The sequence below is a fragment of the Brienomyrus brachyistius genome, chromosome 14 (genome assembly GCF_023856365.1).
Source record: "Brienomyrus brachyistius isolate T26 chromosome 14, BBRACH_0.4, whole genome shotgun sequence".
NCBI lineage: Eukaryota > Metazoa > Chordata > Actinopteri > Osteoglossiformes > Mormyridae > Brienomyrus > Brienomyrus brachyistius.
In genome coordinates this window covers 6,581,568-6,725,000 of record NC_064546.1, presented here as the reverse complement: position 1 = coordinate 6,725,000, position 143,433 = coordinate 6,581,568, and the positions used below count along the sequence as shown (strand labels likewise).

At 44.0% G+C, this 143,433-nt stretch overlaps 6 protein-coding genes, 1 long non-coding RNA gene and 1 other non-coding gene across 16 annotated transcripts in view; 6 read left to right on the top strand and 2 right to left on the bottom strand.

Annotated features, from left to right (window-relative positions):
* Nucleotides 1–888, top strand: part of LOC125707210 (uncharacterized) — a 7,094-nt gene extending 6,206 nt beyond the window's left edge. For all 3 annotated transcript variants that reach the window (XR_007382244.1, XR_007382245.1, XR_007382243.1), the window contains one exon: nt 1–888. This exon is cut by the window's left edge and continues 111 nt beyond it. This is a non-coding gene — a long non-coding RNA (uncharacterized LOC125707210).
* Nucleotides 889–22,862: 21,974 nt separating this feature from the next.
* On the bottom strand, nt 22,863–22,945 carry trnal-uaa (transfer RNA leucine (anticodon UAA)). Its single transcript has one exon. It is a non-coding gene; the product is annotated as a tRNA-Leu (tRNA).
* A 27,010-nt stretch (nt 22,946–49,955) lies between these two features.
* On the bottom strand, nt 49,956–53,093 carry LOC125707149 (uncharacterized). Its single transcript, XM_048974089.1, has 5 exons — nt 53,011–53,093; nt 52,763–52,924; nt 50,741–50,852; nt 50,444–50,654; nt 49,956–50,322 (listed from the first exon to the last, which is right to left on the bottom strand). The coding sequence occupies exons 1-5, from the start codon at nt 53,091–53,093 to the stop codon at nt 50,021–50,023; spliced, it is 870 nt and encodes a 289-aa protein (XP_048830046.1). The 3' UTR covers nt 49,956–50,020.
* Nucleotides 53,094–58,065: 4,972 nt separating this feature from the next.
* trim9 (tripartite motif containing 9) lies at nt 58,066–117,715 on the top strand. Of its 4 annotated transcripts, none has more exons than XM_048974147.1 (12): nt 58,066–59,034; nt 70,330–70,410; nt 83,274–83,396; nt 86,411–86,521; nt 86,762–86,915; nt 87,041–87,186; nt 87,511–87,649; nt 88,057–88,086; nt 106,035–106,338; nt 106,824–106,986; nt 114,601–114,707; nt 115,208–117,715. In XM_048974147.1, the coding sequence occupies exons 1-11, from the start codon at nt 58,201–58,203 to the stop codon at nt 114,676–114,678; spliced, it is 2,163 nt and encodes a 720-aa protein (XP_048830104.1). In that variant the 5' UTR covers nt 58,066–58,200; the 3' UTR covers nt 114,679–114,707; nt 115,208–117,715. The 4 variants fall into 4 exon arrangements, with proteins under 4 accessions (XP_048830104.1, XP_048830103.1, XP_048830102.1 ...); XM_048974146.1 differs by having other exon boundaries at nt 70,330–70,425; nt 88,060–88,086; nt 115,208–117,714; XM_048974145.1 differs by having other exon boundaries at nt 70,330–70,425; nt 115,208–117,714.
* Nucleotides 71,290–73,301, top strand: LOC125707206 (E3 SUMO-protein ligase ZBED1-like). 2 transcript variants are annotated; one of them, XR_007382242.1, is made up of 3 exons: nt 71,290–71,743; nt 71,916–72,527; nt 72,718–73,301. XR_007382242.1 is itself a non-coding variant. In XM_048974196.1 (2 exons), exons 1-2 carry the CDS (start codon nt 72,096–72,098, stop codon nt 72,781–72,783), a joined length of 498 nt encoding a protein of 165 aa, XP_048830153.1. In that variant the 5' UTR covers nt 71,795–72,095; the 3' UTR covers nt 72,784–73,301. The 2 variants fall into 2 exon arrangements, 1 of the variants encoding a protein (XP_048830153.1); XM_048974196.1 differs by lacking the exon at nt 71,290–71,743 and having other exon boundaries at nt 71,795–72,527.
* LOC125707195 (uncharacterized) lies at nt 107,009–113,420 on the top strand. The gene is made up of 2 exons (XM_048974179.1): nt 107,009–111,799; nt 112,041–113,420. Exons 1-2 carry the CDS (start codon nt 111,612–111,614, stop codon nt 112,777–112,779), a joined length of 927 nt encoding a protein of 308 aa, XP_048830136.1. The 5' UTR covers nt 107,009–111,611; the 3' UTR covers nt 112,780–113,420.
* An 18,517-nt stretch (nt 117,716–136,232) lies between the features above and the next one.
* LOC125707202 (interleukin-17D-like) lies at nt 136,233–138,866 on the top strand. Of its 2 annotated transcripts, none has more exons than XM_048974192.1 (3): nt 136,233–136,285; nt 137,565–137,869; nt 138,187–138,866. In XM_048974192.1, the coding sequence occupies exons 2-3, from the start codon at nt 137,574–137,576 to the stop codon at nt 138,497–138,499; spliced, it is 609 nt and encodes a 202-aa protein (XP_048830149.1). In that variant the 5' UTR covers nt 136,233–136,285; nt 137,565–137,573; the 3' UTR covers nt 138,500–138,866. The 2 variants fall into 2 exon arrangements, with proteins under 2 accessions (XP_048830149.1, XP_048830147.1); XM_048974190.1 differs by lacking the exon at nt 136,233–136,285 and adding an exon at nt 136,943–137,058.
* A 3,632-nt stretch (nt 138,867–142,498) lies between these two features.
* Nucleotides 142,499–143,433, top strand: part of LOC125707166 (ninein-like) — a 47,987-nt gene continuing 47,052 nt past the window's right edge. For both annotated transcript variants that reach the window (XM_048974123.1, XM_048974122.1), the window contains exon 1: nt 142,499–143,165. The gene's annotated coding sequence lies outside the window, so the exon portion shown is untranslated. The remainder of the gene's footprint in view (nt 143,166–143,433) is intronic.

Here is a 143,433-nt window from a genome sequence, read left to right as displayed (position 1 = left end):
TTCCAAACTTCTTCCATTTACAGATGATGGAGGCCACTGTGCTTACTAGGACCTTCAATGCTGTAGATTTTTTTATGTACCCTTCCTCAGATCTGTGCCTCGACAATCCTGTCTCGGAGGTCTACACACAATTCCTTGGACTTCATGGCTTGGTTTGTGCTATGACAGGCACAGTCAACTATGGGACCTTATATGGACAGGTGTGTGCCTTTCCAAATCATGTCCAGTCACCTGAATTTACCATAAGTGGACTCCAATCAAGTTGTAGAACCCTCTGAAGGATGCACCTGAGCTCTATTCTGAGTGTCATGGCAAAGGTTGTAAATACTACTTACACGTTATATTTTTATTTTTAATAAATTGGCAAGAATTTCAAGCAAACTTTTCACTTAATTATGGGGTATTGTGTGTAGAAAAAAAATTTATTGAATCCATTTTGGAATAAGGCTGTAACATAACAAAAGAAATAGTGAAGTGCTGTGAATACTTTCCGGATGAACTGTACATTCCCTACTAATCCCTGGGTCATGCACAGAGCCTAGTCATTTAGCTTGGGTATTGAATATCATTTGTGTGATCTTGACAGTGGACAGAAGTAAGCCCTAATTACAGGGCTTTGGACCCAACTAGAGAATGTGTAAGTTCAGATTTAATTTGGTTGCATCTGTGCCAGTGTATGATAATCATTAGGTTGTTTTGTACCTGTACAGGTACTGCATTAATGATTTGTGATTGAATGTTTTTTTTTCCTTCTTCTTCCCTGGTTGTGTGCCTTTTTTTTTCCTGAAATGATCTCTCATTATGTTATGTTTCCTGCTAATTGGTTGGTGCAATGTTATACAACAGTGCCATCTTGTGTATGTTACAATTATAACATTTGTGTTCTTGTCTTTGCTTCCTGCTGATTCAGGAAGGAGAGTTACTCTTTTATGGGGTATTAGTAGTTTTATGGGGTATTAGTATGGAACCAAAGCCAAGCCATTGGAACTGGGTTTACTTGATACAGACTTCAAAATACTTACAAGACAGGCAACACCAACACACTGCCAAGTTGGTGGAGAAACAAACTAGCTTCAGTACAGGCAAGATGTCACACACAAGAGTGAGTGAAGGCGTTAGACCAAACATCTCTTCGACAACATATTGCGCACTCAGAGAATTGGGTCATCTGAATTTACAACCTCTTTTGACATGTTCCAGGCCCCTCAGCATGATCGAGCATTGCTGCAGCAGGGCAATAATAAAAAAAATCTGTTTCTGTCTGTGGAATCCCTAATCAACACAGGACACAAATCAAACCTCCACCAATTTCACTAAGTACCTAGCGTGCAGCCACCTGCTGACTTCAAGACTCACGTCCTATGATGGCCAGCTGGCTTGGATTTATCTTCTGGAATAGAGCTGGACCTGCTTATTAGGTATCTGGGAAAGATGTTGTCTGAGCAGGTACGAAGAATTAAAGCAGTTTATATGAGACATTCAACAGCTGGGCTCATGATAGCATAGGAAAGACTTCTCTGTGTTCGCGAGTTTCATTTGCACAGAGGTCAAAGCTCACACAGACCCTAACTTTTACCTCAGCTGTATCTGACAAAGGATGTAAAACAGAGAGGCTGTCATGGATCCGGGCAGATTTGGTGCGAGGGCATGATAGCGTGCAGGCAGGGAACAGAGGTGGATGACCCACTTGCGGGTCACGGAATAGAAGCGGTTTATTAATGAAAACACGGAACACTATAAAAATAATGGACCATGAGGGGTCGAAAGTAAACAGAGAAACAGGTGGAACTAATTAACTCAGGGACTGAGAGGGGAAAACTAAGACATTGACAGAAACAAGGAAACAGAATGTACACTGGCGGAATTACAGGCAGGTAAAAAACACAAGCACAAAAACATGAAGCCAAAACCAAGTACAAATCACAGGACACAGGAACTAGATAAATCATAAATGAAACACCAGACACACGCTAGGACACTGCCAGAGCAAAAGAAAATGGGTGGACAGGACAAGATGAAGAACAGGACAGGGAAACCACTAACGAAAACCAAGAAACTGGACAGACAAACCAAAAACTCAGACAAGAGGGGAACAAAAACAGATAGGGCAGACACCGGGAGCTGGGGCAAAAACACGGGGACCAGGAATAAACAGGCTTGGGAACGAATATGATGACCGAGCCTTGCCTAGGGGAAGTCGAGGTCCATTATTTTCGTAGTGTTCCCAGTGTTCTCCATTTTCATTAATAAACCTCTTCTGTTCTAAGGTATGTGGCAAAGGAGTCAGTGTCAAGGCATGTTTTAAGATTAGTCTTGTTAATGTGTACCCAGCAGGGCACAGAAAGCAGTCTAGAAGGATTTATGCAATATTGGACGAACAGAGCAATCGCTCTCTCACAAGATCTGAATTCTTCAATATCTTCAAGATCACAGGTTCATTATATCCTTAGACACGGAAGACATGTACTGGGCTGAAACAGGCTTCATGTAGGATAGCCTGCAGTTACGTTGTGGAGTCAGTGGACAAGAGGTTATGTCTTCCACTGCCTGCACTCCTCGGGTGTAACCAAATCCCCAACAACCACTCAGAAATACCTACAGCTAAAGCAGCTTGACACCACACTCACCTGATGAGTATTGCTGACAGCTCTGGATCCAGAGGCTGACATACTCCTCCATCAAGGCAAAGTTATCCTGAGGGTTCACAAAGTCGGGAACCAAATTAATGGTCCAGATAATGCTCCATTTGTTCAAAAACTTAGGGACAGGTCATCAATGGAGATGTATATCTAGGGGGCCTCACAGACCATAACAGGTAAAACATCCATTCTAGAGAATAACTGCTCAAGGTACTTCAAATCATATGGCAGTCAGATCAAAGTGAAGGGGATAATCAGTGAAACATCTAAGTGTCAACATCATCTGACATTTGAACGGGAGAATCTGGGCCTTTCACTCTTTACCTTTACGCCTGATGATTACAGATTTCCCCCTCCGTAGAAGATAAGAGATTTCTTCAGATCATGGAAACTGGGTTCCATAAAGATAATTACAACACTTAGGCCTTTGCCCTTTCGGTCACTAAGGCAATGACTACCGAATAATAGACAACAAGCGTATGATAGGATCACATCTCTCCATCGCAAGCTTAACAAGCGCCCCAAATGAAGGCTCATTTCTTGGAGTTTATGGGTAACATGTTCAGCAAAGAACACGCAGAAATTGCACAACCACTGAAAGAACACCAGGAATACTGGTATTTACCTCTTTTTGGTGTGTACCATACCAAAAAGCCAAACAAAATCCGTGTAGTTTTTGATTCCAGTGCACCATATGAGGGAGTGTTGCTCAATGACGTCCTGCTTACAGGTCCTGATCTAAAAATTAGCTTAGTGAGAGTGCTCATGAGGTTCAGGAAAGAACAAGTAGCCATCACAGCACATGTTTCATTGCTTTGTGGTTGAAGAAGGCTATAGGGACTATCTAAGGAACAGGGACAATCACCTTTCCCATGAAGCTGTTGATTACAGAATGTGAGTCCACACCTTTGGGAATAGCCCCTCCCCTGTCATCGCCGTATACGGCTTATGAAAAGCAGTTAAGAAGGCAGAGGCTGTCCTTGGCTATGTTGTGCAAAGGTTTACCAATCATGATTTTTTTGTAAATGAGGCACTGAAGCCTTTCTGTTCAGAAGATGAGGCTGTCAGTGTTCTGAAGACAATACAGCAGATGCAACATCTAACCTTAGGTTGCATGAGATTGTATCTAATCAGCTGGCTGTCATTGAGGCATTCCCGCCAAGAGACCATACCCAGGATATGGAAGGACTTGGACATTTTACTGACAGCTTGCCTATAAAATCTAATTTGAGGTTGTCCTGGAATATTGGCACAGCACATTTTATGTTCCAGATTGTTGTTAATCAGAAACCCTTTACCTTATAGTTTTGTCAACTGTAAATAGTCTTTATGATCCTTTGGGTTCCCTTGCTCTAGTTACTACCGAAGGTAGGCTGAAACTCAGAATTATCAGCAGTCTAGTAGGGGACTGGGACTCACCCATGCCAGAAGATATGGAATCTGAGTGAACAAGATGGAGAGGTTCTCTCCAAACCTGCAGAAACTCCAAATACCTCATGCATGTCATTGACATCAGCAGACCCTCAAAGAAGAGAGCTCTGAGTCTGTTGGAAAAGCGAAGTTAGCACACCAGCCTGATCTGACTATCCCAAGGTTGGAGTTCTGCACCCGTTTTACTTATTTTTATGTTTTCATTGCTCTAAGACCAATCTTGTTTTTAAATCCATCATGCTGTTCTGAAGAGTAGATGTAGCCGTGTATTTACCGTCAATTATGATGTAGGAAGTATGACTTATGATATTTCTGAAAAATACCATTGTTGATATGTGTGTATGTTACTTGAATATTATTGCATATGCCATTATTGTGCGGCATCAGACTATAGCATGCGCATAATATTTTTTAACAATTGTTTTCTTGTCCCGTATTTATAAAATATTGTGGTTCAGTAATACCAGCATTTAAATGTTTTTATAGAGACTGTGAACAATCAGAATATAATAAAAATTATTCTGAATATATTGTGTGTCATGCCCGGCTCGTACGATCCTCATGTGTGCCACGCCCCCCTGATTATCCACGTGTGCTTCCCTGATTGTACCCAGCTGTACCCTGTTGTCTTGTCTATTTCAGTCCCAGTCTTGCCTCAGTTCATTGTCTGTCATTGATGTTAGTTGACGTCTGATATCTCCTGCACCCCGTTTCTTGATTAAATTCCCGTTAACCCTGATTTCGCTTCCTGCCTACTCCCTGCTCGCATCACCTGCCTGCAGCGATTGCGCCCGCACGTGACAGAATGACAGACCCTAGGAAGAAAGCAAATTCCATAACTGAGGAAGAATAAACCGGTTACGTTGACCAGGTGCTCTTCTGGATAGCCCAGCCTGGCATCCGGGAAGATCCCCCGGCATGGGATCTCGTCAGCCGGAGCTGGGACATCCTGGACCAGCTGTCGCTAGAGGAGGACGTGCACCTCGCGGAGGAGGTGCGCGATAACTTCCGGCAGCTGGCCGAACTCCGGACAGAACAAGTAGCCATCACAGCTCCGAGTGAGCCCGGGACTGTCCTCCCGCTGTCTGCCTTTGTGGACAGCGCACAGCCTCCCTTCCCAACAAGGACCCAGAAAAAGAAGAGGAAGAAGCACGCGATCGTCCCGGCGATCATTCTGGGGACCTGCGCACTCGCCCCCACCTCCCTCTCAGCCGGGGAACATGAGGACTCTCCAGCTGTTCCTGAGGTCATCTGCACCTCTAAACTGCCTCCCGGGGCAGATTCTCCCCTCCGGAGAACACGCCGGGCCGCTGCGCAGCCTGAGTGGCCGCCTCCGCTGCCTGCGGGTCCACCACCCGAGGCGCTCCCTTCGCCTCTGCCTGCTGCAGCTGCTGCACCCCAGCAGGAGGTCCTGGCTACGCCCGCTGCACTAGCCACCAAGTTCTTCACTCTCCAGGGACTATACTAGAGGGTGATGGATGAACCGGCCACCCCGGGCGTTCCAGAGGTGGAACAGCTCGCCGTGCAGCTGTGGCGAGACTTCTCTGCGTTCTCTCCCGTCTCTCCTTACAGCGACCTGGAGAGATTGGCAGAGGATCTCAAGAGGCTGATTCAGCTCCGGAGAGCCCCAGCCCCTGCTGCACAGCCCGAGCAGCCACCTCTGCCTGCGGCTCCCGCGCCCACGCCCGAGGCACTCCCTCTGCCTGCGGCTCCCGCGCCCACGCCCGAGGCGCTCCCTCTGCCTCTACTCGTGACTGTAACCCCAATGACTCCCGTTCCTGACCCTGCTCCAGTCCCTTCTGCCGCAGTCCCCGAGGAGGTCCCGGAGGACCCCACCACCACTCTTCCTTCCTTGGAGGTAGAGGAGCTTGAATGGGACCCCTCGGGGACCCTTCTGGTGACTCCTCCGCCCTCACCCCGGCGATGGATTTGCACTATACCACTAACACTGCCAGAAGTCAACAGCCTAATTATATCACCGCCTTTTTATAAAATATAAAACATAATATGTAATCTGTAATCTTAATAACTGTAATCTGAATACTTGTCCTTACACGGTATACGTAACCATTGTTATGCCGAAAAAGGCATCCCTGCCGTAGAATGCATGCCTGTCTCGGGAGCACACACCACTGAAAACAGAAAAGGAGAGCTCTACTCTGTAACGTGTGAAAATTATCATTTTTGTTTATGTAAACTCATAAAACATATGTAATGACTGGAGAGCCTGGTGGAGGTGTCTGAGAGGAGAATGCTGAAAAAGCTTCTCAGCATTATGGACAACCCCTCCCACCCCATGCACGCAGCCATGATGGGTCATCAGAGCTCCCACAGCAAAAGACTAATTGCCTCCAAATGCAGAACCGAACGCCACAGGAAATCCTTTCTACCGGTGGCAATAAGACTGTATAACTCTTCCTCATTCTGTAGATGACCTTTTCAGAATCTGTCATTAAGACTCATTTGGATCGGGCAATATTACTCCTCCTTTTGTTATCGAATGTTTGTTTTATCCATCATCAATGCTGCTATTGCAATTATTCAAGGCACAAACACTTAGTCACTTTTCATTACACATGCACTAATAATCTGTTATTTTATTATGTTTGTTATAGCTTAGTTATAGTTTTTTCTTTTTTAACTTTTTACAGAGTATGAGTATTTATGTGTATTTATATAGTTACAATACAGTATCACTCATAGCATATTTGCACTATTATTTTCTTCACCTTACCTTTATTCCTATTGTTGCACTGAGCATGTAAAGGACAAAAGAATTTCCCTCGGGATAAATAAAGTTTTTTCTTATCATATCTTATCTTATCTTATCTTAATGCATCATACGATATTGTCGATTCAAAAGTTTTTAAAACAGCAGGCATGAACTTGGCAATACAAAGCTTGTTACATTATACAGTAAGTGCATATCAAATGTACAGAAACACTGCTCTTTTCATGAAAAAAAAATACTTGCTCAGTCTTTTTTAAAATGTCTGGGTCTCATTCTAATCTATGGCTAAAATAGTCTTGCACCATTTAGCTCAGATGACACATACTACACATTTTATTAAGAAAACATGCTTGATGCTTGGGTCAGTGCAGATGTAATGACGAAGTCGGTGAGGCAATATATTTTTCATGTACTTGATGATGGGAGTTGCAGAAATGCAGAATAAAAGGGAATGCTTTTTCGGCAACCAGCTGCCAGAAAATGCATCCCCTGTTAAATCTAGATATACTGTAGCTACATCGCTGAAACTTGCACAAGTTAATTAAGCCTCTCTCATATACAAATTTTCAAATGCACTTGATGACGGGAGATACAGAAATGCAAAATGAAAGGGGATGCCTTTTTCGGCACCCAGATACCAGAAAAGGCATCCCTTGTTAAATCTGGATCTACTGTAGCTACTCCGCTGAAACTTACACAGGTTAGTTACACAGGTTAGTCTTTCAAATAAAATTACATAAAGCAATTGATGACGGGAGCTACAGAAATGCAAAATCATGCATGTAAAATTAATTGGAATTGAAATAAGCCTTTTATCCTAGATGACTTTAGGTATGATAAGTACATGTGAAAGAAGGTCTTAGGAAGAGTAAAATACTATGAAATATTGTTATGCATACTACATGTGTCACATAAAATATTTTAGAGTCTCTGACATACATCAGGTTTTTTTTTTTTTACCTTTTTTTAACATAAAGCAATCACCAAGGTTACTCTATAGATGCTTTTCATCCTGCATTCTCTGCATTTATATAAAAGAGTGTAACTTTAGCATTTTAAACCGTTCCACTCCAAACATATAATGCACGTATTACGGCTGACATTGCAGGTGATCTCTACACATGAAAAAGGTATGTTTTTCTGGACACAATGGGAGAGACTTCAGCAAATATAAAGAGATGCTCAGAAACAACAAGGTGAATTCAGCCATAACTATAACAATGACACCAGACATGCATTCAAATACAGATACGTGTTACTTTGTAACCAAGAAAGGCTTTTTTGTAATAATCTTTTAATTCTGAAGGGCATTCATGTGGAAAATAGGTTGCAATGTGTCCAGGTGGCCCTGCAGTGCCTTGCCCCATGAACAACAGCGAGACAGTTCGTCATGTGGCATTCTTACTTTAAAAGTAAGTGTACAAGGGACTTATGCCATCAGCATTAATATCCATCTATCCAACCATTATCTACTGCATTTCCGGGTCGGTTCGCGGGGGCAGCAGTCTAAGCAGGGAAACCCAGACTTCCCTCTCCCCGGCCACTTCATCTAGCTCCTCTGGGGGAATTCCGAGGCGTTCTCAGGCCAGCCGGGAGGCATAGTCTCTCCAGCATGTCCTGGGTCTTCCCCAGGGCATCCTGACCAGATGCCCAAGCCACCTCATCTGGCTCCTCTCGATGTGGAGGAGCAGCGACTCTGAATCCTTCCCGAATGACCGAGCTTCTCACCCTATCTCTAAGGGAGAGCCCAGTCACCCTGAGGAGGAAACCCATTTTGGCCGCTTGTATTCGTGACCTCGTTCTTTTGGTCACTACCCACAGCTCATGGACGTAGGTGAGGGTAGGAACGTAGATCGACTAGTAAATGGAGAGCTTTGCCTTTTGGGTCAGCTTCTTCTTCACCACGACGGACCGATGCAGTTCCCACATCATTGCTGATGCCACACTGATCCGCCTGTCGATCTCCTGCTCCGTCCTTTCCTCAATCATGAACAAGACCCCGAGATACTTAAACTCCTCCACTTGGGGAAGGACCCCCTCCCCAAACCAGAGAGAGCACTCCACCCTTTTCCGCCTGAGGACCATGGTCTCGGATTTGGAGGTGCTGATTTTCATCCCAGCCGCTTCACACTCGGCTGCAAATTGCTCCAGTGAGAGCCGAAGGTCATGGTCTGATGAGGTCAACAGAACTACATCATCTGCAAAAAGCAGAGACCTAATCCTGAGCTCTCCAAACTGAACACCCTCAATGCTCTGGCTGCGACTAGAAATTCTGTCCATAAAAGTTATGAACAGAATCGGTGACAAAGGGCAGCCCTGGCGGAGTCCAACCCTCAACGGAAACAAGTCTGACTTGCTGCCAACAATGAGGTGTACACTCTGACACCGGTTGTACAGGGACAGAACAGCCCTTATAAAGTAGCCCGGCACCCCATACTCCCAGAGCACTCCTCACAGGACTCCCCAAAGCACGCGGTTGAATGCCTTCTCTAAGTCCACAAAGCACATGTAGACTGGTTGGGCAAACTCCCACGCACCCCCCAGGACATTGCCGAGAGTATAGAGCTGGTCCACTGTTCCACGGCCAGGGCGAAAACCACACTCCTGAATTCGACTATCCAACGGACCCTTCTCTCTAGCACCCCTAAATAGACCTTACTAGGGAGGCTGAGGAGTGTGATTCCCATATAGTTGGAAAACACCCTCCGGTCCCCCTTCTTGAAGAGGAGGACCACCACCCTGGTCTGCCAATCCAGAGGCACCGCCCCCCCCCGATGTCCATGAGATGCTGCAGATGCATGTCAACCAAGACAGCCCTGCAACATCCAGAGCCTTGAGGATCTCCGGGCGGATCTCATCTACCCCTTGGGGCCCGGCCACCGAGGAGCTTTTTAACCACCTAAGTGGTTAAATTCTGGGTAATGAGAATATTAGTGTGATTTTTAAATTCTTTATAGAACTGTAATTTTATTGCATATGCATTACCTGCAATGGCATAAAGCGCCTCTTTCACTCGTAGGTGTCTGGGAAAAACAATTGCGCATCGCTTACAGTATACAAAAAAGTCGCTTGAAAAATATCTCAAGGCAATGCACATTGTCTGTGTGGCTGTGAGAGCCTGACTTCGCCTAGTTGGACTTCTACTATACGGACCAAATAAATCTTTAAGATATAATATTCCATCTCGGCTGAAGCGATATCTTTCGAAAAGAATATCATCCAGCAACAATAAAGGATCTTGCTGATCGCTCAAAACCCTCTCAATTTGGAATTCCATTCTTATTATTTGTGCACCAACTGCAATTAGTCACTCATCCATGAATGGCAAGGCCATGACTGAATGGATTTCCAGGCACAGACACTGATTAAGTATGCAAGCTAATCCTTGTTAACATAGAAGAAACCTGCTCTGAGCAGGTTTGAGGATTTGGATGTGCTGCTATGACAACACATCCAGCAAGAGTTTAGAAAAACCAACAGATCCAGGATCATGCCAAGAATTACATCCGGCTAAATGAATAATCCACGTATGAAAAATACCCCCAAGGAAACAGTGAGCGTAATAATAAACAAACATTACAACCTAGGAGCTACACATGAAATACAAGGAATAAAGGACAACACTGGGAAAAAAAAGCAGGGAAAACTAGAAAAAGACAATAAAAAGGACAAATACTGAAAACAAACCACAAGGAGCATAATCAACAAGGTGGCAATAACTGGCAAAAAGACCTCAGACAAGTCTTGAACTCATAGAAATAGAAAGAAATAGAAGCCTTTTATTGTCGTTGTCATGAAGAGTCAAGACGACTGTTGGAGGGAGTGGTGGGCAGCGAGTACCACCTTGCGCACTGTGTAGAACTGTAGTTTTTAGCCCCCTGAGGCATCTGCTCGTTGTCATAATTAGTGCAGCTTGCTCAGTTCAGGAAACGTGTGCGTCCAAAGAGCCGTAAGTTTGTTTTTGGTTAACGATTGTTCCCTTTACTGTAATCCTTTATTATGTTTATGATTTAACTTCTGCATTTTAAGTATGTTTAAATACCTTATTTATGAAGGATGGTATAATATTGCGTTCTTAGTGCACAGTTAGCCCATTCTAATTTGGCTGCAGAGCTATTGTGCTAACTTGTTTAAATATTGTTTAAATATAAAAGAGGGCTGTTAATTTATCATTCTGGAATGCGATAATTGCTGTTATTTTGGAGGTGTGTGATGTTTACCGGGAGTTCAATTTGGTTGTTGCAGAACCACATGTATATACCAACAAAAGCAAGTTGCTGTTGTTAATAAAGGCTGGTGGAACAACGGACTGATGCATTCTGACCGATGATAATAGGCGGCACCTCCTTCTTCACATGGTCCTTCGAGCCGGATAGTTGAGAGCTGAGTGATAACAGCTGAGAGTTCCCCAGAGCAAGCACAACCATGGCGAGCAGTGCGTCTCCCGACGTGGTTACAAGACTACGAGGTTTATATTCCAAAAGGCTGCCCCAGCTGTTACACCGCAGATTCCAAGATATCAAGAGGGATTCGCCGAGATGACGCCCCTCCAATCCCATTCACTCCAATACCCGTATTATAGCAGTACACCCCCTGTATGTGAAAATACTCTAGCTACGCATCAAAGCCCTTCAGCGATGGCGATGGCAATACATCAGCTGCAGGAGGAGAACAGCTGTCTGCATGAGATGGTGAAGGAGATTAGGCACCACCAAGATAGCAATGCCATGCCACCATCACTACCCAATGTGCTGTTCACCCAGTCCAAGCAACGCCAGAAGGAGATGTGGTCACTGCCCACACCTCCACTGACACATGTCACGGGCTAACCATAAACCATTTGGGTAGAGCCGTTTCATGGTAGAAGCCATCCACCTTTGCCAGAGGAAGATGGTGAGTGGCCACTCCCACCTCCACCTACAGATTTCCCAGATAATGCTCCTTAGCCCCTTCCAGCGCCTAGTGCACCTAACAATGGGAATCATGGAAGAGCTCAGGGAACTGTCATTGATGACACTGGGAGGAGACTGGAGAACCACCTGTCACAAGATTAGGGCAGTGTTTTCCATTTCATCAGTGTTTTTTTTCTTGCAAGATAATTGGTAGGGGCGTGAGAGAGGTCGACTTTGATCACCGTTTAGAATTGCCGTTTACGGCTATAATCGCAGGGGCGAGTTCTTCGGGGAAAACCTATTTCACTAAAGAAATGCTTTTAAATCAGAGTCACTGTTTCATAGGGGCTCCCGTTAAAAAAATTGTTTGGTGTTTCGCTTCCCATCAGCCGCTTTATGATGAACTGCGAAAATAGATCAGCGAAATTGAATTTATACAAGGGTTTCCTAAAAGCTGGGAAGATGAGGAGTGGTTCCCCTCCGGCTCCTTGATAATCATCGATGATTTGATGGACAGCGCGTCCGAAAACAAACTCGTGACAGAAGCTTTCACGAGGTTCAGACATCACCGTCAAATCTCAGTCATCTACCTGGTGCAGAACGTATTTCACCAGGGCAAGTACAGCAGGACTATAGCCCTAAATACTACTTATTATTGTCTGTTTAAGAATGTGCGAGACAGAATGCAAATCAAAGTTTTAGCTCAGCAAATGTTTCCTTGGCAGAAAAAGTTTTTTCTAGATGCCTACCAAGAGGCCACCGGGCTCGTGCACGGTTATTTATTGGTCGATTTGAGAGCCACGTGCCCAGAAGAGTTCCGACTCAGGACCGGTTTATTACCGGGGTCGCTACCCGTCATCTTTCTACCGGCGAGCCATTGATTTAACTACTAAGCTTGTGTTGTTATATGATAGTTAAAGAGAACTGCATTACCCAGAATGCACGGCGTGCTCACGGGGTCAGTTCTTGGCGGTTGTACTTGTACTAGGAATGGCGGCAGTAAAGAAAGGTGTTTCTGGAAAACCCACACGGACAGTGTGAGTGTGTTATTTGAGAATGCGCTACACAGCATAACATGGTGTCAGACGAGGGATAAAGTCTGCAAGACGTACAAGTAAAAAAAAAAAAAAACACGCTGCAAAGTGACTGGTGAGCGAGTCGGAGCGGTGCAGGAGCGAACAGGCTACCGAGGCGACAAGAAATTTAGTGAATGCTAGCGACAGAGACTAACAACAGCGGTGGTAGCAACGACGAGGGAGAACTCGGCGAAAACGTTAGAGAAGACGTGCCAGAGCCACCAATATCTACGCTGCAGATTACGGCAAGAGAACGTACTGCACGGAGCTCTACAGTTATGGATAAGCTAAGTCCACCGTCACCCATGCAGTTTACTGGCAATCTCGCTGATAACTGGAAACGTTTTAAGCAGAGATTTGAAATTTATTTAGCTGCTAGTGGAGTTGGAAACGGGGACACGAAGGTGCAAGCACAAATCTTTCTGCACGTAATTGGGGAAGATGCACTGGATGTATATAATAGCTTTCATATCGAACCAACACAACTAAACCTAGAGACAGTGATGCAGAAATTTGAAACATACTTTGTGCCTACTAAAAACATAACGTTTGAGAGATACAAGTTCTTTTCCTGCGACCAAAAACCTGGCAATACCTTCGATCAGTATTTAGCTGAGCTACATACACTGAGCAAGTCATGCGATTTTAATGACCTCAGAGATTCGCTGGTACGAGATTGCATAGTTTGCGGAATTGCAGACAATGGATTAAGAGAAAGATTGCTAAGGGAGAAAAATTTGACTTTAGACAGGACTGTGGACTTGTGTAGGGCAGCGCAGAGCTCTCGCAAGCAAGTCAAAGAGCTTGGTAAAACGGAACTGGCAGTGCACACTGTAAAATCAAAGGAGCAGCCAAAAAACCGTCAGGCTAGACAAAATGGAGAAAAGGGGGCAGAAGGCACATGTAAAAGATGCGCAGGCAGCCATGTCCCAAAAGCATGTCCAGCCTATGGAAAAACATGTAATAATTGTGGTAAAAAGAACCATTATGCCAGATGTTGCACGGCTGGTGACGCGAAGAGAAAAGTCCATACAGTGGATGAGCAACCAGAGGAACTTTTTGTAGATGTAGTGCGAGCATCCAATGCAGACAAAAAGGAATGGATTGTGCCAGTGACTGTAAATGGGACTATAATACCATTTAAGTTGGACACCGGAGCCCAGGTTAACCTGTTGTCATTGGCAGATTACAATGCTCTCAGAGTGAAAAATAAAATACGTCCTGAGAAGATAAAAGTGATGGGGTACACTGGAGAAAGCGTGCCAGTCAAAGGCAGCTGTCTGGTGACTTTTCAACACAGGGGCCAGATTTTAAAGGCACAGTTGCTGATTGTAGAAAAGAAAGTGCAACCAATATTGGGTCTTACTGCATGTGAAAAACTAAATTTAGTGAAAAGAGTGTTTGTGGTAGCTTCAGAGACTAATAATGATAGAGAAGCACTCATGATCGAATACAAGGATGTTTTTGAGGGACTTGGCTGTTTACCAGGTGAACACAAGATACACATTGACGAGACAGTTGCACCGGTAGTGCATGCCTGCCGGAAAGTTCCATTTGCGCTGAGAGAGAGACTAAATGACGAGCTTGCACGCATGGAAAGGCTGAAAGTCATAAAGAAAATTGATGAACCGGCTGATTGGGTGAGTTCGCTTGTCATAGTGCAAAAGAAAAATGGTGCATTGCGGATATGTTTAGATCCCAGAGACCTAAATAGAGCAGTCAAGAGGGAGCATTTCAAGTTGCCAACGCGTGAGGAAATCATGTCTAACTTTGCAGACGCCAAGTGGTTTAGCAAACTTGACGCATCCTCCGGGTTCTGGCAGATGAAACTTGATGATGCCAGCTCCAGACTGTGCACCTTTAACACGCCAGAGGGGAGATACCGATTTCTCCGTCTTCCATATGGAATACTGTCAGCTCCAGAGGTGTACCACAAGACGATTCACACCATATTCGAACACATTCCAGGAGTTACAAGCATGATGGACGACATCATCGTCTGGGGGTCAACAAGAGAGGAACATGACACGCGGCTGAGACAGGTGTTAGAGCGAATAAGAAGTGTCAACCTAAAGTTGAACAGGGACAAATGTGAACTGGCTGTAAAGTCACTGACATTCATAGGAGATGTAGTCTCTGAGGAAGGGGTGAGTCCTGACCCAAGAAAAACATCAGCCATAGCCAATTTGGAGAGTCCTCAATGTAAAGATGATGTCAGGCGTTTCTTAGGGATGGTGACTTACCTGGCAAAGTTCATCCCTAGGTTATCCACCATCTCAGCGCCACTAAGAATGCTGCTGGAACAGAATAATGAGTGGATGTGGCTACAGCAGCAAGAGGATTGTTTCCAGACAATGAAGAAGATACTCATTTCAGAGCCTGTGCTAAAGTTCTACGACCCAAAAAGAGAGACAAGAATTTCAGCAGATGCATCACAGTTTGGACTAGGAGCTGTCCTTCTACAGTTGCATGATGAAACGTGGCAACCAGTAGCCTATGCATCTCGGGCTCTCACAGGGGCTGAGGTCAATTATGCCCAAATTGAGAAAGAACCACATACGCTTGTGAACGGTTCCACCAGTATGTGTATGGACAGACCATTGAAGTTGAGACTGACCATAAGCCTTTGGTCGCTATCATGTCCAAGCCATTGACGGACTGCCCGATGAGGATACAGCGCATGTTAATACGCCTGCAGAAATACGATGTGAAGATGATGTACACACCAGGAAAATACATGTATGCGGTGGACACTCTCGAGAGCAGTTGACAAACATGAAAGACCGGACAAGGGCAAATGTGCCGACATACAGGCATACGTGGATATGATAATGGAATCACTACCTGTGTCAAGTGAAAGAACAGAACAGATCAAACAAGAAACTGAAAAGGATGAGACGTTGAAAGAAATCAAAAGGATGACTGTAAGTGGATGGCCTGAACACAAAAGTGAATGTCCACTAAAAGTTCAAGACTACTGGACATGCAAAACAGAGCTGTCAGTGGTTGATGGCATTGTTTTCAAAGGCAACAAATTTGTGATTCCATCTTCAATGCGAAAAGACATGCTACGGCTGATACACAAAGGGCATTTGGGTGAAGAAAAATGTAAATTCAGAGCTAGGGAAGTTATGTACTGGCCACGAATGAACCAGGACATTGGCCATGTCACAGCTTCATGTGAAATATGCTTGACTTACCGTTCAAAACAGCAGGCAGAGCCACTCATGACATACCCAGTGCCAGATAGACCATTCTACAGAGCGGGAGCAGATCTGTTCGACTGCGATGGTAAAAGCCATATAGTAGTGACAGACTACTTTTCGAACTACCCAGAAGTTGCAACACTTCAATCGACATCTAGCAAAGCAGTCATAGCATTTTTGAAAGCAGTATTTGCAAGGTGCGGTGTTCCGTGTGAACTTATATCAGATAATGGACCACAATTTGCAAGTAGTGAGTTTGCTGACTTTGCTGAAGAATGGGGCTTTAAGCATATAACATCTAGCCCACATTATCCCAGATCAAATGGCCTTGCAGAAAGCTCGGTAAAAGTGGTCAAAGGTCTCATGAAGAAAGCACGTGATGGGAGAGAAGACTTTCATCAGAGCCTAATGATCTACAGGAGTGCACCACTACAGAACGGGTTGTCTCCAGCTCAGATGTTGATGGGACAACGCATGCGCACCAACCTGCCAATACATGAAGATCTGTTGACACCCAAGGGAGCACACAGAATTAAATTGGATAAGGAAAAGGAAAAACAGCAACAAAAACAACGACATGACAAAAGAGCAAAGCCATTACGTGACTTGAAACCAGAAGAACAGGTTAGAATCCGAGATCATGCGAGTGGCACTTGGAACATGCAGGGTTCAGTGCAGAAAGAGGTGGCACCACGCTCATACGAGATACAGACAGAGCATGGAGGATTTTTTAGAAGAAATCGTGTTGATCTCAAACCACAAATGTCAAGCCCGACTGTTCTGGAACAGCTCTACGAGGAACAGCAACAAGGAAACAGCACCAGTGATCTGACCGACCAGACTACAGGGAAGCATGCAGCAGATCCTGAAGTACCAACAAATGGGAATCACCCTCCTGTGAAAACACCTTGCAGGCCAAAGCGGGTTATTCAGCCTCCTAAGAGACTCATAGAAAGTTGCTGATTACAAGAGACTGTAAATATGTTGAAGTGTGAATTCAAAGGTATGTGATATTACATGTTCAAGCACATAAAGTGGAGTTTCACGGTAAGATAAGCAAGGCCTGTATGCAGTGATAGGTTTGATAAAAGAAGTCTGATTCTTTTTCTAAGGGGGGAGATGTGTTGTTATATGATAGTTAAAGAGAACTGCATTACCCAGAATGCACGGCGTGCTCACGGGGTCAGTTCTTGGCGGTTGTACTTGTACTAGGAATGGCGGCAGTAAAGGTGTTTCTGGAAAACCCACACGGACTGTGTGAGTGTGTTATTTGAGAATGCGCTACACAGCATAACAAAGCTATGTCCGAACATCTCAGGAAACACCTGCCGACCCTTAAAGTTTTACAGAGGACGAGGGGGGTGAAACGTAAAAAGATTCTTACGGCTGACCTATCTAATGACATAATTTTGGCTCTCTCCGAAATCTGTCTCAATCTCATAAGAGGCCGTATACCTTTAACCGTAGCTCAATTTAACAAACTCAAGAAGCAGAAAAGACTGATAAAGCTTTTCGCCTGTAAGAAAAACAGCGTCGCGAGGAAACGCAAGGCCGTGCTTCAGAAAGGAGGATTTTTATTACCGCTGTTGTCAGTGGCTCTGCCATTCGTCATAAGCCTGTTTGCCGGTAAGACGGCTAACTAGCTTTTTCCACCACCACCACCATGAGCGAGGTGAAAAAAATGTTCATGCTGAGCCCCCAACAACTGCGTATGCTGACCCAGAGGGCGACCCCGCATACCATCGGGGAATCGGCCCTGGGTGAACTTGAAAACCAGATGCACAGTTTAATAAATCAGCCGGGTATGAATTTGCATGAAAAAGTAAAGATATACAACCAATTGCTACAGAGGTATCTGAATCTAGTCTGAAAAGAGGAAAATCAGGGGCGAGAAATTGTCCTTACCGAGCGGAAAGAAAAAACGGACAAGGAGGAGGAGGGGAGACAGCCTGACGGCGGCGGCGCTACTAGGGACAAATCTGTACAGGAAGTTGTCCAGCAAATGGCGCCCAGGGCTAGAAAGAACGTGGGGTACATCATGCAGAAACTGCTCGATTCCGACAGGGCGGTACGTTGGACCCAGTCGGGTGAAATCATCATCAGAGATAGACCCATTAAAGGTTCCCATATTTTAGATTTGATGAAACCTTTATCACAGCCTAAATCCCAGGCCGTCGGATATCCTAAAGGCTGGGAACCCTTTTTAAACGTGATATCCGAATTAAACATCCCCCTCACGAGCGTGGGTAACATTCAAGCTAGGAAAGCCCTAAGCCATCTTAAAGATTACGCCAGAAACGCAACGACGGCGGGGCCACCCTCCTCCCCTCCTGCGAAACAGAATCTCGGGAGACGTAGAAAACTTATTACTGACGACTCGCCACCACCGCCGCCGCTTGCGGGAACCCCTCACACGCCGCGGGATTCCTCCCCCGAATATCGTTTATGGCCTTTAAAGGGTACTCCTTATGCTCCGTGGATAGATTACAGCAATTAAGTGTTTTATATACGTGTGAAAAAAATTAAAATGCCTGTAACGCGCCGGTTAATAAATGTTAAATTTATTGAATAAAAGGTGTCACGTTTTTATTTTTTCCCCAACATTAATCTAACAACCATAACAATCTTTAAATAGTTTTAAGGAACATACATTTTGCGGCTTTTAAAGTTTATCAGCATTAACACGGCTAAGACACTTGTGATATTTCTTGATAAACTCGGATACTAGAGCGTCGTTTTTCCTCAAGTCGTCAGAGTACAACATCATAGTCTCTTGAAATGAAAGTCCCTTGAAGCGGTGGTAGAGGAAAAAGGCGACGTGGGCACCGCACGTGGAAGAAAAGTCGTGTTGAACTTGACGCGTATTATACCTTATTTCGGTAGCGTGCCTCCCCAAGAAGCGCATAAAACTCTTTGGGTAGTAAGGGGAATCGGGGGGATAACCATAAGAATCAAAGAAGGAGGCGACCAGAAAAGCGGGCCTCATCTCTATGCGGGTGGGTAATAAATCGCTAGGCCACACGCCTCCAAAAGCATCCCCCAGCAGGGGTCGTAAAAGGCATTCCAGCTGGTGAGTGTTCATGATGATGATGATGATTAAAAGTCCACCAAAACCTGTCTCTTGGCGTTTATTTCAATCACGCTGTCGAAGCAGGCGTAGACGATGAGACACATGGTTCGAGGTAGCGGGGCTCTGAACCTTAAATCTAGACGGCACGTGCCGCTGATGACGGGTGACAGGGCACCGCCGTCCAGCTCGTCGTCTCGGGAGAGATTGAGAGCAAATAGCGAGTATCCGTTTTCAAAATCCTCGCGGTTAATGCATAACGGCGAATCCCTTAAATGCCTGTTTGTAGCCAGGAAAAGGTTGTAAAACTCTCTGACCGACTGCCTCGCGTTAAAATCGGGCTGGAACGGTTTGCTGGGTATGTGTCGGCCGTTGACGGAGAGGCTCAGAAATTCCAGGTCACAATGCTGAAACCTGAACGGGTTTCTGTTTCACGTGCCCACAAACGCGGCATGGTCCACGACGCCCAAAACGATGTAGCGCGGTAAGTTGCTCAGGAAGAGGTTGTCCTGCGGGCAGACCCGCGATTGCGCGGGCAGTGTATAATTTTTAACGACTACCCTGCTTATAGGGTACAGGGCGTTTGCTTTCATGAGAGTGGCCGAGTGACCCAGTGACACCGCCGGGGAGACCTCCACTGACCCTCAGTATTTTCAACTCATAATCGGTGTCATTTCTACACATGAGACTAAAGTCGCTTTTAGTCTTTACAAACTTTAAGCGTATATCCACGTTGTTTAACAGCATTCATTCGCTGAAAAAAATATCGGCGTGTATAGGGCCCATCAGAGAAAATTCCCAAGAGTTTCTACAGAAGGCGGCTCGCTTCTGCAACCCCACGTTAGGGCCCTGCGCGGAGACGTCCACGCTATCCAAGTCGGCTCCGAGGTCTTTGTACCAGAGCCCTGCCGAAAACTGACTCTCTAGCGTATCCGTAGAAAAATTGAGCAGGGTCTCTATGAATGACCTATAGGGGTGCGTGGCTGACGAAGAACTGATCAGGACGTCGTTCAGACTCACATCCAGCTGGGAGAATATGCAGTTTAGCGGGTACTGTATAATACCGCAGGGGTCGGCGTCATCCAGGGGGGCTCCATCGGCCCTAACGATCTTGAGCCTTAGATATAACAGTGTAGAGTTGATAATTGGTCTGATCTATGGATAATTGCGTCATAGGGGCCGCAAACAGGTCCAACTGAGATTTGGTGCATTCGGCCGAGAGGCGGTGAGCTAGAGCCATTCTTGATTACGCGGCGTTTTCTCTCTCTCTCTCTCTCTTAAAATATGTCCCCGGGGGGTTTCCTGTTTCTCTTAGCAGGTCGCGACTTGGGAATCCTGACGGCTCTGCGAGTTTTTTTATTTTTTTATGACCGTGCTGCACGGCTAAAGGCGCTTGGGCTCTCTTTCTACTCCCCCTCCGAGAGAGGAACAGCAGACACGACCCTTCCTGCTTGGGGCTGAGCTACAGAACTACAGAGAACTACAGAGCTGGCGAGATCCGAACCTATTCCTTTGACCGCTGATTTCAAATGAGGTTTTGCTATATCGACCCCACGCTTAAGAAAGGGTAAAACGAATCTAAAAGCCCTACTGAGCATGGAGCCCAACCCACGCCCGTACATCACGGGGCTTCCCGCAAAACCGGGGAGCCCATGTCCCGCCTGACTGGTGTAATACGTAATAAATCTCTGCGGATTGTGGTACACCATGCTCCCCCCCACCACCACCTCCTGCGCTTTGTCTTGTTTTTTTTTTTTTTAAATGGGGTGAAAGTGTAGCTTGACGATCGTTTTTCCGTAGGAGAAATTAATCATAGTATTCTGATCGTTCCTCATCTCAATATGCAAATTCTGCAGGCTCTGCTTGTTCACCGGTACGTAGTGCAGCTTGTGGAACGGCAAAGTGACTACGTCGCCGAATGCACCGTCTATTTTAACGGTTCTGAGGAGCGGGACTACAAATTCCCCCACGTGCTGCGGTTCCACGATGTTACAGTAGACGTACATATTGTAGAATCCCCCGTGAATGTCGGCCGGGTAGGGGGAGGTCGACCCGCTACCTCCTCCTCCTAGGTTATACCAGTGACCCGGCTCAAAGCCCAGCATGTAGGCCAGAGTAGGTTTAAATTGGATCTTGTATTTCTGGTTTCCCGTTATATTAACCCTTCGCGTAATCTCGTTGTATGAGAAGGAAACTTCAGTACCTAATTTTTTTTACGTAGCGTTGATTTCTGTCACAATCTGTTTCAGAGATTCATAATAGCCGACTTTAATTTTCCGAGGAAAAAGGTAAGGCAGATCCATTAAAGGATCGGCCTCTCTCTTTACCTCCGCCTCCGTATCCCGCAATTCAAAACTATTTTCCAGGTATGTAATATTTCGCCACGTGTAACAATACATGATTTCAGCCAGCGCTACTTTGTAAGGCCCCCGTAGCTCTATAGGTCGCGAGAGCATCACGGTGTAATCCGAACTCTGGTTATCGGAGAAGATGGAGAGACAAGAGTTTGACGGCAGCGTGAGGTAAAAAGAGGGGCGATCCTCCATTTTTTTTTTCTCTCTTTTTCTTAAAAAAAAAAAAATTAAACCTGTATCAAGTACGACTGCAGTATCCACGAATCGAACCTCGAGGGCCAACCCTGCCAATGTACTAAAATCCACTTTTTCCCCTTTTTGTCGGTCTTTGAGCCTATAACCTTCTCGACCTTGAACGCGCGTCTCAGAGATATTTTGACTTTCTGCAGCTCCGCTTCATAGAATGTACCCTCGAGTATTTCGCCGCGCACGTCCCTCAATTTATACACCGGCGGCGATTGGGGCACACGTTCGCATATGACAAAGTACTCATCGGTGAATGTCTGCTCGTACTTTTTGTCAAAAATCTGACTGTGCTTGGAGACTCTCACAGTGTCCCCTATGTTAAACTCAAAACGTGGCCGTGTGCTTTTTTTTTTCTTCAGAGGACCGTATAGATTATCAAATACTAGATGAGCATTATCGGGCGTGACCTCGGAAGGTTTCATTTTAATAGTGCTGTGAAATGACTGGTTGTAGCACTTTATTAGATCGTCCAACACGTCCACGTATCGCCGAGTGTTTTTAGCCGTAAAGTACCTGTACATCCTCTCTTTTAACGTTCGATTAAATCTTTCTACGACGGAAGCTTTAAGTTCACTAGCCGTTGTGAAATGGGTGATTTTATGAGTTTTTAAAAGTTTCTGAAAAGTCCCATTTAAAAACTCCTTACTGGTATCCGTCTGTAGATTGAGGGGGACGCCCCCCTCGGTTAAAACAGAATCAAATACCTCCGTTACACCCACCCCAGTCTTGTTTCTTATGGCACGCACATAGGCCTTTTTAGAAAAAACATCAATCACCGTAAGGAGGTATTTTAACCCGTCGTTGTACGTGGTCAGCCCTTGCATGTCGCATAAATCGGCCTGCCACTGATACATGGCTCTCGGTACAAACACTCTGTGACTGGGGAAATTCTTTTTAACCGGTTTATGTAAAGTATAACTGTCTTGCATAGACAGCCAGTCTCTGATGTCATCAGTACCCACTTTTTTCCCCGTATCTTGCTCCACGGCTCTCTGCAGTCTGGAGACACCCCCGTATGACCCCAGCTGGCTGGGGTCATAGTACGAACGGCTCAAGACGCGAGCTGTAGTCTTGGAAACAGACATGCTTTTCACACACACAGTGAGTGGGGGAGAGTGGGGATGCGGCGTTTTATAGCTGTCTGTGGAGGGGGGTTTTTATCGTCATTGTTGACGACATTGAGTGAACATCAATGAAATTGTGTTTTTTACAAAAGAGTTTAGCTGGGGTGGGGATCGAACCCACGCAGACATACGTCCATTGGATTTTAAGTCCAACGCCTTAACCACTCAGCCACCCTGCTCAACATTTTTGTTTATTATTTACAAAGACTATTACAACGTGTCATGCCCGGCTCGTCCGCTCCTCCTGTGTGCCACGCCTCCTATTACCCACGTGTTTTCTCCTGATTGTACCCAGCTGTGTCTAGTTAATTTGCTCAGTCCTGTGTATTTCAGTCCGTGTCTTACCTGAGTCCATTGTCTGTCATTGATGTTAGTTAGTCTCTGATGGTTCGTGTCCTGCATCCTGTTATTAAACCCAGTTTCCCGTACTTTGCCTGCTGACCCGTTCCTGCTCGCTCGTCTACCTGCACGCTCACCCAGCGATCGCGAGCGTCTCATGACAGAATGACAGACCAAACCAACGAGGCACCGCGGCAGACCGAGGACCAGCGTCTCGGTCTGCTGCAGGAGGTGCATTACTGGCTCCTCCAGCCCGAAGTCCTGGAGGACCCCGTCGCGCTGAGGTTGGCTACCGACAGCTGCGACGACCTGCTGGCGATGTCCCAAGCGAAGTGGCGAAGTGGTGCGCTCCAACCTCTACCAGCTGGTTAGGCGCGTGACCACGCGGAGGTTGGAGCTGGACGAGCCAGGCGTCGCGGAGGTCCTTCCCCAGTGGTCCGTCCCAGCGGACGCGGAACAGCCCCCGGCGACCGCCGTGACGACGAAGAGGAGGAGGAAAAAGAAGCCCGCTTCCCTTCCGGCCAGGGAACTAGAGGACTCCCCGGCCGCTCTTACCGTCACCGGCGCAGCTACGCTGCTTGCACAGGCAGCTTCCCCCATCCGGAGAGAGTGGCCCGCCGCCACGGATTTGCCACCGCCCCTAGAGCAGTATGTCTTCCGCCCCGACCGGCTGGCCAATAAGGGGGCCAGCACAGTGCAGGATGCCATCCCGCGTGTGCCCCGGAGTCTTAAAGGGGCCACGCCCGTCCTGCCCACACGGGACTTGCCGGTCCCGCCCCCTGCGGCCCCAGAGCCCGAGCAGCCGCCTTCGCAGCCGCCTTCGCAGCCGCCTGCGCAGCTACCGCCTGTGCAGCTCCCCCAGCCTGCAGCTCCAGGGCAGGCGCCCCCACTGCAGCAGCCTGCAGCTCCAGGGCAGGCGCCCCCACTGCAGCAACTTGCAGCTCCCGGGCAGGTGCCCCCACAGCCTGCAGCTCCAAGTCCTGACCGCGCTCCAAGTCCTGACCGCGCTCCAAGTCCTGACCGCGCTCCAAGTCCTGACCGCGCTCCAGCAGCTCCCAGGCCGGCGCCCCCACAGCCTGCTGACCCTGTTCCGGTCCCTGACCGTGCCCCTGCTTCTGACCGTGCCCCAGGTCCTGTCGCCCTAGTCCCCGAGGTGGTCCCGGAGGACTCCATCGTGGCTCCTCCCTCTTCGGAGGTGGAGGAGCTGGAATGGGACCCCTCGGGGATCACACTTGTGACTTCACCCTCGCCCCGGCGAACTCGACCCCAACCTGGGGTCGTCATGTCTGTGTCCCGTAAAGGGAGGGGACACAGACGAAGGACTGGGGTCCCGCCCGCCCTGCCCCCTGGCTCGCCCTCCCTCGCCTGCGCTAGGGCTTGGTCGGCTCCTGCAGGTCCTGGCTCCCCGGGTCGGCGGTCGCCTGCGGATCCCCCTCCTCGCCCTCGTCGCCCTGCCTCGCTCCCTCCGCCGGGTCCTCGGCGGTCGCCTGCAGGTGCCCCTGAGGCGGCTCCTCGGTCGCCTGCTGGTCCCCCGCCTCCTGCGCGTAGGAGGACGTCGCCGCCTGCGGCGGCTCCCCCCCTCTACTTGCCCTTACCCAGGTCCCTTTCGGCTCCCTCGTCCCCTTCCCTGGTTCCCCCTCCGACTCCCTCCTTCGTCCCTGCTTCGGTCCCTCGCCCTGTCTCCTCGGCCCTTCCGGGGTCCGCTCCGGCCGCCTGCGGCCCCTCCGGCTGCCTCCCGTCGCCCGCAGTGGCTCCCTCGGCCGACCCTTTGCTCCCCCTCCTTCTCGCCCGGTGCCCCTGCCTTTGTCCCTCCTGTCTTTGCCCCTCCGTTTTCGGCTCGCCCTTTCGTTCTGCCCGTCTCTGTTCCTTGTTCCCCGGTGTACCCGCCTAGCACCCCTGGCCCCTTTGTTCCGCCCGTTCCTTCTGTCTCTCCCTTCCTGGTCTGTCTCTCCGCTTTCCCGTTCGTCTGTCAGCTCCTGTCTTACGTTCTGTCTCTTGCCGTGTTTTGTGCTTCGGTCCTGTTCCCCGTCCTGCGTTGATTCTGTTCTTGTTTTTCAGGTCCTGTTTTGCCTCGTCCCGTCCGTCGCCCCCTTCCTTGGCGCGCCCGGAGAAGCGCACCTTTGGGGGGGGGGGTTCTGTCATGCCCGGCTCGTCCGCTCCTCCTGTGTGCCACGCCCCCTGATTACCCACGTGTTTTCTCCTGATTGTACCCAGCTGTGTCTAGTTAATTTGCTCAGTCCTGTGTATTTCAGTCCGTGTCTTACCTGAGTCCATTGTCTGTCATTGATGTTAGTTAGTCTCTGATGGTTCGTGTCCTGCATCCTGTTATTAAACCCAGTTTCCCGTACTTTGCCTGCTGACCCGTTCCTGCTCGCTCGTCTACCTGCACGCTCACCCAGCGATCGCGAGCGTCTCATGACACAACGGTATTCAAGTTTTTAATTTTTTTTTTATTACAACAGCATACAATTAGTGAAAGATATATATTTTCAAAATGCAGGTATACAATTCGTGAAAGATATATTTTCAAAATGCTGGTATACAATTCATGAAACACATATTTTCAAAATGCTGGTACACAATTCGTGAAAGATATATTTTCAAAATGCTGGTATACAATTCATGAAACACATATTTTCAAAATGCTGGTATACAATTCGTGAAAGATATATTTTCAAAATGCTGGTATACATTTAGTTACACCCGTGACAGTTGTTGAGGTAGATTAGCGATGTCACATGCAGTAAGGTGGATATAGTGGCTTTTTCAATGATACATGTATGCAGAGTAGAAAGCATCTGATTAACATTGATAGGCTGCTTCTCATGAAATTTAAAGGCAACTACGTCTACGATTAAAGCGTAAAATACAAAAATGTGATTACAGTCAAATTCATTGTCGGGAATACAAGATAGACAGGCGCGTATGAGACTTTCAGGGGATTGTCTTTCTCCCTCTGCCATCAGCTGAGTAAGTAAATCCATTCCCCGCTGATAATTTTCTCCGACTTGAGCAATCTCAAATACCAGTCTATGAAAGCAGCAACAAGCATAATCATCCCTATCCCAACAATCGCTTTTCTTTTTTTTATCGATAGCATGCAACAACAGTGGACTAACTTTTTCTAAAAAAACATTTAACATAAACCGCCGTAAGGGTCTGCCGATACTGTTCCCCATCACAAGATGCTTTTGTTTTAGTCTCGGGCCTCCCAACGAGTCAGAAATTCTTCTTCCAGGATCTGCTTAAGCGCGGGGTTCTGTTCAAACAGATCCTGTTCCAGTCGACTGATTTCCAGCATGCCGTCACGGGCCTCACGTAGATCGTACAGGATAGCTTCCACGGCCCCCTCCAACCTACCAACGGCCACTCGGATGCCCAGGGTCGACAGAACGTGAGTTAAGGCGGGTGTCAGCCGGTCGCCAGCCGGTCCAGAGGTCACGCAACACAGAGTCAAAGTGTATGTAAAAGTAATTTCTGCCTGGAGGAAACAGACAAGAGTGTTGTTTTTGACTGGGATGATCCACCTCCCAGCCGTAGCAGTTTTTCTGCTGATGCTTCCTGATGACTGAGGCTAAAAGGCCCACTATCATGGCTTTTATGCAGTTGAGCATCCCTCTGCACAAAGCAGGTCTGGAGAGAAGCGTGCAGATCTCAGGCGTCGGAGGGTCCTCTCCAGGATCAGAGGCCGGTGTTGGTGGAGGGGTCGGAGGGAGCTCCCCAGGATCAGAGGCCTGTGTTGCTGCTGGAGCCTCATTGTCCCCGCTTTCGTCGTCGTCGGAGAACACTTTGTTGCTATAATTTGCAGCTGCTGCCATGATGATGATGATGATGTTTGTGAAAGGGGTTGTAACGGAGTCCACTTTATATAGCGGCGGCGGGTGAGGGGGGGGTGATCCTTACGGCATAGGTTTTTTCAACTCTTGCATCTCCTTATGCCCCCGACTCTCCTTAAACAGCGCTTGGAAGTAACCAGACTTTTCTTTAGTCATCCGCATCCAAATCACAAACGGTATTCTCAGCCCAAAACAGTCGCATTTAGGTAGCTGCCATATATTCAGCATTCTCTTGTCCAGCTCCCCGGTTGCGTCCCACTTTATAAAGGTGCTACGTTGTTTACCATTGCCAGCATCTCTATAGTGCATCTCCATTCTATCAATGTCCGGCTGAAAGTCAGGGTCGGTGCTCTCCTCCATCATCAGGGTTACGACAGTCTTCAAGTTTCCCCATTCATCTTCAGAGAAACTCACCAGATGCGGGTCGTCTTTCGCGGGGTCTGGGCCGTCTCCGGTGACCTGAAAGACGCGCAGTTCCCCGTTGGGCAGCTCCCAGGTAGCCCTCGGGTCTTCAGACGCTCGCATCATAAGTACCCGTCTACGTGCCGTACGAATCTTCCTGGGAGCCCTCGGAGGCCGCATAACAGCCTCTTGCTCCTGCTGAGTCTTAGAAGGTGAGGTTGAATCTTTCATTTCGGGAGTGCCGGACATGTCTGTATTTTTAAAAAAATTAGTGTTGGCCCTACAGCGCAAAGCTCCCTATAAAGCTCCCTCCTCGTTTGGCTCTCAACGGAGGCGGTCGCACTTCTTACCCTCTCCCTCCCCTTATCTTCCCTGCTTCGCTCCTCTCGTCTCGTCTAGTCTACTGTCTTATACTGTGTCTGTGAAGAGACTCTCTCAGCCCTGCTCTCCAAAACTACGAAAAATTATGGATTTGATCAGCTGGTCTCTCAACGCAATTGACACCATCTTCTCGACGAGAAGCCTAGGGTCGGGGGAACCTGACTGTCCTGCAGGAACGTACGCAGCTGGCTACACGATGGACGGATGGGAGCGGTGGAGGGTCGTGTGCCTGGCAGCTCTTTCCGTGGAGGACATTGAAGACAATCTACTTATTCGGAACCATGATTACAGGTATTATGCTGATTGGATTAGGCATTGCCCTGGTTTATCAAAGATTGAAGAAGACGGTGACAGCCTCTCAAAAGCCCCACTAGGCTGGCCGGAATGATTGATGGAGTGGGCAGAGCTGTTAGCACTCAGACTGTGCAGACTGTGCAAACTGGATAACATCGTGGAGAAGCTAACAGCTTTGCAAAAATTATTGGATGGCGGAGATCAGCGTGGACATTAGAGGAGCTGGAAATTTCAGCTCCTCGCATGGAAACCCAAACAACCTTATTCTATCAAGTATTTGGCTCCCCCATATCAGCACTGGCCTTGGCCAAGGCTGCTGCTGGAACTAACAACTCCCCCAGAAGAACAAGGCAGTGAGACTCTCTTGCATTCCTCTCCCCCAATCCCAAGGACTTACCCTCCCCCCATCCCACGCCTCCGCCGCTTCATACCCCCAGCGTGAACAGGCGGGTCTGACCAGCGCCGTTTCTATGGCAGCAGGACCGGATGGCTGTCTGTCTCTGCTGGGTCACCTCCACACCCCCTTTCCCCTACCCGTTGCAAGTCGTGTCATTTTTATGTAAGGTGTAGTGCCCATGTGCTTATGTTGCTGAGGTGTTTTTTTCGGTTCCCACAATGTACTCCCTACTGGAGTGCATTCTGGGGGGTGTTTTTTTATTCTCCTCCTCTCCCACCATGTTATCTTGTTTCTATTCTTCTCACTTCCCCTGTCTCCCGGCCGGTCTTCCCCCTACTGTGATGTCTGTGTATATGTAAGGTCGGTTGATGGCCTGCTCTTCACCGGTACTTGTGACTGGTGCCATGGTATATTGCATCAGCAATAAAGGGCTTTTCCAATCCAATCCAATCCAAAATATTCTCCACGGCCTCCTGTGAAGGTGTGTATTGTATTGTGTATTGTGAGGGTGGTGTGTATTGTCTGTGTGTGTTCATTGCAGTGATGGCTTGTGGGAAGAAACTGTCTCTGAGCCTATTAGTCCTGGTCCTAATGGCCCTGAAGTGCCTGCCGGAAAGCTACAGGCAAAACAGGTGATAGGCAGGGTGAGTGCTGTCTCTGATGATTCCCTTAGTGATGATTGTGCTGATGCAGCAGGATGTATAAATGTCTTTTAGTGAGGGGAGGGGGTAGCCGATGATTTTCTGCGCCGTCTTGACCACTCTCTGCAGTCTCCTCCGGTCTGCCTTAGTGCAGTGGGAAAACCATACTGTGATACAGTATGTTAGAATGCTCTCAATGGTGGAGCAGTAGAAGGTCACCAGCAGCTTCTCACTGATGTTGTTCTTCCTGAGCAATCTCAGGAAATGCAGATGCTGCTGTGCTTTCTTGACGGCAACTGTGGTGTTTTCAGTCCAGGAGAGGTCAGAAGAGATTGTGGTGCCCAGAAAGATAAAGGTGTGGACCCTCTCCACAGAGTCACTCTTGATGTGGAGGGGATGTGGATCTGCCCTGTTTTTCCTGAAGTCCAGGATGATCTCCTTTGTCTTGGTGGTGTTCAAAGCTAGGTTGTTTGCTGAGCACTACTCAGACAGTTCCTGGACCTCGTCCCTGTAGGCAGACTCATCTCCACCTGAGATCCGGCCCACTACCGTCATGTCATCAGCAAACTTCACAAGGATGTTGCTGCTGTGGGCCGGTCTGCAGTCAGACTCAGCACACAGCCCTGTGGGGAACCTGTACTCAGTGTTCGGGTGGAGGAGAGATGGGGTCCAAGTCTTACTGTCTGGGGCTGACTTGTGAGGAAGTCCTTGATCCAGGAGCAGGTGAGTGGGGGAGTCCCAGGTTGTGCAGTTTGGTGATCAAGATGTCGGGGATTATGGTATTAAAGGCAGAGCTGAAGTCGAGGAAGAGCATTCTGATCTAGCTCTCCCGGTGCTCTAGGTGGCTCAGTGCGGTGTGAATTGCGATTGCTATGGCATCCTCAGTTGACCTGTTCGTTCTGTAGGCAAACTGGTAGGGGTCAAAAGATGCAGGAAGGTGGGCTTTGATGTGGTTTAGGACCAGCCGCACAAAACACTTGGTGATGATGGATGTTAGTGCGATTGGTCGGAAGTCATTTAGACTGTGTGTGACTGATATTTTGGGTTCCGGGATGATGGTGGCGGACTTCAGACAGGCTGGGATGGTGGCTTGTGTCAGGGATAGATTGAAGATGATGGTGAAGACCTGTGAGAGCTGGTTAGCACAGGCTCTGAGTACTTTCCCGGGAACACCATCAGGTCCAGTGGCTTTCCTGGGGTTCACCTAGCTGAGAACCTGCTTCACATCCTGTTCCTGTACAGTCCATGAGTGGGAGCAGGAGACTGGTTGAGGCTGGGAAAAATTCACTGGAGACTGTGGGGTTGGAGTCTCGAAGTGAGCAAAGAAGGTGTTCAGCTCTTCTGCTAGTGAGATACTTGAGTTCACATCTGCATTTGTGTGTCCCCTGAAATTGGTGATCCGCCTGAATTCCCTGCCACACCTGCTGAGTATTGTTGTCAGATAGATGGTTTTCTGTGTTCCTCCTGTAGTCAGACTTGGCTTTCCTGATTTCCCTCTTCAAGTTTGATCTAGCAGCGCTGTACAGTCCTTTGTTTCTTGACCTGAAGGCAATGTTTCAGTTCATGATGAGTGTCTTGACCTGGCTGGTCATCCAGGGCTTTTGGTTGGGAAACACCCGGATGCGTTTGTTCACTGTGACAGTCCCAATACAAAACTTGATGTATGATAGGACAGATTCTGTGTGTACAGCCAGGTCTTGATGTTCAAAGACATTCCACTCAGTGTGAGTGGAGCAGTCTTGGAGCTAGGAAAGTGTATCTTCAGGCCATGTGGTGATGGTCTTAAAGGAGTAGTTGTTCTTCTGAGAGGTGTGTTTGCAGGTGTAAGAAACAGAGAGAAGTGGTCTTACTGGCTTAAATGTGGGAGTTGTATGGCTGTGTATGCATGTTTAATGTTTGTATAAACATGATCTAATATGTTCCCTCCTCTGGTCAGGCACTTTACATGTTGACAGAGCTTAGGCAGAACAGACTTTAAGTTTGCCTCATTAAAGTCGCCAGCTATGATGTGTACGCCCTCGGGGTGAGCCTGTTGTAGCTTATTAATGGTGTCTGACAACAGAGAGAGAGCTAAGCTAACGCTAGCATTGGGTGGTATGTACACAGCCATGATTAGCACAACTGTTAACTCTCTCGGTAAGTAAAAAGGACAGCATTTAATAGAGATGGACTCCAGGTCTGATGAACAGTGTGTATGTATGGTTAAACTATCTTTAGACTCAATTTTAATGTACGAGAATGCACAGACCGCCTCCTCTGCTCTTACTGGAGTCTGTTTCGGTCCCAGTGGTGCATGGTGCCACACGAGTTGTACGGCTGCATCGGGGATCAGTAGGTGAAGCCTGGTTTCGGATATTATTGAAACACGGCAGTCATGAATGTAGCAATTTCCCTCCATAAGAACTTCCAGCTCTTATGAACACCAAGTTCCAGTGGTGTAGCTAAAGTAGATCCAGATTCAACAGGGTATGCCTTTTCTGGCAGCTTTTTTTGTGAAAAAAGAACAGTGTTATTGTGTAACAAGCGTATATTGCCAGGTTCATGCCTGTCAGGCTCCATGATGGACGGGCAGGCTGGAAGCGGCGAAGGACGAGGCAGGTAGGTGGAATACAGGAAAACGAGGGTTTATTAGGGATGACTGGGGGTACAGCACATAACATCAATGACCAACCTCAGACAGGGCAAGACGTGGACTGATATACAAGATACAAATTAAAATAACAGGGAACAGCTGGGCACAATCGGGGAAGCACACTTAGATGATGAGGGGGCTTGGCACACACGAGGATCGGACGAGCTGGGTGTGACTGTGACAGAACCACCCCCCTCAGGGGAGCTGACAGACGAGACGAGACCAGGGACACAGGACCTAGAAGGCAAGAACAAGATCATTAACGTGGAACCGGGAACAAAACGGACAGACAAAACAAGCACAACGGCAGAAGCCAGGACAGGACCTGACACAGAACAGGGAACGCAGACAGGCAGATAAGGAAGGGAGACACAGAGGGAACAGAGAACGGAGGAACAGAAGGGCCAGGAGCAAAGAGAGGCACAGAATGACGAGGAGCAGAGACAGGAGGAACAGAGGGACCAGGAGCAGGCAAGGAAGACCAGACAGGAAAGGCCAGGGGACAAAGGGGAGCCTGAGGGAGCCATAGCAGGTGATGGGTAGCAGCTAGAGGGGCCACAGGTGACTGGGATGCCGGAGCAGGAGGGGATCTCAGAGGAGCTGAGGAGACAGGCTGAGGGACAGGCGAAGGGCTTAAGGAGGGAGTCAGAGGGGGCACCAGAGGAGGCAAGGAGGAAGCCGGAGGGGACACCTGCAAAGGCAAGGAGGGAGGGGGAGCCGCAGCAGGAGACGGCGCAGCCACAGCCAGCAACGGTGACGCCCACCGACGCGCCGTAATGGGAGGACCCGCAGGCGACTAAGAAGCCGCAGCGGGGGAACCCGCAGGCAACCGACGAGACGTTGGAGGTGGGACCGAGGCTGGGTGACGAGGCGTCGGAGGGGGACCCACAGGTGACAGCCGACCAGTAGCAACAGGACCCGCAGGCGCCCCCCGAACCCCAGCCAAAGTGAGCGAGGGCGAGCCAGGGGGCAGGGCGGGTGGGACCCTAGCCCTGCGCCTGTGCCCTCTCCCCTTTTGGGACACTGAAAGGTGGGGTCTTGGCCAGGGTTGACCTCGTTGGGGTGAGGGTAGAGGAGTCATTAGGGAGGTCCCTGAGGGGTCCCACTCAAGCTCCTTCTCCTCCAAGGAGGAAGGAGCGGTAGTTAGATTGTCTGGGACCTCCTCGGGGACTGGAGCTGGAGGGACTGGAGTAGGGTCAGGGACCGGGACTGACAGAGTCTCAGGGGCTGGAGTTACAGGCGCAGGCAGAGGCAGAGGGGCCTCGGGTGGAGCAGGGATGGACGGAGGCAGAGGGGCCTTGGGCAGAGGCGGGACCATAGCAGACGCCTTGGGCGGAGCAGTAGCCGGAGGCAGGACTTCGGCCAGAGCTACAGGCAGTGCAGCAGGACCCCGGGTGGGGCAGCAGGCGAAGCAAGAGGCAGCACCTTGGGCGGTGCAGCAGGCGGAGGCGGCACCTTGGGTGGTGCAGCAGCCGCAGCAGGGAGCTCGGACGGTGCAGCAGCCATGGCTGGAACCTAGCTAATCAGTGCAGCAACCGCCAGAACAGGCAGAACTGGCACAGGCTGGACAAGTAGATCAGGCGCCATAAAAGCAGGTGCTGCCCCTTTAAGAGTCATGGGGATTCACGGAATAGCGTCGCACACAGCTCTAGCCCCCCAATTCCGAATAGTGGTAAGCCGCTAGAGGCGGTGGCTGCTCTGCAGGGCAGGCTGGAAGTGGCGAAGGATGAGGCAGGTAGGCGGAATACGGGAAAACGAGGGTTTATTAGGGATGACTGGGGGTATAGCGATGCACATAACATCAATGACCGACATCAGACAGGGCAAAACGTGGACTGATATACAAGAGACAAGTCAAAATAACAGGGAACAGCTGGGCACAATCGGGGAAGCACATGTGGATAATGAGGGGGTGTGGCACACACGAGGAACGGACGAGCTGGGCGTAACAATGTCTGCTGTTTTGAACTTTTGAGTCAATGTTAACAGGCATGTGACAGCCTAAGTAACAAACCATTTTCAGATATGCAACCTATTTATTTTTTTGTTATATATCTGTATTTTAACAAAATACAATGTCGTATGATGCGTTACATACTATTTAAGAGTTTGCTTAAACTGAAACAATCAATTTCACGCATTACATAGTAGAGGTCTCCTTTCGCTGTTTTCAGTGGTGCGCGCTCCCAAAAGAGCATTCTATGGCTGGGATGCCTTTTTCGGCATAGCATCTGCTTATTTGCATTGTGTGAATTTTGTATATTACACATACTCTGATGCCATACACTGATAGCAAATTAGCAAATTCAAAAACAGATTTCAAATTGATTTTCCATAATTATATATATCAAAAAAATAACCTGGTTACGTGTGTGTGTATAGCAAGTTAAAAAGACGTATTCGCTAAATCAGCATATATACATGCCGTTGCCTTCATACAAGGTGCGTAGAAAAAAAGTACAACTGCCCAGTTAATACCAAAATTGTCCGTTTCCCATACCAATGAACATCAAAATCCTTTAACCTCCCAAAAAGAAGTACGTGTTGCACACGTTACGACAAAAGCCTGGGCTGGCGTGTAACAGGTTGGCTTTTATTCTGTAATAACAGAAAATAACAATCAAATATAATGGCTGTGCTGTGCTGACTGCTGTACGTAGCTCGCGCTCGAACTGAGCTGCTTCTACGGTTCGCAGTCAGCCTCAACTTACAACAAATAAAACATGTTCATCTCCATACGACATAACAATGGACCGGACTTTAGGGCTTATGAGTATACATTTCCACTCATACTTATTTGGGCAAGTACTCTGATTAAACTGTATCGTTGACCTGGACTAACACGTGTAACATAAGCAACAACCATCTGATTGTCTTTCAACACGGGCCCGAATAATAATTAGCATTAAGGCTAGCGGCCATGAGCAGTTACTTCCGACATACAAACGTTCTAAAAGTATAATCTAGAGCAATACAAATAGTCATTCAACTTACAAATACTACTAAGAACACTATCGATCTAATGCTTGTGCACTTAACTCACCTGTAATAACAGAAAATAACAATCAATGCTCGAACTGAGCTGCTTCTACGGTTCGCAGTCACTTGAGCTGCTTCTACGGTTCGCAGTCAGCCTCTGTCTCCCATGCGCCATTACTGCCCTCTGGCGTAAAAGGATATAGCACCAGAGGTTACTGTTAACACAAGCCACACAGCAAAAACAATGAAAACACAAAAAACAACAAAATAATTAACTTACCAATTGTTGGGGGGGGGGGGGGGGTGCCTTTCTATAATCAAATACTCCTGGGTGTCACATACGCAGTCCTTTTGTTTGCTTCAATATGCTATTAGTGTTTTTTTTTGCCCACTACCACCCCCCCCTCTTCAGAGGACAACTTTTTTACAAGGCATTGTTAGGGTATTGGTAGCTGGTTGGTAGGTGGTTGCTAGGCATTGCTAGGTGGTTGTTAGGGTGTTGCTCTGCAATTGTAGGTGGTTGCTAGGGTGTTGCAAGGTGTCACTAGCTGGTTGGTAAGGTGTTGCTAAGGTGTTGCTAGGTGTTGGGTGATGAGGGTGAAAAACGTTGACTGAAATGAAATTCTGTCATGCCCTGCTCGTGCCGATCCTTCTGTGTGCCTCGCCCCCTTGCTACCTCGTGTAGAATCCCCATGTTACCAGCTTTTTCTCGTTGTGTTTCATTAGTTCTGTGTATTTAAGTCTGTTTTCCCAGTCTGGTCATTGATGTTGCTATGTGTTTCCTGAGTGTGTTACCCCTTGATAATTTCCATGTTTACCCTATTCCACTATTCCCTTTGCCTACTTCCTTGCTCCGTGCCTGGTCTGAACAGGACAGCCACTTTGTGGTTAATTTCTTTTGTCTCTTGCCACTGACTATGCTATCCCACACCATGACAGATCAGTCCATCATGTTAGTGTCAGAACTGGAGACAATGATTGAAAAGCACCAGAGGGTGGGGGAAGAGCTCTAAAAAACCCACCACATAAGGGGCTCAGCCAACCCAATGGGACCTCCAAGAACCGAGTGCTTTGCCTTGATGGCACCAATGCACCCCACTTGCTCAAGTGACAGGGATGTAGCTGGTCGTGATCAAGACCCTCCTCAAGTGACGGAAAGGGGCCCTTGGAGCTTCATCTGATCCAGGTCCTCCTGGTAGTACAGCTCAGTGGCTCGTCCCCTGGTGAAATGGCGGATCACCTGGTCATGTTACTGGAAGGGGAGATGGTGAAGGCTCTTCTAAGCCTTTCTTTGGAAAAGCAGCACGACTGCGGGGCCCTGATTACCATGCTGGAGCAGCAGTTTAGCCAGTGAAAGTCAGAGGGGAAGAAGAACAGCTGGAGAACTGGTTGGGGGCATTCGCAGCCAAGCTAGAGGACTGTACCCAGCAGGGCTACCTTGACATGCTCCGGGCAATCCAGGACAAGATGGCCTTCATGCATTCCTACTCTCCCCGAAAGGACTGTGTGATCATGTGCGCCTGCTGAAGTCAGCCACACTGATGGCAGCCAGTGAGCAGGGGGAGGTGGCAAAAAAAATTTTTGGGCACAGTGCCACACCCACCCCGGACTTGAGCCTGCACTGCGGTGAGTGCTGAGGGAGAAGAACTGCGTGAGGATGTGCTCCTCCTGCGCCTCGCCAGAAATCCTGCCCCCAACACCGCATACTGTTTCAAAAATCCTTATCTGAAGGTGTGGTACCTTCTGATTGGAAGCATGCCAACATAACGCCCATTGTCAAAAAAGGGGATAGAAGTAATTTGTCAAACTATAGGCCAATCAGTCTAACTTGTATAACTGGTAAAGTTATGGAGGCTATAATCAAAGAGAAAATGGTAGATTACCTGGACTCCAATAACATTTTGCGGGATAGCCAGCATGGATTTAGGAGAGGTAGATCCTGTTTAACGAATCTGTTGGAGTTTTTTGAGGAAGCTACTCAGGAAGTTGATGAGGAAGAAGGCATATGATGTCATCTACTTAGATTTCCAAAAGGCTTTTGATGTTGTCCCCCACAAGAGGCTCCTACTTAAACTCAAAGCGACAGGTATTTTAGGTACCATAGCGACCTGGATTGATAACTGGTTAACAGATCGGAAACAGCGAGTAGTTATAAGAGGCACAATGTCACAGTGGGCCTGCGTCCATAGTGAGGTACCGCAGGGTTCGATTTTAGGACCACTATTGTTTCTAATTTACATAAATGATATAGATACCAATATATACAGTAAACTGGTGAAATTTGCAGATGACACCAAGGTGGATGGTGTAGCAGATACTGAATTAGCGGCTCAGCAGCTACAGCAGGATCTTGATTTAATTAGTGACTGGGCCGATACCTGGCAGATGAAATTTAACGTAGACAAATGTAAGGTACTCCATGCAGGGAGCAGAAATATAAAGTACAGGTATTTTATGGGTCCCACTGAAATAAAGGTAGCTGATCATGTAGGATGTTGGGGTATATCTCCAGGTGTGTGGAGTTTAAGTCAAGGGAGGTAATGCTAAGATTATACAATTCCTTGGTGAGACCTCACCTAGAATATTGTGTGCAGGTTTGGTCACCATATCTTAAAAAGGACATTGTGGCCTTAGAAAAGGTGCAGCGTAGGGCCACAAAAATGATTCCTGGTCTTAGAGGAATGTCATATGAGGAAAGGTTACTTGAGCTAAATCTGTTCAGTCTCAAGCAAAGGAGACTGAGGGGGGACATGATCCAGGTATATAAGATTCTAACATGTTTGGATGCTGTTCAACCAAATAGTTACTTCAGCATTAGTTCAAATACACGAACTCGTGGCCATAGGTGGAAATTAGCGGGAGAACATTTCAAACTGGATTTAAGGAAGCACTTCTTTACACAGCGCATAGTCAGAGTATGGAATAGTCTTCCTGATAACGTAGTGCAAGCTGAATCCTTGGGTTCCTTTAAATCAGAGCTAGATAAGATTTTAACAACTCTGAGCTATTAGTTAAGTTCTCCTCAAGCGAGCTTGATGGGCCGAATGGCCTCATCTCGTTTGTATAGTTCTTATGTTCTTATGCTCTTCTTCTGCTGTGGAAAGCTGGGACACATCACTCACAGCTATCCTGCCCCAGCACCTCACCTTCGCCCCAAACTGCATCTGGGAAATGGTGGATGGGTGGCCCCATAAGGGTGTGTCACCTGCAATGCACAAAAGTCTCATACAAAAAACTCATACAGCTGCTCTCAGAGTGGGCTGGATAAGTGAGGCTACCGGCCTCTATGTCAACTGCCTGGTGGATGGAACTCCCTGCCAAGCCCTGGTGGGTGCACCTAAAGGGACTGAAGGGACGAGACCGGTGACACGACAGCACCTGGTCCACTATCACCCTGATCTGTCTGGGAATAATGCTAGGCACTGACAGGGCTGTACCAGCTAGTTGGGAACCCAGAAGCATCCAGCTGGCATCAGTGACCGGTGTGTGCACAGCCATGAGGGGGAAGAGATAGCTATGGGTCACGCTGGCAGGCCACACAGTTTCACAGGAGGAGATATTTGATCCCTGCATCATTGGGCTGGACCTGTTAGTTCAATTGAGGGCTGCCATGGATGTGCTAGAGGCAGCCCTCTGCCTCGGTACAGATGTGGTGACCTTCCAGTGTGACAGTGGTGGCTAAAGATAGTGTTAGGGGGTGAGAGGAGGAGAGGTGCTGGCACAGTGGGGGAAGAGAGCAACTGCAGCTTCTGAAGGAAGACTACCAGCAACATAGTCCGAAGTCATACCTGGATTTCTGAGCACAGTAACATCGTATTGGGGCCATCTCATAAGATGTTGCAAGCTATCCAGCAGTTGTGGCAGCGTAGAAGCCAGGACCTGATGGCAGAGCAGCAGGATGAACTCAAAGCTTGGTTGGACTTGTTCAAGGACATCTTCACCACCAGGGATGAAGAGTGCCGTCTCACTTCCATGGTGCAGCACTACATCAACACAAGAGACATAATGCCTATCTTGGAAATGGAGCCGTCCCACAGCCTAAAGGCGGCTCCAGTGGTCCTCATTATCAAGAAGAATGGGTCATGGCATTTCTGTTTCAATTATCAACAACTGAATGTTATGACAAGGAAGGACTCCTATCTGGTGCCACGCATTAACAATACACTGGATTACATCTCCGGGTCAACGTATTTCAGCTCTCTGGACCACCAGAGTGACTACAGGCAGGTCAAACTGGCCACAGAAGCTTGCCCTAAGACCTAGAGTGGCGATGGTGGTGCGGGAGGTAGTGCTATCATTCGGTAACTGGAGAGTTGCAGGTTCGAGCCCCGGGTCCTACTTACCCCATCGAAGTGTACCTTGACCAAGATATTGAACCCCAAATTGCTCCTGGTGAGCAGGTTGGTGCCTTGCATGGTAGCCTCCGCTACCGGTGTATGAATGTGTGTGTGGATGGGTGAATGTGAGGCATGAATTGTAAAGTGCTTTGAGTGCTCGTAGGAGTAGAAAAGCGTTATATAAATGCAATCCATGTAGTATTTACCTACTACGGACTATGGCACTTCCAGTCAATGCCTTTTAGCCTGTGCAATGCCCCAGCCACTGTCGAGAGGCTCATGGAGCGCGTTCTGGTCTGCTCTGTAAAGGACTTTGCCAGCGTTGCAAAACCACCGCACCATCTTAAAGGGAAGGGAAATTGCATGAATGGATGCCTGTGTCATTGTGTTTAACCAACTCCGCACAGCACTTGCAAATGCTCCTGTGCTAATGTACCTGGAGCCTGTCTTCTGTTTATCCAGAACACAGATCCTAGTGGCAAGGGGCTTGGCGCTGTGCTATCACATGCAGGACCTGGAGGGGAGCACATGGCTGCGTATTTCATCTGAATGTTAAGTAGGCAAGAGCACAACTACTGTGTGACCCGATGGAAATTTGCCTATGTGGCGACAGTTCCGGTTGCGGACAGACTATGCGACCCTGACATGTTGACCAGTTTCCGCAGTCCAAAGAGCTTGTGGGAGTCGACGCCCTGGGCCCCTTCCCCTGCATCGAAGCCAGGAACTACTTCTGTATATACTCATGCCATGGAATATTCTACAAAGTTGCCCGAGGTGTATGTGGTTCCCGATTAGAGTGCCACCATTAAATTAGCTAAACTCTTTGAGGAGTTCTTTTGTAGGTTTGGTGTCCCCAAGGAGCTACACAGTGACCAGGGAAGGAAGTGCAGGTGTTTAGCGAGGTCTGCCAGCAGCTTGGGATCATGAAGATCCGCATAACCCTCCTTCACCCTCAGAGTGACCAGTTAGTGGAGCGGTTCTACTGTACCCTGAACAACTGGGGATCTTTGTAGATGATCAGCAGTGCGATTGGGATGCCCACCTTCCCCTGATTTTGTAGCTATAGTGTGCAGTGGTGCATGATTGTACCGGCTGCACTCACGGCACCCTCATGTTTAGTCATAAGCTGCAGTCTCCGGTGGAGCTGGTGTTTGGCTTGCCCCATAAGTTGGAGCTGCCGGCGACACGGGGACTAGACTACTGGTACCAGCTGTGAGAGCGCATGTGTGTCATCCGCAAGCTGACCAGGGATCATCAGGACGCAGCCATGGCCAGACAGAAGAGGGCATATGACGTATGCTGCCGGGGACAGCCCTTCCAGCCCTGTTTGGGTGTGCTGCCCCATCAGGAAAAAGGGGCGGTTACCCAAACATGACAGCCACTGGAGGGGCCCTGGTCAGGTCCTGGAATGGATCTCCAATGTGGTGTACACAGTGTGGATGCCGGAGTGGTGCAGGACTGTCATATTGCACCATAATCACCTGACTCCATACAGCCCCTGGTCCAATCGGAGCAGCCAGCAGGACCGGTGGTGAGTACCCTGGCAGCAGGGACTGATCAGGGCGGTGGGGGATTTGGAACCTAGTGGCCACAAAGGACTTACTGCTGCCCACAGTGCTTTCAAGACTTTGTGGGGGTTCTAGGCTGGTTAACCCCCTAAGGGGGGGCGGTGTAGCACTGGTGGTACTGGGCGGCAGTGCAGCAGATTGGGCTGGTTCTTTGTAAATAGTTCTTCATGATTGCCATGCACTATAATGTCTTTGTGATGTATAGTTATGTCATGTGTTGTGTTAAATGTTAACTGTTGTGCATAGTGTATGTGGGTGCCCACTGTGCATGTTAGGAGTAAGTGGGGTGGCAGCACAGTGGGCAGTGAGGGTGCATTGTTAAAGTGACTGATAAGGTGCAATAATTGCCACGTTGTGGTTAATTTCTATTGCCTCTTGCCATTTATTATGCCATCCCACACCTTGGCTGATCGGTTTACCACAATATAGAGCTATGGAAATGCGAATGAAAATGAATAAAAACAATTTCTAGAAAATTTATTATATAAAATTAAGTAAATGTCTTTATCAAACTGTATACAGTACATTTTACAATAATGTGTTTAGTGCTGCTTCAGGGGGACTTTGTATATAAAGTTTCTATGGGTTTCCTACAGAAACTCCAGTTTCCTCTTTCAATCAAAAAAAAACCCAGTTAGGCCAATGAGGTCAAACTCGCTTACATGAAACCAAATTCAACATCTCCCTTATTAGAACACCCAGTTTCTATTCCTGTTATCATGATTTTAAGGCTTTTTTTTACTTGCCCAGGTCAGCTCTTGATGAATAGTTTTTCTGTTATTTCATATGTATTTTTGCACATTGAGGTCCTCTGCATTCACTCATAAAGTTAAAACTACTGTATTAAATTTGTGCCAACAAATTTTGAAAGAAATGTATTTATTTGTTTATAAATACATGCATTTAAGCAATATTACTATTATTGAATAGTACTGTTCATCAAGCAAATAAAAATACGGAATTAAATAATATACATTAACATACCTCTGGATTAAAATGTTGTTTTACATTTGCGAATTTAAGATGGGTCCTATTCTCTACCATCACAAGAAACAGAACTGCCAGTGTATCTGCATTCTAATACTAGAGGGACATATTTCTTGATTTTAGTAATTAGTTTTAATCCAGCAGGCCCCTGTGGTTTGTGGCTAGTATTCCAACAGGCTGCAAAACACTGGTGGTTTTACAAGGAAGTTTATTTCCTCCGATCAATTGACAGCAGTACAATGTAGAAATATTTCATATTTAATTTAATTGATCAAGTTTTAATAACTAGTTTTCAATTCTACTTATTTGTTTTACTTGTAAGGAATTCTTGTCAATTCCTTGGATGTGTTTCTTTAAAAAAAAAAAAAAAAACAGAAAATTGAAGCACAAACTGTGACATTAGGCGAGTGTGGACACCATGGGGCCATTCATGAGCTAAACTGATGATGCACTGTGTATCAATGTAGTTCTTAGGATGCATTTGGAAATGCAGCAAAACTATCTTCTGTAGATCTTTGTTTTCATATTGCATGTCTCACGTTTTCCATGAAAATGTCAAATGTGCATCATTTCTTTCAACATCTCCTGCAGTTGTATTTTCAGAATTTTCATTTATGTAACAGTGCTGATTTCTGTAAGTATACCTTTCCAATTACCATTGTCATACTATGAAAGTGACTGCAATTTCGTCATGTTAAATGTGGAAGAAAAACAGAAACTGAGGAACGTTAATTAACACAGTTAAAATGCCAGGACTGATGTAATTCCAATGGTGTAAGCTAAGGATATCTGAGTTATAAATTGCTTTCATTTGAGTTGTTTGTTTGCATCCATACCAGAATGTGCTAAAGGTATGCAGCTTTGATATATAACCCAATTTCTGCACTAAGATGAAATCCATCTTTGTTCATTTATCCCAACTTTAACAAAGTATGATTGGGAGTACCAATAAGTTTCAAAGCCCAAATGCAACAACTCAAGAGAGGATGTTCAGTAAAGTTTTAGACCATAGTACCTCTGAATTGTGCAGTAATCCAGTTCCTGAAGGCCCTGTAATTGGCTCGAGAAATTGTTCATCTGTGACATTCCATTGTCCAACCATTTTTGCTGCTTGTTAGTTAGTGTTCTCTGTAATTAAAACCCCGCATTTCCAGTTTCCTGGGATCCTGCCTGCCTTTCTGCAGCCATAAGTTGTGACAATGTGTGTGTGTCCTGTTCGAACAGTGTGGGAAGAAAGGCTGTCTGCAGAGCTGAATTGCTGTAATTTCTTAGTCCAAGAAGAAAATAAAAATATTCTCTTCATATAGGAACCAAGGCCATATTACAGAAATTTCCTAGCTCGCAGCTGTTTGGTAACAAAAAAGGAAAAAAGTATTTATAGATGAACAGCTCTTATGTCAAAGTTCCTATGCTAACTTAAGAACAGAAAAGTATATCACACAAGCAAAATATTATGATCTTTCTTAAACAACCCTAGTATACGTCATTTAACATTACACATTTTAAACAATGTTTTAGTGTAATCCAACATTACTTTACTTCTTGGCCACTTAACAACAAGCATGGACCAATCCAAAGTGTCAATTTCGAACTGCTACATCATTGGGTGAAAATAAACTCTTCCTACAAATAAATGAAATTTGTCAGCATTTCTATTAGGCATGTAATTTGTTGCTTTTCACATGCATGATTTTAATGAGGTTACAAACCGAAAAGTGAAAGTACATTGCCTGTGAACATTTGAAGTACCTAAAGGCCAATACTGTATATTTTGAGCTTGACTCACCTACTTTACTACTCAGCAGTCCAGTAAAGGCAGTTGTAACGTAGCAAGAGAGCCTATTCAAAGTGTTCGTCTGTCATCCTTGGCAAAAAAGATGCTCAACAGGAGCTTTTGATGACAGTGTGGTGTTGTATTTTAAAAAGAGGGCTCTGATCATTGGATTTGAGTTCAATGAAGTCAATGTCTTGTCTGGATCTTGGACAGTGTGTGGGGGCCCAGCCTCAGCCTGTGGGTCCTTGAGCAAGGCCCTTAACCCCCAGCTCCCTTGGTGCCGCTATGGGTGGCAGCCCTTCGCAGACAACTTCCTCTATGAAAAAAGAGCAAGTTGTGGAAGGCGTAAAAGACAATTTCCCTACGGGGATCAATAAAAAAAGTGTCTATTATTAGTGTCTACGTCATCCTCTGCTGTGGAACTCGTCATTCACGTATTCTCAAACTTGAAGAAGTTGTCTTCTAGCTCACTTCCCATTGGTGTCGGCAACATCAGATGGCTCTCTGTGAAGAAGATGAGCCTCTTGGACCCACAGAATTCAGTGAGATTCATTATCTTTTCAATAGCATGATGCTCTGAGCTTCACCTGGTCAAAGGTACAATACATCTCATTTTGGAAATGTCTTCAATTACATTAGCAGCACCCGATGAGCACATTTTTATGTGGAACTCCTGTATAATTTTTATGAGGCAACCTGTGCAGCAGCTTTCTCTAGATCTGTTGTGGCAACGAGATTCAAAGTATGTCCTGCACATTGTTGCAGTTTAGCTCCTCTTGCTCTTGTTCCTTGTCAAATACTGCAGTAACATCAGTAAACTGCACACCATCAATGCTATCCAGATTTTCTTCTAAATCTAAAACACCATATTCACTGAAAGCTTTGACGGAATTGCTTTTAGGTTTATAACGGAATAATATGTATTTGCGGTACGATTTCATGCATGGGCATGGGAGCCAGAAAGCATGAGAGTCATGCAAGATGTGTGAGAGCTGGTAACCATGACAATGGTTTCATTACATTTAGAGATTCTAAATAATTGTCTGTAATAAATCACACAAGAAGTCCACCACCATCTATTTAACATGGATACCAAAAAAGGGTGAAGCGAAAATCAGAAACCGAAACCAAAAAAAATAGTTATACACAAGTGAAAAAATCACAGCAATTCAAACAATAATCCAAGCAAATCATAAAAGCTCTCAAAGTTATTAGTCGTCGCCTTTTATTTGCAGGAACCAGAAGTGACGAGCGGTGCATCGGACAAGTCGTGGGCGGCGTCTGGACAGAGAGGCGGAGCAGAAGGTGCAGCCTTCTGCGACGAGGGCGGGAGGTCCAGAGAACCTGTAGGCATTCCCTTCAAACTTACAGCACGTAACAGAAACGCATTCCTGTCCTAGCTGTGTCATGCCAGCTCATTGAAAGTTCGTAAGTAAAGGAGCATCTGTATAAAATTATCACGATTAGAGTGAACAAAATGTTCATACCCTTCCATCTCAACAAATAAGTGCTCAAGTTTTGTTTCCTGTGGCGTTTGCATGAATGTACAGTACTTGCAAAACATTACCACCTTTTCCTGCTGGACAGCATACACAAGCACTATTATACTGAGCTAGGTTAAAATAGCCAGATACATATTACTAAATGGATATGATCCATTACACAATGGTCTGCACAGTTAATCGATGGAGTATGAGTATATTTTTAGGTACCAGCAGAGTCAGGTACTTAACCTAAAACGGATCATAGGTTTTCACATAGAGAAAGAAAATCTTCAGTACCACTAGGAGGAACTGTAGCATGAGGCTGTTTTGTTATACTGTATATTGTCACTACTGAAAATCCACAATTCTGCAAATGTATGAATACTAATTTTGACCTTAGTTAGCAAGTGTCTGGGTTACTCTGAAATTGATGAAAAGACAAGTCTTGATCTCGTTCTCGTCTTTGATACTAGCATGAACAAATTCTTTCATTTTCAAAATGCCGATTGGCGCAAAATGATTATTTAAATTATAATTTAAATTGTCATTTAAACAATTATTTATAAATCATTTGGTTACATTTCAAACTAAATCACAACAGACTGATTTCACCTAGTTGATTGAATGCTCATTTATAACTGCATTTTGTATATTGTGTTTTGGGATGTTATTACATCCTAACTTCGCTGAATCTTAATTAAACTCTCCTAACTTTAGGATAACAGTTAAACTTTCATAATTTTCACTGGATGTAATAGGATGTAATAACATCCCAAAACACAATATACAAAATGCAGTTATAAACTCCTTCTTCAGCTTCACGGCATCCCTCACCACCGGTGTCAACCAGCGGGTTCGGGGATTGCCGCCGTGACAGGCACCAACCACCTTACGGCCACAGTTCCTGTCAGCTGCCTCCACAATGAAGGCGCGGAACATGGCCCATTCGGACTCAATGTCCCCCACCTCCCTCGAGATATGGGAGAAGTTCTGCCAGAGGTAGGAGTTGAAGCTCCTTCTGACAGGGGATTCTGCTAGATGTTCCCAGCAGACCCTCACTATACGCTTGGGCCTGCCAGGCTTTGCCGGCTTCCTCCCCCACCAGCGGAGCCAACCCACCACCAGGTAGTGATCAGTTGACAGCTCCGCCCCTCTCTTCACCCGAGTGTCCAAGAAATATGGCCTCAAGTCCGACGACACGACTACAAAGTCGATAATCGAACTGCGGCCTAGGGTGTCCTGGTGCCAAGTGCACATATGGACACCCTTTTGTTTGAACATGGTGTTCATTATGGACAATCCGTGACGAGCACAGAAGTCCAATAACAAAGCACCGCTCGGGTTCAGATCAGGGGGGCCGTTCCTCCCGATCACGCCACTCCAGGTCTCACTGTCATTGCCCATGTGAGCATTGAAGTCCACCAGCAGAACAAGAGTCCCCAGGAGGAGTGCTCTCCAACATCCGTTCCAAAGACTCCAAAAAGGGTGGGTATTCTGAACTGCTGTTTGGCGCATAAGCACAAACAACAGTCAGGACCCGTCCCCCCACCCGAAGGCGAAGGGAGGCTACTCTCTCGTCCACTGCGGTAAACCCCAATGTACAGGCGCCCAGTCAGGGGGCAATAAGTACGCCCACCCCCGCTCAGTGCCTTTCCCCGCGGGCAACTCCAGAGTGGAAAAGAGTCCAACCCCCCCTCAAGGAGACTGGTTCCAGAGTCCAAGCTGTGCGTCGAGGTGAGCCTGACTATATCTAGCCGGAATTTCACAACCTCTCGCACCAGCTCAGGCTCCTTCCCCATCAGAGAGGTGACATTCCATGTCCCTAGAGCTAGCTTCTGCAACCGTGGATCGGACCGCCAAGGTCCTCGCCTTTGGCTGCTGCCCAACTCATATTGCACCTGACCCCTATGGCCTCTCCTATAGGTGGTGAGCCTGACAAGACCCCATGGGTGTAGGCCTGGCCACCAGGCGCTCGCCATCGAGCCCCACCCCCAGGCCTGGCTCCAGGGGGGGGCCCCAGTGACCTGCATCCAGGCAAGGGAAACCATGGATTCAAAATGTTGTCCGTCATTAGGGGTCTTTTGGGCCGTACTTCATCTGATTCCTCACCCAGGACCTGTTTGCCTTGGGTGACCCTACCAGGGGCATAAAGCCCTGGGCAAGCCCTGGGATCATTGTCTTCCCCATTGTCTCGTCTTCCCCTCTCCTGTTCCCTTACCTTTCTGTCGGTCCTCAACCCTAGACTGGGGATCGTAACAGGAGACTGTCCGTCGACTGTTTCAAATGGGTTTGCACCAACTACGCATGTCTATAAAAACCCAACTTTTTTGTGTAATTTTATGTGAAATCAGTTTTACATTATACATTTAAATATATCTTGCATGACATAAAATGGCAACATTACATATGTTCTGTGATTAATTTTCACAGTTTCAAATTAGATAACTTAATTAGTGTACTATATCCAATTTTATTAAAGAATACAGAGAATGCATTTATTCGATGTAAAATCTATGACTCAAACGATTTTGTATTTACAACACCAATGAGTTGTTTTTTACCGTGTATGTGCCCCTCTGTCTTCTGTTCACCAGTTCTGGTATTATTGCATGTCACTGGTAAAAGTTAAATACGCTATATAAATATAGTGGGCAGGGAGTAAAGGATGGGGTCATAGTGAATTAGGTAATTATGGGGCCAGCTCAGTGTTGTGTTTGCAAGCTGTTTGCCCTTCTGGATTCTTGTGTTCAGTTGGACTTAATCTGCGAGTGATGTATGTTAGTGGACTCACTCATGGTCAAGGTTCGGGACCTCAAGGAGCAACTGGCTCTTATCCAACACAACAATGAGTTAAAGGAGAGAGCTAGTACACCATTTAGGGAGACTGTGTGTACGTCACAAGGGGGGAGGGGAGAGAATGATGAACAGGTAGGTTGAGAGAGCTGAACCTAGGTCATAGATGTAGAACAGGGCGTACACAGTTCACAGAGGCGGCATCACCTGGAGTGACGGTGTCTAACTGCTTTCAGGTGCTTCCAGCTTTAGAGCTGGGAGAGACTGGGGATGTAGGTGGGCCCTTGGGCACCAAGGAGCCGCCTACCCCCAGGAAGAGGCAGGTTGTAGTAGTAGGGGATTCAATTATTATAGGTGTAGATAGCTATGTGTGCACCCGTGATAGAGGGTCCCGTATGGTGTCTTGCCTGCCTGGTGCCCAGGTAGGGGACCTTCCGAATCGTGTGGACAGGCTTTTGGCCCTAGCCGGGGTGGATCCAGTGGTCATGGTGCATGTTGGCACCAACAACATAGGAAAGGGCAGGAGGGCTGTTCTGCAGGATAAATTTATAGAAGTCATGGATAAGCTTAGAAGCAGAACATCCACGGTGGTGTTCTCTGGAATACTTCCTGTGCCACATGCAAGCCAGGCTAAGTCAGCTGAGATAAGGGGATTAAATGTGTGTCTAAAATGGTGGCGTAGAAAAGAGGGGTTTAGGTTTATGGGGCACTGGAAGACCTTCTGGAACAGGAGGGACCTGTTCAACCCAGACAGGTTGCATCTGAACCATAGGGGAACCAGTGTATTGGGGAGGTATATGAGTAGTTGAGGAATGTTTAAACTAGGGACTGGGGGGGCAGGGAGGTTAGTTAAGAATTTAGGTGGGGAGAGACAGAAAGCCCCAATTAATAGTAAAAGTAGCCACTGTAAAAGGTGTGGTCTGTTTTTAAACACTAGGGCCCGGTTTCACAGACAGGGCTTAAGCCTAGTCCCAGACTAAACTGCCAACTTGAGCTGTCTTAACTCAAAGTGACTTGCACAGATATAGATTAAAATAGTCACAGACTTAGCCTATTCTGGATTAAACAAAGCTGATTGCAAGAGGGAGGATTATAGCTAGTCTATGACTAAATTGAAGCTTAAATTAATCCTTCAAGGAGGCAGGTTTAACTCCTGCTTAGCACTGTTTGTGAGGGGAGCATGGAATATTTGGAATATCTAAATGAAAACCAGCATGCACAACAGAGGCCTGCAAGAGTACTTTTGGATAGGAGCGATCCATTACATTACTTTGATGACACAGCTTTTCAAGACCGCTTTCGCATGTACAAAGAACATGCATTGGAGATAATATCTTTGCTAGAACCTACACTTTCCTGTCTGTCTCTGAGAGGAAAGCCTTTACCCAGTTCTCTCCAAGTTCTGCTCACATTGAGGTTTTTGGCATGTGGGACCTTTCATCGTGAAACTGGTGATTTGTGTGGTGCCAGTGAAGCAACTGTGTGTAGAATAGTTCACAAAGTCTGCAGAGCCATTTGTGAACTGAGGAGTGTTTACATAAAGTTTCCTGATGCTGCTGACCAAGCCAACTACAAAGTGCAATTTTATGAATATGGGCACTTCCCAGGTGTCATTGGCTGTATAGATGGATGTCATGTTCCCATCAAGTGTCCATCAAGTCCTGATGCTGAGGAGTACAGGAACCGTAAGAACTGGTTTTCAATCAATGTTCAGGGCGTATGCACACCAAATTTAGAGTTTGCAAACATTGTAGCGCGTTGGAAAGGTTCAACTCATGATTCAAGGATTTTTCTCAACTCCTCATTATGTGCTCAGTTTCAGAGAGGACAGCATAGTGGACTTCTACTTGGTGACAGTGGATATGGTCAGAGTAACTTTTTATTCACTCCATACATAAATCCCACAACAGTGGAGCAGCAAAGATACAACAGAGCTCATATCCGAACAAGAGGCATGGTTGAACGCATGTTTGGAATATGGAAAAGTCGATTCCAGTGTTTACGCAATACACTTCGTTTCAGCCCAAGAAGATGCTGCAAGGTCATCATTGCTACAGCGGTGCTGCACAACTACCTGAAGCAGCGCTGCTGTCCTGATCCTCCAATGGAAGATTATGATGAAGCAGATGTAGCAGTGGCTGAGGCAGGCAATGGCCAACAAGGACTTGCACATAGAGCTGCATTCACAATACAGCACTTCAGCTAGGTAAGATGAATTTCAATATGGAAGGTATTTACTATGGCTTATTTTTCCTTGATAATGTTCTGTACAAAAGTAAAACAGTGTGCAGCAAAATTTACCAAGTCACTTAAACAATACTGCTTGAAAATGTAAAATAAAATACTTTCACTCATGAATATGTAAATGACAAATTGGTTATTATTCTTTTTTTTTTTTTAAACACATCTTTTACACACCATGGCTTGTAATCACAGCTGTCTCCTTACTGTATCTTTTTTGTATCATACCTCTTTCTGCCAACTTCATATCCAATTCAGCCTGTAGAATTCTCATTTTCATGTCATGCTCTTCCTTCATAAATTTTATTTTTTGCTCATGGAATTCTCTGGCTAACTTTTCATGGATGGTCATTCTGCTTGCTCTATTCTGACAGGTGGTGGCAGCATCTTTTCTCAGGGATGCTGGAGCAGATGTGGAGGGCACACACTCACTGTGCTCTGGCTCTGCCAGCCTGTTCAGATCCCTCTGTTCTGTGGGGGGAAAAAACCCACAGAAGCACAAATAAAGAAGCACACATGATCCTTAAGAAGAATAAAGATTGACAGAGTGGAATATGTGCCAAAGGCAGTAACCAATTTCTTTCTTACGTACCATTTGTTCTCAGTTCTTCATCTGAACTGTTGAAGTGATCATCATCTGGTATACCTTCCAGAGGTTGCTGGTTCTGTATTATTCCAGACAACAAGTCGCTCACTTCATCAGTTTTGTCTTTATTTGGTGCTCCACCACCAGTAATAAATCGCTGTCTTCTTATCTCTGCATTCTGTCTTTTTAAAGCCAGTTTTACGTTCTTCCACAGAGTCTATACAGGCAAATATCATTCATTATAAATTGTGACAAAAATATAAATATGAAAAATGTGCAATGATAATAACAAAGACATCTCACCTGAAGTTGTTGTATTGTTCTTGTGGTTGCATTTTCATTTGCATTGAATTCATTGCAAATTGCATTCCAAGCACTCCTTTTCTTTTGTTCACTAGCAGTAGTGTGGGTTTTACTTTCAATAACTGGATAGTTTGTCAAAATTTGTTTTAGTAGTGTTTTTTCATACTCACTAAAGTTTTTTGAACGAATTCTTTTTGCCTCAGCCATTGCTTTGTGTCAAGATTTAAACCAACAATAGTGTTTTGTAGTCCATTTCAGGTTTTAATCAACACCATCAGACCAACATCATGTGCTTATACTCAACCTAATCAGGCCTATCTCAGGTGTTCTCATTTAACCTTACTTAAATTACTCCAGGACTCTGTAGTCTCTGACTAACTAAGCCTATTTTAAGCTATGTTCATGAAAGATACTTAAATGCCCTAGATTAACTAGTACTGATTACGGTCTACTCCGGGCTTATATTAAGCCCTGTCTGTGAAACCGGGCCTAGGAGTATTAGAAACAAAATTCATGATTTAGAAGCTTTATCATCAGACACTTACGACTGTCAGGATTTGCGGGTAAGCGGACGGGCAGGAAGGATCAGGCGGGCAATCACACAGGCAGGGAATTCGGGGTTTATTAGGGATACGAGGAAACATCAGACATCAACTAACATCTAACATCAATCACGGACAAAAAGCGGGGCAAGATGTGGACTGAAGTAGACAAGACATGGCAAAACAATGGGGTACAGCTGGGTACAATTAGGGAAGCACACGTGGATAATCAGGGGGGCGTGGCACACACGAGGATTGTACGAGCCGGGCATGACAGAACCCCCCCCCCCCCCCCCTCTCTGGGCGCGCCTCAGGGGAGGCGATGGACGAGACGAGGGAAACGGGACCTGGAAAAGAAGAATAAACCATTAATGAGACACAGGGAACAGGACGGACAGACAGAACAGGCACTGGGGCATAAGCCAGGGCAAGACCTGACACAGGACGGGAAAGGCGGACAGACAGACTAGGAATGGAGACATAGAGGGGCCAGGAGTGACTGGAGGGAACACTGGGGGACGAGGAGCAGAGACGGGCGGAACAAAGGGACGAGGAGTAGACGAAGGAGGGACAAAGACGGGAGACCAGGGAGAGAAGGAGGGGGAGTAAAGGGGAGCCCGAGGGAGCCCCAGCGGGCGATGGGTGGCCGTCGGAGGGGCAGAGGAGGCAGGGCGAGGGACTGACGGAGGGGACGAGGAGGAAGTTGAAGGGAGAGCCAGGGAAGGGGACGAGGGAGCTAGAGGGGACCCTGGCGAGGGCAAGGAGAGGGGGAGAGCCGCAGCAGGTGGCGACGTCCTCCGACGCGCCGGAGCGGGGGGAACTGCAGGCGACTGAGGAGCCGCAGCAGGGGAGTCTGCAGGCGACCAACGAGGCACCGGAGCAGGGAGCGAGACAGGGCAACGAGGCTGTGGAGGGGGACCCGCAGGCGACAGCCGACCCGGAGGGCCAGGACCCGCAGGCGCCGACCGAGCCCCAGCGCAGGCGACGGAGGGCGAGCCAGGGGGCAGGGTGGGAGGGACCCCAGCCCTATGTCTGTGTTCTCTCCCCTCCAAGGAGGGAGGAGCGGCGGTTGGACTGTCCGGGACCTCCTTGGGGACTAGGGCAGGAGGGACAGGAGTGGGGTCAGGATCAGGAGTTACAAGGGGTACAGTCACCAGAGGCGGAGGGAGTGCCTCGGGCATGGGCATGGGAGCTGCAGGCAGAGGGAGCGCCTCCTCGGGCGCTGGAGCCGCAGGCAGAGGGAGCGCCTGCTCGGGCGCTGGAGCCGCAGCTCTCCGGAGCTGGATCAGCCTCCGGAGATCCTCTGCCAATCTCTCCAGGTCGCCTGGAGGAGAGGCGGGCGAGAACGCGGCGAAATCTCGCCCCAGCTGCGTGGCAAGCTGTTCCCCCTCCGGGGAGCCCTGTGTGGCCAGTTCCTCCATCACCCTCCAGTAAAGTCCCTGTAGGGTGAAGAATCGATTGCCGATGGCCAGGGGCTCACCCGGGACCTCCGGCTAGGGCACAGCGCTTGTGGAAGGGAGAGGTGAAGGGAGCGCCTCTGAACGGGCAGCTGCAGCAGGCAGAGGCGAAGGGAACGCCTCGGGCGTTGCTGCTGCAGGCGGCGGGACTGGCAGGTCCGGAGCAGGCGAGACTGGCTTGGTCCCTTTACGGATGCGGGGCACCCGTGGGATAGCGTCCCGCACCGCTCTGGCCCCTCTGTTAGCCAGCCACTCGGGCCGGAAGGAATACCGTTCAAGGGGTGGCTGTAGCTCCGTGGGTCCCGGCTCCGGTTCTCGGAGTAGGAGGGGTTCCTCCTCCTCCTCGCTCCCCATCGGTAAGCGCGGGTAATGCGCACAGGCAGGCAGACGGGCAGGAAGCAGGCAAGGCAGGCGAATGTCGGGGCAAACGGGGGTTTATTAAAGGAATCGGGGAAACAAAGAGCAGGACACATCAGACATTGACTGACATCAATGACGGACGATGAACTAAGGTAAGACAGGGACTGAAATAGACAAAACAACAAGGTACAGCTGGGTACGATCAGGGAAGCACACGTGCATAATCGGGGGGGCGTGGCACATACGAGGATTGTACGAGCCAGGCATGACATACGATGTGATCTACTTAGATTTCCAGTGTAAATTACCAGATTAGATTTCCATTGCTTAAGCTCAAAGCTGCAGGGATTTTAGGAACTGGAGCAGCTTGGATCGAAAACTGATTAACAGACAGGAAGCAGCAGGTAGTTGTTAGAGGCACAATGTCGCAGTGGGCCTGCGTTCATAGTAGGGTATCGCAGGGTTCATTTTTAGGGCCAGTATTGTTCTTAATTTACATTAATGATATTGACACCAATACATACAGTAAACTGGTTACATTTGTAGATGACACCAAGGTAGGTGGTGTACTGTAGCAGATACTGATCTGAGAGGCTACAATGGGATATGGATTTAATTAGCGACTGGGCTGATATCTGGCAGGTGAAATTTAACATAGATATATGTAAGGTAATCCATGCAGGGAGCAGAAATATAAAGTAGAGATATATTATGGGTTCCACTGAAATAAAGGTAGCTGATTACGACAAAGATCTCGTTGATGCTTCCATGTCCCACTCTCGCCAGTGTGGGGAAGCAATAAAAAAGGGAAATAGGATGTTGGGTTACATTTCTAGGTGTGTGGAGTTTAAATCAATGGAAGTGATGCTATGATTATTTAATTCCTTGGTAAGACCCCACCTAGAATATTGTGTGCAAGTTTGGTCACCATACCTTAAGAAGGACATTGCTGCCTTGGAAAAGGTGCAATGTAGGGCGACGAGAATGATTCCTGGTCTTCGAGGAATGTTTTATGAGGAGAGGTTAATTGAACTGAATATGTTTAGCCTCGAGCAAAGGAGACTAAGGGGGGACATGATCCAGGTATATAAGATTCTAACAGGTCTGGATGCTGTTCAGCCAAATGGCTATTTCAATATTAGTTTAAATACTAGAACTCGTGGCCATAAGTGTAAATTAGCGGGAGAACATTTAAAAATGAATTTGAGGAAGTACTTCTTTACACAGCGTGTAGTTAGAGTATGAAATAGTCTTCCTACTAGTGTGGTGCTAGCTAAAACCCTGGGTTCCTTTAAATCAGAGCCAGATTTTAACAACTCTGAGCTATTAGTTAAGTTCTACCCAAACGTGCTTGATGGGCTGAATGGCCTCCTCTCTTATGGGCGAAACTCCCTGTAGGTTCATCTATGGACATACTCCCCTCTGTGGCTACCTTAATAAAGTCCCCCTTCAGGGGTTTTCATTGACCAAAGGTTGTCTCTTGGGTTTTCATTTCTCCTCGCCTCTACAAACATGACACATAAACAGTTGTAATTTCTCCAAATAGTCTTATAAGATTTCTTTACATGTATTCTTTATAGTCACAATTTAGGCACTACAGCCACCTTGCGATGCGTATTGTACTTCTGTTTCTTATAGACATTCCAAAGATCTGCAGTACTGCATTCGATACGTGCATAAATTCCCAAACACCAAACATTCAAAAGTACTTTTCTATGTAGAAGGCTTGATGGCATAAAGTTATTTCAGTAAAATGCGTGACATATCACACAAGTTTAAAAAATTTTATGGAAATTATTTGTCAGTGCTTTGAGTGTGTTATTAGACTCTGTTTATACTGCTGACATTATTGTACCACCGGAGCATGCTGGGATATTGTAATTAGCCCCTTAATTGTTTGTGCAGTTGAAGATATTTCTTGTATTCCCTATTGTCAAGTGTGTCCTTGCCTGTGTCATATGTGAGCCATGTTCGATCCTCGTGTGTCTTTAGGCGTTGTGTAAATTACCCACCATGTTTGTACCTTACGGTCCAGCATCAGATCTCCTTGTGTTAAGGTGTTATGTATGGTTCAGTGCTTGTTTGGTGCTTGTATTAGTCCTTCTAATGATTTAATTAAAGAGTATTTTCTTCTCCTTCAAGCCAGATACCACATTGAATGTCAGGGGTGAGATACCAGAAACCTTTACTGGTGCTACTGGAGCAGGTCTTCCAAGTTATTATACTAATAACTCACTCCAACCTGGCAGACCTGTGGATGGCTATGGAGTGGCAGAGCAAGAGAAGCAGCAGCAGCCGGTTTGTATCAGGGCTAGCTTAGGACTACAGCTGCTGATGCTGTTGGAGGAAGGGCCATCAGATCAAGGTATTGGAGGAGCATGCTGGGATACTGTAGATAGCCCCATTTTTGTGTAGTTGTAAATACTGTAGTCGTATTCTCTTTTTTTGCATGTGTCCTTTCCTGTATCATCTGTGAACCCTGTCCAGTCCTCATTTGTCTTTAGCCATTATATAAATCCATCCAGCCTATCCCGGAAGCAATGAGCACGAGGCAGGGAACAACCTAGGATGGGGGGCCAGCCCATCGCAGGGCACACTCACATACCAGTCACTCACACATGCACACCTATGGGCAATTTAGCAAGTCCAATTAGCCTCAGCATGTTTTTGGACTGTGAGGGGAAACCGGAGTACCCGGAGGAAACCCCACGACGACATGGGGAGAACATGCAAACTCCGCACACATGTGACCCAGGCGGAGACTCGAACATTAAATAAATTAATAAGATAAATTAAATAAATCACCTACCATAAATGTACTTGTGTCAGACCTCCTTGTGTTTTTTTGTTATGTGTGATGCCTGTATTAGTCCTTTAAATGAATTAATAAAAGGACATTCTTTCCCCCTCAAGCAAACCTCCTTGATTTTCATCGTTTCGTGGTTTGCCAGATGCTACAATATTATGCCTATCAGTATACCCTATTACTTTTACTTGTCATATTGCTGCCACTTTTATTTGTTTATTTGTGTCTGTCTATTATTTTGGCCTATGTAATTCATATTTACAACTGTCACACCCAGCTTGTCCGATCCTCGTGTGTGCCACGCCCCCTGATCATCCACGTGTGCTTCCCCGATCATGCCCAGCTGTTTCCTGTTATTTTCGGCTTGTCTTCTGTATTTAGTCCGCATCCAAGTCTGTCTTCCCCAGACTTGTCATTAATGTTAGTTTGTCGCAGTTTACCCTTTCCTCCTGGTTCCTTTAATAAACCAGTTTTTCCCTCATCCTTGCCTTCCTGCCTCCTCCGTACCCGCTGCCTGCCTGCCCGTCCACCCACTAACCTGACAACTTCATTGATACATCTTTGTATACGAAAAGTAAGAATTTCTTTGTATTTTACTATATCCTGTACGTCATATATTTCACAACAAATCTTGAATCTCGTTCCTATGCGTAATCGCTTATAGTCTGTTATTTTCTTATTCTTATACTAATTTTATGTCTATGTGCGCATCACATGTTTTAAGCACAAATGATTTGACCATATATTGACAAAGCGCAGATAGCTTGACTGCAGTGGTGTACAATAGTTTCAAATTATGGGTAAAGTTTAACTTAAAGGATGGAATGGTGGCTCTGAGGCTAGGAATCTGTGCCAGTAAGTGGAAGGTTGCTGGTTCAAATCCTGTGAATGCCTGGAGTGATCCTACTCTGTTGGGCCCTTGAACAAGGTCCTTCACCTGTAATTGCTTTGTCCTGGGTATGACATTAATCTACATCCAGCCCTATAAGGAGGTCCTCCAACTTACAGGGAATAACTTGGGGTTTATGACAGGATACAGCCCACAAAAAAAAACCTCATATTGGTCCATTCAGACTAGTATGGTGCTGAGGGATCATCTGCAGCCCTGAGTTTATGTGGTGGGTGTGGCAAAACACTGTAATCAGCATATCCTCCTTTCCTCCTTTAACCTACAAGCTTTTTGCATCTCCCATGCTTATTTACCATAAAGGTCCATTTTCTATTGTACAGTGTGAAAGTGACGGCCCAGGAACTTGTCACCAGGGACCAGGTTCCTGAACTTTGGTATGAAAGCACCAATTGAGTTCTTTAAATGGTACCTTCCATAAAAGGTTAAACATGGAGCATGCCAAAGAATCATTATAGGAGTTATTCTGGGTCATTTTTGTAAGTGTACTTAAAACAGCAATTGTTGTTTTGTGAAAAACCATGGGGGACCCTAAAGTCCAGGGCTGGTTTTCAATCCCAGTCCAGCCCTGAATGTATGCCCTTCCATGACCCTGATCAGGACAAGCAATTAAAAGATGGATGGATGGATGGAATATAAAAAATTTTCCACCCAGGATCAAAGTTGAAAAACTCTAATCCCAATCATGATACCCTTCACCTCTATCCATCCCTAACCTTAACCATAAGTAACCAACCCAAATACAAGACTTTTGGCATTTTTACTTTTTTGATTGCATTCACAGATTTTTATAAAACTGAGGTTATCCAAATGGAAACCTCAAAAGATGTTCCCAAAAGTAGGAATATTTCAGGTTTTACTCCACTTTGGGGACAATGTGATCTATACAAACCCACACACGCACACACACACACACACACGCACACGCACACACACACACACACACACACACACACACACACACACAGTACATGTATATGTATGTATGTATGCGCGTGTGTATAAACAATTGTATATATAAATATGATGCATTTTTATATTTATATACATAACAATTTAATCATAGGAATAATGTGGAAATATGAGGGTAGCACGAAAAAACTGTATAACTTTAAAAGAGAAGATCATGATGTAACTGTAGCGGTAAAATAATGCTTAGACTGACAGTTGTTATGTCCAATTGGAGCTCGAAATTCAATGAGTTGTTCAAAAGCGGTCTACTATGGGCTAGACTATGCCCGACCCTAATTTAGACTGCGTCTGTTAAACGTGATCTAGACGTTCTCTGCTCAGTTGCTATTCACGTATGTTCTGGAGGGGTAGGAATTACATAGTGAGCTTTTTTTTTCATTTGTAATCTTCAGTAGCAGTCTCCTAGAACCGGCATTATGGACGAAATGGAGGAAGAATTAAAATGTCCCGTGTGTGGATCTTTTTTTCGGGAGCCGATTATTTTGCCGTGTTCCCACAATATTTGCTTAGCCTGTGCTCGAAATATTCTAGTGCAGACACCCGACGCCGAATCTCCGCAGAGCAGCCGGGCATCTGGTTCTGGGGTTTCCGACTATGATTACCTTGATTTGGATAAGATGAGCTTGTACAGTGAGGCCGATAGCGGTTATGGTTCTTATGGGGGTTTCACTAGTGCCCCGACCACACCTTGCCAGAAATCACCAAACGGGGTGCGGGTTTTTCCTCCTGCCGTGCCGCATCCTTCTCAGCACCATTTACTTCAGCATCCTGGTTCCTTGCCTCCTGTTCCTCGCAACTCCTGCATCACTTGCCCGCAATGCCATCGCAGCCTTATTCTCGACGATCGAGGGCTCCGCAGTTTCCCCAGAAATCGTGTGCTGGAGGGGGTGGTCGACAGATACCAACATAGCAAAGCGGCTGCTCTTAAATGTCAACTTTGCGAGAAGAGTCCTAAGGAAGCCACGGTTATGTGCGAGCAGTGCGACGTATTTTATTGCGACTCGTGTCGTCTACGATGCCATCCACCTCGGGGTCCACTTGCTAAACATAGACTGGTACCACCGGCGCAGGGCCGGATAAGTCGCCGGACGAGTCCCAGAAAAACATCTACCTGCACAGAACATGAGCTTGAAAATCTCAGTATGTATTGTGTTCAGTGTAAGACGCCGGTGTGTTATCAGTGCTTGGAGGAGGGCAGGCACTCAACGCATGAAGTAAAGGCGCTGGGAGCTATGTGGAAACTTCACAAGGTAAGAAAATATTAATTTTAACAGCCAACTATACTGTTTGTTTTGGATTTTATTATTTTTTTTGCTCTAGATTTTTATTCTTTGAATATTATTTAAATAATGTTGAAATCTTATACTGAATATTTCTGTAAAAATATCTAGCCATTTGTATGTGTATTGAATTTTTAGATAAAAAAAACGAATTCCAAAGTAAAAGTAGAATATATACACACTCCTTATGAAATGCAAATTTACAAAATATTACAGTATTTCAGAAATAAGTATGCATCATTTGTTTGAAAAATGAAGCAAATGTAAATATTGACAAATATTAATAAAATGAGTATTTGCCTTAAATGTCCAATATACGTCTTGAGTTAACTGAGAAGTTGATTGTATTTTCATAAGGAATAAGGACAGTAAACTACGTAATTAATGTCAACCATTTGATAGAATTTTTGCCTCATTTTACGCAGTATGTTGTCATAGTAACGCAGATGACTGTGAATTGTGGCAGGGAGCAGTTGCCTTGGAAAGAGTGTCATCCCACATCTTCCTGCATTGCTGCATATTACACAATCCAGCTTCCAACCAATTATCCAGTAGAATTTCGCCGTCTATTTTAGACAGCATAGATTACAGTACAGTTTCAAGTTTAATTTGTGATATACATAAGCATACATTGTACATTTGTGTAGTGAAATACTTTTTCAACCTGGTACCATTATTGTATTTAAAAAGGGAAAAGGGAAGACAATACAAAGAAAGAAAGTATGTCAGAAATATATAAAATGCCCAAAACAATGTGGTGACCATATAAAATGTGTCTGACATGTTGGTCATTACGGGTCCTCATGTAGCCGTCTGAGGGTACATTTGATACCATACAATACATGCACGTTACTCATCCATGTGGGACAACAGGGTCAGAAGACATATGCATCTACAGTTTAGAGTAGGTTTTTTGGTCAGAGAGTAGGGACAGGCAGTATTTGGTGGTTGGGTTTTAGGGCTTTTCTTAAGGATCTAATGGTGATGTGATCACCATGTCATACTCATTCTCAAGCGATTTGACTATTTTGAACACACATACAGCTTAGTTAGCAAGCTAATTACCCAAAACAGTCAACTTAAAATCACAAAACTTTCACTGAAAATTAGAGATGCCATAGAATGAAAATTTGACTTTACTTTGAAATAGTTAAATAAGGAGAGTTTGATACAAGGAAATGACACAATGAATCTAAAACACATTTTTTTTTCTCTTTCAAATATAAATCCTGCATACTATATGTAAGAGAAGGTGGTAAAATGGTCCGATTTAAAAAATTGTACACTGTTATGTAACACTCTTAGCTGGCCCCCAAACTTAACATACACCAGCCCACTGTCAAGCCCAATGGTTCTGCGCAACCTTCAACAAATATTTTTACTCTCTAGGGGCATCTGTGCAGTTTCCACAAGTGCATATGGTGAGGAAAAAAATATATACTTACAGCCATTGCTGTAAGGTTATTTATCACCAATAAGCTAAAAAGGTAAATCCTATTCAGCAGTACGTTTCCGAAAAGCTCCTGTTACCAACTTACATAGTTTGAACCATTTAGTTGCATGGTTCGAACTATGTAAGTTGCTAACATTGTTAGCAACTATGCTTTTGGGAAAGGTACGCTGGGTTAGCAGGGGAGGAGTAAAACAATATTACGAAATCTGTGATACTGACATTGACAGAAAGGCTTCTGTACTGCATGTAGCCTACTTTTGGTTAGCTATTAAAATAAGTATTCGATACTGAAATTAAAAAAAAATAAATCAGAATTCCAAATTCTTTACAAGCAACGCATTTACTAGCTGCTTAGCTTGCTGTCTGGAGTTATTTATGAAAATTGCATAAGGCTAGAATCGTAAAATCACTTGTTGACTGAGATGCAAAATAATTACAATGTTCTTGTTACAGTGCTAAAAACAGGCTAACATTATGCTTAGACTGACGTGTGAGTATTACAGTTGCGTGTGACAAAGTTGAAAAAGCACATTAACAAACACAAAAATACGGTATAGTAAATAATAAACAATTGTTACTGGTTTATGTATCAGGGATGCACATAACTGGTGGGAAGGTACATATTCATTGGTGCATTTTTACATTTATATGGCTAATGTATACTTCATTCATCGTATATAGGTTAAAATATAATGGCAATTTCTTGTCATAACAGCACAATTGCATATAAAATAAGTACACATTTGCGCTGCAACGACAAGAAATTCCCAAGCGTATTGGTTTATACGACAAATGCATATTTATGAACCAGTTATGTGCATTTGTGTTTATTATGTACAGTATAGCTGTACATAACTGTTTTTCCTATACTTTAACTGGCAGAAAATAGGTTTCCTTACACCAGCATCACCTCAAACATTTGAATAATGTGTTGTAAGGATGGCTGGCCCTCCAGGTGGAGGCAGTGTGGCATTGTGGCACTTTGAGTACCTTTAACGTCATATTAGTGTCAGAGGTGGCAATTTCAAGTCCAGAAAGTAAAAATCCAGACAATGATCTACTTTCAACCAACTAGTTAAACATAAAGAGTCACAGTCACAAAGTACTCATCTGGTTAGTTGAAAGAAAATCTTGGTCTGGATTTGTACTTTCTGCCACCTCTGGTTAGTGTCATTGTGTATTAATGTTGTAGGAGAGAATGGGGTTAGTTGTTACGTGGGTTGGTTGTCACATTCATTAGAACTCGCTCCCCAGAGGGCGCCATTAAATGTTGGCATTGAGATGTTGAGAATTAGAGTTAGTGGTTACCTACCATGACATTTAAGCAGTATGACACTTAACATTGAGGTGATTTTAGTACTTTTCATGGCAAAATGTAAATATCTCCCCAATCCAGGGGATATTTCCTAGGTGTATTCTGTCCAGGCCACAGAACACTAAAACATCTCCACACCCTCGTGAGGATACGTGAGGGTTCATGGGACCCAGTCTGCATGTGTTTTGTGGACTTGAAAAAGGCATACGATTTTGTCCTTTGTGGGGTCCAGTGCGGGTTGCATCAGGAGTATGGAGTTCAGGGCCCATTTTTGAGGGCCATCAGGTCCCTGTGCAAATGGAGCGAGAGCTTGGTTTTGCATTGTCAGCAATAAGTCAGATTTATTTGTGTTGAACTTTGCCAGTGCTGCCCATTGTCACTTATTCTGTTCATAACTTTTATAGACAGAATTTTAAGGCATAGCCAAGGGGTGGAGGGAATCTGGTTTGGGGGCCTCAGGATCGCATCTTTGCTTTTCACAGATTACGTGGTCCTGTTGGCGTTGTCGGCCAGTAACCTTCAGCATGCACTTGGGTGGTGTTTGAGGCAGCTGGGATGAGGATCAGCACCTCCAAGTCTGAGGCCATGGTTCTCGCTCAGAAAAGGGTGGATTGCCCTCTCCTGGTGGGGAATGGGTTATGGCCTCAAGTGGAGGAGTTTAAGTATGTCGGGGTCTTGTTCATGAGTGAGGGAAGAAGGGAAAGGAAGATGGACAGATGGATTGGTGCAGCGTTAGCAGTTATGCCGATGTTGTCCAATTCTGTCGTGGTAAACACGGAGCTGAGCTGGAAGTCGAAGCTTTCGATTTACCAGTCAATCTACATTTGTGTTCTCGCTTATAGTCATGAGCTCTGGGTAGTGACCGAAAGAATGAGATTGTGAATACAAGTGGCAGAAATGAGTTTCCTCTGCAGGGTGTCTGGGCTCAGCCTTAGAGATAGGGCATTCAGTAGGGACTCAAAGTAGAACCTCTGCTCCTCCACATCAAAAGCAGCCAGTTGAGGTGGTTCAGGCATCTACCTAGGATGTCGTCTGCATACTTCCCTAGGGAGGTGTTTCAAGAATGTCCAGGGAGGACAAGGAGGAGGCCCTGGGGCAGACCCAGGACATACTAGAGAGATTATATCGCCTTGGTATTTCCTGGTGGAGCTGGAAGAGATGGCTGGTGAGAGGGCTGCTTAGATTGTTGCCCCTGCAAACTGATCTCAGATAAGTGGCAGAAAATGGATGTATGGATGGATGTGTGGATGGATGGATGTGTGGATGGATGCAATGTAAATATCCAGCACTTTGGTTTTTCTCTTCTAGTTTTTAATACAATGGGTTTCTAACAAAACAGTTATTACCATTAAAAAGTACAAAGGGAGAGCTATAGTTTAGGTTTTTTTTTCTTAGCTATGCCACAACATGTAACTGTTAGTTTTAACATTAGCAAAAAATCCCAGCTAGGCATGCTTGTCACACAAAAACCCCTGTTCTCTCAAGTTGGAAAAAAGTCCAATTTCTTTATTATTAAAAGGAATATGACCCACTACACAAATCCTCAAATATTTCTTTATTACTTTAAGTGCCTCAAAATATTTCGCAGACTTGTTTCTAAAAGACTGTAATATAATGATGATGATGATGATGATATCCTCATATGGTTATATATAGAAACACTTTTATACTGAAATATTTCTGCATGAATTCTTGCATAACATAATAAGCAACTCCTGAATTGCAAAGATCGTATCGCATGTATTAATAAATGTGGATTCACTGTATAAATTAATTCTGACTATTTGAGTCAGTTGATTGTATCATAGCCTGTCAAAGCTGATTTGGAGATGGTTGATGAGTAATTTTGAAAGGGTAAAAGTGAAAGTTCATTTATATTTCATAAAAGAACTGGTGGTTGCTGATAGTAAATAGTAACTGGAGCCATCAGTTTTGTATTAGCACTTCTAGGGAGAAATATGGAGTGGAGATAAAACAGAAAAAAATTCTCAGATTTTGTAACTTGATGGAAAATTTTACACGTATCTGTTAGACAGTTCCTGTAAAGTATTGGTAACGCCCAATCTATTGTTAAACTGAGAATAGTAATAAATTATTAAAAAAGCTATTTTGGAAGATGTAGAAAGCTGAAGAAAAACAACCTCAATCCTGCCACCACCATGCTTTACTGTGGGCAAGGTGTTGTTTTGGTGATGCACGGTATTGTTTTTGGGCCAAATAAACCTTTTGAAATTGTGGCCAAAAAGTTCAACCTTGGATTCATCAGACCATAACACATTTTCCCATATGCTTTTGCGAGACTTGATATATTATTTTGCAAAGTGTATCCAGGCCTGGATGTTTTTCTTTGTAAGAAAAGGCTTCCATCTTACGATCTTACCTCATAGTACAGACATATGGAGAATATGGGGGATTGTAGTCACATAGTACACAACCAGTACTTGTCAGAAATTCCTTCAGCTCCTTCAGTGTTGCTGTAGGCCTCTTGGCAGCCTCGATGACCTGATTTCGTCTTTTCATCAATTTTGGAGGGACCTCCAGTTCTTGGTAATGACACTGTTGTCCTACATTTTCTCCACTTCTTGATTGTCATCACTGTGTTCCATGGTATATCTAATGCTGTGGAAGTTTTTTGTACCCTTCTCCTGATCCCTTTGATGCTTGGTAAGCTCTCTGTGAATCATGGCTTTTGCTGTAGGATGCAATTAAGTAGATGTCTGGAAAATCCTACTAAGACAGCTAAATTTTTTGGGGGGTTAATCAGAGTTGATGGCAGATGTGTATCCAAAAGGACTGAATTCTGTAATTAAATCAAAAGGTGCTTCAACAAAGTATTAGTTTATGGGTGTGGACACTTATGCAACCAGGTTCCATCCATCCATTTTCCAAACCGCTTATCCTACTGGGTCGCGGGGGGTCCGGAACCTATCCCGGAAGCAATGAGCACGAGGCAGGGAACAACCCAGGCTGGGGGGCAGCCCATCGCAGGGCACACTCACACACCATTCACTCACACATGCACACCTACGGGCAATTTAGCAAGTCCAATTAGCCTCAGCATGTTTTTGGACTGTGGGGGGAAACCGGAGTACCCAGAGGAAACCCCACGCCGACATGGGGAGAACATGCAAACTCCACACACATGTAACCCAGGCGAAGACTCGAACCCGGGTCCCAGAGGTGTGAGGCAACAGTGCTAACCACTGCACCACTTACTAAATATGTTTCATTATTGAATTATATTTTCTCTGTCCTACCCATGAAGTTCAAAATTATCATCAAACACAAGCAGATACGTGCAGAGGGGGGTGCCTCGCAGACCATCGAAGTACTAGCCAGGCCCAAATCTGCTTAGCTTCATATGGATGGCTTAGCCTGAACTACAAGTGGTAGGGCTGTTTCTGTGTGAGAAATAAAAACACCTCATTATATGTATTGAACATCTAATACAGTATTTCCCTTAGGTTTACAGCATTGGTGGGGGGACACTGACAGGATTCATGGTGTTCATGTATTTCTTTTAATGATAGCAGTCAATATAACAACTGCACTAAACATCAGAACGTTTTTTTTGCCACTAGTTTAGCGAGTGTTGCCATCTTCACCACCGTGGGAGCGTTTAAAAAAACACAGATATTTTTGTCTGCTTTTCAGGTGGTTGACGTGACATATTTTCCAAAGTGCGCTCTCTGTCTGCTGGTGGACCTGTGTCTGTGCGCGCACATCAGGGCAGAACTCTGCCATGTGCGACACAGAGAGCAGAGAAGAATTGTAAACGCGCGACCATGTAGAGATAAAAATGACAAGCTCTTGTGTAAATAAGATAAATAACATAAGGGTATTTAGTTTAATAAAAGGACAATGTATCGACCTGTTCTAAAGGAAATGTAACCTTAAATGACTTCTGTTGTGATCTGGCACTATATAGAAAATAAAAATAAATAAAATTATCTTGACCTTCAAGGGGGGGTGGCAAGTGCCGTTGGGGGGGGGCGGGGCACCCCTCTAATATAATGGTAGGGGAAACCCTGTGATATGTTAATTTACACACATATATGACGCACAACATTTTAATTATACCTTCACATTGCATGTGATACAATTTTCTCTCTCTGCTTCCCTTGTACATTTCACAGTCCCTCACATATGAGCTACAATAGAATTTCAGAGAGCATGTTCTTGTGTAGTAAATGTAAAATAATTTCACTGATATTTCAGATGATGAAATCAATGCAAATAATGATACTGGTAATAACTGAAATTGAAAAAGAAATATAACTATTGTCACACTAGGCAGCCCTAGTGACAAACCATTGAAGACCTTCTATCCTTTCTGTCATTTCTATATATTTGGCAGATACACTATATATACAAAAGTATTGTGACACCCATAGTAATTGCAGGATTTGGCCACATTAGTAACACTCATTGCTGACATACAAGTGTGTAATTAAGCACACAGCCATGTAATCTACAGCATCAAACAATGGCAGCAGAAAGGGTGGTCATACAGAATTGATTAGTCATCCTAGCACCGTCATTGGACACCACTGGACACCTTTCCTTTCCAACAAGTCGATTCTCCACATTTCTGTCCAGCTAGAGCTGCCCTGCTCAACTGTAAGTGCAGTGATTGTGAAGTGGAAACATCTGGGAGCAGGTTCAGCTGTGATGTGATCGGTCACACAAGCTCACAGAAAGGGACCTGATCACCCAGCATTAATACCCAACCTGAATGGCAGCATATCCCACCTGCAATGTTCCAACATCAAATGGAAAGCCTTCCCAGAACATTACAGTAAAGCACCTATAGTAAAAGGCCAAATTCATATTAATACCCTTTGATTGAGTGAGATGTTTGACAGATTGGTGTCCCAATACTTTTTTCCATATTGTGTATTTACATTTCATGAGCATTGATCTTATTTTGTTTCTTCCTGTGCAGTCTAGGCAAAAAACAGGTCATGATGTATTCTATAGGCAATATATAAAACGAAGACTATTTTGATTAAACAGTTTGATTAAATATATGTGCTCGAAGAGGCAGGATGTCAAGGAAGTGCAAATTTTGAGCGGAGTGAAAGGAAGATTTACAGTTCAAGTGGAACCACTGAGCTTTTTGTAAACTTTGTAGAAAGGCCTTTGATGTAAGTAAAATGGCTGTATCAGCCATGCACAGAGCTAAGCAAAAGGTCAAGGACACCTCAAAGTAGTAGGTCAACTGAAAAAACTCAGCACGAACATATGCAAGCGCAAGTAGGGAAGCCCAGGGGCCATGGCTTATTCCTCTAGTTCACGTCACGATTATATTTTAGATATCATTGAGACACAGATTTACTGGCCGGTGAAGATGTTTCTTTGTAATTACTCCAGGTCATGCTTGGATTTGTCTGCTATATTCAGGTAAATGTTCCCCGACAGCAAGTTGTGAAGTTTTAACCCAGTTAATATAGTAGTGCTTGTTGAGTATTGTAGGTAAAGTGCAAGTTCCATTGAGATTATAATGGAATTATTGTGAAAAATAAAGTGAGGGGGGCGGCATGGTGGTGCAGTGGTTAGCACTGTTGCCTCACACCTCTGGGACCCGGGTTCGAGTCTCTGCCTGGGTCACATGTGTGTGGAGTTTGCATGTTCTCCCCATGTCGTCGTGGGGTTTCCTCCGGGTACTCCGGTTTCCCCCCACAGTCCAAAAACATGCTGAGGCTAATTGGAGTCGCTAAATTGCCCATAGGTGTGCATGTGTGAGTGACTGGTGTGTGAGTGTGCCCTGCGATGGGCTGGCCCCCCATCCTGGGTTGTTCCCTGCCTCGTGCCCATTGCTTCCGGGATAGGCTCCGGACCCCCCGCGACCCAATAGGATAAGCGGTTTGGAAAATGGATGGATGGATGGAATAAAGTGAGGGAGATTATTAGAATGGCATGGACAAAGGTAAAGTGTGGTTCCTGAGGCTAAACCAGTTAACTAAACTTTTATAGTTATTTCTTTGGCAGTGGTATGTATTTGACCGCAAAATCCTATATTTAAAGGTGTCATCCCTGAAAGCACTCTGTCAAGTGTAATGTTAAAATGAGTGTGGGTCATACAAATGCCCTGGAAAAATCTTGGATGATGATGATCCAAAATGAGTGGAAGCCCTGAATGAACATACAGGCAAAGACAAGGCTGTTACTGCGTGGCATGGTAAAAAGATGATCCATGGTGTGATTCCCAAGCAGATACGGTCTTTATTAATAACTAGACCCAAACAGGTTATCAGAAAATAAAGAGACCATGAGGGGTACAGCTAATCAATACCTCATTGATTTTTTTAAAATAAGTTTTTGGAGAACAGAAGAAATTCTTGTTAGATTTTATTGTGTTAAAGTTCATTTGCATACATTCTAATGTTAAATTGTGTTTTTCCTCAAAAATGTATGCAGTTAAACCTCGGATTGCGAGTAACTTGGTTTGCGAGTGTTTTGCAAGACAAGCAAAATTTTAAAATAAATTCTAACTAGATAAACGAGCGAGATCTTGCAATACGAGTATTACATATACGCTTTGTCTGCCTAGCGTCACGTAATCACATCTGAGCCGATGGTTCTTCTCTCTCTCTCGCTGCGGGATTGTGGGTAATCGTTTCCAATTCGCGGTCTCAGTCGGCGTGCCTCACTCGTATAGTCAAAAGTTTGTAGAAAGGCACCATCTGAATAAGGGCATAGCCGTTAAGTTCCAAGGAGGACAGGCAGGCTGGAAGCAGCGATGGATGAGGCAAGTAGTCAGAATACGAGCAAAGAAGGGTTTAATAGGACTGACGGGGGGTATATCGACGCACATAACCTCGGGCGGTGCAGCAGGCACAGCGGGTGTAGCCGGGAACTCCAGTGCGGGCAGTGCAGTAGGCAGAGGTGGAGCCTCAGGCGATGCTGCAGCCGCCGACTCGGGACAAGCAGGGGGGCGCCGCAGATGCAGGAAGCACAGGCAGATCAGACGCCAGCAGGACAGGCAGATCAGGCGTGGTAAAAATGGGCGCTGCCCCTTTAAGAGTCCTGGGGATTCACGGAATGGCGTCCCACATGGCTCTAGCTCCCCGATTCGCCAGCCGTGCTACCTGATAGTGGTAAGCCGCCAGAGGCGGCGGCTGTTCTGCTGCAGCGAAATCAGGGGCGAGCCATACTGATGCTTGGATCGGGAGGAGTTCCTCTTGATACTCGTTCGGGAGAATGGCAGAGGAGAGAGAGCAAGCGTCCAGGAAGATTGTTGGGTCTTTCCCTGGCGTCCCCTTCAGTCTCCTCCTCCTCTTTTTCCGGCCTGCAGTGGTGGAGAGAGGCTGCACCGTGTCCTCCGGGACTGGAGGCGGTACTGCAGTCTCCGCAATACACCGAGCGGCTAACTGGGCTCTCCGCTTGGTTAGCCACTGCAGCAGCCACCGGAGATTCTCGCGTACCTCTAGTAACAGGTACTGTACGCGTCTCCAGCCGGGGACATCCGTGCCAGGAGGTCGCCACTCTGCTCGACCACTTCCAGCGCCATTGGGACCTCCTGGACCTCGGGCTGTTTGAGCCAATAAATCACTTCTTGCAATAGACCAAGACGTTGGCTCTCGGTCTGCTGCGGCGTATTGGCCTGCAGGTCGGTCATTCTGTCAGGCACCAAAGAGGACGGGCAGGCTGGAAGCGGCAAAGGACGAGGCAGGTAGGCGGAATACGGGCAAACAAGGGTTTAATAGGACTGACAGGGGGTATATATCGACGCACATAACCACAATGACCGACATTAGACAGGGCAAGACGTGGGCTGATATAGAAAAGACAAGCCGAAAATAATAGGAAACAGCTGGGCACAATTGGGGAAGTACACGTGGATGATGAGGGGGTGTGGCACACACGAGGATCGGACAAAGCTGGGCGTGACAGTAGCAGTGTGAGCGATGAATCTGTTTAGTGACAATGCAATGTCCCCATTTCCGCGAAATCGATAAGGAGGAAAAAGTGGCTGTCATTCGATAGGTTCCTTGTTAAAGTCGCACAAAAAGAAAAAGATTCCAGTGATCCAACAGATAGCAGTGATTCCGTTATAGTGAAAGTCGTCCTACAAACTAACTCTCCTCTTCTCCTCTCCCTGGTCTCCCTCACACCATCCACAATTCTTTCCAAAGGTAAAGTGCAGGTTAATTTGTTTTATGTATTTTTACTTTATATTTTGTATTAATAATTTTTTTCTTAATATTTTTGGGTTATGGAACAAATCATCTAAATTTCCATTATTTCTAATGGGAAAATTTGCTTTGATATACGAGTGCTTTGGATTACAAGCACGTTTCCGGAACGAATTACGCGTGCAATCTGAGGTTTTACTGTACGTACTTCCCAAATAAACACCCTTAAGCATTTTCTTTGCCCAAGGCTTCTGCACAGGTCTGTATGCATGAACAGAGACAATCCATCATTTTCTGGGACTGAAACAGTATTGTTTCTAGCGATTTAATCAGGTGGCCTCCTCTCTTTCTCTCTTTAGGGACAGCTCTCACAGGCACTGAATATCCTATCAGAAAGGGCCAAAGAAGCTAAGGAGTTCCTGGTCCAGCTGAGAAACACGGTACAGCAAATTCAGGTACCTCTACATTTCACTTTATCTATATCCCTTTGGTTATATCCTCCTCATTATGACACATGCCTTTAATCTCTTCATTCTATTCTTACACATAGCAAAAAGGGTTACTCTACATGCACGTTTAAGATAATTAAGCTGAGCCACCTATTAGGGCTGTTTGTTCATCATTTCGGTATGTACAATGAAATGAATAAATTTCTCAATGGTTGAAAAAGTATATATTTCATATAGGGCTGAACGATATATCGTCATCGTATCTATATCTAGATATGAACTTTCAAGATATTACTATCGAAAAAAGCAACGATATAGACGATATAGATTTCCCCTCTCCGCGCTCGCCCCGCCCTGCATGCAACTCTGGCAGTCACACAACGAACATCAGTTTTACGAGTGCCCTTGAATGCACCGCTAAAGACAGCGCGCACGCACTACAGAGACAGCGGAGAAATTAAAAAGAAAGAAAATGAGTGCGGGAGGTAATGCGGCCGGTGGTAGTGCAGAATCTGACTTGGTGCCAAAACATAAATCATCTTCCATTATTTGGAGGTATTTTGGATTCAGAAAAGACGATGTAAACCAGAGTGACGTGTTGTGCAGGTCGTGCTTAACAAAAATTGCGACTAAGCAAGGTAGCACAACAAACATGTTTCACCACCTGAAACAACACCATCGCGTGCTGCATGAAGAGTACATGACAATGAGAGAAACACCGGGGACTTGTCAGTCATCCCAAAATAAGCCAAAGCAAAGTTTGATTGCTGAGGCGTTCAGTAGCGTTACGCCGTACGAGTTGACGTCCACCAGACACAAAGAAATTACAGACGCTATAACATTGCAAAAGACATGGTACCTGTGTACACAGTCTCAAAAGAAGGCTTTAAAAAAATGGTTCGGACGCTGGACAAGCGTTATAAAATACCATCCCGAACACATTTTAATCAAGTGGCCATTCCGAAACTTTATAATGAGTGTAAAATGAGTGTTGAATCCGAGCTCCGTGAAATCGATCATTTCGCCACAACCACGGACCTGTGGACGAGCCGGACAACTGAACCATACATAAGTTTAACAGTCCATTTTATCACAACAAACTTCGAACTCAAGACCCGCTGTCTGCAGACGACATTCTTCCCCGCGGAGCATACCGGGGATAATATAGCGGAGGAGATGAGAGGTGCGTTAGCAGACTGGAACTTGAAGGAGGACCAACAAGTTTGCGTGACAACTGATAATGCGTCGAACATGATAAAGGCTATGGAGGTGAATGGCTGAACGCGCCTTCAGTGCTTCGGACACAGGCTACACCTGGCAATAGGTACGTTATGTTTATTTTTAATAACTTTGAGACAGAGAGAGGGAGGTCTGTCTGTGTGAGTGAGTGAGAGAGAGAGAGAGAGAGAGAGAGAGAAAACAATCTGCATTATTATGTGGTTATTTAGCTGTTGTAATATAATCATGAATTATTTTTATACATCTATTTTTCCAAGAAAACGCAGTGAAAGGTGATAGCCGGATCAGCCGTGCAACAGGTGTCTGCAAAGTTGGTGTGCCACTTCTCACATAGCTGGAAAAAGAGAGTGGCACTTGAGCAAGCCCAGAAGCGCCTCAACCTTCCAGTCCACGAACTCATCACTGAGTGTCAAACTAGATGGGGGTCTAGGGTGCTCATGATTAACAGGATTCTGGAGCAGCAGAAAGCACTCCACGAGGTCCTCTCAGAGGACAGAAACACCCGGCACCTAATTCTTGGATATCAAGATCTGGATGTGCTGCACAGCAAGGCACTGGGACCACTGCTTGAATTCACGGATGCTCTGTCAGGGGAGGATCACATTAGTGTTTCACACATCAAACCAGTACTCAGCCTGTTTAACACAACTATCTTGGCACCAGAGGAGGGTGAAACAGACATGACCAAGTCCTTAAAAAAGAAAATTTTGGAGTACTTGAACAGCAAGTATGAAGAGAGAGTTACACAAGAGCTCTTGGATGTGGCATCCTTCTTAGATCCAAGATACAAGACACAATACATCAGTGTCAACGACGTCCCCATCATCAAAGCCAGACTGGTGTCAGAGATGAAGATGATGGAACACAAGGTAAAAATAATGGTTAGAATGGAGTAAATGAGAAGAATTCCTTCCATTTAAATGCATTATCTTACATTTTAGTAAATATTTAAGTTTAAATTTAGCTGAATTGTGTTGTTCATACAGTAATGATAATTCATATATAAAACTAATTAAATTCTTTTTTCTTGTTTGTTCTTTTGTTTTTACTATTTTCTAGCATTCTGTTGAGTGCAGAGAGACCAGAGTGGAAGAAGTTTCAACCCCACCCACCAAAAAGGCTTAAGAAGTCATTGGGAAGTTTCTTCAAAAGATCCACCACAGTACCAATCGATCCCACTGCTGCCATAGAAGCTGAGCTGAGTGCCTACATCCAGTCCCCCACAATTGACAACGACGAGGACCCCCTTCTGTGGTGGAGATTAACTCACAAAGTCAACTTTCCCCGGCTCAGCAACATGGCAAGAAAATACTTGTGCATGCAGGCCACCAGCTCTCCCTCAGAGAGAATTTTTAGTGCATCAGGCAACATTGTGAGTTGTCAGAGGTCCTGTCTGAAGCCAGACATGGTTAACAAGCTAGTGTTCCTGGCAAAGAATCTGTAGAAGTTGTGCTGCCTGTAACTACCTCTCTGTCAGTAGCAATGCATTTTCTGCATACAGTTATGTGATCTTTTGAAGAATATAAATGTTGCACTTCAATGCACTTTCAATGTTCCACCAGCTACTGCATTTGTTATTTATTGTTAAAGCAGAGCTGCAGTAAAATGTTTGATTTGTAATTATTTTTTTTGGTAATTTATGTTAATGTTGATGACTGGCAGTGAGTTCTTAAAAATAAAACTACATTTTCCAAATTTTTTTGTATTATGATGTTTTTATTTTTCTGAGAAATGCTTGGTTTTCACCGAACCCGTAGTCATATCGTATCGATATCGAGATATCTGGCATGAAAATCGAGATATGAAATTTTGTCCATATCGTTCAGCCCTAATTTCATACATAAATGTGAAAAAAGACACCACACCAAAATGTCATCCAATAAAATATCAGTCAAGTAAAAGTAAAAAAATGGCTTTAAATGTATTTATGTACTAAAATTAAAAAGTACTACACATTCATATCTATTAGTTAAAGCAAAACTGTTTTCATTTACCAACCCTGTCCCTTTAGGGGCTCCATAAAATATAGTATTGTAAGTTACAGTGCGAGGCGGCATGGTGGTGCAGTGGTTAGCACTGTTGCCTCACACCTCTGGGACCTAGGTTTGAGTCTCCGCCTGGGTCACATGTGTGTGGAGTTTGCATGTTCTCCCCATGTCGTCGTGGGGTTTCCTCCGGGTACTCCGGTTTCCCCCCACAGTCCAAAAACATGCTGAGGCTAATTGGACTTGCCAAATTGCCCGTAGGAATGCATGTGTGAGTGAATGGTGTGTGAGTGTGCCCTGTGATGGGCTGGCCCCCCATCCTGGGTTGTTCCCTGCCTTGTGCCTGTTGCATCCGGGATAGGCTCCGGACCCCCTGCGACCCAGTAGGATAAGCGGTTTGGGAAATTACAGTGCATCAGAATATGGAAAACTGAGTCACAAGAGAACAAGTGGATATTGTCTTTTTATTAAGCAAATATTATGAAACTTACCAAGCTTGCCGGCACAAATTAATGGAATGACCTTCTACAGAATAAAAAAGATGCAAACAAAAGATAAATCTACAGGCCAGATTTTATAATGAATTATAAACATGTGGCAGGCCCGTACTATGGAAAATGGCCAATCATTCCAATGCAGTCATCTCTATTATTTCAATAGCTGTGTCTAATGTAACAAATCAGGGCAGCATCAGTTTTAAAACAGGGAACTGCTGGTAAACCAGTGAAGTGACCCACACATGCCAACAATTCATAGTATCAAACCATATCTTCACATGAAAAACAGTAGATCGTAAAATGTGATCTGGGATGTACGTGGACATATGTAAATATATTATTGTAATGGTTCTGTGGGAGCTCTCATTGGCTGTTGTGGGAGGTGCATCATGGGAACAAGGATTATGCTGGAGTTTTGATCATTATGTGTGTGTGTTCTGGTGTTTGCAGGTAAAAGAGCAAGTTGCACATGTTCTTTGTGTTGTGTTTGTATGAGCGAGCATTTTTAATTATTCAATTGCAACTGAACATAAGTATAGTATAAAAATAAAATGTAGTGTACAAAAAAGTCAGCTTGATAACATAAATATTCTGTAAAACTAATGTGTTTATCCACATTGTCACGATCGCGGACAAAGCGGGTGATCGTCGGGCAGGCGAGCGAGCAAGGAACAGGCAGGCAAGCGGGATACGGGTATTTAATCGGGGAAACGGAGCGGGTAGAGCGGGACGGAACACAGGCATTGACAAACATCAATGACGGACAGGGCAAACAGGTAAGACCAGGACTTAAAACAGGACAGGACTAATCAAAGTAAGTGGACAAAGCTAGAGACGATCAGGGAAGCACACGTGAGTAATCAGGGGGCGTGGCACACACGAGGAGCGTACGAGCCGGGCATGACACACATGGTACCATTGCACTAAACAGAAATATTTTTTCTCTCTTACCTCTTATTTTTAGAAATATAAATCTAAATTATAACAGAAATTTAAAATGTAAAGAATTAGATTTGTAGTGAAGTACTATGATTAGGCCTATAATTATCTAGTTTTATGACTGTGTTGCAGAATCATTTAACCAAGAATATTGAGAAATGCACCAAAAGTTAATGTACTGTAGGTCTGAAGCATTTATGATGCATTGCATTTGCAAAAAACTAAACTGGATAAATGTCTGTCAGACATTTGTGCATGATGGGGTCACATTAGGATTTAGCACTGCTAACCACTGGGAAAACTGAAGGAAAAGAGTTCATATTCCATTGCCCCGAAAAACAATTCTGCCCATCACATAAATCAAAGTAGTGTCTTAGCTGTAATGCTGGAAATGCAACATTTCTCTTCTGCCTCTTATTGTAAGTAGCAAACAGCCCTTCTCAGGCAGTAGTGTCCTCATACTTTTGTTCATCAGTATAACTTAGTTACTGTATGTGATTATGTTTCCTGAAAGTTATATGTATACAATGTATGATTTGCTGCATGTTAGTAAATGTTGTGCATACAGGTTCTTTTTATTAAAGTGTTTTAACAATTGGTATTGGGTTAATACTAGAATTGTGATTTCCTGGTGTCATTCAAACGTGTGACTTCATGACAAAACATAGTTTGGAGACCAGACAGACTCATCAATGATTCCTCCTGGTGAAAGATCTTGTAGCATGTGACCCCTCTCTGATCAGTCATATAGTTTGTAAACCACAATAACATAAAGATTCCAGATTACAAGGTGACAGGTTGTGTAGTATGAACAGTATAGCAATCTGACGACTTGAATGGATGATCAGGGGGCGTGGCACACATGAGGACTGGACACGCAGGTCATGACAGCGAGTATAGTTTTTATAATTGAAATTAATATCTCTAGGGAACATTGTCACTGCCTGATCTGTGGCACCTGCCTGTTTATGCATACATAAACTGCACAACATTTTACATCAATCCCATCATCCATCCATCATCTCCCGCTTAATCCGAGGTCGGGTCGCAGGGGCAGCAGTCTCAGCAGGGTGGCCCAGACGTCTCTGTTTTCGGCCACGTCATCCAGCTCCTCTGAAGGGATCCCGAGATGTTCCCAGGCCAGCTGAGAGACATAGTCCCTCCAGCTTGTCCTGGGTCTTCCCCGGGGCTTCCTCCCAGTGGGACATACATACACCTCACCAGTGAGGCATCCAGGAGGCATCCTAATCAGATGCCCGAGCCACCTCATCTAGCTCCTCTCAATGCGGAGGAGCAACGGCTCTACTCTGAGTCCCTCCCGAATGACTAAGCGCCTCACCCTATCTCTAAGGGAGAGCCCAGCCACCCTGCGGAGGAAACCCATTTCGGCCGCTTGCACTCGCGATCTCGTACTTTCGGTCACTACCCACAGCTCATGACCATAAGTGAGGGTAGGAACTTAGATCGACTGGTAAATCGAGAGCTTTGCCTTTTGGCTCAGCTTTTCACCATGACAGACCGATGCAGCATCCGCATCACTGCTGATGTTCATTCGTTCCCCCACTCGTGAACAAGACCCCGAGATACTTAGACTCCTCCACTTAGGGGAGGACCCCATCCCCAACCCGGAGGGAGCATTCTATCCTTTTCTGGCTGAGGACCGTGGTCTCGGATTTGGAGATGCTGATTCTCATCCCAGCCGCTTCACACTCGGCTGCGAACTGTCCCAGTGAGAGCCGAAGGTCACGGTCCGATGAAGCCAACAGAACCACATCATCTGCAAAAAGAAGAGACCTAATCCTGAGGTCACCAAACCAGACACCCTCAATGCCCTGGCTGCGCCTAGAAATTCTGTCCATAAAAACTATGAACAGAATCGGTGACAAAGGGCAGCCCTAACGGAGTCCAACTCCCACTGGAAATGAGTCCGACTTATTGCCGCCCATGCAGACCAGGCTCTGGCACCGGTCATTCAGGGACCGAACCGCCCTTAAAAGGAAGCCTGGCACTCCATACTCCCGGAGCACCCCCCACAGGCCTCCCCGAGGGACACGGTCGAATGCCTTCTCCAAGTCCACAAAACACATGTAGACTGGTTGGGCAAACTCCCATCAACCCTCCAAAACCCTGCGGAGAGAGCTGGTCCACTGTTCCACGGCCAGGGTGAAAACCACACTGTTCCTCCTGAATCTGAGAATCGACAGTCCGGCAGATCCTCCTCTCCAGAACCCCCAAATAGACCTTACCAGGGAGGCTGAGGAGTGTGATCCCCCTATAGTTGGAGCACACCCTCCGGTCCCCCTTCTTAAAGAGGGGGACCACCACCCCGGTCTGCCAGTCCAGAGGCACTACCCCCGATGTCCACGCGATGCTGCAGATGCGTGTCAGCCAAGAGAGCCCCATTGAGGTTGCACCGTTTTCCCGCCCTGAGCTGCCGGATGGTCTCCTCGAAGCTGTCCGGAAATCATTTTCCATGGCCTCGCCAAACTCCTCCCACACCCGAGTTTTTGCCTCAGCAACCGCCGAAGCCGCATCCCACTTGGCCTGCCGGTAGCTGTCAGCTGCTTCTGGAGTCCCACAAGCCAAAAAGGCCTGATAGGACTCCTTCTTCAGCTTGATGGCATCCCTCACCACCGGTGTTCACCAGCGGGTTCAGGGATTTCTGCCGTGACAGGCACGGACCACCTTACGGCTACAGCTCTGGTCAGCTGCCTCCACGTGGAACATGGCCCATTCGGACTCAAAGTCCCCCACCTCCCTCAGGACATGGGTGAAGTTCTGCCAGAGGAAGGAGTTGAAGCTCCTTCTGACAGGGGATTCTGCCAGATGTTCCCAGCAGACCCTTACTATACGCTTGGGTCTGCCAGGTCTTACCGGCTTCCTCCCCCACCAGCGGAGACAACCAACCACCAAGTGGTGAACGGTTGACAGCTCCACCCCTCTCCTCTCCCGAGTGTCCAAGACATGCGGCCACAAGTCCGTCGATCATCGAACTGCAGCCTAGGGTGTCCTGCTGCCAAGTGCACATATGGACACCCTTATACCTGAACATGGTGTTCATGATGGACAATCCGTGACGAGCACAGAAGTCCAATAACAAAGCACCGCTTGGGTTCAGATCGGGGGGGCCGTTCCTCCCAATGATGCCACTCCAGGTCTCACTGTCATTGCCCATGTGAGCATTGAAATCCCCCAGCAGAACAAGAGAGTCCCCAGGAGGTACCCCTTCCAAGGACTCCAGAAAGGGTGGGTATTCTGAAATGCCACTTGGTGCATAAGCGCAAACAACAGTCAGGACCTGTCCCCCCACCCAAAGGTGAAAGGAGGCTACCCTCTCGTCCACTGCGTTAAACCGCAATGTACAGGCGTCCAGCCAGGGGGCAATAAGTATGCCCACCCCCGCTCGGCAGCTCTCCTCGCGGGCAACTCCTGAGTGGGAAAGGGTCCAACCCCCCTCAAGGAGACTGGCTCCAGAGCCCAAGCCGTGCGTCAAGGTGAGCACGACTATTTCTAGCCGGAACTTCACAACCTTGCGCATCAGCTCAGGCTCCTTCCCCATCAGAGAGGTGACATTCCATGTCCCTAGAGCTAGCTTCTGCAGCCGAGGCCACTCATTTTTTCATATCGATTTTAATGCCCGACCACTTCTTAATTCCCTCCACCGTACAAATAGATAAAAACACTTTTAACTGACTCTGCCACGTTCTGCCGCTCCGTCATCTTTAGTTCTGATGCCACGACGATTTCTGTTAACATGACCTCCACTTCGCACTCACTGAAATACTTATTTTTCCCATGTGGTTTATCCATTGTTGTTTAAGAAAAACAGAACAAAGCGGGTATTTATAGAGATTTACATATGCAAATATACATAATTAAGGGCAGGGTGTGGGGGTGGCTGTGGGCTCGTTCATGTACGTAAAATATCACGCTCATTGGGATTTATAAAGGGAATGTGCATCGATCTGTGCTTACGCACAGTTTTATGCATCTGGATTTTTTCTTGCTTACGCATATTCCTAGTTTTGCCCGTACGCCACGTTTTAGTGTGAATTCTACGCACGCCGTTATACATGAGGCCCCAGGTGAGGACAAGATGCGATGGACTACAACCACCATTGCCCAGCATTTTCCTGGCCAATGTACAGTATGTGGGCTACAAAATGGACAATCTCCATGGAAGATTTAATACACAGAGGAAGACGGGGCACTGTCTTTTGCTTTATGGAGAATTGGCTGAGGCCCGATACACTGGACTCAATTATCCAGCAGGACAGCTTCTCCATCTACCGCACTGATCGGACTGATTCATCTGGGAAGAAAACAGGAGGTAGAGTGTGTTTCCTCAACCGTTGCTGCACTGATATGAAAATTATTTCACAGGGCTGCTCACCTAACTTGGAATATCTGTTTTACCTGCCTCAGGAGTTCACAGCAGAGTTTTTGACTGTTGTTTTATCCCCTTGCAAGGTAACACCAGGGCAGCACTGAAAGAGTTATATAACATTTTCTCAGACTGTGAAAAACAAACACCCTGAGGGAATGTTCATTGCCTTGGGGGACTTCATCAACCAGCATATCTACTGACATATATGACAGTCGTCACAGACTTCATCAAGAAATGTGTCAATGAAACACATTCTGCACATCCCCAAGCTAGAAAGCATGTGCTACAGCATAAGTCTGCAGGCAGATCCGCAGCTACACATTACATAACAGAGGCATGCAAGGATATAAAAAGCATATAGCAAGGCAATAAAATCTGCAAAACAGCAGTATGCACACAGATTGGATACCCAATTTAGGAGCAGGAGGATGCATCTCGGATCTAGCAGGGAATCCAGTCACTTATGGATTACAGATCCCGATCACACACAGTCATAGACAACAACTGCACACTCGTGAACAAGTTTTATGCTTACTTCAAGCTCTAAATTAATGATGTTCCTGTGCTAGCTCCCCCAGCACTGCAAGACTCCATCTTGACTCTCTCTGTGGAAGTCAAGAGGACCTTCACAGAGTCTCTGGTTGCATTGTGAGCAGTTGGCAACTGTCTATATGGACATCTTAGATAACTCTCTAAGAGAATCTTTTCACTTACCAGTTCTTACCTGCTTCAAAAAAACAACCGTCATCCTAGTACCAAAAAAAGCCAAAGTAGGCTGCCTTAATGATTATTTGCCAGTAGCACAAAGTCCCATTGCAATGAAGTGCTTTGAGAGGCTTGTGCTGGGCCACATAATGACAGCAATCAAAACAGCCTAGACCCTCTTCAGGTTGCATATTGCTGCAACAGGTCCACTGAGGATGCCATCTCCATGGCACTCCACACCTCCCTGGCTCACCTGGACAATATAAGCTGTTATGTCTGGTTGCTGTTTGTGGACTGCAGCTCAGCCTTCAACACAGTCATCCCACCCCAACTTGCCACTAAACTGAACTTGGGTCTCAGTTCTTCACTATGTAATTGGATTCCGGACTTCCTCACCGGAAAACCACAGCACATGCACAATAGTGGGAGGAGCTTTTTTTGCATCATCACTAACACAGGCACCCCACAGGACAGTGTGCTAAGCCCTCTGCTCTACTCCATCTTTGCTCACAACTACATAGCCAAGAACAGCTCGAACTCCATCTTGAAGTTTGCTGATGATACCACTGTCAGTGATCTGATCTGCAATGACAATGAGAAAGCCTAGAGGGAGGAGGTCAGACACCTGAAACGATGGTGTTGGGGCAAAAACCTCACCTTCAATGTTAGCAAAACCTAGGTGATGATTGTGGAATTCCACAAGCAGGTGGCTCCCCACAGTCTCATGTACATCAGAAAGGATGCTGTGGAGCAGGTCATTAGTTTCAAGTTCCTCTGAGTCTCCCTCACCGATGACCTTAAGTGGTCATACCATATACAGTTGTGGCCAAGAAGGCTAACCAATACCTCTACTTTCTCACGAGACTGAGTAAGGTTGAGTTGTCTTGCACAGCCCCAACCAGCTACTATAGGTGCGCTGTGGAGTCCATCCTCACAGGATGTATCACATTGTGCCATGACATACATAGGCATTCAATCAAATGTTACTAACTCCAATTAAAAATATTACTCTCTTAAGAGAAAAGAAAATATATGAAATCACTGCTTTTAGTACCAAAGGTACTCACTACGAGTCAGTGTTGTACCTTACGCACAGTTTCCATGGATGGAGATATTGCAGGGCATCCTTTTGATGCATACAAATGCATCACATGGTGACTGTCTGGGAGAAGTTATAGGCTGTTGCCTGGATTTGATTTTTCATATTTTTGTCCAAGGAAGGAAACTACAGACACAGGAAGAACATGTAAGCTCTGCACACACAGAACCAGAAACAAGATACAAACCCACCAAAGACACAGGAAGAATATGTACTGTAAGCACTGCACACACAGAACCACAGACACACAAAGACAAGATACAAACTGCCAGCCTCTGGAGGTGTGAGGCTGTGCTGCTGTTCATAGTGTCATGTGTAATACTTTAAATACACTTTAAAAAGTATTCACCTTCTGTTTTACAGCTGGTTTCAAATGACAAATGATGTCAATTTGTCATGTAAGTCAGTCAACCATTTATGTAATTTGAATGAAAAACTGTCAAAACACAACTTTATGACTGCATAAACCTATGTCAGTCAACATAGCTGATATGTCAACTTGACACAGGAGTTGCCAATATCAGCATTTATGACAGCTACAAAACTTGGAATGAACCTTAATAAATGCTTTTGTCAAGATACGTTGGTTTCAATGAAGGGCCTATTTTGGTGTCGTGTACCCTTCATAGAGCACCCTTAAGTAAAGTGTTACCAAATGTTCTACAAAGAATCCACAAACAAAGAATACCCCCCAGGTTAGCAGGGCAGTAGTAAACAACGTTACAAAATCTATGATACTGACATTGACAAGATGATTCTGGATTGTTCGTTGCCTACTTTTACCTAAACAAGAATCAAATCAATACTGAAGTAAAAAAAAAAATTGGGTGCCGCTTTACAATAAGGCTACCCATATAAAGACTTTAGGAACGGTTTATAATCTGGTTATTAATTAGGTTGTGACACTTTGTAAATTATTAATAGACAATTTAAACAAGTTCTAGCACAGTTTTCTTTTTATTAATGAGTTACTACCATTTACAAGTGGCAAAAGGGAGCCTTATTGTAGTGGCACCAAACATTGAAAGCAAACATCCAAATTCATTACAAGCAACACGTTTAAGAACTGCTCAGCTTGTGATTTGGAGTTCTTGATTAAAAATTGGATGAAAAAGTTAGCATTATAAAATTATTTGTTGACTGAGATGTGAAATTAATTCTTAATTTATTATTCTATTATTCAATTATTCTTGCTAAAAAGTTACAGCTATGCTAATGTTTTGCCTAGGCACAAGTGGGACTATTACAGATATAGAGTACGCTCTAAAATAAAATTTAATAAAAAATTATTCAAAATGTATTGTCCTATGTATTAAACACAGAATGTACAAAATTACAATAAAATTCTTACTTACTTGTACTCCTCGCAGCCCAACACTTGTGATAAGTCTTTCTGTTTGTCCTTCGTGGTCGAAGATGACCATGGCTCCAAGTCAAATGAAAGAACGGTGGCTATGGGTCCGAAGGTGGCTGATGCGGCCAATTCGGACCCGGAAGGTACGCCCACATGTGGAACACACATGGGTGGGTGCTGAGGTGGAGGCAGCTCTGGCCTTGCGTGCGGCCCGTTTGTTTGCGCGTCTGCCGTTCATTTCAGCTCTGCTGCACGGGCACCACTAGTAAGGTTGCTGCGCCACGCTGGACAGTCTTTGACTTTGTTTGACTGATCACATTACTACAAATCACAGTTGTATTGCAGACAACCAAACAACAAGGTTATTTTTATAGTTATTTGTGGCTCTGAAAATAATTTTTGAGTAATAGGGAGAGCATCATGCAGAGCTCTATATATTATAGAATACTGTTAGTCAATTCAAAGTTGAAAACAAGCATTTTACACACTCCGTTGATGATTTTGTGACACTCCAGTGTCTTATTGTCATTCCACATGCCTGTCCTACCTGCCTTTTCAGTTCCTTAATTTCCTGTTTAGGACATAGATAACATAGTTTATGTTTGTGTTTTTATGGGCAGCACACACCTATTCTGTTTTGTTTCTGCAGGAAAATGGTGTGGAATTTGAAGCCTGTCTGGTTGCACAATGTGATGCTCTTATTGATGCACTCAGTCGCAAGAAGACTCAGCTTCTGTCCCGTGTCAACACAGAGCATGAACACAAGTTAAAGGTTAGTCATCCTCCCTTGGACTCCCATGAATTGCCCTTAGTTTGGCATTGTGTGTGAATGTAGGCCTGGCTTTGTCACTTGGGTGTCATCTCCCTTACGCCTGGTACTTCCTGGGACAGGTTTCACAGCCCTGTATTGAATGAGCAGGTACAGAAAATGAATGCTTGTTTGCACAACATCATCTGTATAAGGAAAAGACTGGACTGCTTGTAGTGACCATCCCCCCTCATCTGATTGAGCTGATCAGATTTCTGTCAGCTGTTGTGCTTTGTGATTTAATTGCTATTGGCATATAACCAGTAGAACCAGTTTGGTCATTGTGAAGTTTTGTCTTTGCATGTTCATCAACCAAGTGCTTATCTTCCCTGCTTACTTATATCTCTTCCTGTGTGGTATTGTGTGCCTTTTCTTTCTGATCCTTTTTCCTGTACAAGTGCTGATTCTGACTCCTATCTAGGTGAGCCTGAGTTTTCTGTCCTTGATAAGGACAGGGCTTTGTGACTTGTACCCAGCTATACTGTACAGGCAGCTAAACACAACCCCAACTGTCCTCCAAAGAAGATAATTGTAGTTGGCAGGTTTAATTAGGGAAAAGTGTGAAACTAGAAAAACTAGAAACTAGAAATACAAAAATGGAGATATACTAATAACTAAATCAATATACACAATGTAAATACTTTAGCATAGTATGCATCATTAACGTAAATTAAAGTAGTACCTTAAAAGGAACAGTGTTTTACTTACAGACAATGCCAATTAGTAAGATTATATGACGGAATTGCAAAATATAAACATCAGTCACATTTTCTAGGTTTACAACAATGTTCTGGATAAAATTCAGCCTTCTGATCAGTGACTACTTCCAGTTAATATAATAGTATAATAGTTTTCAGTCACTAGGTGGCAGCAATGAACTATTTACAAACGCCTCTACTTACGAATGAGATACGTTCCGAACAACCGTTCATAACTTGAAATGTTCGTAAGTCGTCATTCAACATCCTTTTAAGGGTATACACAAGTACAAAGAACAAGGATGCTGGGAGCATGCACACTATGCTGCTGCGCGGCGGGAGTAGCAGCCAAAAGTCGTACTAGGTGGAATTGGCGCACAGAAAAAAAAATGTTGTTGCGAAATGGGAGCCCAATGATCACAATTTGGACGTAGTCCTCTTCATTCATATGTCTGAAAGTTTGTAAGTAGAGGTGCGTCTCTACTTTAATGGTTCCCCTGCACTGAGTGTAACAATTTCCCTGTGTCCCCTCAAGTATGTGCCTATCCCCCACTCCCCAGCATATATTCCCACACTTTATGATATCTGCTTCCGATTCTGACTTTACTTTTCCCCTGGTGTTTTGACTTCTTGTTTGCACTTCGTTTGGGTCTTCTGTCCACGATCAGTATTGTGGCAATCTGAAATCATAATATGATGAATAGATGCATACCATGTCTGACATAATAGATACATAAAACAATTGTGTTGGTGTACATAAAAGTTAATGGAAAAACTACTTTCTAGTCAAGTGTAGTGTCCCCTCTTCCCCACTGACTAAAATAATTGGATTGATTCCATGTACGGTGGCATGACACAGTTGGGTATACACTGCAAATATAATGGACAAATGCCTTAGGATGTAGGACCCTGCAGTTATGTGTGAGTTTATTTATGTAGAACCAGAAATGAAAACATATTCAAATGAAAATGAAGTAGTTACATAGAACAGGAAATTATCAGATACACAATTATGGTTTTAACAAATTCAAGAGGTTGATAATTTCAGTTCTAACATATGATCATGCAAATGTTCTGTACTTGTTATAGATTAACAGAATACTCCTGAATGTACAATTCACTATTGTACTATGTACTATTCACTCACTATTTTTGATGTTGTCACATTGGGTAAGAGAACAACCCAAATGCACGCCGTTGGTGCAGAATACCCTCGGAACTGGCTTTTTTTGTAGACACAGGTAAATACAGAGGTGACAATAGGTACCAATGGCTGGACTAGGGAGCACTTATATACAGTACAGGACTAACAAGGGTAAAACGCAGGGCAGCTATGGCTGGTTAACAGGAGAGCAGAACAATAGGTAGTACTAACCAGTACAAGGCGTGGCCCTAAACCAGCCATGCCTCCACAGGAAACACGGGGTAAGTCAGGCAGAGTGGGCAGAATTTTTTTCGGAGGCAATCATTCATTTTTAAAATTCATTATATTCATTACTAACAGGATAATTCAACTCAACTCAGAAACCCTTTGAGAAGCATTTCACACCAGAGACAACTGTAAAGCATGGGATACAAAGTACTTAGTTTAAATATCCATCATCAACAACTGACAGAACTCCAACAAACCTGAAAGTATCGTAGAAACAAAACAACACTCGAAACTCTGAACCTTGACCAAAGTTCACTGCCAAGTCAAAATATCATTTAGGGCCACCTATTTCCGGTTCAAAGCAAGGCAACATGTGCCCTGGTCAGTGTTGTTATCAACATACTAGAGTGGTATAATACAACAAATCTGTCTGGAAAAAATGACGTTTTATAATTTAGCAGTGTTTAATTAAATTTGGCGGGGGCAGTATGGTGACTTAGTATTTTGCAGGGTTGTGCATTTTAATTCCACCTCCTCTCTGTGTATGAGAAGTTTGCATGTTCTCCCTGAGTTATCGGAGTTTCCTTCAGAAGTCCTAACACATGTGCCTGTAAGGTATCTCATCTCTTACTTGCCTGCAATGTGCACTGTGTGTGCATGTGCTCTGCATGGATTGGCATCTCATTTAGGGTTTACCCCAGCTTTGTGCTCTCTACTGCAGGGGTTAGGCCCCCCTGTTCTTCCGAAATGCAATAGAAATAAAAATAATACCCCCCCCCCCCCCATGATCCTGATCAAGATGGCTGGAAGATGGATAGATTCTCGAAAATACAATAATGGTATGCACTACAATGAATGTACATCAAACTTTTCCCTCAGTTTATCTACGGTATTTTGCCCTTTTCTAGGTTGTACGGGATCAGATCTCTCACTGTACAGTAAAGTTGCGTCAGACTACAGGCCTTATGGAATATTGTTTGGAGGTCATCAAAGAAAATGACCCAAGTGGGTTCCTGCAGGTAGGGGTAGTGAGCATCCTTCAGTATGGGTCTGCATGAAACAGGGAAGTCATTTAAGAATCAAACAAAAAATATTATTGATGTTATTGTGAAAAATACAAAGACATCCAGATAAAGAATTAATTGGTACTTTTTATTTTTTATGTGTAATAGATGGATGTTGATTATGCATTCTGCTCTGTATTACCATGCCAGAGCTGGTTTTTAAAAAATCTGATGTTACATTACAATCTGTCACAGATCTCAGAAGCCCTTATCCGAAGAGTTCATTTGACTGAGAGCCAGTGGGGAAAGGGCACATTGACGCCAAGGATGACGAGTGACTTTGACCTGACTTTGGACAGCAGTTCACTGCTTCAGACCATCCATCAGCTAGACTTTGTGGAGATGAAAGGTAACGACTCGTATTCGATTGTCACTTGGATAAATTGTCAGCTATTGTATTAACACATTAATAATGCTCGGTTTCCAGTGTATTATGCACGTATGGGTGTAAGCTAATCTTAGGTCACCTTTCAGTGCCAGCAGCACCAATGCTTCAGTTGGAGGATTGCTGCACAAATAACAACAGTGTCACCCTATCATGGAAGCAGCCACCCCTGTCAACCGTCACTGTGGACGGCTACATCCTGGAGCTGGATGATGGCAATGGGGGCCAGTTTAGGGTGGGAATCCATGCATATTAAAAATGATGATGCATGACAGGAGTAAACTGGTTTGTTGCTGTCCAGTTTGTTAGTTTGTTAGCGTCACAATGTGTACAAGAATATAATGTGTTGGCATTGTTTTTTTTAATTTCTAAAGGTTCTAATTTTAAAATAGGTCTCCCCCAACACAGTTCTCAGTGACATAATATGTTATGGAGGATATAGTAATTGTTACAGCTAAAAGTGATTGTGACAGTTCTAAACGTTATGAAATTTACAGTACATTTTACAATTGTCTTTGACTGATTTTTATTTCGTGCCAAACCATGTATTTCCTGGCAGGAAGTGTATGTTGGAAAAGAAACTATATGCACGGTGGATGGGCTGCATTTCAACAGCACTTACAAGTCTCGTGTGAAAGCCTTCAATGTTAGTGGAATGAGTCAGTGCAGCAAAACTCTGATCATCCAAACCTCAGAGAGTAAGGAGTCACTGTTTTGTAAATATAGCATGCTTGCATATTCATATCCAGATCTTCTTACTGACAGAAACTGTGGCAGATATGCATAGATATGTATCCATTGCTAATGATTAATATGGACCCAGGGAGACCTGTCTGAACTGTTACTAAACTGAATTGTAATTACTGTTGTTAATGCCAGCTATCTATGCAAATAACAGCCTTTTAGCAAATCATATAATGTAACCTAAATTCTCTTAAGTACAGCATGGATTATTGTAGAAAGATTTTTTATAATCTTGTGAACGAATAACAATTAATTATACATTACTAAAGATATTACGTATACATAGTCAGTGATTTTAATGCTCTTCTGCTATTCTCTCATTTTGCCACATCTAATTTTTTTTCTCTTTATTGCATTTCAGCAGGACTTCCTCCATGTGATATAGCAACAGGTATGCCTGTATCTTTGTATGCCTATTAGTTAATTAGCAAATTTTAATTCAAAAGTACAGTCACAGAATGTGATTTTATGTATATGAATACTTTTTGGTGGGAGTAGTCTAAAGTGCATTAAGCAATGCATTAATATTTAGAAATATTATAGATGTAAGGGTAACCCAGACAGGAAGACACGGATCCAGGAATGCAATCCCACGCCTTGTTTATTGGCGCAATCGGGGCAGAGGTACAGGTAGGGACAGGCAAAAGTCGTGGTCGTTTGACGGGCAGAGAGGTCGGGATCCGGGAAGTCAGTCCAACGAGTAGGCACGAGACGAGACCACACAGGGGGGCGGGAACGGGACGTGTCAGTCTCGGCGGGGAAATCAGGTTAGGAGCGGGTCTGGGGAAGGAAGGGGAAGCAGGTAAGGAGAAAACACTGGGTGAACAGAGCAGGCGAGGGAGATGAGGGAGACTATAGACAAAGTAACGCTCAGTACGGCTCGGAATCATCGGCTCAATACTTCGCGACATGCTGGGGTAATTCGGCCGTATTTATACTCCCTCTCGTTACCCGCAACTCCGCACACCCGGTAGTTCCCGCCTGCGTGGGCGTGACAATAGACGTTTTATATGTTGTACAAATGCCCACACACTTCAAAATGTTATTCATTTACCTGGGGATATTTTGTCTCTGTAACTGTGTTAATTAAAAGGGAGTGAAAAAGTCTGCATGTCATAATTGAGTGAAAAGATGATTTCTGAGAATTCTAAATTTTTAACATCAGTTAGCTAAAAGTCACCTGTGTGTAAAAGTAATTTAGAGATTTTACTAATGCAGATGGCATAATAACACCGAAACTGATTAGGCTATACAGTGCTGTCATTCTGCAGCATGCAGAAAAATGCAGAAAAATAGATAGCTAAAATAGTTATATAGAACCAAATCGAGAAAATATTTTATCTATGTCCTTTGATATTTAGTTAATTACAGACGCTCCTCCACTTACGAATGAGATGCGTTCCGAATGGTTAAAATGTTCGTAAGTCATTATTCAATATCATAAAAGGGTATGCGCAAATATTGATGTTGCGGACAGGAAACGGGAACCCAATGAACACAATTTGAACTTACAGTCCTCTTCGTTCGTATGTCTGAATGTTCATAAGTTGAAAGTTTGTAAGTAGAGGACCGTCTGTTTATTCATAACAAAATAATATGTTATTTATGTATAACCAGTTGAATTGCTGTCCCTAAATTGACCATAATATGTGACAAAGGCATAGGTTTGGTTTCAGCATTGGTAAGAGCCAAATCAGTCCTGAAGCCCCCCCTAAACGCACATGGTACTCCAACAATATCCATACCCAAACCTACACACCTGGTATGTGATTCTGTATTAGTGTGTGCCTTGAAATGGATTGACATCCCATCTTGGGTTCCCCCTACCTTGTGCTCTTTGCCTCTAGGGATATAGGCTCTATGCTCATGGCAATGCTGTACTGGATAACTAGTTGAGGAAGATGGATGGATAGAACAATTGATGGATGGAGGTTATTTTTATAGTCTTTTCTTCTAAGTTACCATTAGTTAAATTCTGACCACTTAAAGGGGTTTTAATTTTCTGGCTATGGAATTCTAAACCAGAACCAGAACAGGGTTGCTATTTTGTTTGTATGACGATGGTAATGATGATGATAATAGTAATTATAAAGCCAATTCATAATTCATAGCTACTGAAGTATGGGTTCAGTTTTATTACATATATGAAATCCTTTATACTGTATATTGTATTTATTGGCATGTAACTCGTGTTCTCCCCATGTCATACAAAGACATGGAGTTAGGTTAAATGGCTTCCTAAAATTCCCTGTAGTGTGTGATTCTGTGTGCAATCGACCAGTTGGGGTTATTGTGAAAATGGAATATTTATTAACATGTTGTGGGAATCATATTGCAACATCTCCTGTAATTAACTATTTCACATGGAATTTCAGTCAATACATTAAACAACTTAGTCTGCCTCAAGTGGGGTAACAACCTTCTGTACAGGTCCTTTAAGGAATACCATTTTAGTTGTGGATTTCCTTGTTTTGTCAAACATAGTGTCACTAACCAGCAATCTTAATTTTCTAATCCTACCGTCTGACCCTGGGTAGATTGTGAGGAAATTGTTTGGAGTTAAAGGCTCAGGTCTGGTTGGGTCATTCAAATATTCAGCAGTGAGTGGCCTGCTGTTAATTATGGCCATAATCTCATATTATAGAAATGTCCTTAGAAAAGTACTGTCAAGCCTTTGTACTGACTGGTCGAGAAAAGCAGCAAGAAGACTCATTATAGTTCTTATTTGCCTCTCCCAGTTGTCACCCATGTGACTCTCCGCTGGAGGGTTCATCAGAAATTCACATCCTAGAACCTTCAGTCTTTCTTGATCCATTCCTTTCAGGAGTTCTGTAAATTTTGTTCTTCCACCGACAAAATTGGTTCCATGGTCACATCTCAGTTGACGAACATTTTCTCTTACGGCAATGGACACTCTTAAAGCACTGATAAATGTTTCAATTTTTATGTGTATAGCCATTGAACATAAAAAAGATAAGTAAGAGACCATATCTTTTAATATCCTTTCTTTGTACTTTAACATAGATCAAACCAAAGTAGTCTATCCACGTGTAAGTTTTCAGTCTACCTTATGGTAAGTCACCCATTCTCGCTTTTTCAGTATGTCTTCTGTACTTTCTACACTTGACAGAACTGAAGATGTGTGACGAGACTGCACTGCTGCATCCCAGGATCCACCATCCATTAGCTTACAGTTCGTTCATCGTCATTCCACGTCCTTGATCATGTACCCTTTTGTGAGAGTGCATTATAAGTAACTTTAATACGTGGCTGTTCCTTGGGAGTATTCCTGGATCCTTCACATGCAGGTGTAGCGTAGATTGACTTCCCTCCCACCCTTAAAATGCTGTCTTCATCCAAGAATGTACTCAACTTGTACAGCTTACTGTCTTTGGTCTTGGCAACTACTTTCCTTAGTTTCAAGCTCTTTATTTCATCTGTGAATGTTTCCTTTTCAACTAGCTTAATAATAGCAAGACCTCCTTTCTTTCTTCTAAGCTACATTCATTGGTTCTTTGCTTCACACCTTTGAATTCTTCAGTCTGTACTGGAACAAAAGACCAGGACAATTACCAAGTTTATTAAGGATGAGACAGAGAGGGGTCAGAGGTCGTAGCGAGGTCTTTCTAGGAAGTCGTCCGTATCTGTCACCTGAAATCAAAACGTGTCCAGATACCATAGTCGAGAGAAAATCCAAGGGTCGAAGAGCCGGGGAGTCTGTCTGAGGACGCAGACACACTTAGGGGAGGAATCCACGAGGGAAGTCACGGGGAGGGCGGACGGGAAAGAGGGCAGGCAGGAGGCGTGGGTAACTCGGGAAGGGCCAGATGGACAGAATGTAACTGCGGGGAGAACATTGAGTGAGAGTGCTCAGTAGTGGCATGCCAACAATACCTTGTACCGACCTATTGCTGGTGTGGGGCTTTATAGGAAGTCCCATCATCCTTGGGCAGGACCGGCTGTAGTTGCCGACGTCAGAAGTGGGCGTGACTGGGTGGGTGCGACACAGTCTAGCAACTGCTTTTACTTCCCTTGACCTTTGAAAATTCTTTGAAAGAATTTTCTTATTTTCATTAGTGTCATTTAAGATTTCCAGTGCCTTGGTGTGGATCATGATAGCCTCGCAACTTTGGAGGAAATCAGCAAATTCTCTGAGCTCAAAGTTGTTCTTATATACTGTCTTGGGCCATGCACGGAGCTTGTCTCTGTATGCTTCTGCGATTGTAAAAGGGTTTCCATATCTCTCCTCCAAAATCTCCCATGCAACAACATAGGCAGATTTAGTCCCCAGTAGGAAATCACCATCAAGTGCTCTCTTAGCTTGTCTACTTACAAATCAACAGAGGTAGTACATCTTCTCCTTGGACATTCTTCTGGTCAATCAGTGTCTCAAAGGTAAATTTCCAGTTGTTGAATTTCCATGGATCCCTACTAAATACTGTGGGTTCAGGACCTGAAATTCTTCTAGCATTCAAAGCACCTGCCAGAACCTTAACGAGCCCTGTTGTACTTTCATTTGATGAGGTGGTCACAACTTGTACTGTAGTACAGGAGACATAAATGAGGACAGAGACCTTGTAGGAGCCAGCGCTTCACCATTTGGTACAATGGTCTAATATATCTTTCCACTGCTCTTCTATGGCCTCTGCTGAATTGTACATCTGCATTCCAGCTCATGCTGCATTAAGACCCCTCGCCGCCTCCAAATGCTGTCTCTTTCTTCATTTTTCCTCCAGAGTCCTTTGTAGAGCTGCATGCTCTTCCATTTCAACTTTAATTTTAGCTACCTCTTCTTCTCTCTTTATTCTTTGTTTCACCTCTTCTGCCTTTCTGTCTAAATGACACTTCACAATTGCTGGTTCTTGAACAGCTATCTTAACGTCTACTTCTAGGTGCTGTGTTTCTAGTTATTCTCTGATTCTTGTAACACTTTCAGAACAGCTTGGCTTGCAACAGCATCAGCACCAGCTTTTATTGTATAGAAGATCTGCTAGAGTGCTCTGAGGTATCTTTTAGCACCTCTAGTGGAAGAAACCATACTTCTGCTCTTCTCCTTCTGGGATTTTCTGTTCAGTGGACTTGAGGTTCTAAATACAATGAAATTACAAATATCTACACGCAGATCCACTCTTCGACGAGTGTCCTTTTGCCTTCTTCTGGGCTGTTGCAATTCCTCTTACTCAGCTTTGGCTCTTACGGATTGCGTCCTGGAAAGCAGCACAGACATCGAGAAGTCGTGTAAATGGGGATTTGTTAGACATTACAAAACCACAGGACACAAAGCAAGCACGAACATCAATAACTGGACAGGGGTAAGACAGACTTGGAAGCACTAAATACCAGACTAGATTAACAACAACTAGACACAGCTGAGAACACTCGAACACACAGGATTCCACACAAGGTAAATGAGGGGGCATGGCACACAGAAGGATCAGACGAGCAGGTCATGACATTGGCACCACTCACCTGACCTTCAGGTCGTCCTCGCCAATTTATACTTTCCCCAACACTGTCTCTTACCTGAATTATAAGCTCACTTGGCTCAGTCATTTAAAAATAGGTGCTTTAATCTGACTTTTGTATTTAGAAAATGTACACAATAAATAAAACCTATACTCAAAGGTAAATGTCACTTAAATGTAAATACCTTAAAGCTTACATATATCAAATGTTATGATTATCAACAGCATTATTTGCACAAAGCATATCAATCAATGTATAGGTTTTGTAGATTATAGAACACTTCAAAACTTAAAAAACCAGTATTAAATAGCCTTCACTTATAATATTTTTTTTCCAAAAAAACACACTTTAAATTAGAAATACAGAAAGTTCTAGAAAACATGAGAAAACATATTTACTCTTTAAGTTAGGCATCTCAAATGAATCTACAAACAGCAAGCTTAAGTTGAATTATTTGCAAATGAGTCAAGACATTTACCACACACCACAGCTTAGATGAATTGAACTTTTAGCCTCTACAAAGGCTCTCCTATTATTTACTTGTTAGTGCTCAAGAATTTATAGCTTTGTCATAAAAACGTTGCTCTTCAAACTGTGTATGTCTTTGTACTTTGTGTGTATAGTGTTTGTTTTTGACTTATCTATCAGTCCTTTGATGACTGCTCCGTGCGCTGTGGACGGGTGGTGTAAAACCCACTGGTTCTCCGAACCTGCACTATCGACCACTTGTGTCAATGAACAGCACGAATTTTCATTGCACCTTATTTGTGGTACAGGCATCTCTTTAAATCTGCTGGACTAACAGAAGACTTTCAACAATGTGCTGTGTACATGCTTGCAGCTTGCTTTTCATTGCTGTCGTCGCATCTTTTCTCTAGAGAGAGAGAGCAGCCCAACAGTAATCGTGCGGAAGTTACATGAAGTCAGCACAATAACAGTGCGATTACTTATACAAAATAAAACTATGCATAATTAAACTAATTCAACTTAAATAAATTCTCCATTATATAAAATAAGTCTGAGGAAATTAATTATATAATTAATAATTAATTATATAAATGGCCCACATAATGGCCACAGTTACACAGGATCATTTAACATTTAACATGTGGACCATCTCCCCATTCTCTTTCTGTTTGTTCTGCTATTGTGAAAGTGGTACAGACAATCATACGTGTATTTTGCAGTGAAGTACAGAGAGAGACATTGTCTAGAACTTATGGCAGAAGATTTGGTGGATAATGTTCAAGCACGTAAGGGAGGGTGATATGGAGAAAAAGAAAATCACATTTTTTTTTTAGGCAGGATCACGATCTGCGATCTTATCGGAATTTATTTTCATGTTGGTTTAGACTATTTTCCAAGTTCAATTCAATTCAATTTTATTTCTATATATATATTCTATTCTTTTAACAACAGTTATTGTAACAAAGCACTTTACATTTAACCAGCCAGAACACCACCAAGCAAGCCTGAGGTGACAGTGGCAAGGAAAAACTCCCTCTAGCAGGAAGAAACCTTGAAAGGAACCTAGACTCGAAGGGTACCCCATCCTCCTCTGGGCGACCGGAGAACATGGAATTGCATTTATATTGACATTAATTTGAGTTCATATAGTTTTAAAGTCCCAGATGGTTTCATGTAGTTATCTCCGGGAGTCCAGGTGAGGGCTCACATGGTGTAGTGTCAGCTTGGGATCAGCTCGAAAAAGAGAAGATGGAGAAGAGTTATTGCCCTACACCTAACTTAACCTCTGGCAGTACTAAAGTAACTATGGCACCCTGGCTAAAAGAGAGACCTGGAAAGAAGCACAGACATGAGGGTGTCCAGGGGTTTTGGCGTCAAGCCAACCTACCATCAACAGCTTAAGTGAATACACAAGACAAGCTGAAATAACAGGTAACAGGTGATCACAATCACACATAGATGATCAGTGGCACACATGAGGACTGGACGCGCAGGTCATGACAGAAAATGGCAGGACAACAGCACTTTCACCTTTAATCTCAAATGACTATGAATCTCCAGATTTCCCATTCACCTTAGAAAAGGGGATTTTACTATCCAAAAGACTGGCTAAAGAGGTACGTTTTAAGCCTTGACTTAAAAGCAGAGATTGTGTCTGAGTTCCGAACACTAATAGGAACTTTATTCCATAATTGTGGTGCTTTATGAGCAAATGCTCTTCCCCCAAAATTAGCGTTCTATATTCTGGGTATGGATAGAACACCAGCATCCTGTGATCTAAGCGTACGATTCGGATTGTAGTTGCAAATGAGATCACACATACAGTACTGCGGTGCAAGACCATTTACAGCTTTGTAGGTTAAGAGCAGTATTTTGTAGTCAACACGAAATCTAACTGGCAGCCAGTATAGTGAAGATGAAATTGGGGTAATATGATCATATTTGGTGAGGAGTCTGGCTGCTGCATTCTGGACTGGCTGGAGTTAATTTAATGACCTATTTGGACAGCCGGGGAATAAGACATTACAGTAATCGAGCTTGGAGGTAATAAACGCATGAACCAATTTCTCTGCATCTTGAAAGGAAAGCATGTTTCTTAACTTTGCAATATTACACAGGTGAAAGTAGGCGGTATGGCTAATGTTAGAAGCATGTACATCAAACAAAAGATCCGAATCTAGAATAACACCAAGCTTGTGAGTGATACCCATAGAGTCTAGTATATTCGTAAAGGCTATTGTCAGGGGATCATGTTCATTGTCTACATGAATATTAAAATAAAAAAGTAACTAGGTCTGAAAGGAATTCTGCAAATTCAGGACCTGGTGGACGATAAATGATTATAATTATAATTATAATGAGGGGGAGAGACAGAGTTTTAGATTTTGAACAGGTGCTTGAGATTTTGAGGGACAATAATTAGAATGATTTAAATTTAAATCCTGATTTCTGCATTATTGGTAGCGTTTTTTTCATAAACTGCTGTAATGCCTCCATCTTAGTCGGGGTCTGTGCTCATAACTATATCCCGGAGGCGTCGCCTCATTTAAGGCTCAGTACTCATTAGGTTTAACCCATGTCTCTGTTAGACAGAGCATGTTTAGGACATAGTCAGAAATCATTTCATTTACAATATGTGCCTTAGTAGTTAGTGATCTAATATTTAGTAATCCTATTTTTAGCTTAGTGGTGCAGGTGGTCTGTATCAGCTGTTCTAACTTAATACAAATAAAATTTGAAAGGGATGCTTTTTGCGGTCTACGTGTACTATTTTTGGTTTGGGGCACAGATACAATGTCAATATGGTGGGACTAGGTGACGACTCAAGGCAACTCGCAGGCGGCCGGTTTAGGCTTTCTGCCTGCGGCCTGACCTTAGCTGCTGTTTGTTAAAGGCCGCCTAAACCTAAACCTGTACCTGCATTAAGGCTAGCTGCAAGTTCATTGAAAAATGGGTAGCACCCTCCCACGAGGGGTGGATACCATCCCGGCTCAAAAGACCAGGCTTCCCCTCGAAAGTGGACCAGTTATCTACAAAACCTATGCTATTTTCAGAGCACCACCTTCACAGCCAGTAGTTCAGCGACCAAAGCCTGCTGTAGGTCTCAGCGCCACGTCTAGCTGGGAGGGGGTCAGAGATGATTACTGCCTGGGACATTGTCTTGGCTAGCTCGCACGCTTCTTTAAAATTGCTTTTCGTAACCTCAGACTGTCTGAGCTTGACATCATTGCCACCGACGTGGCAATATTTACGTCTATTTCTGGTCAGCACCTTAAGTAAGAAGTTACTGACAGTACAACACAAACTATTACTGTCAGGGTTCGTGGGTGCGGACGGGTAGGAGGCAGGGAAGAACGAAGCAGGCAGGCGAAAGTCGGGAAAACTGGGTATTTATTAAGGGGACGACAACTACGGGGAGAACGGGACATCACTACGTTACTAACATCAATGACGGACAAAAAGCAGGGCAAGACGTGGACTGATATAGAACAAAGACAGGGCAAAACAGGATACAGCTGGGCATGGTTAGGGAAGCAGACGTGGATAATCAGGGGGGCTTGGCATACACGAGCCTGGCATGACAATTACCTTGTTCAAAAAAATATAGCTCTATAAGGAAACAAAAAGAAGAAAAAATAATAGTCTTTTAGAGGTGGTTAAAAAAAGTCTGCAATGTTGCTATCCGACTTGTTAACATTACCTTAGCAAATATATAAAATAACTATTGTGTGTGTTGTTTTGTTAAAGGTTCAAGTTTAAATTTATTTGTCATACATATGGTAACACAGGGTCAACATTACAATTAAATGTGTTGGAGGAGAGGATAAGCAGTAAAACAAGTCTCTCAGCGTTGGAGGACAAGAAGATTCAGTACAATAAAATTAAGAATTAAAAATGAGAAAGTCATAAATAAGGGAATGTCTATGTATGTAAGGCGGTGGGAGTAGTGCACGCACCAGTTTTCCGCATTGAGAAAGTGACTTAGTATCAAAAAATGCACGTTGAGGAATAATTACACATAATACCAGTAAATTTTTGTATACTTTTTAAGTGTTGCAGTTGAGGAATCTGGTGGTGGTGGAAACTGTTCTTGAGTCTGGTAGTCCAAGGAACTGCATCGCCTTCCAGAGCTGGCGTGTTGGGTGGCTGTGGTCTCTGATGATGTGTGCTTTCCACAGGCACTGCTGGAGACCACATCAAGCCAGCATGCCAGCTCTTCAGTCTGTTACCATCTGTTACTGATGTCGAATTCTTTTTCGGGACCAATTCCTCCATCTCGTCCATGCCGCTACATTGTCAAATACATGTCAAATTGCATTTTGTATATTGCACTTTGGGACAAGAGCACGAAAAGGACAGAGAGGCAAAAATCTATTTGCTATTACTGGTTTATTGGTCTATCAAAATGGATTTGGCTGACAAAGCTTTAGATATGTGTATTAGCCATATAATTGCAACTGACAGAATCTGCACTGTACTACGATACAAATTATCGCTCCATAAAGGCAAGGGATTTTAATTGTTCACAATATCGTCAAATCACGTGCCCCTACATATGGTGGGCCTAAAAGCCCAGAGCACGTCAACAGTAACACAAGGCAAAAACTTAAGAAAACGCAAAAACATCAAGACAAAAATTAAGCAGATTTAATTTGTGCTGTGTTCCCTTGCTGTGTTGTGTTCTAATGTGTTGTGTTTCCTTAATGTGTTGCAGTTTTCAAAACGGAAGTGCTCCATGCCACAGGGGGCAGTATTCAACTCTTGATATTGTGCCTCTGACACCAGTATTATCTGACACCACCTATATATCTGTTAAAACTGTTGTTGGACTGCCTGGAAGACATCAAAGCCTGGGTGGCATTAAATTTTTCAAACTTCAATGACAGTAAAACTAAGGTCCTGATTTTTCAGTCCAGTGGGACCAGTGATTCCCCCCACATTAACCTAGGTTCCCTGGAACCTTACATTAAGTCTTCCGGTCAGCCAAGCTTCCATCTCCCACTTACAGCTGGTACAGAAAGTTGCGGCATGTCTCTTAACAGGCATTAAGAGGTGTGACCACATCACACAAGTACTTCCATCCCTCCATTGGCTACCAATACAGTTTAGGATAAACTACAAGGTTCTCCTGTTCTCCTTTAAAGCTATAAGAGGACTAGAGACCTACCTTACTGACCTGATTACTCCTTATACCCCAGCTAGGTCTCTCAGATCTGCTGATCTGTTTTTGTTGACTGCCAGAAGGTCTAGGCTAAAACAGAGAGGTGTTTGGGCCTTTTCTGCATGTCCTGGCCCCTAAACTGTGGAAAGGCACCGTCACTGCCTGTTTTTAAATCTCATCATAAATGCCCTTTTATTCCTTAGCTTTTAATTCAGTATGAGAATTGTTTGACAGTTGTCACTGTTTTTAGTCTCTTATTGTTTTTTATTTTTCAGTTATTTCTGTGTTCTTTTAAATTCTTCTTACATTGTTTTGTCATTTGTGTTGTTTTTAATGGTTTATCGTCTGTACAGCACTTTGGGTTCAACTCCTGTTGTTTACAAGTGCTCTGTAAATGAATAAATAAACCTACAGTACCTGTTTAGTGTTGACGGGCTGCAAATTCAGAAAACACTTGAATGAAATAAGTTTTGGATTTAGATTATGAACAGAAATAACATTCACTTTATGTTTTAGAGCAGTGTCATAAATGGACAAAAACAAGTCTGTTGGTGGACATAATTGAGTAAATCACTTTTATGTCATGACTGCTTTATTTAACCCATGCAACAGATATGGGCATTTATTGATTTCTGTCTTTATTTTGAGACATGTGTTCAGAATAAAGAAAATGTCTATATTGAATAGTTGTTGTATATTTTCAAACAAGGAAAGAAGCCCACATATTGTTTTAATAGTTTGTTATACGTTATGTGGTTTTTTATTTAAAACTGTACATTTGATGCACTTAGAAAATATTGTGTATTGCTATTTTGGCTAAAAATACCGATATGGTTTTTGGTCTGTATCGCCCAGCCCTATGGAATATACAGAAGAGAAACATGCAGTCTCCCCAAGTTATGGAGTGAGGACGGCCCGTTGGATGTGTTAGCTGATTATGACTGCATTTACATGCCATAACCTGATTATGGTATTTACATGTGTTTTTAATAACACAAGTACTGTGTCTACTCTGGAATCGGGCCATTAAAAACACATGCAAAATTTTACTCAGGTTATTGCATGTGAATATAGTCATTGTTCGCAAAAAAAACACACATACATTGCTAATTGAATGGGAGTGCATTAGCAACTTAAGTAGTTTAAACCAGACAACTTATTGTGTCCAACAGTGTACAGTAAGTTGCTAACAGGGGTTTTTGGGAAACACACCCTGGTTTGATTGTAGTTGTGATATATCTTATTTTGAAAATATATCGATATATCAAAAAGCCCTAACAGTCTGTCTACTATTCTGTAGTTTAATACTGTACAACCTTGATCAGCAGGTTGATTACTGCCCCCTGTGGCATGGAGCACTTCCGTTTTGAAAATTGCAATACACTAAGAGAACACACCACATTAAGGAAACTAACTTAATTTTTGTCTTGATGGTTTTGTATCAAACTTTTGTTTTTGGTTTCCTTAATGTTTTTGCATTGTGTTATTGTTGACGTACTCTGGGCTTTCAGGGCCACCGTAGCTACAGCCATGGACCAGGTAAAGCAAATGTTTTTCTCCTAATTTGATAATTGTTATCCGAAAAAATGCAGCAGCTGTGTTACGCTGGTAGCTGCTAGATTCAGGAGTTTTTGACATGTAACTTGACCATTGTACAACATGTAGTAAAGTTGTCCTGGTTAAATATAAGAATGATTATTTTTCTCTTTGGGCTGTGGCAGTTAAACAGACAGACTAATGTCAGCTAAGGTTAGACACTTAAATTGGTTTTTCAATCATGTCCAGGGTAAGTGAATTTTCTCTTTCTTTCAGCCCTAAATGCAATGCTCAAAAAAATTAAAGGAACATTTTGAAAACATCAGATCTTAATGAAAAAAAAACTATGCTGGATATCTATACTCATATGGACTGGATAATCTGTTAGGAATGAGGTCTGATGGAAAATAATATTCTCAGCAATACTCTCCTATAACCATTTTATCAGACCCCGTCAAGGGAAAGAGATGGGATGTACCAGAAAGATGTTCATAAGTCTCTTATACCAGGGCAGAGGCCTCGGGTAAGCTATGAATATGGCTATGTAATGATCCCTTGCTTTGAATTGAAGAGAATGAGCCTCCAGATTGACTTGCACCTCCAAGACCCTGCTTTCTAATGAATGTAAAATACCAAATTTATTTGAATTATAATTATGCTATAGACTATGTTGTATCCATTAATAGATAAACTGGAATTGTCCCACTGTAATCTTTTCACTTCGATATTAACATCACTAAAATTACTTACCATATAGCATAGAACGAATGCTTGCTCAACACAATGCCCATACACAGATGCTATATAAAATCAATGATGATTTATTATGTCAAATAACACCACTGTAATAATTAAACAATACACCCACACAAACAAATACCAGATAGGTACACAAATACATCATATAACCATATATATTCTTAATTGTATATTTATCATTCTTAACCATATATTTATGAATTGTGGCGAGCATGAGAGAGAGAATGCGAAGACACACTGATCTTCAAGCAAACGTCTTTTTATTTCTCAGCTTTTGGAAGCTTTAAAACAGACTTGCATACAAAGAGTACTGTGCCCCCCACTGACATGCTCCAGTACTGCTACTCAACCCAACACAGCAACTCTCGCTCGCTCGATGTGCTGTTTCTCTATTTTTCCCTAACCCATCGAGACCGCTAAGTCTGAGACCAAGGCAAGACCAAGACCAAATAGAGTTGAGACCAAGACAAGACCGAGACCACATAAAAAAAAAAAGGTCTCGAGACCAACACCGGTCTCAAGAACTACAGCACTACGACCTGTGCCACCTCTGTAGGGTCCAGGTATCACATCATGCTACCAGTAGTGACACTGGCCATAGCCAAATGCAAAACTAGTGAACAGTCAAGAAAAGATGAGGAGGGAAAAATGTCAGTGGCCTTCACCTGTTAAACAATTCCAGTTTTGGGGATTTTCTTATTGTTGCCCATCTAGTGCACCTGTTGTTAATTCCATTAACCCCAAAGCAGCTGAAATTGATTAACAATCCCCTCTGCTACGTAACTGACCAGATCAATATCCCAGACGTTTGACTTGATGCTATACTCTGATTAAAAAGTGTTCCTTTAATTTTTTGAGCAGTGTATATATTGCCTCTAAGTTCTGTATAGTAAATTTAAAATCAAATGTCTGTTTTTCTTCTGGTTATTGAGGTCAAAACTGTCCTGCAAAACAGACTGAAAGGGGAACACCTTGTTGCCTGTCTGATAATATCAATAAATGGACCAGCACCAGAGGTGTCTTTGAAAAAGCCAGAAAGGTTAAGGATGTACTCATATTAGCTGATCTGTACCATGCCCAAGCATGCTTGACCCAAAGTCCTGTTGACTAGTGTGATCTACCTGAACAATGCTTGGGTACAGTATGCTTAATTTTGAATTAAATATACATAATATCTATCAGGGGAAATGGGGCACCCTTGCCATTTCCTCTCCCAATCTGAAACCATTTATAAGTCCCCTGTGCCAATCCTATTATATAAAGTCTTTATAGCTTTAACAAAGTACTTCCCAAAGCCAAAAAAATCAATATCTCTAAATAAAAAATCATGCTCTATTGTATCAAATGCTTTGTGGAAATCAATAAACAACATAAAACTTTAATCCAGTATATAGTTGCTATAATCTACCATGTCTAATACTAATCGAATATTATTACTAATGTGTCTTCCTTTAAGAAATCCAGGCTGCTCTTCATCAATGATCTGAGCTAAACCTGTTTTGAGTCTTTCGTCCAATATTCCTAGATACCTCGTCCCACTGTTCTGCTTATTTCCACTATGTGTCAGCAGTGCTTCCCTCTTGGAGCAGTACTTAGACATAAAAAAAAACAACATGACCAACAAGCTTAAGGTGCAGCTGATTAGCAGTCAAGGGAAACACAGGGAGCAGACAAGCAGTTCCTTTTTAAACCTGGTATCCCGGGCATCACTGCCTGCACAAACTGTGAAATATTTGGTAAAATGTGGAATTGTCTTCTTTTACATGTAGCATGAATAAATAAAAATTGATGTGTTGCATACTAGATAAATCTATGTGTGTCACTATAAGGACATTAATCATTAATTCCATTGTGCTGTGCGATTGCGTTTTGCTTCCTCTGTTTTCTTTAACACAAAAAGTCACATGGTGCATGCACGGGCCCGGATTGTTAAGTGTAATGTGAGCATAGACCAGTGGGCATGGAGTACAGTTGTGCTTGGGCATGGTACAAGGCAACTGGTCCAAGTGTAAGTGCACCCTAAGTGCTCTGACAAACAGTGCCATCGTTGTACACAGTATAGTCTTCTTTTTTTCTTTTTTACTTTGTCCTCCTATGTGGATAAATAGAGGGAAGGGGTGGATCTGTGAAATATAATGAGAAATTAAAAGAAATATTCAGTAAATCAAAATATTGTGTGAAAGGTCACACTTATTTGTTGTTTTTCACGTATATTAGACCATTATTGTGCCGACAGATAAAGCTAGCCCATTCCGCCGATCAGCACCATCAGACCTGTAGGAAACACTATAGTGAATTGAAATAAAAGTCATGAAATCATGAAACAATACTACCTAATACATAATTATGGAAATATATTATCACAAAGCATAGGTTTTGGCCATTAAAAATGTAAAGGAGAATAATTTTGGCATGGGAGATATGCATTATTATAAACATATGGACTCAGGGATGTACAGTCGACCATTCCACATTGCACAGGTTGGGGCACAGTGCCCCCACAAGCTGGAAAAACCACGTAAAATTTTTCGATCCCCTTGGTCTCCTTGGCAAGCGAAGTGAGCATCCCAGTGGAGCAAGGCGAAAAGATGCAAGAAACGCGAGATACAAAGATCAGTGCCAGATATCACCTGAGAACCTACTGCAAACACGTTTGGCATCCTCCAAACCAGCACTGTTCATGCGTTTTATGTAGTCATGAGTTACTAAACCCATTCGTGTGTCATCTGCTGACTTTTACTTGTCCCAAAAAACCCCAAAAAGTCAACCTTTTTGCATTGCAACTTGGCCCATTGTGGTTTCCATATAAATGCGGGGTCGGTATAAGAAATTAAATGAAAATATTTTGGGAGCTTTTGGAAGTTTGCGAAAATTGCAGACGACACATGAATATAAATAATATAAAAGACATCTGTACACAAAGACATACAGTTAACCACCTAATTAGGGATGGAGATTTTGCAAATTGGCATGTAAGTGGAATGTGCAATTAGTGAATTGCAGTAGTTTCAATGTTATGGCTCATGACTATAACTCATGTGGGCATGTGGGTAAAAACATATTTATTGGCTTTCACATTTCCCGTTGATCCATCCAGTAACTCTAGAAATTGTAGAGGAGTAAGGATTAGATTGGGGAGAGTGAATGATGTGGCTGCCTGGGGTATACGCTGTGGTCATTCCGAGAGCATCCTTTACAGTAATTGGTTTATGCTTGGTTGAAGTTGAGAGCACGAGTGAATTCAGTGAATAACCTGTGTTCCTTTTGGCAGGCTGTATTTTGATAAATAAGTATAAAATCTTTTGTTCCTAGTGGGTTATAGTTTATAAGACAAAGATGGGTGTTTATGGCTTAATTTTATTAGGTGCAATTTTGCATCTATTGAGAGATCAGTATTTTATACTAAATCAGTTTCATGGTACGATAGTTCCTAGGTTCTTTTGCAGTTTTACCTATTTTCTTATCTTCTTCTTCTTCAGTTTTGTCTAGTATGATTATTTTATATTTGTTGCATTCAGTCTCTTAACGTGCCTTAGAAGGGGCTCCTGAGGTCAGATGCCCACCCAAAACCTAGAGCTATGCTTGTGAAAATGTTGCAGATTTAAGCTGATAGAGAAGGACAGGAGAAACAACAGCAAGCCTTGTCTGCCTATAGTGATTACAGAGCTTGAGATTGCTTGTAAATTAGATGGATACATTTACTTTCTTGATGAGGAGTTCATGCTGTGAGTGCAACTTACTATTATTCAAAAGTGTGGGTCCAAAGGGAAAACCTGGGCTCAGCAGTCACTCTGCAAAGACTTCCAGCCTATACTTTCTTATTAGCTATTTATTTGATTTGGATTTATCCATCCATCCACCCATCCATCCCTCCATCCATCCAACCATCATCACTGGGGGCAGCATTGGGCCCAGGATGGGGTATAGTACGGCTATTCAAATCATGATCCTCAAGGGCTTGTTTTTGCTAGCCTTTCTTTACCTATGAGCCAGATGGTAAGCCTCAGAATCAGTAATCATTAAACTAAGTATCTGGGAGAACTGAAAACAAGGTCTGGATTTGGAATAGAAGGCCTATTTGAAGAGCCCTGGGGTTCCTCTAGGCCAGCTTTCGCAGGGCACATACACAATTATACACTACAGGCAGTTTAGAAAAAACATGACAAACACATACTAGAGGTGGGATCTGACAAACTTGCAGGTTAAAGCAACAGCATTAACCACTGAGCCACTGCACCACCTATTTATTGAGTTTTTGGATGGTGCTGGGAGCTATTTATGGTAACACTTAAGGCCATGTTTTTATTAATGTATAAACACATCCATAATGCATTATAATGCATTTATAAACATGGCTATAAATATTTATAAAAAGGCACAATTCATTTTTAGCTATATTTATTCAATAACTTTATATTTATTGTGCATAATAATGGTCAGTACAAGCATTAAGGATGCTTTGTACTGCATTATAAAGGTATCTATAGTGCTATATAGATGAGAGCTTCATAAAGCGTGCATAATGCATAAAACACATGGCTATAATGCGTTATGCCTTTTGATATTTATATTGATGTTTATAATGCTTTACGGATGTATTATTATTTGTTATTAATGTGTTTATAAATGACTAAAAACGACCTTAAGTAAAGTAATATTCATTTATTTGTTTGTTTATTTATTTGATGCTGCTGGACAACAAAACAAAATCTTGGGGGAAGAATAAAGTACTACATTATCTTAAAATAGTAAAAAAATGTCACATGCCCTGCTACAGCTAGGAAATCAAAAGATAGAATGTTATATAGTATGTATGAAAATGTATTTTTAGCTAAGAATACTATATGCAATGAAATGCCACCTTTCTAATCAAATGCTACTGACTTTATATGGGTTCAAGAACTGTAGTTACCTTTTTTGCCTTTAATTTATTTTTTTATCCATTTCAGTTGCCTGGTTCACCTTCGACCCTACATGCACACACCCAGATATTATGTTCTCCAACGACAATCTAACTGTGACGTGTAACAGTTATGATGACAGAGTGGTTATGGGAAATACTGGCTTTTCCCATGGGGTGCATTACTGGGAGATCAGCATAGATCGTTATGACAACCACCCAGACCCTGCCTTTGGAGTAGCTCATGATGATGTGCTGAAGGATGTCATGCTGGGAAAAGATGATAAGGCATGGGCCATGTATGTGGATAACAACCGGTCCTGGTTTATGCACAACAATTCTCATAAAAACAGGTAAGTGTCAGCTTGGTTTGTTGTTTTTGTATGAATCTGCATGCCCTTCTTTCAGTTTTGTTATCAGCATGTCTTTCTGTGTGTCTCTGCATGCCCCCTTTCAGCTATGTTATCAGCTTGTCTTTCTCCCCTACTTTCAGCTTTGTTATCAGCATGCCTTTCCTTGTGTCTCTGCATGCCTTCCTTTCAGCTTTGTCAGCATACACTTCTGTGTGCATACCCTTTTCAGCTTTATCAGCGTGTCTTTCTGTGTCTCTGCATGCCCTCCTTTCAGCTTTATCAGCGTGTCTTATGTGTGTACCTGCATGCCCTCTTTCAGCTTTGTTATCAGCATCTTTCTGTGTGTCTCTGCATACCCTCTTTTCAGCTTTATTATCAGGATGCCTTTCTATGTCTCTGCATGCCCTCCTTTAGGCTTTGTTATCAGGAGGTCTTTCTGTGTGTGTCTACATGCCCTGTTTCAACCTCCTTGTATGTGCACACAGGACTGAAGGGGGTATCAGTAAAGGTGCCACAGTTGGCGTGTTGTTGGACTTGTCCCGGGGCATCCTGATATTCCTGATCAATGATGAGCAGCAGGGTCCAGTTGCCTTTGAAAGGATGGAAGGGCTCTTCTTCCCTGCTATCAGTCTCAACCGTAACGTACAGGTAATCCAACTGCAACATCACAGTTGTAGATGCAGTACAAAAATACAGATGCAATCATGTTTAATGATGCTGTCACAACAGTTCTGTAATTTGTGACAACTCAGACACAAAATGTAACACATTTTCATTAGATAAATTTAGGTAAAATTCTGTAAATTTTCAGGGGGTCAAGGGCCTTGCAAAAGGACCCACATGTCGTGGCTGGGCTTTAACTGGAGATATACTAATCACAGGTATACAGGCTTAGTCCACTGGGCTACACACTACCTCCCAAGCCAAGTTAGTACACACCTCAGTTTTGGGTTTGTGATTCGGTGCACTTTCAGTATAACATGAAGAACAATTTGGTTTATAATTATTTATTATTAATTCTGCAAACACAATCAGGCACAGTTGTAAACCAAAGGCAGTGTATCTGTTGATGTGTCTGAATAACAAAATTGAAGAGATGCTTATTTGTACATTGTAAAAAGAAATATGTTCAAATTCATCTGCATCATAACAGTCATAATGAACTAAATGTCTTGGCAAACGTGCCTTAAATGCCACAGGAAGATTACTTGTGGACTGTAGCTCTTGATAGACCTTAACCTCTTGCTAGAAAGGAATGTTTGTGAATAATCCATGCCGAGGGTGGAAGGCATCAGCTACAATCTTTGTTAATCACTTCATGGTTCTGGAGGTATGCAGGTGTGACTCAAAAAAAGCCACACTCATTAACTGAACATATTTAAATCAACAGCACAGTGTTGTTTATAGAATAAATGTATGTCACTGTTGGTCTCCAAACACAACAATGTCTATACCAAACAGATTCTTCTGCAGTGGAAAACCAAAGTGAGCTAGGACTGCATTGTAACTAGACTTTCTTCGCAGTATGGCTGGGGAATGGCTCGGTTCCTTCATGCCAGTGGAAAAATGCCATTTGTATGATGGTATGAATTATTGCCATGTGTCAGTAATTTTTCAGGTTTACCTGCAGTTTCCTGCTTTATGATGGGTGTCACCATTTCCCAATTTGTCCAAAAGGTTGTGTACACCTCCTCCCAAGTTTTCATAAATACAGTAAAACCTCGGACTGTGAGCATAACTCGTTCCGGAAACGTGCTTGCAATCCAAAGCACTATATAAAAGCAAATTTTTCCATTAGAAATAATGGAAACTCAGATGATTCATTCCACAACCCAAAAATATTCATATAAAAATGATTTATACAAAATATAAAGTAAAAATACATAAAACAAATTAACCTGCACTTTACCTTTGAAAAGAATTGTGGATTTTCTGAGGGAGATGACAGAGAGGAGAAGAGAAGGGTTATTTTGTAGGATAACTTTCACTATAACTAACGGAATCTATCTGCTAGATCTGTTGGCTCACTGGAATGTTTTTCTTTTTGTGTGACTTTAACAAGGAATCTATCGAATGAGAACTGCTTTTGTCTCCTTTTCGATTTCGTGGAAATATGAACCTTGCATTGTCCTTAAACAGATTCACCGTTCACACTGCTACGCCCTTATTTGGATGGTGCTTTTCTACTAAATTTTGATTATACAAGTGAGGCACGCAGACCAAGACCGAGCATGGGAAACAATTATACACAATCCAAATAAAACGAGAGAGAGAGCCATCGGCTCAGTTGTGATTAAGTGATGCTAGGCAGACAAAGCGTAGACATAATACTTGTATCGCAAGACCTTGCTCGTTTATCAAGTTAAAATTTATTGAAAAATTTTGCTCATCTTGCAAACCACTCGCAAACCAAGTTACTCGCAATCCGAGGTTTTACTATATATCCATTTCCCTTGAAGTTTTGATCAATAAAGCCAAGATTTTTTGTCTGTACACGCAGAGTAGTCTACCTTGACTACACTTGCTTAATTTTAATAATAAGTAATATAGGTTTTTGGAGCTGGTCTGGCTATTCATAAAAACATGTATGATGAACATATACACCATTATAAGAATGCTCTCTTCATAGCAACAACAGCTTATTATGTAAACTTAAATAAGCCCAGCAAAGGGAACACAAGAGCTTTGTTTTCCACTGTACGGTGTACACACATCTTCAAGCCACCTGATAGTCTTCCACCTCATATGTACTGCACTGCTCAATGTAACACTTTCATGGCATTCTTTAATGCCAAAATTGAAAACATCCACCAGCAATTGATTTATTCTAGTAATATAGCACACAGCTCATCATATCTGCCCTGCTCCCCCCTCCTCTTTCTCTGTCTAGTTTTAAACTTCTATGTCTGAAATCCGTGGCTTTATTCAAAAATCGAAATCTTCTGCTTGTCAGTTAGATCCCATTCCCACTCATCTGGTAAAGGCCTGTTCACTCTCTTTGTCCTCTATAACAACTGACATTATACGTACTTCCCTAATTTCTGGTCTTGTATGTTCATCTTTTAAAACTACTGCAGTAACTCCAATTCCAAAGCTTGCACCTATTTCAAACTTAAGTATTCAAATACTTGAGAAAACTGTTGTAGCCCAGGTTCACTGCCACCTTACTGACAGTCATCTGTTCTAACAGTTTCAGTCTCGGTTTTGTCCTTTTCATGACACCGAGACAGCCCTGGTCAAAATTAACAATGACTGGCTGAAGGCAGTTGATTCAGGGCTGTTATCAATACTTCTGTTCCTTGATTTGAGCTCAGCCATTGACGCAATCTCTCACAATATCCTTCTGGACAGGATAGTATCCATTGGTATCACTGGTAGTGTCATGACCTGCTCGTGCGATCTTCGTGTGTGCTGCGCCCCCTCATTAACCCCGTGTGGAATCCCTACGTTCACCAGCCGTTCCGCATTTCCTGTCTTCGGTCTTGTGTATTTAGTCCGCGTTCAAGTGTTTTTCCCCAGTCCGGTCATTGATGTAGTCCACCATATGTTTTGCCTGAATAAACCCCGTCTTTTTGGATTCCCGTCTGCCCGATCCTGATTTCCCCGCTCCCCGCTCACTTGACCCACACACGGTCGTTACAGGTAGTCCTCTTTCCTGGTTTAAATAATATCTCTCTAGTCACACTCAGTTTCGTCAATTAAAAAAAATGTAATCACAGTCTTGCCTCATTATTAGCAGAGTTCTTGGCTACATTTTCAGGAAATTTGGTATACAGTTCCACTGTTGTTGTCACGAATGCCAACCAAGGAAGCAGGAGCAGAGAGACAGAAGATCAGGGAAATGCAGGATTTATTAGAATGGTTAGAAATAGAACAGTCTGAATGAAGTTTTACTTGCGGACCTACCATTTCTTAGCACTGCTATAAAACACCACAGTTGTTTTAACACTGTAATTTCAACATCTTTGACAACGTGGTGGAAAATCAACCAAATTTTTTACGTAAATATGAAACCTTGCAAATACACTCCAATATGGCATAACCCAGACTTTCTACTCAACAAAAAAAAACACTTTTCTTTACTGCATGGAAACTAAAGGGTATCACACATCTTGAACACCTATTCCATAACAACAGCTTTATCACTTTTCCACATCTTACTCATATGTATGATATAGGAGATGAACAGTTTCCTCATTACTTCCAACTTAAAACAGCTCTGAAATCTAAGATCAGTCTATTTAACAACAATCTATAGCCATCCCAATTACTAGAAGAAATACTCAAAATAACAAACCAGAAAAACATTCTCTCAAAATTATATAAACTAATATCTATGGCAAATTCAATGATTTCCATTCCAATTGAAGCCTGGGAAAAAGATTTGTCATTCACTCCTGATAAGGAATTCTGGCTCCAAATCTGTAGGAACACCTTCACATTGACTAATAACACTAATCTTCAACTTATACAGTATGAGGTGATTCACAGAGTACACATCACCCAGCACAAAATGCACAAGATGGGATTTATAGAGAGTGATATTTGTTCACATTGTACTTTAAAAACTGTAGATGACTATTTCCACTCCATCTGGTCATGTCCCCCAACTCAACACTTTTGCCTAAAAGTCATCAACACAATCTCTTGTATTATGGATCGTGGCATTCCACTATCAAACAACAAACAAACAAATTTATTTTTGTATAGCGTATTATCACAACATTACATCGTCTCAAAGCGCTTTACAGCATCCACACCCAAAGTCCCCAGTGAGTAAGCCAAAGGCGACAGTGGCAAGGAAAAACTCCCAAGAAGGAAGAAACCTTGGGAGGGACCAGACTCAAAGGGGGAGCCCATCCTCCAAGGGCCGGCAGGGAGAGTCAAATAGGAGAGATGGTTAAGTGCCAAGTCACACTGTCCAAATCATAAGATGTAGAAGATGACACAGGCAGAACGGCTTCATAAGAAATTATGAAGAATAATTACAAAATGCCAAATAGTATCACACCCTGCTCATCCGATCCTCCTGTGTGCCAAGCCCTCTCATTAACCTTGTGTGAAATCCCGATTGTTACCAGCTGTTTCGTATTATTCTCATTGAGTCCTGTGTATTTCAGTCCGCGTTTGAGTACGTTTCCTCAGTCCTATCATTGAAGTCAGTACCATGTTTGTTCATCAGCCTGCAATAAACCCGTTTGTTTTGGGACTTCTGTCTATTTGACCCTGATTCCCTGAACCCTGCTCACTTGCCTATACGCGATCATGACAGAATGACAGGACTCTCGGACAAGGTACTCCCCCAGACCGAGGACTGCTACCACGGTCTGGTCAACAAAGTACTGTACTGCCTCAACCAGCTCGAAATTCAGGAGGATCCCCGCTGCAAGCTCTTGCCCTATGAACCAGGGACATGGTGGAAAAGCTGTTCCTGTCCGATAACTCACCTCCCTGGGAGCAGGTGAGTGAGAACCTCCGGCAGCTGAGAAGCGGGGCGGCCGAGGTGAATTTGAGACAAGTGGCTCTGGACTGCGGCTTGCCTGTTTAGACTTGCTGGAAAGCGATCACCCGAAGGTCACATTGACACTGCTCCTGCTATGAGTAACCCTGAAGCTCATATTTCCGCCGCTAACCCCGAGAGGAAGTCGAGGGCTCACCTGCCCGCTGCTACATCTCAGGTGAGGGCGTTCTTCACCTTCCAGGGCCTGTTCTGGAAATTGCTGGAGGATACAACGGTGCAGGATTCCCCAGAAGTGGTCCGCACAGCTTCAAAGGAAATTTGCAGCCTTCTCCCCAACTTCCTCACCCCGTGAGCTGGAGGGCATGGCAGAGGACATACGGCAGTTGATCCAGTTAAGGGAAGAGCAGGCTTCCCTGAGAGGTGATACTACACCTGCACCAGAAGCGCCGTCCTCTGCACCAACGGTTCCAGTTCCGGCGGCCAACTTGCCATCCCCTGTGGTTCCAGATCCTACAGTGCCCCCCCATGGTCCTGTGCCTTCGCCCAAGGTTCCTGGCCTGGCAGTCCCTGCTCCGCCCGAGATCCCAGCACCACTGCCTCCTGCTCCGCCCGCACCAGATGTCCCGGCCCCGGCTCCACCCACAGAGGCTCCAGATCCAGTTCCCTCGGTTCCAGATCGAGTCCCCCCACCTTCCAGTTCCACACCCTGCTCCCATGACCCCAATCCCTGCTCCCATGACCTCAGTCCCTGTCCCGGACTGTCTGAACACCACTCCTTCCCTCTTTGGGGAGAAGGAGCTGGAATGGGACCCCTCAGGGATTTCCCTGATGGCCCCAAGTGGACCCCTCCGGTGGGTCACTCCGATGATCCCGGCCAAGTCCCCGCCTGTCGTTGTCCTAGAAGGGGAGAGGACTCCTGCGCAGGGGTCGAGTCCTGCCCGCCCTGCCTCCTGGCTCACCCTTGGTCTCCTACTCTGTAGCTCTGGGGACACCTGCGGGTCCTCCGGTTCCTGCTCAGTGGTCGCCTATGGGCCCCCCTTCAATAACTCGTTGGCCGCCTTCGGCCCCGCCTCCAACACCTCATCGATCACCTGTGGGTTCCCCCGCTTCGACTCGTCAGTCACCTGCAGGTCCTCCCACTCCAGCTCGTTGGTGGACGGCGCCATCGCATGCTGCGGCCTCCCCTCCCTCCTCACCTCCCCTGGTGCCCCCTCCAAGGTCCCCTCCTGCTCCGGCCTCGCGATCGCCTGCTGATCCTGCGGCTGCCGCCTTCTGCCCACTGGGGTTCCCTCGGGCTCCCCGTTGTCCCCCGTCCATTCCCTTCCGGCCTCTATTGTCTGCTCTTCGTCCCTCTGTGTCTCCTCTGTTCACTCCTGGTCCTTTTGTTCCTCTGGTTGGTGTTCCCTCGGTGTCTCCTTTTCTGGTGTGTCTGTCTGCATTTCCCGTTCTGTGTCAGGTGTTGTTCTGGCTTCTGCCGCTGTGCCTGTTCTGTGTGTCTTTCCTGTTCCCGGTGTCCTGGTGATGGGTTTTGCTTTTGTTTTTCAGGTTCTGTGTTCCTGGTACTGACTCTTCACCTCCCCTGAGGCGTGCCCAGAGTGCACACCTTTGGGGGGGGGGGGGGGGGGGTTCTGTTATGTCCTGCTTGTTCGATCTTCATGTGCCACGCCCCCTCATTAACCTCACGTGCAATCCCGATTGTTATCAGCTGTTTTTTTGTTATTCCCATTGAGTCCTGTGTATTTCAGTCTGTGTTCAGTATGTTTCCCCAGTCCTGTCATTGAAGTCTGTACCGTGTTTGTTCGTCAGCTTGCAATACACCCGTTTGTTTTGGGACCTCCATGTATTTAACCCTGATTTCCCAAACCCTGCTCACTCGCCTATGCACGATCGTGACAGTATTCTCCCTGCCCAACTACCGGTCGTGACAAACAGGCTACGTTCACACTGCCAGCCACATTGTGCAATTCCGATTTTTTTGCTCAGATCGGATTTGTCTGTCTTGACGGCTCACATTCATAACTACAAGTGACCTGTATCTGACTGCAATGTGAAAGCACTGGTCCTCCGAACCATCATGCATGCGCACATTGATACGTTTTTACATGGGTCAAACTGCATCACCAACAACATAAAACGTCATATCTGTGGGACGACTCATGGCATTAAAAATTGAGGCGTTAGTAGCTCATGCATGTATCGCACTTTGCTCTGGAGGATGACAAACAGTGAATTAGCTGTACATGACTAGGTCGAAAAGGAGAAAAAAAGTCAGGCGTCTAGCTTTTTCTGTTTTCGCAGTTATTGCTGGAACTGCTGCACCAAGAGATGTGTGGGTACGAGCCTGCCGGTGCAGGCTGATGATGTCAGCGCATGCGTATTAGCAAAAAGCCACATGAATTCCGATCTGAGCATTCACATTCAGGTTGCATGGCCACGAATCGGATACGTATCCGATTTAGTACCACATATGAAAGTGACACAAATCTGATTTGAAAAGGTCAGATTTGCGTGTCCACACAGCCATGGAAAGATCAGATCTGTGTCATATTAAGGCAGAAAATCCGATTGGAATCACTTAAGCATGGCAGTGTGAACATAGCCATGTACATGTATCTGAATGTCTTGACTAATGCCATCATATTATAATTAAATACAAATTCAAGCAAAAAAAAAAAGCTCAACACTGAGTACTGTTTTTATACTGTTATCTGGTTTTCTTTTTGTAATGGCTGTAGTAGAAAGTTTTATTTCCATTAAAAAATATACTCATTTATGCCCTTTTTATTTTCTTCTGTGTCTAGGTGACACTGCACACTGGACTGCCTGTCCCTGATTTCTACCTTCCTGGAGACCCAGACCCTCCAGAATCAGTGTGTTAACTAGTCTCGTGACCTAGACTTCCACTCTGGTGTGTTTATGCCACTGTATATTATTCTTTCTGAATTCACATGTCAGTTGAACTCTTGCTCCTACCTCCCTCCAAATAAAAATAATATTTTTTTCTTATAAATCCCACAAAGTTACTTAGCTATATATCAGCTCAGTGGCCTGTACTACAAAGCGGGGTTACTGGCTTATCAGTGTAACTTGTCAGATTTAAGGTAGGCTGGGCAAAATATAAAAGTGAACGAATATGAAGTCCATTTAAACTGTGGTACCTTAAATCCGACAATTTACCCCATTAAACCAGTAACCCCGCTTTGTAGTACAGGCCACTGGTTAAAATTCAGACCTACCAAAGTAAGTACCTTATTATCCAGTAGAATATTTTATAAAAAATTATAATAAATTTTAAATGTATTAAAAAATAGTTGTGGTGCATTGAATTTTTTTGTTAATCCGTTGTTGACTAATGTTCACATCGTAATTCTCTTACGTATATAACTAAATTACTATTTCATTTTCCAGATTCCCTGAGACTCCTGAACTGAAATAGTTCCAGCAGAACATGAACATGAGTTTGAGAGAAGGGTAGTCATACTGTAATTAGAAATACTGTACTTGATCCTTAACAAAAACATCAAGTATTTTCTATTCAGTATTGTAGTGCTGTATATGTTCAGTGAATTTCATTGTGTCATTACATCTATTACTTGTGTTTAATTTTTGTTTTTTCAGCATCATTTCCTCCATAAAGATAGTTTAAGATAGAATGTTGGAATTTTTTATAAGAACAATAAAGTTCTAGCTACTGCATTTGGCTTAAAATTCTTTACTATGTGTATTATATATTTGTATATGCACAGTATATATACTGCATATATATGCATACTATTTGTATATACAATGTGCTGTATATATACAGTACTATGCAAAATGTTTATAGCTGTATATCTGGGTACTAAGTGTACATTTGCCCAGAAAAAAATAGCAGTTTAAAATATATGCAAATGAACAGTATCACAATAAAAAATAACAAGAATCTCTTGGAGCAGCCATTCCATGCATTTGTTGAATTTCACCACTAGCTAACTTAATTAATTAACTTTATTAGTTAGATGATTTTGTGAGGCGATTAGCTGAACATGTATGCCAGGGGTGCCCAGCCTTTTTTTAACTCAAGAACTATGTTCAAGTTGCCAGATCTACCATTTCAAATAGGGAGCCATGGCTATTACTCTTTTACTCTATTATAACTCTAGCTATTGCATTTCTACATAGTTAAAATGCACACAGCAAATACAGACAAGTCCAGGTAATTCTCCAAATTAAATTAAATAAATGTATTTCTCTACCTTAGTAGGACCGCTGGCAATGGGAAGATGCAGCTGGGTAAAAACGGAATGCAGTGCTGCTAACTGACTTTTCAGTTCTCGCACTTTTCGGCTCCGTATGGCTGTTTTAGCAGGGAACTCGGTCTCGTAGCTTTTGTGCATCGTTTTGAAATGCCGCTCCAAATTGCCCTTCTTTGGTAAAGCCACGCTCGCATTGCAATAAGATATATGGACTTTGAATTTGAGTAAACAAAAAATAACCCTCTTCCCACTCTAAATGAAAATGATACGTTTTTCATCATTTGTTTTCTGACATGTTTACAGTACACAATTAATTGCATACCGAAAAATGGGCGCAGGTACACGGACGCTTGCAAGTTGCAACGCACTTCGCGATCGATTGAGAATTACTCCGAGATCGACTGGTCGATTGCGATCGACTGTTTGGGCACCCCTGATGCTACTGGTTGTGTCAACAAATGCATGGGTATAATGGATGGTTACTGGAAATATTGCAGTTTTGAAATGGCTAAGCTAACACCCTTTGACAAAAATAAAAGTGTTACACCAACATGAAGATCACTTAAACATAATTTTCTTTTACTAAGTACGACTAAGTCTTTTGCGCAGTACTGTATATATACGAAGACTTTTTCACATAGTTAAACCATTAACACTGACCATTAACAATTTTCAGTTTGATCTATTTTTTGTATGAGTCAAGAGCAAAATTTATTTAATAAGCTAATGGTGATTTTATTAATATTTAGTAGACAATATTCTTGCCAGAAAATGATAAAGTTTTTAAAATTAATGCTATGAATTATTAGTAATGATGCTGTTTGTTCTAATAATGGTCTTTCGTTTTAAATATTACTTTTTTCATATATCCACCTACTGTTCAACCTTTCTTAAAAATTTTGATGAATACAATATTAGAAATATACAAAGCTGGATGCCCTCATCAATGTGTATAACACTTTTCTCCCCTGCTTACCGTAAAGTTACAATCTCTGAAACTACTGTAGCAAGAGAAGACTCCTTAGGGGTCACAGCTGCTGAAATACAATGTTTCTTTTATGTTAGTTAACGAGGATAAATTCATTTTTGGCCAAAGCTGCAGTAATTTCTTTTACTGCACAAATGAAGTTTGGGATAACACTACAACACACACACACACGCTTTTGTGGATAGCAAAAATGTTTGATTTGAATATTTTTTCTTTTATTGTACAACAAATGCATGTGTTTTGATATAATTTTGTAAATAACATCTCCTTGACTATTAATTCATACCCTAAAGTATACAAGACTGAACATGCAGATGGATAAGAATAAGAACTATTAATCAAACTATTAAGAACTATTAATGAAATACTGCTTCAACAATCCAGCTTATTTAGAACAAAATGTTGTTGCTGGACAACGTGGTTCTGTCAAAGCTTTTGCCGGAGATGGCTGTTTTTATGGTCATTTAAAAGGAATTAGTGTTTTATTATTGTTTTAAAGAATAGTCCAACTGGTGATGTGGTGTTTTATATTTCTATTTGATGCAACAATGCTTTGGATAGGTTATATTTATTATTATATTATTAGTTTGTTTTCTGGCTTAAACTGTTATTTTAAAGATGACATTTTTAAGTGTAAAAATATGATCAACTATGGTGTTTTCTTCAGCAACATATTCATTCAATAAACTCATTCAAATGAAAGTGATCTCGTTTTATTTATTTGTTTTTGAACCAGTGTAATCCTAAAAACATAAAAACCTTGGTGGCATTAAACATGGGCAGAGCGGGAGAAAAAACATTGGCGACACCCCCATAGAGGTCTGTTGTAAAAAATGGGGGAGGCATTTCTGGCTAGCTTCTGGGTAATGAGGCAGTGAACAGTTACAAACATTGTGTTACGATCCCCAGTCTAGGGTTAAGGATGGACAGAAAGGTAAGCATCCTGGAAAAGGCAAAAGGATATGTTCAGGATCAAACAAATTATTTTAAAGCTATCCAACCTTTTAAGGATGTGATTCGCAAGAAGATGTTATCTATATACCATCCTACCTTAATGAAAACATTCAGCTTCCTAACTCTTTTCCAGTCTCAGACATGCCACCTGAACTTACTCCACATCATCAACCCATACCATGTGGCATCATCAAGTTAGAAGAGAAGGTCAAGGTTGAACAAGCAATGGGCACGAGGCAGGGAACAACCCAGGATGGGGGGCCAGCCCATCGCAGGGCACACTCACACACCATGCACTCTCACATGCATTCCTACGGGCAATTTAGCAAGTCCAATTAGCCTCAGCATGTTTTTGGACTGTGGGGGGAAACCGGAGTACCCAGAGGAAACCCCACAACGACATGGGGAGAACATGCAAACTCCACACACATGTGACCCAGGCGGAGATTCAAACCCGGGTCCCAGAGGTGTGAGGCAACAGTGCTAACCACTGCACCACTATGCCGCCCCCGTGTGAGCTATATATATATATATATATATATATATATATATATATATAATATTCCACCATTCCAATATTATATATATATAATATTCCCTCCACCACCCCCCTTCTGCGGGAATGGCTGCTCCAAGAGGACTGCTTTATTTCTATTTATTTACTTATGTATTTATTTATTTATTATCAAGAGAAGGAGAGGGAGAGAGAGGGAAAAAAGGAGAAGGGGGATAGGGAGGGAGAAAAAAAAAACATAGATAATCTGCTTCAATACCTGCTGAAAAGACAAAACAACAACCAACATCTGTATGAATGACAATGAACAATAAATGTTTAATGTTGTTGAACTGTGCATATGACTAGTATTACAATATATGTTTAGAGATACAGGCGATCAAGACAGTGTGTGTCTGTGAGTACCTATTTTTACACCTGTGTGAACACTTGTATGTATACCTGTGTGCATACCTGTGTGTGTGAGCATGCTGGTGTTCATAAGGTTTCTCTATGTAAATGTCTAGCAGTGTGTATGGGGAGCCACAGTCTTGACCCCCAGGACATGAAGCAGACATGGAGGAGACCCGGGCCCCAGACATCCAGAGGCCCCCCCAGGGCATGGGAGTCCCAGGAGGACCACTGCAGGGAGAATTGCAGCCCCCACCCAGAAAAGGGCAGAGGAGAGCTCCGGAGGGAGATCATCCGGCAGCCACAGTGCAGGAGCCCCAGGGGCCCGTGGCAGTGAGCCCGCAGGCCACACCAGGGCAGACTGGTCCCCGGGCCCAGAGATCCAAGGGCCCAACAGAGCCAGGAGGGTCAGGCCCCGCCAAGCAACTGCCGAAAGTGAGCCAGTACTCACCCAAGCATCCAGCCACGAACATCGAGAACCACCAACGCACCAGCGGCCGGGGGCCTCATCCACCGGCAGAGAGTATGGCGGTGGGGAATAGATCCCGAGATGTTATTTCAGGTGGAGTCTAAGACCCAACCTGACACATACGTATAGACAAACAGGCACACACATACACAAGCATACTTTCCCACCCTCATGCACACATAAACAAATATTCACACATTCGCCCAACATGGAGACACACAGAAATGAACACCGTACACACACTCACACTCCCGATATATACTCTGTACTCCCAGATCCAGGGACCATTACCCCCAGAGGGGTACTCCACCATCAGACCCCGGAGATGGACTTCTTTTTTCCTCAGGCGTGGAGAAAAGAAGACCACCCCAAACCCCACAGCAGCCGAGAAGCCCACCCTGACCAGATGGTCGGCACTTCCTCTCAGCCTCCAGCTCCAGATGGCGAACAGAGAACGGGGGTGTGAAAAGACCCCATGTTTCCCTTTGCCCACTCAGATGTGGTGTTGGTGCGTGTTGTTCTAAAGTGCTTTTAAAACGGGAAGGGCATGGTGCTAACCACCCTCTGCCAATCAACAGCTGGTGTCAGCTAGGCCCCTCCCCAGAACTCTCAATGTCTATGTATGACTTTGAATCCACCCAGGGTGGAGGGCCCAGGCATATCCAGACTGGGGCCCACAGCAGCAGCACCACCAGATCCCCCGGGGCCCAGGGCAGCCCACCGGACCCCACCACAGAGGATAAACTACACCCACCCCAACATTCAGTCGACTACCAGACTACATAAGACAAAAGACCCCCAGGTTGAGTCCATCCTCCTCCTCTATTGGATTCCTCCCCCGCCAAGTAGATACTTCAAAAGCAGGGACCACCGTCAGACAGATGGTAACAACCTCCCTGCCAGTTAAATAGGCCCCCAGCTCCACCGATGTGCTGAAGGCCCCCGCGCTGGGCCGGGGCCCCAGTGCATGCACCAATCCGCACCCCGGCGACACACCCACCAGGAGCGAAGCCCAGCCGAAACCCCAGCCCGGAGGCAGAGCGCCCCAGAACCCCAAGTCCGCCCCGGTCCGCCGGCACAGGCACCGCTAGCAGCGCCGTATGCAGCCGCCAGAAATACACCACCCAAGAGCCGCCAAAGCCCCATCCAGGCCAGGACCGCAATCCGTGCGCCGAACCTCCCCCAGAAACACACCCCCAGGGAACCCCCAAACGCCCCGAGCAAATACGCCCCCCCCCCCCCCCCCACGCCAACGACAAAGACCAAAGCGGGACAAAACTGTAACCCCCACCCTCACTAGGTGATGGAGCTGATCAAAGGAGCCCAGGGAGATTGATCTAATGGGGTGGCAGAAGCTGCATCAACACTAATATGGTCCAACAGACTGTCTCTATATTGGTTGATATTAAGATTATTTACATTTTTCCAGTTCATGAGGACAGTCTTCTTAGCAGTGCATAAAGCAGTGAAAGCCATGTGGATTGTGTTAATCTCTGTAGTGACACCATCCAGGTCGCCCAACAAGCAGACTGAAGGGGATGCTGGAATCGTACATTTCAAACACTTTGATAAGTCCTCACAAATCCTGTGCGAGAACATCTGAGCAGGTGGACAGAACCAAAAAGCATGAATGTAATTATCAGGTGTATCGCCTTGGCAGTGTGAGCAGTTGTTAGACGACATAAAACCCATCCTGAACATCCAATGCCCTGTATAGTGCACTCTATGCAGGATTTTGTTTTGTATTAATTGTAAACTGGGATTTCTAATCAGTTCAAAGGTTTTTAAACATATCTTAGACCAGAAATTGTGGTCCCAGCTGACTGATAGATCTTCCTCCCATTTTGCAATAGGAAGGGATATTGATTCATCCATTTTGGAAAGTGTCCTGTATGTTTTAGACAGTAATTTGGGGGGTTTGAGATTAAGGAATTCTGCCACACTTGGTGGTATTTGTAATTTGATTTGATTCATTCCATTAAGACATTGATTAAGACATTAATTTCCTTTTTACTATAGATTTAACTTGTTGATATTCTAAACATCTATTCTTGTTAATCCTATATCGTTTAACTAATATGTCAAACAACTCCAATCTGGGAAATTTATCATATTATTGTTTAGTAGTATGTCAGGGTTGTTCCAGATGGGAGTACGCTTGCATGGGATTAATGAAGACTCATTTTTAGAAGCTCCCACCATGCTGTCAGAGAAGAGCTGATACTGATGCTTTTGAAGCATTCATGTCATTTGATGTTTGAGCTAATGAATGGTAGATCTGAAATCTGTATATTATTGCATGGTGTCATGACCTGCTCGTCGGCTCCTCATGTGTGCCACGCCCCCTGCTTACCCACGTGTGTTTCCCGGATCGTATCTGTTGGAGAAAGCGTCAGGCTTTCCACTCCAACTCTGCACACAGGACCAAACTACAATACAGTATATGTTGGAGAAAGCGACAGGCTTTCCACTCCAACTCTGTACACACCATTAATTACGAGACAACACACTTAGAGTTTTACTTGCACAAGGGTAACCACACTCTCTGCATGCTAGGCTACAAAGGAATGTGTTACAAAGGGTGGTTCCCCTTGGCACCTTTATTTATAGTCAATGGGGGGCAGGGGTCTTGGAGTGAGAACAAAGAAAAGACTGTGAGAGTAAGAAGAAGTTCTGGTTTTAGACAACTATTTAAACACGTGCTCAGGATACGTGTAAACTAATATAATCTAAAGTATGAAGGTAAAGGAAAACAAAATAATGTATATACATATTTACACTCATTGCTGATTATACAGAAATGATAACAAATGATTACTAACAGTTTCTTCAACCTAACAGTATCCAGCTGTGTCCGCTTACTTTCAATCAGTGCTGTGTATTTAAATCCTGGTCTCCCCAGTTTTCCTTGTCTGTCAGTGATGTTAGTCGGCGTGCCATGTTCCCCAGTCCTCGTTCTTTGAATAAATCCCCGTTTGCCCTGATATTACCGGCTCGCTTGCCTCTCTGCCCGTCGCCCTGTCCGTGCGCTTCACCCGCAGACGCCGATCATCACACATAGTGCTTGTTCTACGTCTAGCCAAGGCTCATTTAAGAGGGTATGTTTTAACCACCCTGAGATGTTTTGAAGCCTGTTGGCTAAGAAATAGTGGTGAAAGTTAGGCAGATCTAGTCCTCCTTTGTCCATGGTCCTTTGCAGTGTTTTTAAGCTAATACGCGGGGTTTATCTTTTCAAAGGAATTTAGAGATAGCGGAGTCCAGAGATCTAAGACAGTCAGGTAATGGTTTGCTCGGGATCATTGCAAATAGATAATTAATTCTTGGCAAAATCATTATGATATGATAATTATATGGGTAGGGACTTCCATCTAACCAGATCATCTTCTACCTTCTTTAAAAGTGGTATGTGGTTTAATTTAGTTAAATCTGCCAGCCTAGGTAAAACATTAATACCTAAATATTTAATATCTCCAGATTGCAGTGGAGTGGAAGAAGAATTCTGGAAGGAGCAATTAATTGGAAGAACTGTAGATTTTAACCAGTTTATTGAATAATCTGAGACTCTTGAGAAAGAGTTTATTAATGTTTATTACCTCAGAGAGAGCAAAAGTAACACATCCATCCATTTTCCAAACCGCTTATCCTACTGGGTCACGGGGGGTCCGGAGCCTATCCCGGAAGCAATGGGCACGAGGCAGGGAACAACCCAGGATGGGGGGCCAGCCCATCGCAGGGCACACTCACACACCATTCACTCACACATGCACACCTACGGGCAATTTAGCAACTCCAATTAGCCTCTGCATGTTTTTGGACTGTGGGGGGAAACCGGAGTACCCGGAGGAAACCCCACGACGACATGGGGAGAACATGCAAACTCCACACACATGTGACCCAGGCGGAGATTCGAACCCGGGTCCCAGAGGTGTGAGGCAACAGTGCTAACCACTGCACCACCATGCCGCCCCCAAAAGTAACACATCATCCGCATAAAGACTGACCTTATGTTCTACATTCCTGCGCTTAATGCCTTTAATCACTATAGCCTGTCTAATTGCTGCTGCTACTGGTTCAATAAAAACAGTGAGGGGGAGTGAGGGCATCCCTGCCTGGTGCCCCTCTTGAGACAGAAGCTGGAGGATGTTTGGTCATTTGTCCTGACACATGCTGTTAGGGAACCATATAATATTTTTAACCTGTTTATGAAAGAGTTTCCAAAACCAAATTTGCGTAAAGCTGCAAATAAAAAATTCCAGTTAACTCTATCAAATGCTTTTTCTGCATCTAGAGACAATATTGTAATTTGAAGGTTTTTATTGCATGAATAGTCTATCAGATTAAGTAATCTACATGTATTTGTTGATGAGTGCCTCCCTTTTATGATACCACTTTGGTCAGGATGAATTATGAAAAGGGTCATCTTCTCTATTCTTTTTGAAAGAGCATTGCAGATTATTTTAAGGTCAACATTAATAAGGGATATTGGACGATAGCTGGTAGGCAATATAGGATCTTTGCCTGGTTTTAGCAAGAGACTAATGTTGGCAGAATTCATATTTGGTCATAGTTTACCATTTTCCTTGATTTCCTGCAACATTCTGTTGGTGCCAAAATTGTCCAGAATTCTTTATAGAATATTATATAATATATATAATTTATATAAAAAATCAAGAAACTGATCAATTTCATCTTTAGATGGATTTTTCTGTGGTGAGTATAAAGATTTGTAAAAGACCCTGTAGTAATGTGAATTACTGTTTATGTTTGGTTCCACATAGGATTGTGTTGCAGCACGGACGGTTTAGACGACTACCGTGAGGCAGGAGATCATTGTTAGACTACATTCGACACACCTAGGGGTAGAAGGTTGTCTAAGGAGAGCCAGAGAGTGTGTGTATTGGCCAGGCATGAACTAACAGATTAAGACTCATGTGACTAAGTGCGACATCTGCAGGTCAGTTGACTACAGACAACAGAAAGAGACTTTAGTCCCACATGAGATCCCGACTAGATCATGGGCTAAGGTAGGCTCAGATCTGTTCATGTTTGACAACAAGGACTACCTTATCACAGTGGACTACTATTCAAACTGCTGGGAAATTGACTATCTCCCGGACACTAAGTCCACCACAGTGATTAGAAAGTTGAAGGCTCACTTTGCCAGACAGGGCATCCCGGACATTGTTGTTTCAGATAATGGACCACAGTATACGTCCAGTGAGTTTATGAGATTTAGTCGACTGTGGGATTTCCAGCACAAAACATCTTTACCAGGTTACCCTCAGAGTAACGGGAAGGCTGAATCAGCTGTGAAGACGGCAAAGAGGCTGCTGTTAAAGGCAAAGATGGCGGGACAGGACCCGTATCTTGTGATACTGGACCATCGCAACACACCATCACAAGGCCTGGAGACCAGCGCAGCTCAGAGGCTGCTCAGCAGGAGGACACAGACGCTTTTGCCGACCAGGACGAGCCTGCTGAGGCCAAAAGTCATTCCAGCCCGGCGGGAGCTGGAGATGAAACAGAAACGGCAAAAGGTGTGCTATGACCGATCAGCCCGAGACATGGACTCCTTGAAGATAGGGGACAGTGTCAGAGTTCAGCCTTTTGACCGCCATTCCACTTGGAGCAAGGGAGTGGTGGTTGGGACTGTTGACCTGAGGTCTTATGAGGTTCGGTTGGACTCTGGAAGTGTCCTGAGGAGGAATCGGAGGCACCTGAGACACGCCGGCGTGATAAAACACGAAAAGGCCATGACGGACATGGAGGCACTGAGCAGCTCAGTGACGGCTCAGTCGGAAGCTCGTGAGCACCAGATCAGGACTGACGAGGTTTCAGGGGGTGTCACAACAAGGTCAGGCCGTACAGTGGTTCCGCCATGTCGGTACAGGGACTATGTTACCTACTGAGGATAAAACAACCTGTATTGTTTGAGGGGAAGGGTTGTGTATTCTGTGAAATTTGGGTTCCCTACAGCTTGCAGAATTGTAAATGTTTAAATAGGGTAATGCTTTTATGTTCTTTGGTGTTTCATATTGTTTTCTCCCTGAGTAGGAAAAAAGGACTTTTGTTTGTGTCCAAATGAAAAGAAAAAACAAAAAGAGAAGGGATGTAGTAATGTGAATTACTGTTTATGTTTGGTTCCACATAGGATTGTGTTGCAGCACGGACGGTTTAGTGTGGCACACAAGAGAGCTGAAGCCGGAGGTTTTGGCTGTATGTTGTGATTGCACGTGGTGTAAGACCAATCTGAGTCGCATGACTTATTAATAAATCTTACTACCCCGTTGGGTAGGAAATAGATATTCTGGAGTTATCGTGAATGAGACCAGAATATAACAGACCCTGAAAGTATTGTTTATTCTTTCAGGGTCATATACTGTATCTACAGTTAAGTCTTTAACAGTATATTTAGTTGTTTTTTCTTTATTTATTTTTAACTGGTTAGCTAGAAATTGACCTGATTTGTTACCATGTTCATAATTTTGCCAGTGAAGTCTTTGTGCTAAGAATTGAGTTTTTTGATTAATAATTTCATTTAATTCTAGTTTTGCTTTACGTATTTTGTTTAGCATTTCCTGTTCCTGGGATGATACGTAGGCTTCTTCTTAGAATTTGATGGTTTCTTCTTATTCCTGAATAGACTTGTTTTATCTTTTCTTTTTATGTGATGAGAATGAGATTATTTTACCTTTCATCACAGCTTTACCTGCTTCCCAAATATAAAGCCCACTCTTCTTTGAAATAGTTAATAAAATCTCCATCTTTAAGCAATGATGTATTAAATCTCCAGTTTCTACTTAGTGGAATGACCTTCTTATTTATTAGGGTTAAAGATACAGGAGTGTCACGATCACTCTTGGCAGGGGAGCGATCGTGCGGGTAGGCAGGTCAGGAACGAGCAAGGCAGGCGGAAATCAGGGTAAAACTTCGGGTTTAATCGGGAAACAGAGATCGGACGACAGGAACGGGCATGACGGACAAGGGGAACAGGTAAGACCAGGACTTAAATAGGACGGGACTAATCAAAGTAAGCGGACACAGATGGAGACGATCAGGGAAGTACACATGGGTAATCAGGGGGCGTGGCACACACGAGGAACGGACGAGCCGGGCATCACAGAACCCCCCCCTAAAGGCGCGCTTCACCAGGCGCGCCTAGGAAGGGGCGATGGACGGAACGAGGGAAAACAGGACCTGGAAAAAAGAAGAACAGAATAATTAACGCAGGATAGGAAACAAGACCGAAGTACAAAACAGAGCTAGAGACAGGACGTAGGACAAGAGCTGACACAGAATCGGGAAGGCGGAAAGACAGATCAGGAAGGGTGGAATGGAAGGGATGGGTGGAACAAAAGGACTGGGAGTTCATGGAGGGAACACCGGGGGACAAGGAGCAGAAAAGGGCAGAACGAAAGGACAAGGAGCGCAGACAGGAGGATAGGGTGAGAAGGAGGGGAAAAAAAGGGGAGTCCAAAGGAGCCCCAGCGGGCGACAGGAGGCAGCCGGAGGGGCTGCAGGCGGCCGGGAGGCCGGAGCCGGAGGGGACCTCGGAACTGCCGAGGAGGCAGGGCGAGGGACAGACAGAGGGACTGAGAAGGGAGCCGGAGGGGAGACCAGGGAAGGGGACGAAGGAGCTGGAGGGGACACTGGCGAGGGCAAGGAGAGGGGGGGAGCTGCAGCAGGCGACGACGTCCTCCAACGCGCTAGAGCGGGGGTAACCGCAGGCGACGGAGGAGCCGCCATCGGGGGACCCGCAGGCGACCGCCGAGGAACCAGCGGAGGGAGCGAGGCAGGGCGACGAGGTTGTGAAGGGGGACCCGCAGGCGACAGCTGACCCGGGGGGCCAGGACCTGCAGGCGGCGACCCAGCCTCAGCGCTGGCGAGGGAGGATGAGCCAGGGGGTCGGGCGGGAGGGACCCCAGCCCTTCGTCTGTGTCCTCTCCCCTTTCGGGACACAGACATCACGACCTGTGGTCGTGGTCGAGTTCGCTGGGGTGTGGGTACAGGAGTCACCAGGGAAACAGGGACGGAACCAGGACTCAGAGTCTCACTGGGCACAGTAACATCAGGCGCAGGGCGCGCCTCGGGCGTGGGCGCAGGAGCTGCAGGCAAGGAAAGCACCTCGAGCGTGGGCGCGGGAGCTGCAGGCAAGGAAGGCGCCTCGAGCATGGGTGCAGGAGCTGCTGGCAGAGGCGACGACTCGTCCCCAGGGGCCGCAGGCAGAAGTGGCTGCTCAAGTGCTGGAGTCGTCGGCAGTGGCGGCTGGATTGGCGCTGGGGCCGCAGGCAGGGGCGGCTGCACCGGCGCTGGAGCCGTTACCACTGGCGGCTGGACTGGCGCCGGAGCCGCAGGCAGAAGCGCAGGAGTCGCTTGCAGTGTTGGCTGCACGTGCGTAGAGGCCGCAGACACTGGCGGCGGCACATGCTCAGGAGCCACAGGCAGAGGAAGCTGCGCAGACTCGTCGGACAGCGGAGATGGCTGTTCCGGCTGCGCAGGTAGCAGAGGAGGGGACTGCACGGGTAGCGCAGGCGGCAGTGGCGGCGGCTGCTGGAACTGCGCAGGCAGCAGCAGTGACGGTTACTCCGGCGCGGGGTCCGAAGTCTTCCGGAGCTGCAGTAGCTTCTGCAGGTCCTCGGCGAGGCGATTGAGGGCCGCTCGACCGGAGGAGGGAGCAAAACCTCGAAGCCTCTTTTGAGCCGAGCGATGACTTGCTCGGCCTCTGGTCCTTCTGGCGCCGCCGGGTCGTCCATCACCCTCACAAATAGCCCTAGGAAGGTGAAGAATTGGTTAGCCAGAGTCGCCATTTCCTCTGGCTGAGGCGAGGGGAGCGCCTCTGGGGTGACTGCCACTGGAGGCAGAACTGGCAAGTCCCGGGAGGGGGAGACGGGCGTGGTCCTCTTCAGGACTCGGGGCACTCAAGGGATCGAATCTCTTACCGCCCTAATACCTCCCCAATGGCTCAGTCTTTCGGGCCAGTAATAGTACCAGTCTAGGGGCGGTAACTGCTCTGGGGGGACTGGCTCCAGGTCTGGGAACGAGAAGGGCTCATCCTCCTTATCATCACTGGGAGCCCAGAGCCTAGCCAGGGAGCAGGCTCCCAGATGGAGCGGTTCTGGGTAGCAGCCCTGGATGAGCTCCTCCTCCTCGCCCTCTGCGAGAAGCCAAGGGTTGGCGAGTGAGCAGGAGCCCAGACTGATTGGCTCCTCCGGGAGCTTCTTCCTCTTCTGCTTCCTCTTCTTTTTCTTGGGGTCCATCATTCTGTCACGATCACTCTTGGCAGGGGAGCGATCGTGCAGGTAGGAACGAGCAAGGCAGGCGGAAATCAGGGTAAAACTTCGGGTTTAATCGGGAAACAGAGATCGGACGACAGGAACGGGCACACACCATCACCTAACCACAATGACGGACAAGGGGAACAGCTAAGACCAGGACTTAAATAGGACGGGACTAATCAAAGTAAGCGGACACAGATGGAGACAATCAGGGAAGTACATGTGGGTAATCAGGGGGCGTGGCACACACGGGGAGCGGACGAGCCGGGCATCACAAGGAGCATGATCGCTGACAGCTATAGGGTGTATCTCTGTGTCTGAAATGTCACTCAGCAGTGAGCTACTGTCTAGGAAATAATCCAGGTGAGAGTAAGAGTGATGGACATGTGAGAAGAAAGTACATTCCCTACATTTGGAGTGAATAGAACGCCATGCATCGCAAAGTCCGTAGTCACTCATGTACTGTTTAACTATATTTGTGGATTCCCAATTGAACTGAGCAGACAAGCAGAAAGGAGATGCATGTTTTTTGTGATGCATCCATAAATGCTTTTGCAACTGTAGTATACCTTAGAATCATCAATTCAAACCAGACAGCTAGTGATTGAATCATGAATGGAAAGACTAACTTGCACCTCGACCAGAGATCACGGTCCCTCGTCTAGAGCTCTACGCCGCTGTCCTAGCAGTGGAGGTTGCAGAAACAGTCACTGATCAAATAGATATCAGCTTTGATGCTGTGACATTCTACTCAGATAGTGGAGTTGTGCTAGGGTACATTCACAATGAGTCAAAGTGATTCTATGTGTATGTGAACAACCACGTACAAAGAATAAGGAAAACAACCACTCCCAATCAATGGAGGTACATTTGAAGTGATCAGAATCCTGCAGATGAGGCCACAAGGTCAGTCCCTGCTGGCAAACTGACCAGCAGCACATGGCTGAATGGACCTCTGTTCTTGCTCAAACCGGCCGAACTGGAGGTGCCGTGTGAATTTTTCGATCTAGTTGAACCGAGAAAAGATATTAATGGTTCGTCCAGAGGTCATAAACAACATTACAGCTGTTGTCAGTAACGGTTTAAGTCCAGAACGCTTTGAAAGATTTTCAACTTGGCAGTCACTATTATAAGCAGTGACAAAACTTATACATCAACTTTGCTCATACGCTACCACCACAAGCTAGTTCACCATCACCTAACCGAAGGAGCCATGAGAACAGCTGGCTTGTGGATTATAAGTGGCAAATGACGCAGCAGCTGCATACTTCATCAGTGCGCAACTTGCAGAAACCTACGTGGAAGGATGGAAACACAGAGGATGGCAGATCTATCATCGGAACGCCTAAGCACAGACCCTCCATTCTCCTACTTGGGAGTAGATGTGTTTAGGCCATGGACAATAGCTGCTTGCCGTACTAGAGGGGGTCTTGCTATGGGAAAATGGTGGGCAGCAATATTCACATGCATGAGCACCAGGGCCATCCATATAGAAGTCCTGGAGTCATTGGACACTCCTTCCTTCTTAAATGCCCTTTGAAGGTTCTTCTCAATCAGAGGACCAGCCAAGCAAATTAGATCAGATCGCGGGATGAACTTTGTCAGAGCTTGCAGAGAAATAAAAATGGACTCAGTTTCTACTGAAAGGAAACTTCAAAACTTCCTATCCAAAAACACATGCACCTTCAATCCTCCACACAAGTCACATATGGGAGACAGCTGGGAACAGCTCATAGGCGTCACGAGGTGCATCCTTGATTCGATGTTGGTGAAGGTGACTCTATCCAAACTCACACATGAGGTCTTGGCTACCTTCTTGGCCGAGGGCTCTGCTATAGTGAAATCTCGTCCATTGGTACCTGTGACCACAGACCCAGACTCTCTTCTCATTTTAACACCGGCAGCATTGCTTACCCAGAACATTTGGGTGATCCCGCCCCCTCAAAGGGAAGTCTGAAACCAAGGACCTGTACACAAGTCAGTGGAGACGGGTTCAAAGCCTCGCCAACGCTTTTTGGGACCAGTGGAGGAAAGAGTATCTTCCAGGCATGCAAGGTTGCAGGAAATGGCAAGAGGACAAGAGGAATTTCCTGAAGGGTGATCTTGTAATGCTGAAGGATAATTCGGTTAAAAGGACTGACTGGCCTATAGCCATGGTCACAAATGTCTTCACGAGTAAAGACGCGAAGGTGCAGACAGTGGAGAAGAACCAAAGGTGGCAAATGCAAAACTTTCATTCGTCCAATCACGGACACTGTATTACTGCTTCCTTCAGAGACCTTAATGATGTGTTTATGCTGTACCGCATGTTTAGTATAGATGGTATTCCTTTGAATACCAGGCAGGAAGTGTTCTGGCTGTTGTGTTGATGTTAATCTCTCCCAGCACGTAGGGGGAGCTGTTAATTGTGTTGATCTTTAGGGGCACTTCTTTTTGAAAGCGCTACTTCTCTTGCTGTGAAAATTGTTCAGTGAAATAAACTGACATATTGTACAAGGCTGTAAAGGGGACATTTATCTTTATCTGGCAAGCAATTATATTTGGAAGCATCATCTGTAAGTATAATCTGAACTAAATTTTGTTTGACCAAATTTATTTGGATTATGGGGAGGTTATAATAGTAATTAAACTGCCATTTTGTTTTATTTGCGATGCTCCAGTATTTTGTTTAATCTGTAAGAAATGCTTATTGTATCACTGTGACATGTACGCAATGTCCTTATACTTCTTGCATTTATTATTGTGTTTTAGTTTTACTCGGCTCCTGACTCACTGTCTAATGACTTTAATAAAGCCATTCAAACACAGGAGTGCAAGGACGAGTTATCTGTCTGCCTAGCTGAAGAAAGCGCAGGAAACTCTGAAGTGAAGGCAGAATAGGGCCTGTGCAGGAGATATGTGGAGGACGTTTACCAGTGCTGTGATAGTTTCACTGCAGGGCACACTCACGCACACATGCACACCTACAAGCAACTTGGCAACTCCAAATAACTTCAGCATGTTTGGACTGTAGGGGGAAACTAGAGTACCCAGAGTTCCTAGAGGTTTGACACAACAGTATTAACCACTGCATTACTGTGCCATCCTGTTCCACAGACCATATATGTTATTTTTGTGTATATACTATATATACGGTAAAGCGTATTGATAACCCACATTATAGAAATTATATAGTACATTGTACACTACCAAAAAAAGTTTTTACATGCCTCAGGTTTTTACCACTTTTACCACTTTTACATTAATTTCATAATGTAAAATGATTTTTATTATTGTTGAACATTGGAAAGTTGACAGAACAACTAGAAATTAGAAAAATAAGTAAAAAAAATCCTTTATACCATGGAAAGAGTATGCAGTAGTGCATGTCTGGCATTCTATTAACTGGTTGTGTGGTGAGAGCATAGTCAACTTATAGGCTGTCCTTTAACTTTAAATGCACTAGTTAACTGTTTCATCCCATGAAACAGAGCAGTATTTAATGTCCTTTGTAGAAAGAATGCCTCAAATTTTCTCTGCTGTTAGAACTGCTAGAGGAGGTTACTTTGATGAATCAAAGATATGACATTTTCTTGCTAATAAAGGTACTCAAATGGTGAACATACTGCAAAGTCATGTATCAGCAAAGAATACTGAGTGTATGTTTAGTAAATGTTAAGTGAGTAACATGCAATTGTAGAAAATCTCAGCGTTTGCAAAAACTTGTTGTAATTATAAATTATAATACAGTATTGTGCAGTTCTGTACTCTATCTCTTGAACGAAAAGCATTCTGGTGCTTTAGCAAGAGACAACAGAGCAATGAAAAAATATATACCAAGGGATGACTAAGCAATGAAAATAATGCCTTTTATGCCTTTTTTATTACGTACTGTGATAATGTAGCAACACATATGATGAAGGAGAATGCTAAAGGCAGACTAGATGGGAGTTCTGCAGAGCAGCGTGAGTATGTGAACAAAGGGAGATGAGCCATGTACTGGGTGTGACATGATTTCACCATGTTACTGCCTGTACTCACTTGGTGCGTGGTTTGAAACTTAAAAATAATTTATTTCTAGATTTTTTCAAATCATGGTAAGCCGTGGGTAACTGAAACTGTGGAAATGGGGATACCACTGTATACCGTAGCATAAAATTGATACAAAGCAGTCTAAGCCTGTTGAGTCAGGTCAGTCAAATGCTACAGGCAAGGATTATCAAAAATGGGCATCGCCTGTTATCATGGTTCCTAAGGCAGGGGCACTGGTGGTTTTATGTGGATTATAAACGCTTTAATGAAATGACTAGGAGATTCTTCTGCCAGTCATGAGATCTGGTGCAGACTCCTGGTTTTTTTTACTGAACCTACATAGTGTATATTGGTACCAGGTTACCAACCTAAGACTTCTTTTTGTACCTGCAGGTGAATGTGGCACTTACAGTTCCTCTCTTGTGGCCTGTGCAATGCTCCAGCTACATATGAGAGACTGATGAACAGAATTCTGTCAGCCATTGTCTAGTCTACCTGACTAGACCATGGCAGCAGTTTCCTGTCAGCTCGGGATGCAATAAGACATGAGCTAGAAAGAGTGGCTGCAGCTGGCGTAAAGCTCCACCAGGAGAAGCGCTACTTCATAGGGAAGCAAGGGATAAAAAACAAGGTGCAATCTATCACTGACAGAATCCCTGGGGCTCACACCATGTGAGTCTAATTATCTATTTGTGCTGGACACAGAACCCAGCAGTGTGGGAATATGGGCAATTCTTTGTCCGGTAGAGAGTGCTGGAAAGAGAGTAGTGACCTAATACAACAAAACACCTATCAAAGCAGAATGTTGGTATTGTTTCAGTATTGTTTCGCATGAAAAGAACTTGCTGTTATATCATGCATAGTCCTACATTTAAAGACATATTTGTGTGCCCTACTGTTCACTGTGAGGACTGACCATTCCAATTCCAGAGGCTCATATTGTGTAAAACTCTACAGGGAAAGTGGCACTCTGAATTTAAGAGTTCTAGTTTTATTTCAGGGTGGTACACAGGGCCAGGCTGCAACAAACTAATGTGGATGCTCTTTCTTGGCAGCCATATTCCACAGAGGGATGTCACTATTATGAGAAAAGCAAGACCCACAAGAAAGAGGTGAAGGCCCAAGAGGTGAAATGTGCTCCTGTATGTAAGTTGAGCATTTCTGGATTACTGACAGAGGAGTGAAGGTGGAAGCAAGAAGGGGACCGGAATCTGTAACTTGTGCAGGCCCGGTTTTGACTGCGCTAGGACGATTTTGCCATGCTTTCTTTCCATGGGCTGTGGGAAAAGTTTGCAACTCTGGGGATTCTAGACAGCATGCTGCATGAGCAAGCAAGAAATCAACTTCAGGGAGAAGAGGTAAGAGGTGATGACTGACAACTCTACAGAACACAGTTCTTAGGGTAGTGGATTGCACCCCTGGGTCTGTGCAGGCCAATTCATACTTTACTTTTCTGCATGCACATTCAGTTGCGGACGAGGGGATGTGTTGCAAATATCATCATCAGGGGTTGCCTTTGGCCGGCTGCGGTCTGTGGGCGTGTAGCCCAGATTTACATGTCTAGAGGAAACCTCACGCGTCGACTGCACATGTTCAACTTACAGTAATTGACTAGGTATATCCAGTGGGTGGCATGTATGTAAACTTTGTCCTCTCAATTTGTGGCAATTGCTTTGTCTTGACTACTACAGACTGATTCACAAAATGGCCTATGCGTATGCTATGCTTGACCAGATAGTCAAAGCTGTAGTAGATGCTTTAGTGTAGGGGTTCCCAATCCTCGGGCCACAGAAAGCTGTAGGGCTGGGTAATTTCCTAACATAAACTATATATTACCAAGACAGACTGACACTTGACAATGGCAAATTTTGATCCCCTGTACAAAAAAAAATGGAAACAGTAAAACCTATTAAACTTATTCAATCGGTCCTGCCGATCGATCTGCCCACCTGTTTGAGAAGTTTTAATGTTCTGTGAAAATTTTATACAACGTAAATGGGTCTGTGGTCATCCAAAGGTTGGGCACCCATATACTAGTTCAGGGTATGTTCAGCCGATTTGGGGCTCTTCCAGATACCTGTGCTACCTATACGCTTTGTGGGAATCTAGGAATATTTTCTGGGTGTTCAATGTGCAAAAGAAAAGATGTCCTAAACCAGGTAGCCTTGGATAAGAACCTGCAGAGTGCTATATGGAATAGGGCAGGGGTGGCCAATCTTATCCAGAAAGGGCTACTGTTTATGCGGGTTTTCACTGCAACTCCTTCATTAGATTACTAATCAGATGAGTGATTGGCTGAAGAGTCCTCACACCTGGATTTGAACAGCTGACTGAAAGGTTATCCCTAAAACCCGCATACACACTGGCCCTTTGTGGATAAAATTGGCCACTTTTTGGACTAGGGGAACGAGAGTAGGCCTACCGCTATAACTGGCTATCCTAATATTCATCCATCAATTTTTCATACCCTCATACACAGTACAGGGTACTGGTGTCCCAACCCAGATGTCAGAGAAACCCTAGACTAGATGCCAAGGAACCACAGAACACACATTCAATCATAAATTAATGGCAGACAATTTACCTTAACCATAAGTCACCTTGGGGAAAGGGAGAGTACCCAACGCAAATTCTAGCAAACACTGCCCTAGCCAAGATTCAGTAAATTGTAATATAATGTGGCTCATTCAGATTAATTACAATATTAACAAATAATAAGGGGCGGCATGGTGGTGCAGTGGTTAGCACTGTTGCCTCACACCTCTAGGACCCAGGTTCATGTCTCCGCCTGGGTCACATGCGTGCGGAGTTTGCATGTTCTCCCCATGTCGTCGTGGGGTTTCCTCTAGGTACTCCGATTTCCCCTCCACAATCCAAAAACATGCTAAGGCTAATTGGAGTTGCTAAATTGCCCGTAGGTGTGCATGTGTGAGTGAATGGTTGTGAGTGTGCCCTGTGATGGGCTGGCCCCCCATCCTGGGTTGTTCCCTGCCTCGTGCCCATTGCTTCCGGGATAGGCTCCAGACCCCCTGCGACCCAGTAGGATAAGTGGTTTGGAAAATGGATGGATGGACAAATAATAATTTTCATTTTAAAAAGTCAACTGCACTTTTAAAATTGTTCGAGAAAAAAATTACATATATATATATATATATATATATATATATATATATATATATATACTATTATAGCCTACTCTTTGTGTTGTGTAATAAACGATAACAAATGGATCATATTTGTAAGACATCAGATAGATGTGTGTGTGTGTGTATATATATATATATATATATATATATATATATATATATATATATATATATATATATATATAGTGGATAGCGTCACGGCAGTAGAAGACTGGAGTCGAAAAATAACGGGAAGTTATCTTGTAGTATTTTCGTTTATGAAGTACCACGTCTATATGTTGGGTGTCACAGTTAGAGTAGAAAGAAGTGACTGTTTTACCGTCTTCCTGTGGTTGCCGCCAAGAAGATACTACTGCGGCCAAGCTATCCACGCTTCGCCGAAACACGGTCAAATCATCCGAGCTTAAAATGTGAGGTGTACGCATATACGTGATATTACGGTATCAGCCGTACATTACGGTTTAGGAAAATAACAGACTCCAAGCGATCGCGAATAGGAAAAGGGTGAGTACTCGTATGTATAAAGTACAGGGAATACTTAAATGCCATTAATGTCTAACTTTCCCATAATGTATGAACAAGTCATATGGCATCTGAAAGGCAACGTTCAAGGCTATTTCCTAAAGAAATCTGTTCAGATTTAATATATCACTTAAAAGAATAGACTTTGAAATCCATATAATTTTATGTTATGAGCCAGGTTGGACAGCTCATTTCTCAGGATTATCCCTTAAGGTACAAACATATCTGGTATCCCCTGAAAGGCAAGGGCCTAGGCTATATCTTGACCAAATTTGGTCAACTTTCACTGTACCATTTTTAAGAAAATGCATTTTGAAATCCATGGTTTTACAGTGTATGCATTTGCTGAATGCGTTGTCAAACTGAAGCTGAATGAGTTGTCAAACTTGGCTCATATATTCCGATGCATATACTGTAAAACCATGGATTTCAAAATGCATTTTCTTAAAAATTATACAGTGAATGTTGCCCAAATTTGGTGGAGCTATAGTGTAGGGCCTTGCCTTTCATGTGGTAGCAGAGATGTTTGTACCTTAGGGGATAATGCTGAGAAATGAGTTGTCAAACCTGGCTCATATATGCAAATATACTAGCTACAGTTGTACACGACTGATACCGTAATGTCATGTCTATGCGAACACCTTACATTTTAAGCGCGGATAATTTGACCGTGTTTCGGCGAAGCGCGCATAGCTTGACCGCAGTGAAGAAAGTCAGCAAGGGACAAAATTTTCGACTAAAGCGTTTAAAATTTGGTAAGATAGAGTTTTTTTCCCTTAAAGAAAATAATAAGTAAAATAAACACAAAATCGTGTTTTGTTGTTTAGCTTTAGTTATTTTAGCGACGGTAGCTTTACTTAACGTACAAGTATATTCGGATGAACTTAACATTGTTTACACTGATAAACTGTATTATAAGCTTACGCACGCTTGCAGACGTTTGACATTTCACATTTAAATGATGTCAACCTAAAATATAATATACTTTGTGAAAGCTATTGAAAATGGCAAGCTTTGTTAAAGTAAACAACTCAGAACATCCACAGCGGATGTCGACATTTCCAAGTTCCATTCCGTGCTGTAATTGTGCAGTTAGGCCAAATAGTTTAAAATATTATTCCTTAATGTTAAGATACTTATAATACTACTGTATTTTAACTAAGAGAACGGGAAAGTGCAGATGTTTTTGCTGATTTTAATTTACTGTTTCTGGTGTTGTTCTTTGTAACTTTATATTCTGTGTCGTTTCGTTTTGCCTTAGAACACAACCATGTTAAGCATGATCCCGATTGTGCTCATAATATTTCTGTTGGGTGAGATCACTTCTGTTGCTAAGTCACCGAAGAAACAACCACGTACCCGTCAGTGTTCTGATTTACCAGAGGAAATCTTGGAACAAACATTTGGACGTCTTTCGGCTGGTGTCCTAAGTGCATTCCACCATACGCTGCAACTGTCTCCACTGGAGAGAGAGAATTTAACCTGTCCATCAGCAGGTCACCCGATGCCAAGGAAAAATTCCAGCCTCCCAATTAATGTTGTTAGCATTTCTCCATGGGCTTACAGGTAGGTGTTTATTTTGTTACTTAAAAACTATTGCATCTTATCAAAATGCATCTACTCCATTCCAGAATGTGGGGATGGCATTAGCATACTGTAGATATGCAATGCAAGCCATGCTACTTAAATAAGAATAGAAGGGTGTCAAATTCTGAAATATTTAAATTTATTAAACTACTCAGGAAAATGCATTGGCTAAGCACAATTTAAATTAATTTTCTTTACAATAATCAAAAATTTTCACTTGTTAAAAAAACAGTCAGACAACGCTTTTCTATTTTATGGTGTGATCTGTATTAAAATGGTTTTATTTTTATGCAAAGGATATCGCATGATCTTACGAGATACCCCCGGCTCATCCCTGAGGCCTACTGCTTGTGTAAAGGTTGCCTGACTCGTCCGTTTGGGGAGGAGAGCCACTTATACCGGAGTATGCCAATCTACATGCCATTTGTCATCTTGCGCCGTACAACTTCCTGCTCAGGAGGTCACTATTCTTACACTGAGAGCTATGTTTCCATCCCTGTGGGTTGCACCTGTGTTCCCTTACAGGACAAGAATGGCTATACTAGTGACCAAAACCTGAAGATAGCAGACTTGGAAACCAAGGTTGACAAATCTAACAAACATTTATAACTAAAAAACAAAACCTGAAATATGAATGTGCAACAGTCTGTTTAAACAGAGAATAGAAGTTAAACTTTCTAAAAGAGTACATTTCTGACAACAGTTTTGAATAAATTCATATTGAATATTTAATTAGACCAACTGTTTAGGCAAACTGTGCAGTATAACATCTATATGTCCAACTGTTTTTGTATATTCAAGTCATATTTTGGATGTAATGACTATGAATATATCCACTTTCCGAAATGGTGTTTATTATGTGTTTCGGCATATTAAGGGTTGTCTCTATTTCAATTACTATTTTGCTATCTGGATATTAAGCTTTGAGTAAAAGTTCTTTTTTGCCCAGCAGACAATAAAACACTATCCAAAGGGACATTTTTGTATGGAACATCTATTTATTAAATGGTTAAACAATTATTAAATACTTATATTAAATACTGACTACTTTTACTGGGGCATTCCATTTTTATTCAAGAGATTGCCTTTGCATCACCATTTTTGATTTTGATTAAATTTGGCATACGAGTTAAACATAACTTACAGAGCTCAGAAATGTTTTTGTTTATGGTAATGCAATAACGTTTTGATTCATTAAAATGGAATGACCAGTCATACACCACAGGCAATTTATTCAGTTCAGTTTATTTTTGTATATCGCTGTTCACAACAGAGTTGCCTCAAGGTGCTTTACATGGGTGTGTTGTGATACATTACATTATTATTAAGACAGAATAATACAAAAACAGGGAAAGGGAAGAAAAAGAAAGGAATGAAAGAAAGCCAAGAAATTTAGAGACATCAGTTCACATAACCATATGTGTTTGGGTTGTGATAGGAAGCTGAAGTACCCGTACAAACAGGGTGAGAACATGCAGATTACACAGAGTAATTGTACTGCATACTTTACAGTGTTATTTTATAATATTATTACACATCTTAGCATACTGTAGTTCCTATACCTGCCTTATATGACAGTCTACTCTTAACTTTTAAGCATAAACCAAGTCTAACAGATATAAATTATGTGATTGTATTTAAGGTATTGGGGACAAAATGATGGTGAACTGGTCAGGTCAAAGAATGACAAAAATACGAAATAATTAGAATAAATTGTTCCATAACATTAAACATCTAATATGGATTTATTACATTGCAGATCTAATGACTTCTTCGAAACAATAACAGGAGCAGCACATGCCACTACCATAATTTATGCTACAGGACAGGATAATTACGAAAACCACAAAACACGTTTGGAAATTAAGAAAATCATGGGCATTTTCTTAACAAGGGGGCAGCAACAAGGGGTAAGACTAACAAGCTTCAGGCACAGCTGATTAACAGCCACGCCCATGGGAACAGACAAGCAGGGTGGTGTTGGACATGACAGTTGCAGAAGAAATACTGAGGACCTTGGGGTCCTCAATGGTAGGTACAGGCATGCTTAGAACCTGACTTCATTGAAAGAGCTTCATGATTCAGGCCCCTGGTCTATGTGTAGTTATACAGACCTACCAGGGGCTTACTAAATTGCGGGTGTAACTAAATTCTGGCATCAAGACTAATGTTAACGTCCATCATATAAAGCTCTGGTGATTATTACACATGCACCATATAATAGCGACGTAATTTTTTGCAGTCCTAGTTACATAAATGTATCATGCAGTTACATGGCTACTACTTATGTCGAACTAAACTTTATGACACAATGAAGCCTCCATTTCAAATGTGTCGAGAAAGGGTTAATTACTGGAAGCGTCACAGCATGGTGCACAGTAGCGACACCTGGTGGTCAAAGGAGAACAAACGCTAACTTGGCAGGTATATTGCATTTGCTTGTGTTGAATAAGCCATATAATGTCCTATCTGTGAAATCATTTGTTGTCTTATGAATAAAGGCTATTATAAACACTAAATATTTTGCCTGAGTTTATAATTATATATGAATAAATAGCAAATCGAACGAGGCTATTATAATAATTTATGCACATTTTTCTTTTTTACCTGTAGCACACGTCTATGACGGCCATCGTAGGCAAATTCATTTTTTTTGTAAGGCACATACAGTTCAGAACAAAATTATTGCCCCCCCTATGAAAATCTCATTGTTTTAACAGTATTTCCCAAGTGCTATTAAATACCCAGCAAACAGCAAGATGTCCTTAGGTCATCCTTAGGACGTCCTCTTTTTGTCCGGATCTCGTCCTCAAAGGACGTCCTTAGGACATCTTGATGGAAAGTTTTTTTTATGTCCTTAAGATGACTTTTAGGGACGTCCTAAGGACGTCTAGAGGACCAGTTATGGACCTTTTAAGGACATTTTCAGGACATTCTGTGAACATATTATGGGCATTAAGCCCACGTAAATCCCTTTATCTTAATAATTAATATTTGACATTTTACCAGTAATGCTAGGGACATAAACAAGGGACAGCCTGAGGATGTCCTTTGGAGGGCCAGCTCAATGTCCTTTATTGGGTACAATCTTAGGATGAATATGTTACTGACGTGCTGCTGTGGCCAACATTTTACCCCATACTGTGGTCTGTGTGGATCCCAATGTCTCAGTGCAATGATGGGCACACTGTACCATAAAGTGTTGCCGTCCTTCAAATATACATAAAACCGAGGTCCTGATTCTCCCAGGTTATAAAAGATCCATGGGCATCTTTCCAAAGAGTAAGGCTGGCTAAAATTGCCCACTGCTGCCTTATCAAATCTGACCTAAGGTGACTTATAAAATTTGACCTCTTAATCATCCCCTGTATCTACCTGGTAAATTCTCTCCTGCCCCTTCACCACCTTAGCTACTGTGTGGTGAGCGTAATGGGGCAGAATGGCTGATGTTGCATCATCCAGGTGGGTGCTACACAGTGGAGGTGGCTGAAGCGGCTCCCTATTGCATCTATAAAGCATTTTGCGTGTCTTAAAAAGTTCTGCATAAATGTAACTTTCATTCATTCTCTCATGAAAAATTATGAAATCCTTCAAAAACAATTCATTATGACAGCTTGCTAGAATAGCATTTAAATAGATATAATTTTGTCTGAAGTATTTCTCTATTTATTAATGTTCCATTAGGATGTCCAGAGGACACAGGAAAAAAATGCTTAAAATTTGTTGAAATATATATTTTTATTGTAAGAACATTAGCAATTTTCTTTAATTCTAATTCAACAACTGGCATTAATAAAAATACAACATAAATATTAAGACATCACATTTTAAAGGTCTTTTTTTGAAAATTTCATTCTGAGTCATCAGTATCGATTGCCGGTTATCCCTTCCTTACTTCAGAACCTGTGCCCTGTAACAAAAACATGAAATCTTTGATCCCAGTCCATTGATTACTTAATTACTGCTAATTAAAACTAAATAATTATGTGTCAACTATCTTTACAAGTCTACAAATTTATACAATTATACAATTTGCATGCAAATAGAACATTCACTGAAAAATTAATAGTAATAGGTTGACATGCAACGATAAGGGCACTGAATATGAAATGTCATTTAAATGTTTATCTTGTGTTTATTTATCTCCACCTTTTCTGTGTGGTGTGTGCCATAACAAGTCAAGAGAGTCTAGCTGCAGACGTCCCCAAAAAAGGAACGTGCTGCGGACGATATGAGAACGTCTTCTGGGTGTCTCTTGTTTGCTGGGTAGAGAAAATAATATTCAACATGGCTTTTTTTTTACATCTGAGTTTTATTTTGGATGCTCCCATTACTTTACTTTTCACACAGAAATGAAAATATTCCACAGAAACCAAAAACCATGTGGTATGGTGCATTTCGTTTTTCTCTCGGAACTCCGAAATTCCGAGTTCAGTGACATCACGTCCGACAATCTCCATTCGAGCTACCACAGTCACCTGGGGAGATGACAGACGTCTGCAGCAGGACCCTTCTTCGAATAAACCCAACCCTAAACCTAACCCTAACACTTTACCTCCTTAAAGATCACGTGTTTCCTGTGGAGTGACGTATTTCCGGTGGACTCCACTCTATAGGCGTCGGCAGCTAGACCCTCTTGGACGAACGGGAGATTGTCGGACGTGATGTCACTCAGCTCGGAATTTCCGAGTTCTGAGAGATAATCGAACACACCATAAAAATGTATCAATGTGCGCATGCGTGACGTTTCGGAGGACCGATGCGTTCACGTTGCAGTCAGAAACAGATCACTTGTAGTTATGAATGTGAACAAGACAGACAAATCCGACCTGAGCAAAAAATCGGAATTGAACGATGTGGTTGGCAGTGTGAACGTAGTCTAAGGATCGCTTTCACACTCCGAGCCACTTTATAAATACCGGCAATGGATCGAGACACTACTGAGGGAAGAGGGGCTTGAACTTGCTTTGAGAAGTTTGTTTGAGAAGGCCCCCTTGTTTGTTAGAGGAGACAAGCGAAGGACATTAAGATTTTGTTTTTATTTTGATTTTATTTTCTTCAATCTACTGATCCACACTCCAGTCCAGTAGGTGGCGGTAAAGCACCTATATGCTGGGCGCCATCAGCCTTTAAATACTAAAAGAAGACGTTGAAGAAGAGTATGAGTGATAGCGCCCAGAAGTAAAGAGAAGTAAAGCGATCGAACTACATAGCTTTTCCATCAGCTTTCTCTAAAGAAACAAGGGCAGCTTTATCTTGCTCTGGACCAATGTTGGTAAGGTTTTTAAAATTAGGTGTAATTTGCAACTTATTTCCCATCATTTAAATATGACAAAATATAAGTTTGAATAATTTTTCGCTTGCGAGTGGCGTTTCAAAATAGTTTATTTCTGTTCATTGCTAACACGTTTCAGTGAATTGTTTCGTATTGAATGAATGAATGAATGAATAAAGGATTAAACTATTGCGGCTTTCACTCCATCGTGAGAAAAGCCTTTTTCCGCTGTGCTACCACATTAGGGTTTTTCTGTATAGCTGGCTAT

What these genes read in the sequence shown, in the direction of transcription:
- LOC125707149 (XM_048974089.1), bottom strand. Translation starts at nt 53,093, where the DNA reads ATGGGGAGCGAGGAGGAGGAGGAACCCCTCCTACTCCGAGAACCGGAG. An exon ending in CTACAGCCACCCCTTGAACG is followed by an intron (nt 52,925 to 53,010) that starts GTATTCCTTCCG and finishes GCATCCGTAAAG; the next exon opens with GGACCAAGCCAGTCTCGCCT. An exon ending in TGAAGAACTGAGAACAAATG is followed by an intron (nt 50,323 to 50,443) that starts GTACGTAAGAAA and finishes TTCCCCCCACAG; the next exon opens with AACAGAGGGATCTGAACAGG.
- trim9 (XM_048974145.1), top strand. Translation starts at nt 58,201, where the DNA reads ATGGACGAAATGGAGGAAGAATTAAAATGTCCCGTGTGTGGATCTTTT. An exon ending in TCCATGTGATATAGCAACAG is followed by an intron (nt 88,087 to 106,034) that starts GTATGCCTGTAT and finishes TATCCATTTCAG; the next exon opens with TTGCCTGGTTCACCTTCGAC. An exon ending in AACAATTCTCATAAAAACAG is followed by an intron (nt 106,339 to 106,823) that starts GTAAGTGTCAGC and finishes ATGTGCACACAG; the next exon opens with GACTGAAGGGGGTATCAGTA.
- LOC125707206 (XM_048974196.1), top strand. Translation starts at nt 72,096, where the DNA reads ATGATTAACAGGATTCTGGAGCAGCAGAAAGCACTCCACGAGGTCCTC. An exon ending in TGAAGATGATGGAACACAAG is followed by an intron (nt 72,528 to 72,717) that starts GTAAAAATAATG and finishes ACTATTTTCTAG; the next exon opens with CATTCTGTTGAGTGCAGAGA.
- LOC125707195 (XM_048974179.1), top strand. Translation starts at nt 111,612, where the DNA reads ATGACAGGACTCTCGGACAAGGTACTCCCCCAGACCGAGGACTGCTAC. An exon ending in ACTCACCTCCCTGGGAGCAG is followed by an intron (nt 111,800 to 112,040) that starts GTGAGTGAGAAC and finishes TTCACCTTCCAG; the next exon opens with GGCCTGTTCTGGAAATTGCT.
- LOC125707202 (XM_048974192.1), top strand. Translation starts at nt 137,574, where the DNA reads ATGTTAAGCATGATCCCGATTGTGCTCATAATATTTCTGTTGGGTGAG. An exon ending in ATTTCTCCATGGGCTTACAG is followed by an intron (nt 137,870 to 138,186) that starts GTAGGTGTTTAT and finishes TTTTATGCAAAG; the next exon opens with GATATCGCATGATCTTACGA.